The 144,179-nt window shown below is 38.7% G+C and overlaps 1 protein-coding gene across 3 annotated transcripts; it reads left to right on the forward strand.

The window, feature by feature from the left end:
* The first annotated feature begins 7,655 nt into the window (after nt 1-7,655).
* Shroom4 (shroom family member 4) lies at nt 7,656-103,949 on the forward strand. Of its 3 annotated transcripts, XM_071606129.1 has the most exons (11): nt 52,451-52,850; nt 54,472-54,533; nt 57,037-57,171; nt 59,515-61,987; nt 67,278-67,339; nt 68,928-68,975; nt 87,732-88,529; nt 93,190-93,339; nt 94,192-94,372; nt 98,015-98,284; nt 99,198-103,949. In XM_071606129.1, exons 1-11 carry the CDS (start codon nt 52,848-52,850, stop codon nt 99,465-99,467), a joined length of 4,452 nt encoding a protein of 1,483 aa, XP_071462230.1. In that variant the 5' UTR covers nt 52,451-52,847; the 3' UTR covers nt 99,468-103,949. The 3 variants fall into 3 exon arrangements, with proteins under 3 accessions (XP_071462232.1, XP_071462230.1, XP_071462231.1); XM_071606130.1 differs by lacking the exon at nt 54,472-54,533 and having other exon boundaries at nt 99,198-103,948; XM_071606131.1 differs by lacking the exons at nt 52,451-52,850; nt 54,472-54,533; nt 68,928-68,975 and adding an exon at nt 7,656-7,801 and having other exon boundaries at nt 99,198-103,948.
* The last annotated feature ends 40,230 nt before the right edge of the window (nt 103,950-144,179 follow it).

A 144,179-nucleotide genomic window follows, 5' to 3' on the forward strand; every position in this document is an offset into this window, starting at 1 on the left:
GGTGGATAGGTAATGATATTTTACTATGATTTAAAATTGCATTTCCTTGATGAAAAATTATATTGGGCACCTTTTCATATGCTTATTGAGCATTTGGCTACCTTCTTTATGGAGTGCTTATTCAAGTCTTCTGCCAACTGCTAATTGGCTATTGGTCTTTCTCTTATTGATTTGTAGTTCTTTTCATATTCTGAGTATAAGTCCTTTGTCAGATATATTTATTACAAATATTTTCCCATTCATTGGCTTGACTTTTCACTTTTTTAAAAAAAATATTTTATTAGTTGATGAGGAGCCATTTTATTTATTTATTTATTTATTTATTTATTTATTTTTATGTGGTGCTGAGAATAGAACGCAGTGTCTCACACATGCTAGACAAGCACTCTACCACTGAGTCCCAGCCCCAACCCTTTATAAATTTTTTAAAATTTTCATGGAGGCTGGGCATGGTGGCACATGTCTATAATCCCAGTGGCTTGGAAGACTGAGGCAGGAGTATCTCAAGTTCAAAGCCAGCCTCAGCAACTCAGCGAGACTCCATCTCAAAATTAAAACAAAAACAATAAAAAGGGTTGCGGATATGTTTCAGTGGTTAATGACCCCTAATTTCAATCTCTGATACAAAAAAAAAAATGACAGGGTCTCACTAAGATACCTAGGCTGGCATGAACCTACAATCATCCTGCCTCAGCCTCCCAAGTAGCTGGGATTACAGACATGTACCACTGTGTGTACCATTCCTCCAGGATGCAGCAATTCCACACTTAGGGATACCCAAGAGAAAGAAGCGCCTGAGTCTAAAAAAGATTTGCTTGTCCATAGCAACTTTATTTATAATAGACAAAAACTATCTTTTCATTCTTTTGTTTAGTGACAACCTTAATGAAGTATTTTTTGGTTAGATGAGCCAATATATCTTTTATGGTTACTATCTTTTGCATCTGGCCCAAGAAATCTCTGTCCAACAGCAAGGTCACAAAGATATGCTGCTATATTTTCCTCTAATAGTATTATTGGGGCCAAGTGTGGTAGCTTGCACCTATATCCCACAGCAATTCAGGAGGCTGAGGCAGGAGGACTGAAAGTTCCAGGCCAGCCTCAGCAACTTAGTGAGGCCCTCAGCAACTTAGCAAGACCCTGTGTCAAACATAAAATAAACAAATAAAAAGGGCTAGGGGGTGTAGCTCAGTGGTAAAGCACCCTTGAATCCAATCCCCAGTGCCAAAAATGAATGAATTAATTAAAATGAAAGCATTTTGATTTTAGCCCTCTCATTTTGGTCTATGATCTGGCCAATTTTTTAGTAAAAGTTTATGTCAGTAAAAATGTTTTGAACATGAACATGTATTCCATATATATGTATATATGTCTATATATTATTTATGTAGAATATAATTCTAATGATAGCAAATATTAATAAAGTTTAATTTAAAAAAAATTTAGATAAATAGAAGTTCCAATGGATCATGGTGCCAATAGATATGTGCACAGCCTGGAATATATATACCCTACTCTGGATACTATTGTCCTAAACCACCAAAGACTGATATTTGTGACAAACACTGACAACATTAATATCAGCAGAAGGCTTTAGGGTAAACAAATGGCTAGAGTTGACAAAATATAAACAGGACCCCAATGAACACTACTGTGAACCATAGAAGAAGCCCTGCATATACTTTTGTGTCCCCTTGCCTGGCTTATGGAGACCACAGGACTATGTGATTTGGTAGGAGCAAAGACAAACTTACCTTTGGTTGCTGACTTAGGGACAGTGCTTTTGACTCCTTTTCCCTCATCACCAAATTCCTAGAGTTGAGCTTGGCTCTGGGCTGACTGAGTTTTTGGCAAAGATGCTTAGAATTTGACTTGGGTTAATCCCCAGGGAAATTTAATGATTCAGAGCTTTGAGGGCCTTTGTTGTGAGGATTAGTAAACTAGATGGTGATTAAGCAGCTGGAGAGGAAGGTGCTGTCTGTGGGTAGGTCATGCTGTGGGCCAATGAAAGTTCCAGTGGCTCAAGGGCAAAGGAGTTCTTGGGCCTGATCCCCAGAGTTTTACACTCTGGGGCATCTCCTTGTAGGATGTGGGCATCTTCTTCTTAGCTGGTAGAGGAAAGAATGGCTTCTCCTTCTGTATCCATCTACATACTCTCTCCTCACTCTATCTACATGCAGGATTACTGCTTTAATCTAGGCCTACTCACATCTTTTTCATTAGCTATTGTTTTTGAATTCTTGTTTATTTAAGAGGTCATTTTTGTTTTCTGTTTTGCCTTTTGGGAAGCTAGAGTAAAGTAGGGAAGATTAGGAGCAACAGAGCTTCTTGTCTTTTTTTTTTTTTTTTTTTTTAAACCTAGAGTGCTTTAAAGGGAAATTTGAGAGGGATATTTTAAAGGGAGGGAGTTGCTTAGAGAGACAAGTTAGGGCAGCCAGTGTCTACAACCTGGAATCAAAGTGTTGAAAACCATGGCAAGGAGATTGCAGGGGTTTAAAAGCCCGCATCTCCCCTTTTCAGGGCACCCCGATTAATCTCTGCTAGCATGAAGAGATTCTAAGATATACCAACAGACGAGATGGGACAGATCAGAAACAGATGACCCCCACTCCCCACACCCCTGTCTGTGGTTCACTCAAGATTTTCCATTAAATTTCTGAAAGAGAAAGGTCTTTATCCATTCTTTCATGATCCTACTTCCTAACAGTTAAACTTCCCCAAACCATCTTATCCCTATCTCTACATTTTCTCTTTATTGATTTGCAAGAAAAGGCTAAATTGTTGAACATGTTTTTAGAGTAGTATTAAAAACTTGAAAGTTTTCAAAAATGCTAAAAAGGCACTCAGAGGACACACATGCACACACCCACTCACACACACTTTTTAAGCAATAGATCTGTAATACTCTGGGTGAACTTTTTCTACATCAATTAACAATTATGCTATTTGCCTTTTTACATGAAAAACAAGCTTGTAGAGGTAGGTGTATGGGCTGGTAATTTGGCCAGAGCCTCTGAAAACTGACAAAGAAAGTTTCAGTTGATTCCTACTTTTTCTAACAAATTTCTAGAAGGAAGCAGAAGTATCACAATCATGTCATTGATTTTTAATGCTACCCTTACACTGGTGTAATAACTATTAAATACCTGTTGGTTATTATTGCAACTGGTGTTCCTTGTACTAAAAGCATTTTTAAAATTTAAACCTGATCTCATATTTCTTTCCTTTCCTTTTGCATATCTTCCAAGGTTGTTCTAAAGACCAGGCAAGTATCTGCTTGTATTTGATAAAATAAAAGCTACTAAGAAGCCAGTAAATGCTGCTAAGCCCATTTTTCTTTGCCTTTACTCTCAAAGGGCCAACTTGTCACTTTGTTGACAGCCGTCAGAGTACTTCATGCTTCGTTGAAGACCCATCAAAAATTTCCAAATCACCAGCTCATTAGCACAAAATGGAGCTTCAGGAATCTTTTTCTCTCATTGTCCCAAACATGCCTTATTAAGTGTTCCAACCTTGGTGGACCACTCTGAAACAATGGATAAAGACCTAGGGGAGTTGAGAGATGGATGTTAATTAGTCAGTTTCGAAGGAGTGAAACACGGTAAAAGCAAAGTACAATGGGGAGAAAATCCCGGATTATCTGTGTCAGCAGCAGGATAATGCATGACTTTGCTAACTGTTCACAGGTCACTGAATGTCAGAACTGTAAAGGCATAGAGCTGTCAGTGCCCCCAAGAGATCATCTAGTCAGGCCCCTGTGTTTTACCAGTAAGGGTAAGAGAGGCTTTGAGAGTGGAAAGGGACTTGTCCAAGGTCAGTCATCTCTTTCCAGCTTTCCAGACACCATCTGGCTTTTGGTTCTGTGCCCTCAATGCAATAAATTTTCATTTACTTGGGTCACTCACTGCTAGCCCAGTGATCACTTGGATAATCCAAAATGACGCAAAAGTTAACCATCGTTTACATTGAGCTTTGTGCTATGTGTTTATACTGACAATCTAGTGCATCTGGGTCTAATCTGAGAAGTCACAGCACTTCAAATGAAACAGGATAGCCACCCTGAAGGTTTGATTCAGGAAGGGCTGGAAAATTGACCAGCCTCACTGAACTGACAGCATCATATGATATTACACAGCCCTACAAGCAGGGTATGTTAATTTCAACAAGTGAGTTGATTCACACCTTTCCTGGGCCCCAGCCAGAGTTAGAGAGTGGTGCGAAGGGGAAAATAAAACCTTTTATAGAAATATCTATATCAGTTTCTGTATCCATATCTATATTTATATATCTTCTTTCCCTCCCTCTTCCCCTGCTATTTGTTCTTTCTTCCTTTTCTTTTTTCCTTGCTAGAAACATGAACATCTGCTTTGTTTTCCATATAAACAAGTGTGTGGTTGAGCCACTGACCTGGAGAACTAGTTGTCAGAAAGCCAAACAGTAACAGGAAGGGGCGCGGGGTGGAGAGACTAGTGAGCAATAAAAGTGGACTCAAAAGCCTGGAGGAGTACGGAGTCATTTGTACAGCTCAATAAATACCCTAATGTGGAAAAGGGCTAGCTTGGGGTATAGTCCTAGGGATCTCCCACCAAACGGAGTCTCATTCCTGATCTGGATCCTCTGGACTCTGGGATTGTGCTGGGCACCCCAAATTTGCTGGCTCATGCTTGTACTAGAGAAGCATGAGTACACTCAACATATCCATCCTGAGGAAGATGCTGCTGGTGACTGAGAAGGGCCATGGAACAGAAAAAGAGGCACCGTCCACCTGTGGCTATAATTCAAGAATGAATCTCTGCAAGATCTCAGGTAGTGGCAGCTAAAGTGGCAGTAGGGAAAGCAACTGTCTGAGCTTTCACTGCAGCAATAATTAAGCATTTTAGTTTAAAAGGTTTCCCTCTTTCATTTTCTGGCCGAGAATAAACAGAGATCTTGCTGATGTAACCTAGTGCTTAATTAACCAAAGGCAGTACTTAATATCAATACATATTGAAGGAAAGACTTGTTATGAGTAACAGTAATATGGATAATTGAGTTGTATGAATAAAAAAAATGGGTAAGAGTGAATTAAGGCTAATGTACATCAACAGGGAAAATCTATTAGCATTCATTAGTTAGACTTCTGTTTATGGTTCTTTGTTAGCCTCAGGAAGCCCTTTCAAATGGCTGATCCATGTTGAAAGTTCTGCCTGATGCTGAGGGCCTTCTGTGGATGCCAAAGTAATGAGTCATTCAAATAGAACTTATGAAATTCAAGTACCGCACTTTGCTTTCCTTTACCCTTTATTTTTTTTCTCCCAGCAGGCAGCAGTGTCTGTGAAGTAACACTGATAATGGCAATGGAAGTAAGAGTATAATCCTAATTAATTTGCTAAGAGTTGTTTCCCATTTACCAATATTGGCTTGCTTTGTTTTGAGTGGTGGCCCAGGTGCCAGAACAACGATATGTGTAGTATACATACAAACATATACACATATATACATATATGCATGTTTGTGTGTGTATATATATATATATATATATATATATATATATATATATATATCTCCCAGATGTGTGAGATATATAATGTATGTGTATATATAGATATATTTATGTATATATACACACAAAGATATATATATATATATATATATATATATATAGCCCAGGCCCAGGTGTGTGGTGTGTGTGTGTATCTCCATACATGTATGTACACATTATCTTATATCTTTATATAAGATAATGTACACATTATCTTTATATATCTTTATATAAGATAATGTACACATTATCTTATATAAAGATATATCTATATATCTTTATCTATCTTTGTACTGGAAACTGGGCCATACATATATGTCTTCAAATAGGTCTTTAATGTCACATAGTCAACCTATGATTTTTCAGAAAGGTTATTTTTTAAAAAATGTTGGGTTAGCAGTAATACATTGAACAAGTCTGTGATTTAACCCAGAAGTTCAATTTATTTGATGGGGGTTTAAAAATCCTGAATTAGCATTTTTCTCTACACTCAGATCTTATCTGCCAAATTACACATGAGCTGGCTAACCTAAAACTCAGCAATATTCTAACTTCCAGGGTATGAGGATAGACTGGGGACATGCTACAGAAGACTGACAGGAAAGTTAGAACAAGAGTAGAAGTAAGTGTAATACCACCTTCAGTGAAGATGAGCCCTAGTTGCCCCCTTTAAAATAAACTTTCCCCTAAGGGCTGTATGACTTAATCATCTTTAGCTCCTTTTTGGATTTTATTTTACCTGACCATCTCCATAAACTTTAGACAGTAATTCTGAGGCTAAGAGTTCATTTCTGTATCTCTAGCACTTTGTATGTTGTTCTATGCGTAATAAAAATTCACTAAATACTTGAGGGATGAGTTAATAGATATATGTCTGCTTTCACCATGAATGGAATTGATACTGTAATAGGCAGAAGTCACCTTTGTGTTAAAAGGAATGTTACATATAAAATTAGCCATAGCAAGAAAACTTGGGGGACATCCTGCTTTGCTTTTGCCTACCCAAATAACTATTACTTCTGGCTTTGCTTTCAGTGGCCCTGGCTTGACAACCTTTTCATTGAGATTGGTCCATGGAAATCTGTGGGCTATGGTAGAACAATAAATACCCATATTCCCAGTTTTTACTGAATGCCTACATGTGGATTGGAAGCACTATGCTAGACATTTGAATAGATGTAGATAAATGAGCAGCTACATTGTTCATACCTACGTCATATCTTTTGAATTTGCAAGTGCATTTGCAGAATGTTGAGCTGGGAGCCACCTTCAAGGGCTTTAGTCAACCGACTATTATAATAATCTGAGATCATATTTTGTAAGGACTTAATGCTCTCAGACACTTCCAATACTAACCACCCTGTGAGGTAGGTATTCTTATTATCTACACGTCACACATGAGGCAATTGAAACACAGAGGTGTTAGGTAACTTGCTTAGGATCACACAGCTACAAAGTAGTAGGGTCAGAATTCAAAGTCAAGTTTATCAGATTTCAAGGCCTTCCCAAAGATAGGAAAGGATTTGCCAAATTTCATTGAAGCCTATCTCATCTGGTTCTAATTTTGTGTGCATTTTTCAGTGCCATGTTTCTACTTTAGCCATACTCTGGGGTTCCTTCCAAATGTCATTTTCTGTTTTAGAAGCAGGGTTTATTTTTGTTTTGTTTTGTACCGGGGATTGAACCCAGGGGTGCTTAACCACTGAGCCATATCCCCAGCTGTTTTTATATTTTATTTAGAGACAGGGTCTCTCTAAGTTGCTTAGGGCCTTGCTAAATTGCTAAGGCTGGCTTTGAACTCACAATCCTCCTGCCTCGGCCTCCTGAGCTGCTAGGATTACACATGTGCACTCCACACCCGGCTTAGAAGTGTTTGTTTTTCCAGATGGACTGTTCATTCCTCCAGGCAGGGATTGCATTATTTCTGAGTTGACTCCTTCTTTAAAGGTTTACCCAAGCGTTTCCTTCAGGAAATAATTGCCTATGATCAACTCAGCTGCTCCCAGAAGCTTCCTGGAGCCATTCCCTATCCTACCTGTAGTTCCAAGATTGGGAGGAACCAAGGAGTAGAATTATGGGGAGGAAGTCCCCTCACCACCTGCTTTCTATTTTGTTCTCTGCAACACAGATTGAAGATGGAGGCAAGGCAGCCTTGTCCCAGAAGATGAGGACTGGTGATGAGCTGGTGAATATCAATGGCACTCCATTGTATGGCTCCCGCCAAGAAGCTCTCATCCTCATCAAAGGCTCCTTCCGGATCCTCAAGCTGATTGTCAGGAGGTAAGGTACAGGTGCAGAGGCCACTGAAATACTTGGTTGGTATGAAAATCTCAATAGAGTCACATCTTTGTCGTTATCATCAAAGAGAGAGGTGCATCACATGGACAGACTTTTGTGGACAACTAAAGCAGACTGGCATAAGAAAAAGAACCTTTGGTGCAAATCCTGGCAGTGCCACATACCAGCCATATCATGTCAGATACATTTATTGTGCCTCTGCAAGACTCAGTTTCCCTATTTACTATAGAGGACTAAATTGCTCAGTATGCACTTAGGGCCTACCTCAGACAGCATTTTTCCATGTCCTTCATAACAGGCTGCCACTGTTCAACTACATTATCAATAGAGTTTTTATTAAGTGCATTATACTGTACATAATCATGGGGTTCATTTTCACATACACAGAATGTTAAAGAGACCATATTGCCACTCAAGGTAGGCACTCTGGGGGCTGTGGCAAATTCTAAGATAGAAACATTGCCCTTGAGGACTGTACAGTCTAAAACTGGAGAAAAGACACATATATGAGCAACTGATTAGCAATACTTTTTTTTTAAAGAAAGCAGTAAAGGAGGTTTTACAGGGTGGCGTGTGATCATTAAATGGATTGTTCAGATAGAAATTGCTGTTAAGAAGAAAATGAGATCACTTCAGACTAGATTGATAGGGTAAGAGTCTAGAAAGGACGTGAACTTTGAGCTAAAGGGCAGGCAGAATCTGAATAAGAAACCATCAGAAAGGGAGACACTCCAGGTAAGTGCAGAGACATAAGCAGAAGGAAGGGAAGCACGTTGTTGGATTCAGTCATTATGCTTAGTCTATGTGACTGCTTTTTGTTTTTTTTTTCAGTACTAAGCATTAAACCTGGGGCCTTGCACATGCTAAAGCACTTGACCACCAAGCCACATCCCTAGTCCCATGGCTTTTCATTTTGCTGCTGCATCTCTACGTTGTATTACTGGCACTCCGACTTCTCCTATTGTTTTGTTTTAATATTTTTTTAGTTGTAGATGGACATAATACCTTTATTTAATTTATTTATTTTTATGTAGTGCTGAGGATCGAACCCAGGGCCTCACTCATGCCAGGCAAGTGCTCTACCACTGAGCCACAACCCCAGCCCAGGCTTTTCCCTTTGTAGTGGATGGTTTCCTTTATTCGAGATATATGCCTAAGTCCTTTATCTTAATTATTTTTATTGGAGAAAAAATTTAAAAGCATCTTCCTATGATCCTACTTCTCGTTCTGGCTGCTACTACCCCATCTTTCTCCTTTGGTTCAAACTTAGCCTCAAACTCAGTCTATATTCACTGTCTCCACCTCTTCACCTGCCATCTAGCTTCCCATCCTCAGAACTTCACTGAAACAACTCTGTCAAAATACACACAAATCATCTCCTAGTTGTCAAAGACAATGGATTATTTTCAATCTTCATCAACTATGATTTCTGCATGCCATTTGATATCATCAATTCCAAGATTGTGTCCTCCTTTAGGAAATTCTTACTTTCCAGATACCCTGATGTTTTGTTCTTTTCCTACCTCTTTGTCCATTTCTTAACCAGGCTCTTACTACATGCTATTCCCCTGACTGTCCCTTAAATGCTGCTGTTTTCCCCAGTTCCACCCTTTCTAACTTCATTAATTTACTGTGGAAAGTCTCACCCCATCCTCTAGCTTTAATTTGTATCTATTTGTGGATGACTATCTCTCTTGTGTCTCAAATGACGTAAGCTACTTCCAACTGGACATTTATAATTAGGTGTCTCCAAAGCCTTTCAAACACAGCATGCTCAAAATTAACACATTATCTTATCTATCCAAGCTTATCTCAATGACCAGGGCCATAAATCCCTGAGCCAACTAAACTAGAAAAACAGAACTTTCTTCAATTATTCCATTGTTCTCATGTTCCTATATCCAAATTATTTATCCTAAAGAGAGACTACTTAGGGGGAAATGGTTTGAGGTTAAGAAGGAGAGGTTATATAGCATCCTATTGATTGTATTGCCTTCTAGTATGTAAAATTAAGCTATGCCTATACATGTGTGTACCTGAATAACATTTTATACTGTGCAATAACATTATCATGGATTTAGTCTTGGATTAGTCATGGTTTAAGTTATAAATGAGATTTATTGTAGAGGTAGTATATATATGTATATATATTTGTACACGGACACAATACTTTTATTTTTATGTGGTGCTGAGGATCAAACCCAGTACCTCATGCATGCTAGGTGAGTGCTCTACCACAGAGCCACAATCCCACCCTGAAGAGGTAGATCTTGAAAAAAAATTATTGATGCATAATTGTCTATAATTGATGGAATTAATTGTGACATATTCATACATACTCATAACTTGATCAACTTCAGACTCTTACCCTCCCCTCTTCCCTCCCTCTGATCTCCATCCTCTGCTCTATTGTTCTCCTATTTTCATGAGATCCATTTTTTCCTTTTTCCTTTCCTTCCACATAACAAAGAAAACATATAACCTTTGACTTTCTGAGTCTGATTTATTTTACTTAACATGATTTTCTCCAGTTTCATCCATTTTCTTGCAAATGGCATAATATCATTTACATGGCTCAATAAAAGTCCATTGCCCCCCACACACACAGCCATGTGTTTATATCTATCTATCTATCTATCTATAGAGAGAAAGAATGAGAGAGAGTGAGAAGTATTTTCTTTATCCATTGTCTCTGGACAATACCTATGCTGGTTCTATAATTTACTTATTATGAATTATGCTGCTATAAATATGGGTATGAATATATTGCTATAGTATTCTGACTAATGTTTTGGATAAATATCAAAGAGTGGTATAAATGGGTCATTTGGTGGTTCTGTGTTGAGCTTTTTGAGGAACTTGGAGGGGAAGCTTAATAAGAGTTTTTGTTTTGGAGTCCAATAGACTCATGTATGCAACTTCCTGTTTCAGTCACATGGGAAATAGTAATTGGTAGTTTAATGGTATTATTATGATGATTAAATGAGACAATTTTTACAAAATGCCTTTTACATAATGGTTTCTCTGGGAATTTCAGTTCCATTCCTTTCCCTAGGGTATAAAGGAGCATAACTGGAGTAACCAAACATTGTTAAATGGATCAAATAGCAGAACCATAGTATGCTTTGCAACCTAACCTACTGAGAGTGTAATTTGCTAGGAAACCATTAGGGGCGGTAAAGATCTAAACAAGACATACAGGCCCCTGTGAGATGCTGGCTGTAGAGATACACTTGGAGGGAGTATGGGCACCATCCAGAATAGCTTCTGAGCCAGTCACAGGAGTGTGAGGATTTCCTTGTTTCACCCACCCATCCTCCTTTGGCAAGCTCCATGTCTTCTTTCCCCCTGAGGTAGCAACATCTGCCACTGCCAGTCGCCTAGGAGTGGTGATAATTATGGCCTTGCAGATAACAGGGCCTTTGATTATTCATAGTGTGGCAGGCCCTATGGCTCCCTGAACCTACATTGTCTACCCTTTCTGCTCCCCACCTCAGCCCTTATTGGTGGAGGCGTTCAATGCATAATTTATGAGGTGATGCTGCCCTCTTGTGGAAAACTTAACCTTCACATATGGACTACCCTGGGCATGGCATAGGAAATTAATTCCTTCTCGTTTAGTCTGGTTTTTTTTCCCCTCAAATTTATGAAAGAGCTGTTAGCATATTAAACAAATGCGATTTCCCTGTAATTTATGAATTTCATCCTAGTGTTTTGTACAAAGGTAGAGGGACTTTGCTTTGAGTAAGCAATCAACTGACAAGACCCAAAACTGAGCCTTAGGTCTGGGCTTGAGTCCTTTGAGAATGAACATAAAGAGAACGAAATTCAGAAAATTGTCCATTCTGAAAAGCCAACCCAGCTCTTCCTCCTATATTGCCTTTTCGATAATGGTCAAGTTAGAAGTCTAGGTGTAACCTCAACTCTTCTCTCTCCTCACCTCCTGCAGTCCAAGTAACTTCAAATCTTGATGTTTTTAATCTGCTGAAAATCCTCTCTGTTGCCTTCGTCTTAATTCAATCACTCACGATTTCTCACCTGAACTATTTTCAGAGCCTTCCCACTGGCTTCTCAGCATTCAGTCTCACCTCCTTCCAATCAATCCATTCTCCAAATAGGCATCTGAGCATGTCACTTCTCTATGTGAAAAGAAATATATCAGGAATAATAATCATATGATCATGTTATTCTCAGGAGATTCATTTTATATTGATAGAAGATACAAGCCATTTTTGAAGATATTGTATTCATGAACTATTTTTTTTGCAAAATATGGCATCTATATATGTAAAGAATATTTAGAAGCATTGCAGTGCAAAAAGAAAAAATATGGAAATGTCTAGGAGACTTTAACATGATTTAACTATGACAACGTGGACTGAAAATAAATATGTAGAACATTTGAAAGACATAATTCATTCAATCTAATAAGTTTCAAAAAACGTATTTAACAGGTAGTGCATACAGAACTCTTTTAAAATGTTAAGAAAACAGTTTCTTAAAAAATGACCACATATGCCACAAAGACTTTTGTAAACTCTTCAAAATAGAAAGCACATTGGCCTTGATAATAATATACAATGTTTACAAATTTAAACAAAAATCATCGGTTCCTTGAATATTTCAGAACACATTTAAATGCTAGTAATAGCTCAAATAAACATTAGCAGACTAATACAAATAATGAAAATGAGATCATGACATATCAAAACTTTGAGATCAGTATTCAGAAGTAAATTCATATCCTTAAATATTTTATTAAAAATGAAGAATAAAATTACATGAATAAGAATTCAATATAGTATGAAGCCAAGGGCTAAATTCTTTTTGGAGAGAATGAATTAAATAGATAAGCTTCTAGCAAATTTAATCAAGAAAACAAAGATGAATTATAAGTAAAATTAAATGATAAATGCAATAAAACAACAAAGAACATTTTTGAATTTAAAGAGACACTATAACTGTACCTTAGTAAATTTGAAAATCTCAGGAAATTTAAAAGTACCTAATAAAAACTATTGATATTGAAAACTAGAAACATTGATAATAATAATTGAAGAGAATTTTTGAAAAATACATTAGGCCCAGATATTTTTTTATTCATGCCTTCCTTAAAATTTTCTATGAATACCTAAATGCAATTCTGTAAAAATGCTATAGATTTGAAAATGTGGCAGAGTTATTTACATATTTTGGTAGTTGTCTTTGTTTTCTTTTTTCTTTCTTTTTTTTAGTTATACATAACATTGGGATTCATTTTGACATAATTATAGAGGCATGGAATATAATTTGTTCTAATTCAGTCACCAGTACTTCCCCTTCCCATCCTCCCTCCCTCCCCCATTTCCTTCCATCTACTCTTACTGATCTTTCTGCTATTTACTTTTAGTGTTTTGTTGTTGTTGTTGTTGTTTAGTTAGTGTCTTGTAGATATGCATGATGGTGAGATTCACTGTGATATATTCATATATGTACATAGGAAAGTTAGATCTGATTCATTCCTCTGTTCTTCCCTTATTCTATCCCTCCTCTCTCCCCCTCAATCCCCTATTACTAGTCCAGAAAACTTATATTTGTGAAGCAAGCATTATTTTGACACCAAAACCCAACAGACTGCTCCAAAAGAGAATATTATATTTAATTTGTTGAATTTACATGCAAAGTCTATAAATGATATCCAATCAAATCTATTTCAATAATATAGCACAATAACAATCCAGGGCAAGTATTAAAATATTTTTAAAATGGATAAAACTTTGACTCATACAGATATAAAAATGAACATATATTAAAGATCTTGTTAAACTCTAATGAGGAAACTGCAAGATGTTATAAGCAGTTCAAAGGAGAAGTCAAAAAAGCACAAATTTAAAGTCAACAATAGAACACAATAACCAGTTTGGAAGCTGTATGAAGAAATACCCTCCCCATTCACAGTAGCAACCAAACACATAACGTATGGGGGAATGTCCTTAAGAAGAAATATGTGCAGGACATGGTGGTGCATACCTGTAATCTCAGCAGCTGTAAAAGCTGATGCAGGAGGATCATGAGTTCAAAGCCAGCCTCAGTAATTTAGTGAGGCCTGAGCAACTTAGTGAGACCCTGTCTCTAAATGAAATATAAAATGGGACTGGGGATGTGCTTCAGTGGTTAAGTGCCCCTGGTTTCAATCCCTTGAATAAAAAAAGAAAAAAAGAATAAGAAATATGCATGACAAAAAAGAGGATGTCTATGGAGGAAATTACAAAACCACACAGAAAAACATGTATACGAGTAATTTTTGATGTGTAGACAGTCTTATGGCACTGTGTTATATTATTTTTTACAAAAGCAAGACATATTTAATAAAAAATATAGTCACATTCCCTGGTTTAGTCATGCTCTTCATAGACAACTTCCAAATAATCATTGCTCTACCTTCATGTAAGATCCATTCACTATTATTTATTTATTTATTGCAGTGCTAGGGAAGGAACCCAAGCCTTCACACATGCTAGGCAAGTATTCTACCACCAAGACACCCGCAGCTCTCCTTTCACTTTTGAAATTCAAAGGAGCAGGCTTTATCTTTGTCATGTCACCTATCAGCCTCTGGGTCATTTTCCCATTTTATACTTTGGCACCTGCTTCAATGTCATCTTCTCTAATGCAATTTCAGCTGTCATACTGAAAGATTTCAGTGTCCTGTAGAGAGTTCCAAACTTTATAGTCTTATGGAGCCCTGATCTTAACTTCAGTAAGCAAACCTATGTCAGCAGCTCACTCCCCTGTGTCATGGTCCCTGCCAATATTTGAGTCAAGAAATATTTATTGAATGTCAGACCTATGTTGGAGTCTGGTAATTCAATCATGAACAATGTAGTTATGGTTCCTGCTTTCATGGAGCCCTGACACCTCCCGTCTTTCTCAATCAGTGTTCTTTATCTGCATCAGAGCACAGAAAATAATTTGTGAGTATCATTTCACTTTTCTGAAGGATGATATGTAACTGGAGCATTTTAGCTACATAAGAGAGAAGTTAATATATATCATACAATTGGCATTTTAGAGCCCTGGTAAGTTTCCCTAGCAAGTTGCTAAGTGAAACACACTGTTGAGTATCACTTAGGAACTTGCTAGAAATGCAAATTATTGGGCAACAGCACAGACTCACAGACACACTGAGTTAAAACTCTGGGGGTGATTTCTGACATTGTAGGTTTTAGATTTTTTTGTTTCATTTTTGTGGTACTGGGGATTGAACCCAGGGGTACTCTGCCAATACATCCCTTGTATTTTTCAGTTTTTATTATGAGACAAGGGCCTTGCTAAATTGCGGAGGCTGGCCTCAAACTTAGAATCCTCCTGCCTCAGCCTCCCAAGTAGCTGGGATTAGAGGCATGTGCCATGGGGCCAGCTTTCACACTGTCTTTAATAAGCTTTCTAGCAAAACATTGACCATTTGAGAAGTACTGCCTTGAGGTAATAGGTCTTAATTTCCAGGAATCAATTGAGAAAAATTAACTTCGATTCTCTGATAATAACCTTTCCCCATCTAGCTTCCTCATACCTCATTCTCTTTATACTTACTCTTCTATATCATCAAGGTCTCAAATATTTTTCCTCCTATAATCTTCCTTTTGACCATTATGGCCCATGACTCTCCTGACTCTACTCATTTAATGTAAGGTACCCCATGCACTTTATAATTTTAACTATCACTTCTGTGCTAATGGCCTTATCTCTCATTCCAATCTCCTCCTGTCCAAATTCAGATTCATATATTCAGCAGGTAGATAGGAAAACCCACAGAAAATAGAAATGCAATGTATATAAATCTGAATTTGTTGTATATCCTGTTAAACTCTCTCCCTCACCCATAGTAGTTACTGCTATCCTCCTCCTCCCAGCCATCCAAATGAGAAACCTATGAGTCATTCTGACTCCTTGCTCTCCCTCACTGAACCATGATGATTTTATCTTTCAGACATTTCTAGAATCCATCCTTTTCTCTCCATTCCCACTGTTACTGCCCTGGTTCAGGCCCTCATCATCTCTCCCCTGAACTATTTCAGTCACCTCTCAGCTGCTTCAGATCTGTCTGCCAAGGTTTTGCCACAGAGATGAATCCAAAACACAGATTCAATTATATCAATCCCCTGCTGAAAACTTGTCAGTGGCCTTCACTGCCCAGAAACACAATATATGTCATTTTATGTCCTCCTTCCTACCCACGCCTGCAACTTCATCTGGCACATCTTGTTTTTATGCTGGAGTAATAACCATTCTCTAAGAATATCACACTGTTTATCATCTCTGTTATTTTTCATTCTCTCCTTTCTACCTGGAGCATCCATTTTCTTTTTCTCTTCTTTTGGTACAGGGGATTGAACTCAGGGGCACTCGAGCCCCATCCCCAGCCCTATTCTGTATTTTATTTAGAGACAGGGTCTCACTGAGTTGCTTAGGGCCTCACTTTTGCTGAGGCTGGCTTTGAACTCACGATCCTCCTGCCTCAGTCTCCTGAGCTGCTGGGATTCTGCACACGGTGGCGTGTGCCACCGTGCCTGATTTAACATTAACATGTTTACAGACTCAGCCTTGGGTGGTCATTTCTAGGATATCTTCTTTGACACCTTTGGTTGATGTAGGTGACCTTTGTCTACCTCTAGCCTTTATCACATAGCACCAAAGTTTTTTTTTTTTTCTAAATTTATTTTCCCCACTAGATTAGACCAAATTTTGGCAAACTATAGTCATGGGCTAAGCCAGCCCACATCCTGATTTTATATGGCCTGCTATAAAATTGTTGTTTAAGTTTAAATATATTTTTAAATGATTGGGAAAAATAAATGAATGGTTAGTATTTTGTCATATGTGAAATCATGTAAAATTAAATTTTCAGTGCCCATAAATAAGGTTTTACTGAAAAAGAATCACATCTGTTCATGTATTTACTACCTATGCTGCTTTTGCTTTAAAATGGCAAGGTTGAGTAGTTGTGACAGAGATTGCATGGCTTGAAAAGCTGAAAAATATTAATTATTTGGCTTTTTACAGAAAAATATTTGTGACACTTGGATTAGAAGAACCGTGAAGGGAAGGACTGCTCCTTATTCCCTGTCATGTCCCCAGGATGCAGTGCATTGTATGGTCCACAGGAAGGACTCAGAAATTATTATTTTATACATCCTGATAGGGAAGTAGGAAAGATTCAGGACTTTTCTGCCTGTATCCTCATATAGGGATGTAGGAACTATGAGTAACTGGTTCACTTGATGACTCTATTTTTCAGTCATCTAATTTGGCATTTAGCATTGCATTCATTCTCTTATGAGTATTGTTATTTGTAAGATTTTTTTCTTTTCTTTTTTTTTTTTGTGCTGAGGATTGAACCCAGAGCCTTTTTCATGCGAGACAAGCACTCTACCAACTGAGCTATATCCCCAACCCCTTGTGAGATTGTTTTTAAGTGTCTGATCAATTCTGGGTGCACTGAACAAAAAGCAAAAATACAGCTTTCATCGTGTGTACCTGATGGGCAGGTTTTGACCAGCATGAAGATTATGAAAAGGAATTGCCATATCTTAGAGCCTTGTCCAGGCCAACTGCCAACCTCCCATGCTATCTTCTGTCAGTTGTTGTCATAATAGTCCTGCTATCTACAATTAAACAGAAAGGCTGAAATGATTAAAACTTATTACAAGTGAAGTTGTTCTGTTATGGGATAGGGGGAGCTTTAGGGTTGATACAATGTTAGACAAGGACTGGAAAGAAAAGGGGTAGAAAAATCAAAGTAATTTTAAAAAGCAGGATAGGTAAACTATGGCCTGTGGCTAGTTCTGGCCTGCCATCTGTTTTTGCAAATAAAATTTTATTAGAACATAGGAATACTCATCCATCTATGAGTTGTCTGTGACTGTTTTTACCCTACAGTGGCAGTTGAGTACTTGCAACAGATACCATATGGCCTTTGAAGCCTAAAATATTTATTACCTTGCCCTTTACTGCATAAGTTTTCTGGCCCCTTGGTGTAAAACATTCTCCAAAAAGACCTTGTGACTCTATCTAAAAGTTTAAAAGCCTGAAAGAGCTATCTTGGTCTACAAGTAAGAAAGAATTAAAAAATCACAGAGTATTTCAGCCAAAAAGCATGGTAAGCAAATTGATGAGTTCTCGTGTTTCAATTACTCTTTTAAATTTGGACCATGATGTGGTTGGTGTAGAAGAAAAATGGATATTATTTGGGTTCACACAAGCATGCATTTGCTTGCTTGCTTTCTTGTTTGTTTCTATTCACAAGGTATTTTTTGAATCTTACTGGAATCTCAATACTGAGTTAGCTGTTGAGATACCCAGGAGAAAAAGACAGATGCTTTCCTGTCACGTGTAGATCACTATCTGTTGTATTGTTCCCAGCAAGACCCCTACTAATTGTGTGATTTCAACCAAATTTACATAAGCACTTGTAGTCATCTTTTCCCATTTATATTATGAGAATACTATTGCCTCTTTTGCCAGTTTATTATAAAGAGTAAATGAGATTATATTCATATATTTTTTCAAGTAATTTGAAAAACTTTTATTGAGTGCCAACTAGGTACTGAGTGCTATTTCAGGTATTAGTGATACAGCAATTAATACAACAGATTTAAAAGCAAATCTTGCCCTCTTTGGAAATTACTTTTGGGAAATATATGAAATTACCTGAAACAGAGTAGCCATTTCATACCTTTTGTTTTCTTTTGTCCTGAGTAAATAAAAGGAAGGTAGTGCTTATCCTTCAGGACTGATTTTAGGGGGAGTATGATACTTCACCTGTATGCATTGATTTTTAATGGCCAGCACTTTTGACAACATAGACCAGTTCTTTTTGTCAATCCCATAGTACTTTAATAATTGTCAGTAAGACTAATAATTAGGTTAGATAGCTCCAGTTGTGGAAAAAAATAGTTCCAAAATAATTTATTTCTCTTTTATAACATTTTAAAATTTATTTGTTCTTTTTAGTTAAACATGACAGTAATGTCTATTTTTATTATTTTTTTAGTTGTTGATGAACCTTTATTTTATTAATTCATTTTTATGTGGTGCTGAGGATCAAACCCAGTGCCTCACACATGCTAGGCAAGCGCTCTACTGCTGAGCTACAACCCCAGCCCAAGCAGAGTCTATTTTGACATATTTATACAAACATGGAACATATTTTATACTAATTAGGATCCAAGTCTTGTTGATCTCATGGTGGCGAGATTCACTGTGGTGTAGTCATATATGTACATAAGAAAGCTAGGTCCAATTAATTCCACTGCCTTTTCTATTCCAATTCCCATCCCTTCCTTTTATTTCCCTTTGTCTAATCCGATGAACTTCTATTCTTCCCTTCCTCCCTTTTTGTGTGTTAGCTTCCACATATCAAAGAGAACATTCAACCTTTGTTTTTTTTAAGAAAGGCCAACCCTTCTTTTATTGATTGATTTACTTCTAAATATTTCACCTCTCCCCTGGATATAGGAGACTACCAGATCTCTCCCCGTTTTCCTTCTTCCTAAGCTCCATACTTCTCAAGTGTGCAATACTTCTTACCCACCAATGTCCTGATATTTGTATTTTTTTGTATGTGGCATCATTCCCATCCCTATAAGTCAAGCTTACAATTGTAGGGTTCTCTTCAGTTCCCTCTTTTTATCTCCAACAATCCCTGAGTCCTTTCTGAGCTCCCTCTGCAGCGTTTCTAATATCCATCCCATCAATTTCCTTTGCCTTCTTCCTGCTACTGCCAGGGACTCATTACCTCTTGTCTGGATGCCCTCCAACCCATTCTTTGCACTTCTGCCAAATTAATCTTCCTAAAGTACATCTCAGTATTTATTTCAATCAGCAATAATTGTGCTTCGGGTAAACCTCATGAGTTGTGAGATCTCTATTGTGCTTAGCTTGGGTCATGTCATTCCTTTTCTCAAAAAAAGCCCCAATTACCTCCAGAAATAAGTCCAAATACTTCATCCAAGCATTTATTACCCCATATAGATTGTTCTAAGTGACTTCTTTTCTATCCTTATATTCCTGGAACCCAAAGGGCTATGTCTTAAAAGAGTTAATTGTCTCATTTGGATATACACTATTCTTCTATGTCCTGGAACTCATTCCCCCTCACTTCCTTAAGAAATATTTCTCCTTTAATATCAATAAAGTATAGTAGTGAATCATGGGGGGGGAAGGGAATGGAAAGGGAAGGTACTGGGAAATGAGATTGATTGAATTATGTTATATGCATGTACAAAAATGGCATAATGAATCCTACTATTATGTGTAATTATAATGCACCAAGAAAATATAGCTTAAAAAAGAAAGTATTCTCCTTTAATTAGTATACTCCTTTATTCAGATATTATCAGCCTGTTATCCCATTTGCCCTATGTTTTTTCCTTAAGTCTACAAACTTGCTCCAATTTTGAAAACTTTCCCTGAACCTATGTTCATTTTTAGTTATTGCCCTTTCTTCTCTTCTTTCACAGCTAAACTATTCTGACAGACCTTTATTTTATTTATTTATATGTGGTGCTGAAAATTGAATCCAGTGCTTCTCACATGCCAGGAAAGTGTGATACTGCTGAGCCCCAGCCCCAGCCCCAGCTAAACTACTTTGAGAAGCTGTCTTCATTCACTGGTTCTACTTTGTAATCTCCCATTCACACAACCTGTGACAATCCAACATGGTCCCCCATCATTTTCCTCAAGGAATTGTTCAACATTACCAGTGACCTGTTAATTGTTTAAACCAGAGGAATCCATTCAGTTCTTATTCTATGTCACCTCTGTATTAGTTTCCTAGGGCTGCCATACCAAAGTTCCATAAACAGGATGCCTTAAAACAATGCAAGTTCTTTCAAAATTCCAGAAGCGAGAAGTCTGAAATCAAGATGTCACTTGGGGCCATGATCCTTCTGAAGCCCTTTGGACTTCAATTTTAGTAATAGTGATGGTGAATAGTAGTTGGATTTTGAATTTGATTTGGAGGATTTGTTCATGGATAAGGTGTGAGTTAGACAGGGTTGTGATAGAGCAGGAGTAGACAAGGAATTAAAAGATTCCTTGATTTTGGATCGAATAACTGGATGGTATCAGTTACTAAGGTGGGAAAGAAAAGAGGAAGAACAAGTTTGACTGATGTTGGGAACAAATTGTTTGGTTTTGTACATGTTAAATTGAAGATGTCTATCTATGCCAATATTAAGTAATAAATTAAAGGAATCCAGATTTCATGAAATAGGTTAAGGTTAAATACACACACACACACACTTTTGGAGTGAACTTCTGATCCTCAAAGCTTTGAGACTAGGTGAGATCACTAATAGGTTAAGCATAAACAGTAAAGAGTAGAGTTACTTGGACTCGGCCATGGGGCATACTAATATTTAGAGAGGGCAGATAAAGAGCAACCAGAAGAACAAGCTATGAAATGACCAGTTCAGTGCTAGGAAAAACAAAAGAGAGCAGTGTGTCCCACAATTCAAGTGAAGAAACTGATTCAAGAAAGAGGGAGTCGTCATCAGTGTGAAGTTAGTGAGACACTGATTCTGAGAACTGACTATTGGTTTTGACAGCACAGAGGTCATTGGTAATCTTGACATTGGAATGTTGGAGACAAAAGCCTGAAAAGATAGTTTCTTGAAAGAATGGTGGCAGGAGTGAAGAAGTAAAGACAGTATGAGTTTCCTATGAGTTTCATTGTGAAGCAGTACAGAAAAATAGAGTATTAGATGGAGAGTCAACTGGAGGGAATATCTACACTTTTATTTGTTAAGTATTAAATTTGTTTCATTTTTTTAAAAGGGAAATTTTCTTTTTTTAATATTTATGTTTTAGTTGTAGTTCGACACAATACCTTTGTTTTACTTATTTAATTATTTTTATGTGGTGCTGAGGATTGAACCCAGGGCCTCACGCGTGCAAGATGAGTGGTCTACCACTGAGCTGCAACCCCAGCCCCAGGACATTTTCTTTTAAATCACAAATATTAAATATCTGATTGCTGATGGAAATAATTCAGGAGTGAGGGAGAAATTGATGGGATAAAAAGGAAGGAATAATTGCACAGCAAGGTCCTTGGGAAGATTAGAGTGGAAGTGGCCAATTGAACTTTGCTAAGAATAAGGACAATTCATCCACATTGTGAAGATGGAAGGCTGAGTAAGTTGGTGAAACGGTGATGGAAAGAGGAGGAAATTCTCCTCTCTATGCTTCTCTTTTATGTTCAAATATAAGGGGAGGCCATCAGCTGAGAGTGAGGAAAGAAAGGAGATGCAAAAGGAAAAAGAAAGGGCAATCACAGATGAGAAAAGAGACATAGGAGAGTAGTGTTGTGGAAAGCAAGGGCAGAGAGAGGATTTGAAGAAAGAGCACTCCATCAATCAATAATGTTAAATATTACTACAGTCATGCCAGGTAATATTGAAAAGAGACTATTGAGTGTGCTAATTCAGGGGTTATCTGTTGACTTTGGCAGGTGAGCCTTCCTTAAAACATTAGGAGCGGAGGTTTATTTTTAATGAAGAATGAATAAAAGTGAGTAATTGTAAATGTAAACTTTATTTTGTGGGGTAGGTGCTGAGGAATGAACCCAGGGATTTGCACATGTGAGGCAATTGCTCTACCACTGAGCTACCACAACAACACTTTGTTTGACATATTGGGGATACAGGGGGGCTATATCACTGAGCTACATCCCCAGTTCTTTTTAAAATTTTGTTTTTAGACAGGTCCTCACTAAGGTGCTGAGGCTGGTCTTGAACTTGCATTCTTCCTGCTTTGGCCTCCCAAATCATTAGGATTATAGGCATGCACCCCTGCACCTGACCCAACACTTTTTTTAAGAAAGAAAAGTGGCAGGGGATAAGTTGAGGAGAGAAACATACATATCTTCTTTATTACACTGTAAATTCCTTGAGGAAGAAGAACATGCCAGATGCACATAGTATAACCATAATGACTTTTACAGGGAATGACAATGCTTGTTTCTAGCAAAAGCTGAATATTAGTGAATGAATGACTTGTGTACCCAGAAAGAATCTCCTAAGATGTTCTTTTGATAAAATTGGATCTTTTCTGCTACTCTCACAACATGTGGTAGGAAAAAAATATGGAAGAAGTGTTCCTATACCCTAGAGGAGCAGAAATATGGAGGTGACAAGAGGTAGTTCAACACAATCTGTGGCCTCAAGACATCAGCTTCTCTGCCTAATATTATAGTTAGGTATCTGAAAGGTCTAACCCCAGAAGTATAAGAAATTAGTTGGTGTTTTTCTGCCTAGGTGAGAAATACTTAGGTGACTAGAAGTTGTGTGGGGTTGAGGCTTTCTTTCTTGAGGGTAGCTTAACAGTGAGCCATGGTGGAGAGGGGAGGAATTGGTGTATTAGGCATGTAGCTATATTTCAAGAGTATAAATACAGCAACAAAAGAAGAATTGTAAAGAATGGGGAACAGGGTAGATCAGAGCATAATTAGATGAAATCAAGACAAGCACTGTTTAAGCTGACTATCAGAGAAACCATCTTGACACTGAAAATTACTGGATTGTGGGCTAATCTTTGAGAGGAAATAGTGGAAACCCTGCTGCTGAGTCATTTATAATTATTTAGAATTAGACAGGACAATGTCGTTGAGAAATAATGTAGCATAATACAAGGAGTGGTTTTGCTCTGTCCCTAGAGGGATGGACTGGATGTGACCTAATAGCTTTTTCCTACACTAATTTGGTTGATTGTGTCAGGGAAAAGACTGGTTGATCATTTTGTTTGTTTTCCCCCTGTTCAATGACTCATTCTTGGTTTGACCACAGGCATGCATCAAAAAGGATGGCCATTGGTTAGGCATATAATAGAATGTAGAGCAGGAAGCCAATAGATTGAAAGAGAGGATTCCCCAAATGTTGATGAATTCAACAGGGACAGGTACACTCCAAAAAGTTAGGATCTTAATATCTAGGAAAAGTCTACAGTGCCTGGAATATAGTATTTGATGAATAAATAAATAGCTGATGAATTAATGACACCTTGAGGAGAGCACCTAGGAACACCAATATAAGATGAGATAGGTTAGACATGTTCCTTAATATCTCTGAGTCAGTTTTCTCATTTCCTTTCCAGTGATTTCTTCTGAGAATGAAATGAAAGCATGTAGATAAGATACTGGGAATTTAGCATCTTAAGAAGTATTAGCTCTCTTTCCCCTCTGCCAGACTGGATCTCTTCAGACAAGTCAAACTCTCTGTTTGTGTTTTATCGCATCACAAAGAGAGAAAATTATGCCTTTCCTTTAAAAAAAATCATAGATATTGATGTTAAAACAGCTTGGCTTGACGTTAACCAACAGCTGCAGGCAATTTTAGAGGAATTTTTGAAATAATAAACAACTAAGGCACTACCTGGTATGATACTCCTTCACTTTGCTTTTATCAACTCACCCCAGGTCTCAATTCAATAAAATCAAAATGCTCCTCTGAAAGCATGTTTTTATCCTTGGAACTTGCTCAGTATCCAAATTACCTGAGTCTGCCTCTGTCAGTGATTAACTATCATTCACACTGTATTGGCCACAAATAAGCTGCTCCCTTAGCCTTGGCCATTGGAGCTAACCAGGTGGAAACCCTGCATTCACCTGTTCAGTCTCTTGATGCTGTCAGATTTCCTTCCACTGTTATTTTTGTCCTTCCCCACCAGACAGAATTTATAGAGAAAAGAATAGCTTCATTAAGGAAGTGATACCACTAAGTGGATGAAAATCCCTTTTCTCTCTTTCCTTAAGAAGGAGATATTTTCAGCTTTCTCTTATGCATTTCTTCTCTTCCTTCCACTTTGCTGCTTTGTTGTTGTTGTTGTTGTTGCAGTTAGGAGACACCAGTTTAATTTGGATATAATAACTGGACTTAATTAATATCCCAGAGCAGCTCACTTCCTTTCACAACAGTACCTGACACTTTTTTTTAAAACTCTGAGATGTTTTTTCAAGAGCTCACATCCCTTTCACGGAACAGAATGTTTTGAAAAATACTTAGACACAGTTTCTCATCACAGAGTTAAGGTGATCCTATCATAACAACTAAAGATGAGTGTAGAGAATTTGGTGAGCTATCAAGGAAGTACTCTAAAATGACAAATGGATAGAAAAGGCATTCTGATGAAGCCTTTGGAAAAGAATCAAGGTTATTTGACCTGAAGAGATAAAGTTTTCAGACCCTTAGAAATAGCCACTTGCCACGGACAGTTGAACAAAACAGAAACAGAGCAAAACAAAAATGCCAACTTCATTCATTTCATAATGTTGGACATTAAATCGATTGGCTTATTTATTGAAGAATAATTATTGAAGATTAAATAAGCTGTGTGATGGATTCTTTATACATCTTTATAAATTTGCTTGGTAAGACAAATTTTGTAAATTTGTTTTTTGTGTGTGGTAATGGGGATAGACCCCAGGGGCTTGTGCATGTTAGGCAAGTGCTCTATTCACTGACCTGTATCCCCAGGCCTGTATGTATGCATGTATTTAGAGATGTGATCTAGGTAATTTGCCTAGGCTATCCTTAAACTTTTAATTCTCCTGCCTCAGCCTCCCAAGTCTCTGGGATTACAGGCATGTGCCACCAAGCCTGGCAAGAAGTGATTTAATAACTGCATTTAAGCACTGAAAAAAAAAATATCCTCTAGAAAAAAAAAAAAAAAAAAACTCAGTTTTTCTTGAATGCCAGGAATTGAGTCTCACAGTTTCCTCTAACCACCCATTTTTCCCTGTCAACCCTAAGACCTCCAATCAGCCACTTTATTTTTCTTGAAAAATCTACTTTCCCGTACTGTCCATACCAGAAACACACAGTTCTGTAATACACGCAAAAGGGTATCTGATTTTTTTTTCCTTCATTAAAGACAAGAAGAAATAGCATCATTTGGAACAGAAGGGATTTTAGCTAGGTCTTCTAAAGGACTTCCAAGTCACTTTCTGTAGTCAGTGATAATTCACCAATGAAAGCTATGGAATTTTCTTTACTGACTTCAGCAGATTGTTACCTCCCCAGAGATGCCTTACTGAGACAGAAGAGAAAAAATTTGGCAGCAATGGCTGAGAAATGGATGAACTATAGCCTTTTCATCTCTTTGTCTTATTCAAGCCAGAGTTCTCTAAATGTTAATGCATAGAGGGGAATCTAAACTACCTCTGCGGAGACTGGATGGCAAGCAGTCAAAAAAGAATATTGGACTTTGCTCTATCAATTTCTTTTTGTCTCTCTCTCTCTCTCTCACACACACCCCCCCCCACACACACACCCAGCTTCTGTCTGTCCTTTGAGTATGTAATATAATTTACTCCCATAGCTTCAGCTAAGTGAATACTGATGTCTCTTGCACTTCCATCTCTAGCCCAGAACTATTTTATAAATACCAGTCACATTTTACCAGTTCTCTGTAGGATATTTTTATTTGTAAAAACAGTTACCTCAAACTCAACATGTCTTACTACTGTCCCCACTCAGAAAAACAACCCCCCTTCCTTTCCTGTTCCTCTTCACAAAAATATGTCTTCTTTCAAATCTCACACTTTTAGCCTCTATGAACATCTTAGCTGTTCCCTGAATACAGTGTTCTTTCATGACTCTTCCTTTACAGATACTGTTCTTTCTTGCTTGGAATAGTCTCCCACCCCCCTTTACCTCATGAGCCCCTACTCATTGGTACAGGTCCTCTCCAAGTGTTATAAAGTGTTCCTCATTCCTACAGCAGAGATACAGTTCTCTATGTACTTACCACATCTCATTCTTATTCTGAGTTTAGGCATCTCATTCACTGCAAAACTAATAGTTCCTTGAAGGCTATATATTCCTTGAAATGCATTTTAATTATATTTAAAATCCCAGCACCTAGCACAAAATAGTCTATAGTAACAATTACTGAAATAATAAATGATGTAATGCAAAATTCAATTTATCAATTTTTCCTTTGATGGATCGTGCTTTTGAGATCACAGCTAAAGGCTATTTACAAAGTCTCAGATACCAAATATTCTCCTCTATATTTTCCAAAACATTTATAGTTTTACATTTCCAATAAGTCCATGATCTGTTTTCGATGTGTGTGTGTGTGTTTGTGTTTGTGTGTGTGTGTGTGTGTGTGTGTGTGTATGAGGCTTGGGTCAAGTTTCATTTTCAGGCCTGTGGTTGTCTAATTGTTACACTACCATTTGATGAAAATACTATCTTTTTCCATTGAATTACTTTTCTACTTTGTCAGAAATAAATTGGGCATATCTATGTGGGTTTGTTTCTGGGTTTTCTATTCTCTATGTATATATCCATTGTCCTATGTATATAACCCCCTATCAATATCACCCAGTCTTGATTACTATACGTATATAATTCTTAAAATTGAATAGACTGACTCCTTTCTAGAACAATTGTGCTTATATCTACAAAAATATTGGTGAAATTTCATTGTAATTGCATTAAATATATATGGGAATTTGAGAACTGATACCTTTACTACATCAGTCTTCTAATCCAAGAACACAGTGTGTCTATTTATTTAGATCTTTGATTTCCTTCATCAGCATTGTGTAGTTTTCAGAATATGTCTCTTATACATATTCTGTTAGATTTACACCTATTTTATTTTCTTTGCAGCAATTACAAATGGTATTATTTTTAATTTGTTACTACATGCCCATTGTTCGTGTATAGAAATATAAATGCCTTTTATGTTTGATCTTGTATAATCCAATCTTGCTGAACTTATTAGTTCTAGGAATTTCTTTTTTATTTGTTTTTGTTCATTTTGGATTCCTTGGGTTTTTGGACACAAGTCATCTGCAAATAGGGACAGCTTTACTTCTTCCTTTCCTATTTGAATACCTTTCATTGGTTCTACTTATCGTCCTGTGCTGGCTGTAAATTTGAGTACTATGTTGAATAAGAATAGGAAAGGTGGCTATCACGTGGCAGTCAGTGTTTCATTAAATGTGATGCTGGCAGTAGGATTTTTGCAGATGTTCTTTACCAAGTGATGAAGTTCCTCTTTATTCTTTGTTTATTGAGAGTTGTTATGAATGCATGCTGGATTTTGTCAAATGCTTTTTATGTATGAATATGATAAATCCTGTAAGTTTCCTTCAGCCTGCTGATTAGGTATATCACAATTGACTGTTTTTCAAATGTTGAGTCTGTTTTGCATCACAGAAATAACCTCCACTTTGCCAAATTATTTAATTCTTTTCATGGATTGAGAAATCCTATTCCCTAATATTTTCTTTTTAAAAATATTTTAATTGTAGATGGATACAATACCTTTATTTTATTTATTTTTATGTGATGCTGAGGATTGAACCCAGTGCCTTACATGTGCTAGGCAAGTGCTCTATTACTGAGCCACAACCCAAGCCCCCTAATATATTCTTTTTTAAAAAATATTTTTTTAGTTGTAGATGAACACAATACATTTATTTATTTATCTTTATGTGGTGCTGAGGATTGAATCCAGTGCCTCACACATGCTAGGCAAGTGCTCTTCCACTGAGCCACAACCCCGGCTCCCCAATGTATTCTTAAGAAGTCTTCATGTCATTATTTATGAGATGTGTAGGGTTTTTTTTTTTGGTACAGTTTTGTCTGGTTTTCACATCAGGGTAATACTTCACAAAATATTTTGGGAAGAGTTCTCCCCTCTTTGATTTTCTGGAAGATATGTAGAATTGGTGCTAATATTTTTTTTAGCAATTTTCTTTTTTTCAGAGTAAGGAAAATTACTAGAGAAAATAATTTTTGTTTTGTTTTTAATTGGTGCATAATAATTGCACATATTTGGGGGGATACAGTGTGATGTTTTGATAGAATTTTCCATGGATACAATCTGGGCCTGAGGATTCCTTGTATGAGTTTTTAACTTCTGAGTTAATTTCCTTTTTTAAAATTCTTTTTTAAAAATTTATTTTATTTGTTCTTTTTAGACATATAAGACAGCAGAGTGTACTTTGACATATTATATATACATAGAATATAACTTTTTCTAATCAAGATCTTATTCTTGCAGTTGTACAAGATGTGGCGTTTCACTGGTCATGTATTCAGATATGAACCTAGGAAAGTTCTTTCTGATTCATTCTATCTTTCTGAGTTAATTTTCTTAATGGTTACAGGCCTATTCAAATGATCTATTTCATATTAAGCAAGGTGTATTAGGTTTTAATTATTCAAGGGCATAATTGTCTATTTCATCTAAATTGTCATATTTGTGTCTGTAAAATTGTGCATAGTACTCCTTTATGGTCTTTTTTGATATCTTTACAGTCTTCTGTCATAGACTTTTTTCATTGCTAATATTGATAATTTATATATCTCTCATTTTTCCTTTGTCAGTCTTGCTAGAATTTTGTCAATTTTATTGACCTTTTCAAAGAGCCAGATTTTTTTTCATTGATTTTCTGTAATTTTGGTGTTAGTTTCATTCATTGATTTTTGCTCTCATATTTATTGTTTCTTTCCTTGTGCTTGCTTTGGGTTTCTTTTGCTCTTCTTTCTCTAATTTCTTGAGGTGGGAGCTTAGATTACTTATTTGTGTCTTTTGTTCTTTTCTAATTCAGTAACAGTGCTACAAATTTTCCTTTTTGCACGACTTTGGCTACGTCTTGAAAATTGTAATATGTTGTATTTTCCTTTTCATTTATATATATGTATATATATGTATGTGTATATATATAATATGATTTGTGATTTCTCTAGAGAATTCCTCTTTGACCCACAGATTACTTAGAAATGTTGCTTAGTACCAGGCATGGTGGCACACACATGTAGCCCCAGAACCTCTGGAGGCTAAGGCAAGAGAATAGCAAGTTTGAAGCCAGCCTCAGCAACTTTACCAAGGCCTAAGTGACTTAGTGAGACCCTATCTCAAAATAAAAAAATGAAAAAGGGCTAGGGATGTGGCTCAGTGGTAGAGTGCCTTGGGTTCAATCCTTAGTACCAAAAGAGAAATGTTGCTTTAGTTTCCAAATGTTCATTTCTATTTTGATTTCATTGTAGTAGGAAAAAGTACTGTATATGTTTTAAATACTTTTAAAACTGTTTAAGATTTGTTTGTAGACCAGGATGTAGTCTATTTTGGCATATTTTTCATGAGCATTTGAAAATGATGTGCATTCTACTAATTTGTGGGATGTTTCATAAATGTTATTTAAGTTTTGTTGGTAAATGGTAGTGTTGAATTCTTCTACCTCCTATGTATTTTCTATCTAGTAATTCTATTCATTGTTGAGAGAAGGGCATTGAAATTTCCAAGTACTTGTGTTCCTATAGGTCAGTGATGAATCAACTGAAAGAGAAATTAGGAAAACTACCCCATTCACAATAGTCTCAAAAAATAAAATATTTCAGAATCAATTGAATAAAAGAAGTAAAAGACATCTACAATGAAAACTAAAAGAAACACTAAAGAAAGAAATTGAAGAAGATCTTAGAAGATGGAAAGATCTCCCATATTCTTGGCTAGGCAGAATTAATATTATCAAAATGGCCATATTACCAAAAGCACTATACAGATTTTATGCAATTCCTATGAAAATCCCAGTGACAATCTTCATAGAAATAGAAAAAGTAGTCATGAAATCCATTTGGAAAAATAAGAGGCCCAGAACACCTAAAGCAATCCTTAGCAAGAAGAGGTGAATCAGGTGGCATCACTATATCCAGACCTTGAACTATATACTACAGAGCTATAGTTACAAAACAGCATGGTATTGGCACAAAAATAGACATGAAGACCAATGGTACAGAATAGATGACACAGAAAAACCTACATAAATACAGTTATCTTATATTAGACAAAGGTGCCAAAAACATATTGGCGAAAAGTAGTCTCTTCAACAAATGGTGCTGGGAAAACTGTAAATCCATAAGTAGCAAAACAAAATTAAGCCCCTATCTCTCATCGTGCACAAAACTCAAATCAAAGTGCATTAAGGACCTAGTCAGAGACCCTGCACCTAATAGAAGAAAAAGTAGGTCCAAGTACTGTGTAATTGTGGATTTGTGTATTTCTACTTTCAGTTTTTTCTGGATTTCCTCACATATTTTTCAGTTGTTTAATGGATAGGTATTTAGAATTTTTGTGCTTTCTGGGTGGATTGATCCTTTTTATCATTGTGCAACATACCTCTTTCTCTAGTAATTTTCCTTACTCCAAAACTTACTTTATCTGCCATTAATATAGCCATTCTTTTTTCCTTTTTATTAGAATTTAGATCGTATATTTTATATTGTTTTATTTTAAACCCTCACATTTTATTTTATTTGAAGTGAATGTCTATTTACAGTATATAGTTTGGACAGTATATAGTTGTGTTTTAAGGTACTCTTCCAATCTGTCTTTTAACTGGTATATTTAGACCATTTATATTTAATGTAATTATTGGTATATTAGAGCTTAATTCTAACATTTTATTTTGTTTTCCCTTTGTCCTATTTTTTTCTTTATTTTCTTTTCCCACCTTGCTGTGGGTTTTTTAAACAATAATTATAATTCTAGTGATTTTTTATATCTAGTGTTTTTAGGTATATCTCTTCATGTAGATTTTATTGACTATTATAGATATTATAATATACATATTTTTTATCATTCTATTGATGTCATTTTACCAGTTTGAATGAAGTGTAGAAACTTTATCTCCCTTTACACCCCTATATGCTCCCCCTTATAATAAAATCTTATTAAATATTTCCTTTACATATATTTAAAGGTACATCAAATGTGCTATAAAATCTTGTTTCCATCATCAAACATAATTTTTTAGAAAACTCAAGAGAAGTATTGTTTTACACAAAAAATGGAGTTTTATTCAGTCATAAATAAAAATTTTCCAGAAAAATGAATGGACCTGGAGACCATTATATTAAGCAAAATAAATCAGACTCAGAAAAGTAGTATATGTTTCTTTGATGTGTGGAAACTAGGTGGAGAAAAGGAAACCAAAGGGACTCCATGAAATTAGAGAGGGAGACCAATAGGGCAGATGAAAAGAAAGGATCAAGGAGAGGGTAGGGAAAGTACTGGGGAGTAACGCTGATCAAATTATGTTTTTTTTGTATACACAAATATGCTACAATGAAACTCACTATATGATATGATTAATATATTATATGGAGAGGTTGGCCATGTTGTTTCTTCCTGATATTCCAACATTCCCTTGTCATTTCCTTTCTGTTTAAAGAACTTCCTTTAGCTGTTCTTTTAGAATAGGTCTGCCAGTAATGAATTCTGTTAGTTTTCCTCATCTGAGAATGTCTTTTGCCAAATTTGGGGAGTTCTCAGGCATCATTTGTTCAAGTACATTTTTAGCCCTGCTCTCTTTCCTCTCTTCAAGTACTCTTGTATTTATGAACATTTGGTCTTTCATTGCAGTCCCAAAGATACCGAGAATGTGTTCATTTTTCCAATCTATTTCCCTTCCATTGTTTATATTAGGTAATTTCTATTATTCTGTCTTTAAGTTTATTGATTCCTTTTTTCTTTGTTCCCTCCATTCTTCTATTGAGACTATTTATTAAGTATATTTTGAATATTTTATTAAGTTCTAAAATTTTGATTGGGTGGCACTTTATTTCTTTTATTTCTTTGCTAAGACATGCAAGTTCTTTGCTGAGACATTCTCTTTTCTCATTTGTTTCATGCAGAGCTGTAACTTCTCATTGAAGCATTTTTTATGATGGCTGCTCTATCGAATACTTATAGCATTTCTATCATTTTGGTGTTAGCATCTATTGATTATCTTTCTAAATTGTTGTTCAGTGTAAGATCTTCCTGGTTTGGAGAATGATGAATGATATTCTACTGAAATGTGGACTTTGGGTTATTATGTTATGAGACTATGAAACATATCTAAACTTTCCATTTTAGCTGGCTTCCTCTGACACTACCCTGGTAGTGGATGTGGCCACTGCCTCATTACTTCCAGGTTGAGGTAGAAGTTCAAGTTTTGCACTTGAACTCTATTGACACCCAAGGAGGGAGGCTCTTTGTTCCTTCTAGTCTCCTACTGATTCCTCCCTTGCTAGGAGTGCCACTTTTCTTTTCCCTGTATGGCCTCCTCTAGCACCACCTCATCAATGAGAGGGAGGAGGCTCCTTGTTCCTACCAGGTGAGGGTGAATGTCCAGGTTCCCCATGTGCTCTCCATTTACACTCAGAATAGGGGAAGGCTTGTTACAACCTGTCATGGATAAATGTCCTTTCTCTATATTCAGCCTTTTCTGTAAATACCTAGGGGTGGTGGTGGGTTTGGGGGCACATCATTACAGCCAAGCTGGAGTGGAAATATACACTCCCAGCTCAACCTTTGTTGTCATGAGTGGCATTAAGCCACAGTTTTTCTCTGGCATTTGGCTAGAGTACAGCTATTGTCTAACAGTGTTCTGTTTTGTGAGGCTATCCTTCTCCTGGTTCTCTGGAGGGTCAGAGCAGGCTTTTATCATATATATATATATATATATATATATATATATATATATATATACATACATATATATGTGTATATATATACATATATAATTTTTTATTAGATCATTATAATTATATGTAGAAATTGGGTTCATTGTAAAAAATCATCCATGCATGGAATTCAGCTTATTCCATTTCCATATCTATTCCCCACAGCCATTCCCTGCTCTTCTCCCTCCCTCTGTTCTCCTTTTTCTACTGATCTTCCTTTTACTTATTTATTTATTTATTTATTTATTTTTGATTGATGCTTTCTACATAGACATAAAGGTGAAATTCCCTTTTGGAGATTTATAAACACATCTAATGTGATTGTGCTTTGTTAAATTGATTACACATTTCCTCCCCTTTTCGTCCCTCTTTCCTCTTTCTCATCTCTCTTTTCTAATCCAATGATCTTCCCTATATCTTTATGATATTCTATCCATACCCCCAACCTTCTTTCCCTTATTTTGAAGAGCAGGCTTTTGTTAGAGCCTTTGTGCTCTGTGCCCACTGAGATTTCCAGCTTGAAATCTGTTTCTCAGCTCCAAATATGGACTGTATAGGGCAAAAGGAAAACCTATAGAACTTAGCACTTTGCCATGCTCTGAAACCCAAGGTCCTTAGCTGGTCTGTCTTCTTAAAGTAATAGAAGTCTTATGTGTGTTAAGACCCTTCTAATTAGATTGTTTGTTTCCACCTTTGAGTTCTGAAATTTCTTTGCATATTCTAAATGCTAGTCCTTTGTCCAATATGTGGTTTGCAACAACTTTCTCCTAAAGAAAGCCAGATGTTTATTTATAAGGTACAAAGGTTTTAGTTGTATTAGTGGAAGGAATAAGGAAAAGTTCACCTCCATTTTCCCAGAAGCAGAAGTCTCATTAATGCCCTATCCTAAAAAATATGCATATCACCTTCCCCTATCTATTATAATTCAAAATTAAATAAATGCCTTTATCAAAAATCGAGTATCTTTATTAAAATAGCAAAATGAAGCAAACCTTAAATGCCTAAGTTGTTTCTTTTAGCTAATGAAAGAAACATGTGAATCCTAAGGATATTGAGTATCTTTATTATTCAGCAACTTCTTTATAAGCTTCAGCCTTAAACTTGGGTCCTGATGAGCATGCCAACTCTGGATCTTAGTGCAGTGTCAAGATCCCTTCTGGGGATTTGTCTCTGGACTGCCAGATTTCTGGACTTCAGGCCAGTTTCTATTTTGAGTGAAAGCTCCAATCTAGCAGGAGTGCACTGATTGCTTTCCAGCTAATCAAAGGGAAAGCATTGGTTGGCCATTCTGGCATCCTCGTTCAGCTAAAAATGATTATGTCTCTGGCTCCTAATGCAAAGATATATTACTCCCCTTTTTTCCTATGATGAGGGTGCAGAATATCCTTCAATTTTGTTAAGTATAAAGTTAATGTATGCCTTTGAATGGTCTTTCAGAAGTTCTATAGGGTAGTTTTTTTTTCTAGAGAAAAGAGCAGAAAATCACTTGCCCTTCTCTTTCTCTCCATTATAAAAATGGTTTCATTTTAATTTGCACACACTGAAGATCACCTCACTTTAAGTTGTACCTCCTTGCACTTCAGAGATTTCTTAAGATAACCATGAACCTTCCAAGAGAATGGAACATTTTGAACAAAAATTTAAAACTGATTTTGGTGCATGCATATTTATGAGATTAAGAAGTTTTTCTCTTGGGCTGGGGTTGTAGCTCAATGGTAGACTGCTTGTCTAACATGTGTGTAGCACTGGGTTTGATCCTCAGCACCATATAAAAATGAATGAATAAAATGAACTTATTGTGTTTATCTACAACTAAAAATATAAGAGAAGAAGTTTTTCTCTTGTACACTCCTTCCTTTTCTCTCTTTTTTCCCATACACCCTTTCATTGTGGGTGTGGGTGCGTGTGTGTGTGTGTGTGTGTGTGTGTGTGTGAGAGAGAGAGAGAGAGAGAGAGAGAGAGAGAGAGAGAGCAATATGTGAGATTCTTTGCTACTTAGTACTTTCTGGGAAATACCAGATTTTTAATAAAGGGAAGTTAAAGGTGAGTGAGAGAAGGGTGCTCATGAAGTTATGGGGGATATGGCAGATCTATTATATGTAATTCAGAATCACTATTAGGATGAATCCTCAAGAACATGAAGAATTGCTAGAAGGCCCTTATATGCCATAGTAATTCTCCACTATGAAAAGAACCCTTTCTTATCAGTTCTACAATTCACTGAAATACTGCTGTATCATGCCTTTATCCAACTATTGGTTTAAAAATGTTAAAACCAGTAAAGGGTGGACTAATTTCTCCTTAGTGATCTGAATTCAGAATAAAGGAGTCTTTCAAGATGCCTTCCCATACAACACTGAAGGGGCTCAGCCAGAACCCTGAATACTTTCAGATTTAATAGACACTCTATGAATATTTTTTCCATCCCTCGATCACAGCACTTACTATGGCTCTGATTCAGTGCTAGTAGTTCTCAAATGCATCATCCCATTTAATCATCACAGATCTCTTGTGAGAGATGGGAATGAACATATCCCCATTTTACAGATTAGGACATGGAGGTGCAAAGAAATATAGAAACTGACATTTTGTCTGCTATCTCACAGCCAACTCTGTCTGATTTCATATCTAGTGTGCTCTTTATAATGCCTCAGTTGGTTTCTGCCTACCTACCTACTTCTGTTCTCAGTAATATTTTCAGAGGTTTTTAATTGAATGTTTAGCTGAGTTTTTTAGCAATCCTTTTATGAGTAAAAAGAAAATCCGTAGGCTATGCATGTTTTCTCCCTTGCCTTACCCTGTGAGTGTTATCCTCAGCAGAAACCTTGGCCACCAGTACAGCCTAGAGCAAAAGAAATTGTAAATTGGTCTGTGAGGATAATTGAGTCTTTCTCAATTATCTGTAGCTTTGCCTTGACCTGGGATGTTTGCCAGTCTCCACAGAAGAATGAACCAAGTTAATTGGCTTTTGGATGAGGTGAGGGTTAAGGTGTGGGTTTGCTTAACAACTGAACTGATTGTCACTGGATGCTTACATGAACCACATTTAGTAGCCATCTGTTGGATGAAGGCATCTTTTTTTTTTTTTTTTTTTCTGACCTAAAGCTGGGTCAGTCTCAGTAAGTGGGAAAATATTGTTGTTTGTATTCTGAATCCCTCCTGTTTCTTTGGAGTGTACTATGTTTAATAATGTATGTGTTAGGAGATACTGAAAGAATTGTGTTGTGTGTGTGTGTGTGTGTGTGTGTGTGTGTGTATGTGTGTATATATAATACTGTGGACTGAACTCAGGGGTGCTCTACCACAGAGTTACATCCCCATCTCTTTTGTTAAATTATTTTGAGACAAAGTCTCGGAAATTGCCCAGGTTGGCCTCAAATTTCTGATCCTCCTGCCTCAGGCTCCTGAGTAGCTGGGATTACAGGTGTGCACCACCACGCCTAGCTAAATAATAGTTTTTTTTTTTTTTTTTTTTTTGGTACCAGGGGTTAAACTCAGGGGCACTCAACCACTGAGCCACATTCCCAGCCCTATTTTGTATTTTATTTTGGAACATAAGATGCGTAATTATGAATGTTAATACAGCACCCTGCTGCATCTCATCTCCCTTTGCATTATGGCACAAGTTTACTTCAGGGACACAAAGAAACAGGGTCTCCCTGAGATGCTTAGCGCCTCGCTTTTGCTGAGGATGGTTTTGAACTCATGATCCTCCTACCTCAACCTCCTGAGCTGCTGGGATTACAGGTGTGTGCCACTGCACCCAGCCTAAATAATAGTATTTAATCTAGTATTTTTCTCCCAATAGGTTTCAATTGCCCCCAAAGCATGTGTGTTGTGTGTGTGTGTGTGTGTGTGTGTGTGTGTCTTTCAGAACAAATATCACTGGAAAAGGTGTCACTGTTGCTATGTGTAGGTTATTGTGTTTGTGGAACAAAATTTCCCTTAAGTGATATAGCTATTATGTGTCACAAAAGTTAATTCATTTTATGTTTTTGTGTTTATTTCATGAATCTTTAATAGGAAAATATATTTTAGTAGATTAGTTTACAGTGTTTCTAAATGATCAAAACATCAATGAAAGAAAACATCTAATATGTGCATAATTGAGAGTCAATTATATGTTGATTAACCTTATGTGCTTTTGTCATAATTCTTACTATTGTCATTTTCCCTTGATGGCAAACAACAATTCATTTTGGAACATAAGATGCGTAATTATGAATGTTAATACAGCACCCTGCTGCATCTCATCTCCCTTTGCATTATGGCACAAGTTTACTTCAGGGACACAAAGATACTTTCTCTAATTATTCATAATAACTGTAATTAGACACAATATTCGAGATATGAATATATTAATTATTACTTATTTTGTTAACCATAATTTTTACATCAAAACTATAAAAAATAATCTTTATAATCCAACTAAGAACCAGGGGACCCTGTTTAAAAAATAGAAATAAAAGAAGGGAATCTGTTATAGAGGATGGAATGAGGGACTTGGAGGTTTTAAATGTAAGCTGTGGGTAGTCAGTGGAAATAGTAAACATATTGAACAAGCCATTAAATTTCTCATAGACTCTCTATGGCAATTCAGAACAATAATTCCCACCTGACAGGGATCTGGGAAGTAATAAGTACTTCATAAGAAAATACCTAGAACAGTTCCTAATACTGGGTATATATCAAGTGAATGTGCGCCATTGTTCTATTTTTAAAATAGCTTTAGTGTAGATGGACACAATACCTTTATTTTATTTATTTTTATGTGGTGCTGAGGATGGAACCCAGGGCCTCACACATGCTACAGAAGTGCTCTACCACTGAGCTACAACCCCAGTCCTCATTATTCTTAATATGGTATTTGAAAATTAAAAAGAAAGTAGATATTTTCCAAAAATTAATTCACCAAAGATCTTTTTAAATGCATAAAACAATTTCACTGCTTTAATAATTTAATTTTGAGTGAATAGCAGGTTTGTTAAGCAATGTACTGGGGTTCACAGCAGGATTATACTCTGATCTAGTGCTCTAGTTGAGACAGATAAGACATATATAGGCAAAATACTTTGGCAAAGAAGTAGAGGATTATTGAAATGAGTGGTACCAGCAGCAAGTGATTTTGAAAATTGAAGGAAGAAAACATATCAATGTGCTTGAGAACAAGACAAGATACTTGGCCTGATTCTTCAACGGTGTGTGGGAAGGCATATAGAGAGGGTGGGGAGAAATCTAGTCTTGATAAATAGTAAGGATGCTCATTCAACTTAAGGTTTATGGAGAGGGATCAATAAGAAATAAATTTGTTCAATCTCTAGATGGCTTATAAAAGCAAACTTCACCCAGCAGTTAATGGGAAGCCATTGGAGGAGTGTAAGTTGGTGAATAAAAATGAAATTTGCACATGTGGAAAATTGGAGTGGGTTGGATTGAATGGAGGAAGAGATGTGATATAGTTGGTTATATAGAGTAGGCAGTAGTAAAAGTGAGGCTATTCCAATGAGTTGGTTATTAGGGGGAGCTATTTCAATGCCAGCACTTTGTGACTAATTCAATATAAAGGCTAAAGAAGAAGAGGAATAAACAATAACTACAGGGTTTGAGCCAGTCAGATCTTTAAGGATTTGGAACAAATACATAATAAAACAAAATGATAAATTAGGAAGAAGTAGGCTAAGTCTTCATTATTGTTTGGTTTCAGTGTTTTGTTTTTAGTTTGGGGCACTTGGTGGGATAGAGATGTGACTGGCAGTTGCAGGGGTTTAGGTGAGAGATCAGGTCTAGAGGTTGCCCTAGACCCATAGAATGCTATTCATAATCTTAACTAGTTGAAAATCCACTTAAATATCTTTGGGAGATCACTGCATCCCCCCCAAATGTCATCTGCCTTTACCCTTCATCTTTTTCCAACAACCAATCATTTTCTCCAAATCATTTCAACCAATCATTTCTTCTTCCAAACCTCTTAGACTCTTTAAAAGTATTCTTACACACTTGTCTCTACTTTCTTACCTACTATTTTTTCACTGTAGCTTGGCTCCTAATCCTTCCACTTCCATGATGCTTTTTTAAAAATATCTTTATTTTATTTGTTTATTTTTATGTGGTGCTGAGGATCGAACCCAGTACCTCACACATGCAAGGCAAGCGCTCTACCACTGAGCTACAGCTACAGCCCCAGCCCCCGCCCCCAATGCTTTTTTTATGGTTCCAAGATGAATGAGCATCCTCCAGATTGAAAATAGTTAAGGAGCGTCTTTACTTCTTCTTCTCCAATGAGCAAAATTTCCGTGATGAAGTAGAGTAGAAGTAAGTGTGCTATCTATCATTCTATTACATGTAGCCACTGGTATATAATAGATCTGGTATCAAATCACCTATCTACTGAATGACTTTCAGCAAGTTACTAATACTGATATTGGGTATATACTGAGTATATATCATAGATTTATTTATTTGTTTGTTTGTTTATTTAATTTAGTGTCACTGGTAATTGAACCTAGGGTCTCTTGCATGCTCAGCAAGCCCTCTATCACTGAGCTACATCCCCATCCCAGTTTCCTTATCTTGTGCTGTATATGTGTAATAAGAATTGTAATGCATTCTGCTGTCATTTATTTATTTTAAAAAATAAATAAAATAAAATGGGAATAATGATATCTGCTTTATCAAATTATGTGAGCAAATGAGAACTTGTAAGAAATGCAGCTCCTCCCCAGACTACTAAACCAGAATCTGCATCTTAATGAGATGCAGCTGATTTGCATGCCCATGAAAGTTTGAAAAGCACTGCTCTCATGCATTGTTTGTGGGAATTCAAATTAGCATAACCTCTCTGGGTTTTAGTAGATTTTATCCTACATTTATACACTTTTTAAGCCAGAGTTCCATTTGTAGAACTTTATCTAAATGATACAATCATAGATGTTTGTAAAGACATGTACAGAGGTGTTCTTTGAAGCATTTTTTTTTTGTATTTCAAAACAATAGAAACAATCTCAGTATTCATTACTTGGATAGTAAACATTAAATAAACTCTTAAAAAATTTACACACTGAAATACTATGCAGTTATTAGAATTTTTGAAAAAGTATCTGCAGATATGAAGTTATCTCTAAAATATATTGTTAAGCACAAACAGCGAGATTCTAAACAGTATTATGATATTCTTTTGTGTGTGTGCTATTATTATAATTCCCATTTTAAAGATAATGTAACTGAGACAAAGATGCCAAACAGCTAGAAACTGTGAGTTCAAGTTTAGAGAGTCTGCTTATGTTCTTCATACTATGTCATACTTCTGCTCAAGGGTTAAAAAATGTTCCTTTGGAGTGTGGGGAACTGCTTTTTCATTTCATGTATTTTTACTGCTTGAATAGCTTGATATGACTTTTAAAACTAAGAAATGCTTAAAAATCAGTTGGTCCAAAACTGAACTAAGTTTCCTCCCCACTTTTCTTCTGATAGTGAGGGTGATGGGTTGAGTCATTTACTAAGGAGAGAAATCTGATAGAATCTCTGGACTCTCTCCTTTACCCCTTCAGCAGTCAGATGAGGCACCGTCTTAATCTATTTTCCATTGCTATGACTAAATGACACAGACTGGGGCATTCACACAGAAAAGGAATTTGCTTCTGATGGTTTCAGAGGCTGGAAAGTCCAATGTCAAGGGGCTGTATTGGTGAGGGCCTTCCTGATGGTGAAAACTTTCTGCAAAATCCTGAGTTGGCACAGGGTGTCACAGGGCAAGAAAGAGCTTAGGTCTTTCTTCTTCTTCTTCTTCTTTTTTTTTTTGCATTTTTCTTGTTTTTATTCACTAAGCAATATAGTATAGCAATCATATACATAGTGTTCACATTATATTAGGTATTATATGCCATGTAGAGATGATTTAAACCATATGGGAGGTTGTGTATGTGTTGTATGCAAATTAAAAACCACTTTTCATAAGGGACTTGAGAGTCTATGGATTGTGTGTCTCTGGGTATCCTTCTTATAAAGCCACTAATGCAATCAGAGGGTCCTACCTTTATCCTTGCATCTAAGTCTGATTGCCTCCCAGTGGCCCCACCTCCAAATATCATTACCATAAGACATTTTGGGGGATTAAGTTTCAATGTAAGTTTTGGATGATGTAAATATTCAGACTGTAGAAGGTATCAAGATTTATTGATTCTACCTCTTAGACTAGACAATTATCAAATCTGCCCCTTTATTCTTGAATCATGGTATCTTAAATGCTTTCCTTCATTTCCTAATTCCTATAATCCCAACAATGGAGGGAGAGCTGAGGCAGGAGGATCACAAGTTCAAGGCCACCCTGGGCAACCTAATGAGATCCCCGTGTCAAAAAAAATGTCAGGGGCTATAGCTCAGTGCTAAAGTACACCTGGGTTCAATCCCCAGTATCAGTATTGCTACTGCAATGAACGTAAGCAAACGGGTAGGTAGATCAATGAATCAGAATAGAGACCCCAGAAATAAATACACACATTTACAATCAACTGGTTTTCAAAAACACTATGAAGAACTTAGAACGGGAAAAGGAAAGTCTTTTCAGTAAATGGAGCTTGGAATATTGGGAAGCCACAGGCAGAAGTATAAAATTGTATGCATATTTCATACCTTATACAAAAATCGACTTAGCATGGATTAAAAAGTAATACCTAAGATCAGAAACTAAAACTACTGGAAGAAAGCCTAGGGAAAAACTTGACGTTGGTCTTGGTGAAGATTTATTTATATGACCCCCAAAGTACAGGCAACAAAAGCAAAGTAGACAAAATAGACACATGAGATAATCACCAACTAAAAATATCACAAAGGAAGCATCAACAAAGAGACAGCATATGAAATGGGAGAAAATATTTGCAAACTATACAAGACTTTAGTATCCAAAATATATTTTAAAAAAACTCAAACAATTCAATGGCAAGCATATAAATAACCTGATTTTTAAAAATGAACTTAAGAACTGAATAGACATTTCTTTTTTATTTTTTTAAATTTACTTATTCTAATTTGTTATACATGACAACAGAATGCATGTCAATTCATAGTACACATATAGAGCTCAATTTTTCATGTCTCTGGCTGTACATAGAGTCACACCATTTGTGTCTTCATACATGTACTTAGGGTAATGATGTCCATCTCATTCCACTGACTTTATTACCCCCATGCCCCTTCCCATCCCCTTCCTCTCCTTTGCCCTATCTAAAGTTCCTCAATTCGTCTTGTGCTCCCTGCCACTCCCATTATGGATCAGCATCCACATATCAGAGAAAACATTTGGCATTTGATTTTTGGGGATTAGCTTATTTTGCTTAGCATAATATTCTCCAACTCCATCCATTTACCTGAAAATGCCATGATTTTATTATTTTTCATGCTGAGTAATATTCCTTTGTGTATGTACACCACAGTTTCTTTATCCATTCATTTACTAAAGGGTATTTAGGTTGGTTCCACAGTTTAGCTATTGTGAATTGTGCTGCTTTAAACACTGATGTGGCTGTGTCCCTTTAGTATGCTGTTTTTAAGTCCTTTAGGTATAAACCAAGAAGTGGCTGAGTCAATGGTGGTTCCATTCCAAGTTTTCCAAGGAATCTTGATACTGCTTTCCATATTGGTTGCATGAGTTTGCAGTCCCACCAGCAATGTATGAGTGTGCCTTTTTCTATACATCCTCACCAACACTTATTGTTGTTTGTATTCTTAATAGCTGCCATTCTGACTGGAGTGAGATGAAATCTTAGAGTAGTTTTGATTTGCATTTCTCTGATTGCTAGAGATGTTGAACATGTTTTCATATATTTGTTGATTGATTGTATATCATCTTCTGAGAACTGTCTGTTCAGTTCCTTGGCCCATTTATTGATCGGGTTATTTGGGGGGGGGGGGTTGGTATTAAGATTTTTTTGAGTTCTTTACTAGAGATTAGTGCTCTATCTGATGTGTATGTGGTAAGAATTTGCTCCCATTCTGTAGGCTCTCTATTCACTTCACTGATTATTTCTTTTGTTGAGTAGAAGCTTTTTAGTTTGAATCCATTCCATTTATTGATTCTTGATTTTATTTCTTAAGCTATAGGAGTCTTATTAAGGAAGTTGGGGCCTAATCCAACATGATGGAGATTTGGACCTACTTTTTCTTCTATTAGGTGCAGGGACTCTGGTTTAATTCCTAGGTCCTTGATCCACTTCGAGTTGAGTTTTGTGCATGGTGAGAGACAGGGGCTTACTTTCATTTTGCTGCATATGGATTTCCAGTTTTCCCAGCACCATTTGTTGAAGAAGCTATCTTTTCTCCAATATAGGTTTTTGGCACCTCTGTCTAATATAAGATACAGTAATTATGTGGTTTAATCTCTGTGTCCTCTATTCTGTTCCATTGATCTACAAGTCTATTTTGGAGCCAATATCATGTTGTTTTTGTTCTATTGCTCTGTAGTATAGATTAAGGTCTGATATAGTGATGCCACCTGCTTCACTCTTCTTGCTAAGGATTGCTTTAGCTGTTATGAGTCTCTTATTTTTCCAAATGAATTTCATGGCTGCTTTTTTCTATTTATACAAGGAATGTCATTGGGATTTAGATTGGAATTGCATTAAATCTGTATAGTGCTTTTGGTAATATGGTCATTTTGACAATATTAATTGTGTCAATCCAAGAACAAAGGAGATCTTTCCATTTTCTAAGGTGAATACACATTTCTTAAAAGAATATGGAGAGAAAAGCTCAATGTCACTAATAATTAGAGAAATGCAAATAAAAACCACAATTAGACATCCCCTCACACTTGTTAGAATGGCTACTATCAAAAAGATACTATAAAAATGATCACAAGTGCTCCTGAGAATATGGAGAAAAGGAAACCTTTGTGGCCATGTCCATTAGTATAGCCACAGTGGAAAGCAGTATGGAGGTTCCTCAAAAAGTTAGAATTTAGGACTGAGGATGTAGCTTAGTGACAGGGTGCTTCCCTACCATGTGCCAAGCTGTGGATTCAATTCCCAGTACTGAAAAAAAAAATAATTGAATTTAAACTCAGCAATCTCCACTTTTGGGAATGTATCCAAAACAAATGAAGTAAGTATCATGAAGAGATATCTGCACTCTTACGTTTATTGCAGCATTATGCACAATAACTAGATATGGAATTGACCTAAGTTGTCCATTGACTGAGGAACAAATAAAGACAATGTGATATATATGCACAATGAAATACTGTTAAACCTCTAAAAAGAAGGAAATTATTTCATTTGTGACTACATGGATGGAATTAAGGAACATTATGCTAAGTGAAATAAGTCAAGCACAGAAAGGTATATACTACATGGTCTTTCTTATACCTGGAATCTAAAAAAATTGAACTCATAGGAATAAAATTGTGGTACCAGAAGGTGGGGTGGGCCAGGAAATGGGGATGTAGTTGTCAAAGGATATAAAGCTTTGGTTATGCAGAATGATTAATCTCTAGAGATTTAATATCCAGCTTGGTGCCTACAGTTAATAATAATGTATTGTATTCTTGCACATAGCTAATAAGAGTAATCTTAAATAATCTCACCACATAAAAAGAGTAGCTATGTGGTGTTGTTTTAGTCAGTAGCTATGTGGGGTTGTTTTTTGTCTCTATGACCGAAAGACCTGACAAGGACCATTTTAGAAGAGGAAAAGTTTATTTGTCATCCATGATTTCAGAGGTCACAGTCCAGAGATGGCTGACTCTGTTGTTCTGGGCCTGAGGTGAAGCAGAACATCTCAGTGGAAAGGTGTGGAGGAGGAAAGCAGCTTAGAACATGGTCACCAGGAAGCAGAGAGAGAACTCTCACTCACCAGGGACAAAATATAAAGGCCAAAGTTATGGCCCCAGGAAACCATCTCCTCCAACCACACCCTATCTCCCTATAATCATCACCCAGTTCATCTGTTCAAGTCGGTTGATGTACTGATTAGGTTATGACTCTCATAACCCAATCATTTCACTTCTAAGCTTTGTTGCATTGTCTCACCCATGAGCTTTTGGGGGACATCTCATATCTAAACTACAATAGAGGTAATGGATATGCTAATTAGCCTGATAAGCATTTTTTGATGTACACATGTATTAAACCTTCATGTACAGCATAAATAAATGCAATTTTTATTTATTAGCTAAACTTTAATAAAACTGTAAAAAGAAAGAAACAAAACTAAGGACATAAAAGCTTGAAGAACTAGAGGTTTATGAACGTGGAATGCCTCAGGCTGGGACATTTTGCAGGGGTTCATGCAAAATACTGTGGAACCAGGTGAGAATCTTTATGAGGGTATACCTCATAGGGGAAGCACATATATGGTAGCTTCTCTACCATGTGACAAGCTATGGATTCAATTCCCAGTACTGAAAAAAATAATTGAATTTAAACTCAGCAATCTCCATTTTTGGGAATGTATCCAAAGCAACCTTACCTGTTTACCTGCTCAATACTTCTCCCTGACAAATGTATCTGTGACCCAGGAATTGCCTTCTTGGTTGTAGAATCTTCTTTACCATACAGAGATCCATGCCCTCCCCTGAGGGATCCCATGTACCTTTCAAGATATTGTCCTGTATTATATATGTGGTATTGGCAGTTGAAGGGAGGCTTCTAGCCTACTTTAGTAGGCCAGAACCCACCAACGTCAAAGCCTCTGCCAGTATTTTGAAGAAGCCATTTGAATATCTGTTCTAAAATGTACAATAGAGTAATGGTTATCAAACTTGAGAGTGCATCAGAATCATATAAAAACTTGTTAAAACACATCTCTAGCTGGGCATGATGGTGCACTCCTGTCAGTTCAGCAACTTGGGAGGCTCAGGTACGAGGTCGCAAGTTTGAGGCCAGCCTCAGGAACTTAGTGAGGCCTTAAGCAACTTAGCAAGACCTTATCTCAAAATTAAAAGAAAAAAAAAAAAGGACTAGGGATGTAGCTCAGTGGTTAAGTGCCCCTGGCTTCAATCCCCAGTATAAAAAAAAAAAAAAAAAAAAAAACACCTGCATGGAATTCTGCTTTTCATTCTGTTTCTCTCCTATTCTGGAACCTGCAATGCCTGTCTCTTGCCTATGGGATAATAAAAAGCCAGTGCTTCAACCTGATACTCAAGGTCCCCATGTTCTTGAGTCATTCTATTTTTACTTCCTATGTGTCCTATAGAAAGAGTATGTTCTTCCTTCAGCACATTCCTGCCTTTCCTACTTTTATTCATGTAAACCTGGCAGGATCTCTCTCCTAGTCTTCTCTAGTTGAAATTGTATTAAGTCTTCTAAAATTAGCTTGGAGATTCTGTGAAGCCTTCCTTGATTCAGCTAGCTATGTATTCTCCTTTGAACTCTCCTTTGGTTAGCATTTCCTTTCTGGAACTTCTGACTTTGTTTCTTGTTTAGTGGTTATCTAGGTCTTTTTCTTCTCCCCTTTTATGCTATAAATTCCTTGAGCACAGAGATGATAACTTCTTCATTTTGATGTGTTCTTGAATACCTTTCCAAGCACCTTACATGTAGATAGAAGCTCCATAAATGCTTAGAAAAAAGAACAGCAATGACTGCCAACTTTCTTTTTCTTTTTTCTTTTTTTTAAGAGCTACTAATTACTCAGTTTCGGGAATGAATACTGTGCTAAGAAGGTACAGGTGCCAGATGACCCTAGTGTCATAGTTATTCTTTTTTCTTCACTCTCCACATTCAACCCATTAATAAATGCTGTTGGCACTACCTCTTCAAAATATCCCTAATATTAATAAACCTCTGTTCCTTATGCCTCCTTCTACCTTTTTTGAACAAACCACCATTCTCTCTTATCTACATGAACATTTTAAATTGGTTGCCTGGTTTCTATTCTTATCCCTCCCCACCTTTACCAAATCCATCAGCCAAATGAGATCTTTACAAAACGTAGATCATGTTAGCCCCATTTAACAACCTCCCACAGCTTCCTAGTTCCTTGAGAATACCATTCAAACCGATGGCCTTTGTTGGTCTTGGAAAACTCCATGATATGCCTAGGTATCTCACCAATCTCATCTCTCCTGATGTCCATCTTGCTCATGGTTATCCAGTTCTGCTGAGGGTTGGCCTGTCCTCATTATCATATTTGCTCAAAGCAGAGTAAGTAGATTCTTTTATTTCAATTGGGGTCCTAGCCATTGTTGGCTATTACTCTAGCGCTCCATGTCTTTAGTAACAGAGATGATTCAGGAGTGGCCAGAAGTAGTGCTAAGGACTTTGAGACATGACTCTGGGGAAACCTTTTTGGATTCCATCAGATGCTTGAAACATTGTGTCTAACACTGGGTGTGAGCTGAAGAAAACAATGGGCCTAAAGGAGGAAGAAAGGAAAGTTTGTATTATCCCTTGCTGCCTCCTTCCCAAGGGAGGGTATAAACATAACTGGTAGCAACCAAGCTGGAGGACAAACAGCCTCCACCTTATTTATCACTTTGGGAGTTGGTTTAGGAAATTGGGCATCATGGCAAAAGCTTTAAGGTCATCTGTTAAATCAGATGGTTCTCTGTGTACTTGATGCTTTTATTCCATTATGCTCTTCTGAAGTCTCTTTCAGCTTTCTCATGTTTTATCCTTAGCTTTTCTTTTTAAAGTATTGATTTTTTTAGTTGTAGATGTACACAATATCTTTATTTTATTTATTTGTTTTTATGTGGTGCTGAGGATTGAACCCAGTGCTAGGTGAGCACTCTACCACTGAGCTCCAATCCCACCCTCCCTAGTTTTTGGAGAGGTGGGGGAGAGGAAGCCCTTTTTCATTATTCAGAGATTTTATTTGATCCCCTTCCTTCTAGAAGCTGCAAAAGTTTTGCAACATTTATATTTTCGCTTTTAGGGCCATTGACAAGAAATAGTCAATGGTGGGTATATTTCATCAGACCATATCTAGAAAAACTTGTGTTGATCCATGACTCCTGCTTGCACATGCCCACCCTCCTCTGTCTACATGTCAAATTTGTGCCAGGCACAGTGGAACATGCCTTATAATCCCAGCAACTTGGGAGGCTGAGACAGTAAGATTGCCCAGGACCCTGAATCAACATTTTAATGAAAGGACTGGAGATGTAGCTCATTGATAAAGCATCACTGGGTTCAATAACGAGTACCAAAAAAAAGTGACAACAACAACAAACAGCCTACAAATTACTCACTAGCCTACAGGAAAAATGAATTACAAGAACTGTGTTTCTAAACTATTATGCATTTTCTAGTTCTCAGAATTTGCAAAGCTCTCCCAAGTCATCTGTATGGTTACTTCCTTCCAACCTTCTTTGGAAAAAGTGGTCTCCTTAGGCTGAGACAGGAGGATTGCAAGTTCAAGGCCAGCCTCAGCAACTTTGCCTCAAAACACAACAAAATAAACAAATAAAAACAAAAAGGACTAGAGATGTGGCTCAGTGTTAAAGTACCTATGGGTTCCATTCTCAGTACTGAAAGAAAGAAAGAATGAAAAAGAAATAAGGAAAGGAAGGAAGGAATAAAGATTTATTCCCATTTATAAATGGAGTAATAGAAACAGAATGTCAAATTTAATGACCCCAGTCAGATGAAGTGATCACTCCCTTCTTGGAAAGTCAGAAAACACCCTCCTGCTATGCATGCTCTAACAATCAGAGGGTCTTTATTTTCATCACAAGATTCCCTACTTATTCTTATTTCTTATCTGGGTTTCTTTAGAGCCAGAGATGAATCCTGAGGTGGAAGGTGTAGATGAGGATCCAGCAGATTTTCATGGAAGAACTTGACCTGTCTATTCACAGGGAAAGGGGATGGGAAGGTAGAACTGAGTACCGAAATCATCCCCTTCTCCCAAATGTATTCATCTCTTGATGTCCCAGATTATAGTTTTCCCAGAATGACACCAGCCGTTGTCCTGAAAGTTCTCTTTAAAATCTCTCTCTCTCTCTCTCTCTCTCTCTCTCTCTCTCTCTCTCTCTCTCACACACACACACACACACACACACACACACACACACAATTTCCCCCTTGGTTTTTGTCTATAGTAAGGAAGGGTCCCTGGATCACCAGGCTTCAAAGTCTTCCAGCCAACAGTGAAGTGGGGGTGGGCCTTCAGAGCTCTGTGTCCCTCCATGGTGACCAAGCAGCTTTTCCCCTCCTCTGTCAGATAAACAAGCTGTGCATTGTTCTGTCCCCTCCGCCGGTTTGCAGGCTTCCCTTCCTGCCAGGCGGGCCAGAATGAGCTTAGGCTCCTTCATGTGGGGCAGGTGGAATGTGCTCTTTGGGGGGAGGCTGGAAGAGTCACAGAAAGTAAACAGAGCTAATCAAGGACACTCTTTTGTGCTTCTCCTTATCCAAACACTTTCAAAAGCAGAAAGAGCCCACACTCTATTATGGCCTAGACTTCTTGCTAAGCACAGCCCCAAGTAACAGGGGTTACATTTTCTTCTTGCCCTGGGTTGTGCAGAGCTCTGGTTCTCTTTATGATTGTTCTCTCCCAATAAGTGTCTCTTGAGAGGTCCACTGACAGCCAGGTTCAGAGACAAGTGGTACCATCAGAGGATATCAGGGAAACAGCCAAGAGGAGCTGCTGAAGATTGACTCTTCCAGAGTTGCTCTACCTTCCTCTCCTAACCTCTCAAGGTAACTTTACAAAGACTCTTCTGGGAGTTGATTATGGTGGATCCATCACTTTTGCTGGCATATATCCACCCTCCTCTGTCCACATGCCAAGTTCTTATCCTTGGAGAGCTTAGGAAAGAGGCAGCTATCCTTACCTTGTCCCCATCATAGGAAGTTATACCTAGTCACGTTGTCTGGAACTCAGTTCTGCTAAGTGGCAGAGTGTTCCTTTTCTCCCCATGCCATCTTCCAGCCTCTTCCCCCAATCCTAAACTCGCCTAACTGCTGCCCAAGATCTCTTTTCTTACACAAAGATTTCTTGAGTATATCCTGTCTGTGCCCAACCTGCCTATCACCTCATCTGAAGATTGCCCAGATCTCCCATATTCCCACCCTGCCTTCCCAGAAACTTCCAGTTAAATCTGCTGGATTCTTATTGACACCTTTCACCTCAGGAACTTTTCAGCCAGTTCCATCAACAGGCATATGTTTCCAGGTATTATTTCCTCAGCCTCACCTTGCTACTGACAGGGTCAGACTGCTGTCAAACTCATTGCACTTTATTTTGTTAGGAAATGGGGCTCAGCAAGCCTCATCAGGCATGCACTTGCATGGGTCAGGTGACTGAAAGGATAGAGGAAGGCACTTGGCAATGAGAAGATTAGGGAAGGCTGGGCACCCAGGCCTGGCGATTCTTGAGGGCAAGGCTTATTACTTAGTATGTTGCCACTCTAAATGTGGTTATGGCTGCGGTAGCAGCAGTACCACCACCACCCTGGAGCTCATTAGAAAGTCAGAACCTGAAGTCCAGCCCAGTGGTGCACACCTGTAATCCCAGCAACTTGGGAAAGCTGAGGCAGGGGGATTCCAATTTGAGGCCAGCCTCAGCAACTTAGTGAGATCCTATCTCAAAAATAAATAAATAAATAAATAAATAAATAAAAAGTGCTGGGAATGTAGGTTAGTGGTAGAGTGCCCTGGGTTTAATCCCCAGCACACACACACACACACACACACACACACACACACAGAGGGCAGAAAAGAGGGGTTGAGGTTAAAAAAAATCAGACCTTGAGCTTCAGTGCTGAATCAGAATCTGCATTTTAACAAGACACCCAAGTAATCCACATGCCCATGAAAGTTTGACAAGTTCCTTCTCCTAAGTGGCCCTTTCTTTTCTATCTCTGGATTGAAGATATCCATTTTCTTACTAAATACAATATCTTGCCCATTGTTATTTTTGGTACAAGGTAGTATTAATAACAGATACCACTTATTGCGTGCCTGACACATGCCAGGTGTATTTTACACAGGAGGAAATTGAGGTTCTGGGTCATGTCCAAGACCAAACAACTAGTGAATGATGGAGATGAGGCACCAAGCCAGATCCCCATGCCCCCACAAAACCTCAAAATTTCCTTCATACAGTACTCCTATACAGTTGGTAAAAGTCAACCTAGACTTCCCTATGAGGTCCACAGGGAAGAGAGGAGAAGGGGCCTCCGGACGTGATTTCCCCAGAGAGGAAAGGGCCTAGCATACTTTTTGTCCTGAGGGAGTTTGCGTAAGCCCTCTCAGGGGCCAGAAATTACTGGAATTGGGGCTAGAGGCCAAGGGAAATGGGAGTAGGATCAGAAACATTATGAAGGGAAAACCCTAACTCTAAATTCTCAAAAGAAATTAAATTCTGATGCCTTAGCCTGGATTAAAGGGTGCAATAAACCCATGTGAAGCACTCTGAGTTGTGTCTAGTGTATTGGTCAATGAGAACATAATTTGGAGCCCCAGGCTGGGGCTCAGGACTACTGCATCATAGTATGCTGTAGCTGAAAGGGTCATTTGTGATGATTAAGTTCAATGTTTTATTTTTCAGAGAGGAAACAGAAGCCCAGAGAAGGGGGAGTAAGTTGCCAGAGGTCAGAGTCAATTTATGGCAGGCCACAAATACTGACCCCAAATGCCACTATTTCAGCATTGCTAATGGGCACCTTTTCTGGACTTGGAGTCTCTGGTGTGAAATTGAGGTTTTGTTTTGTTTTGTTTTGGGTTTGTTCATACAGAAATGCAGACCCTGTAAATAAGACCCAGAATGATCATAAGGCTTTATATCTCAGCAAGACCTTCACCTTGGAAAGGTTTTAATTCGCTTGCTCCCAGTTTTAGACAATCAGCTGTGGTGCCATTTCTTTGGACCTGGAGACTGCTCAGCTTGGCTGATCTGAGCTTTCCTTTTCTGGGACCCTGAGGACCTACAGAGATGGCTGGGTGGGGTCAACTCAGTCCAGGAAGCTCAGGAATTCTTTTAAGTGTATGTGTCTGGGGTATTTTTCTCTCTCACTTACGTGTATTTTTAAAAATTCTTTTTAGACACCCGCTTTATCTTTCCCAAACATCATTTCCTTGCTCCTTTCCTGAGTTCTAGCAGTGGCTGGGGGCCCAGCTTCCTTATTGGCCTCTGAGCTGTGGAGGGGGTGGGCCAGGGCTCAGAAGAGGTGGGAGTCGGGAACAGGGGGCCTGTTTATGCTGTTGGAACTGCCTTTCATCCTTCCCTTTGCCACCAGGGTTCCTGGCTAGTTCCTGGAGCACTGTCTTCACTCCTATCTAGCTCTTCATACTGCCTTTCGTTCCCTAAGGCTGTGGTCACTTTGAAGCCCAACTAGGCCGATGACCACACATTGCCTTCAGTGCTACTCCTTCCTGTTCTTGCAACTGGGACCTGACTGTGTCTGAGCCCCTTGGACCACACTCAGGAACTTGGGCTGATGGCTCCCCATCCCAGGAGGTCTTAACTGGAAGGCAGATGGGTCCCAGTTAAGGAAGGGACGCCGGCTGCGGGGTTTGTCGTTGAGAGTCTGAGCTAGCTGGATACCTCATTCTCTCCTAAGCCATCTCTCCGCTCTGGGCAACTTCATGGTAGGTACAGCCTATAGCCATGGCTGCCAAGGCCGCCACCCCTCTTCTCTTCTGCTTTCTTTCTTTAATGCCCTTTTCTTTTTGCCTCCTTAAGAAAGGTGTTTTGGTGTAATGAATGATAGAGTGTGTGTTCAATGCTAGTGCCTGAGCCAGCCTTAGGGGAAAGTGTAAGTGCTAGGTCATTGCCCCCATGTGTAGGTCTGGGCTGCATGGTGGGTGGTTGGAATTGTCTTACCTCTCTGCTCATTTCTCATGATCCCCCCTTCCCCACTGCCCAGGAGGGGTGGTTTCCAGTCTAGGACTACTGAGACGTCCCTTTTCTGACTGCTTCTTGAGGGAATGGTTTGGGGCATCCAAGCTTTCTTAGTCAGACCCCTTTGCGGAGGAGGGGTTGTGTGGTATCTTAGTAGGAACTAGGGGATCTGAGTCTTGATCCCAATTCATCTGGTTACAAGCTCTGTGCTCTTGGCAAATCACTTCAGTTTTATGCATCTCTGTTTCTTCATCTGTTAAATGGGGTAATCATAGTTCTTACCATATAAGGCTAGCATGAGGAATAATCCAGCTAATGTCTTTGTTGTTCCTAGTGCCTGGTACATCATAACTGTTCAGTAAATGACCTCTGCGAGTTTTTTTAAGTTTATAAAATATCTATGTCAGGTACTGATTTCACACCCAGAACTGCAATTAATTCAGACCATAACTCATAAGAAGGAGATGGTCACTTTCCCCATTTTAGGGATAAAGAATCTGTCACTCAGGGACTGGGGTTGTGACTCAATGGTAGAGCACTTGCCTGGCATGTGTGAGGCACTGGGTTTGATTCTCAGCACCACATATAAATAAATAAAATAAAGGTCCATTGACAACTGAAAATATATATAAAAAGAATATCACTCAAGTGGTTAAGGATATGACTTGGGGGTAAAGTGTTTGCGTAGCATGCATGAGGTCCTGGCTGCACTCCTAGCATCCCCTCCCTCAAAAAGAAGAATCTGCACCTCAGAGAAATGACTTGTCCAAGGTCACATAGCTAGGATTTGAATATAAGCATGGACTAATTCTAAGCCTAGTCAAATCGGGAATAATAAGCCAAAACCTGACAAAGTTTTCTCTCCTCTCCTAAACTAGGGTTAGAAGGCTCCAATTCCCTCTGTTAGAATTTTCCTTCTCTGAGCTGTTCATTTTCTCCTAGTATCTCCAAAGCCCCTACTATTCCTACTTCTGAAGAAATCCCAAGGTTCCTTTTGTAAGCTACCTTTCAAAGTGTGGCAAGGGAGTGTCATAGCAAAAACTTAGTAGATGATTAAATCGAGGTGCCCTTTGTGGGTGTTCTCTTGAGCTACCAAACAGGACAAGTTTGAGCTAATAACCATTATTATAGTACCTAGTAGTTACTGACCATTTGCTATGGACCAGGCTGTTTCCCATTTGCTTGGAGAATACTCTCTCTAATCTCTCCAGTCACCTATCCAGGTAAGAACTATTTTTCCCTTTCTTAGATCAGAGAACTAAAGCTCAGATGATTCAAGTGATTCACATAGAATCACACATCTCAAATTCTAGAGGTAGGATTTGAATCTAGATCCTTCTCACTTGTTTTTGTCTCCTTGCCTACTAGCTAGATTACTCAGGACAAGCTCCCAGGAAGACATGGCACTTGAGCAGTACCTTGAAGAACAGGTAGGATTTAGGTTAACAAAAAGGAGGGGACACTCTAGGCAGGGGAACGGTCATAGTGATAACTATTATTGTTTGAAGGGCTGGCCAGACCCAGTTCTAAGCACTTGACATACATTTTCTTACTTGATCTTTCAACAACCCCAGCAGGTAGATACTTGTATTTCTACTTTACTGCCAAGTAAACAAGGATTCTGAGAAGTGAAGAAACTTGCCTAATGCCTCAGAAGCTAATCAGTTGGGATTCAAATCAAGGTGGTCCAACTCCTGAATCTGTACTAGATTTTACTAGAAATTTAACATTAAAGGCACAGAGTCAGAAAGGGTGAAGCTGGATACATGGTGTGATTGGAGCAGACATTAAAGGTTGAGCTGGGTGAGTAAAATAGCCTTTGAAAAACTAGTCCAGTTTAAATGTGAGGCAGGACAGTGTAGGAAATAGGGAGCCAGGGAAGATTCTTGAGTAGGAGACTGCCCTTGATTCAGTTGGTGTTCAGTGTAGTATGATCATAAAGCAGCGACCAGAGGTGGAACACGAAGAGACTGGCTGGCAAGCGGATGCAGTAGTTTGAACACAAAATCCTAAGGGCCTGAACTGGAACAGGATGTGGTGGTGGTGGATTCTGGAAGGAGTGGTGCAATTCTGTGTAAGGGTCATAGTGAGAATGGAGAGGGAGAAGGAGGGGGGAGGGGAGGGGCATTAGAGATACATCATAAAAGAAGACACAGTAGAACTCAGTACGAGGGGTGGACAGTTAGGGAAAAGGAGGTAGGCACATATCCTGGACCCAGAGAAATTTCAGGAATCTAGGATGTGGAAAAAGGGCCCCAAATGGGACAGGTACCCTGGCCAGTACAGCCTTAGTATCTACAAGCATAGCCCAGAGACCTAGTAGTACACAGGAACATTACTGGGAGATGCTTGATGAATTTTTATTGACCATCTGACTACAGGATAGTCAAGGTCACTGCTGCTGACCGGTGGCTCTCATCTTTGTTAACCAACTTTCTCTGCCCTTCCTCCTGTACCACCTTCTCTGTGTCTGGCCTGTTAGCACTCAAACCATGTACCCCCAGTAAGCCCATGCTCCCAGGACTCCCTCTCCAGGCCTTAGCCTTACACTACTTGGATCTTCTGTTTTTCTGCTGTGGGGAGGGACATTTCTAGCTAGGTTGCAATCTTCCACTGCCCTATAAAGTAGAGAGCTGATTTATCCCACTCTATAACAAAGTTGATGAAAACAGGAACGTATATCTTATTTAAATCTGTACCATGAGTGCCTTATATGGAGCCCAGCACAGTGAATGTGAATAAATTAGTAAATAATGAGTGAATAACTTATCAAATAATCTATCATCCTCCCCCTCTCTCTGGTACCTCCTTATTTAACACCTGGTTCTCTTTGTAGTATTCTCTCTACTATGTATTTCTCTATATTCTTTCTCAGAGTTTTCTCCTTTTCTGACATTTGGTTTTCCCCTCTCTCCCCCTTATCTGAAGTATCTTCCTGACCCTTGCTCTATCATTTACTCTTGTGGACTGTCTGTCTGTCTGTCTCAGCATTCACACCCCACATATTTTCTTCCCCACTTTCAAGAATGGCATCTATTCATGTGAAGTATGCCAGGAGACAGGGACAGGTCCTGAATAAGCCAGTCAGTGCGAGATTTGTGGCTGTAGCCTCAGGTACCTGGCAAACCCCAGGCTGCACCTGGGGCCTTCGCCTCAGACCTGTTTTCCTTTATTCACTCCTGACAGCTGGGTAGCCAGTCTCCTCTGCCAGCCTAGTGCTGTGCTGTTCACCACTTTGTCCTCCATCCCCTGGCAGGAGTTGGGATTCCCTGCCACCACTTTCCCTACAAATTCAAGTGTCTCAGCTCCATGCACATCTCATCTTTCACTCTCTCAGTGTCTTTACCATGCTTTATTTGACTGAGGTCTGTGTCTCTCACAAATCTATAAGTTCTCAAGGATAAAGAGAACTTTTGTTCATATCTGTACCCTTAGAGCAACATACATGCCACACAGTAAGTAAACATGCAACAGGGCTTATTAAATGAATGAGTAAAAATTAAAAATTAAAAATCAGATCTCAGTCACCTGACTCTTCCTTTCTCAGAGAAAAAGGGAAAGATTGGCCAGATTGATGTTTCCCCTCAAAAAGAAGTGGAGTTTGGCTCACTGTTCATTGGTCACTGGCTCTCATTTAGTCCACAAGTATTTATTGAGCATCTACTATATGCCCAGCACTATGAGACACACTTAGGATATTCCTATGAAGAAAACAGCCCTGTGAAGCTGCCATGCTGTTTCTCCAGGGATCACTCACTGGATAAAGGAGATTTCAGTACTGGGGGCTGAGACGGGCCACTCAGATTCCCACACCAGCTCCTTGCAAGATGTTCTACCTCGCTGAAGGGAAAGAGGGGGTGGGGCGAAAGCTGCCTGGGAAGTGATTTCAGCCCTGGTTCCCTTAGCCAACTTCCTGTCCCTTTCTCACTGCAGGAGAAACGCCCCTGTCAGTAGGCCGCACTCATGGCATGTGGCCAAGCTGCTGGAGGGATGCCCTGAAGCGGCCACCACCATGCATTTCCCTTCTGAAGCCTTCAGCTTGTCCTGGCATTCTGGTTGCAGTACAAGGTGAGTCTAGAGCCCTCCCCTCAAGGTGAACTGGAGTGTGGACAGCCTGGCCACTCCCCCTCCTTTGACCTGGTCCCTCTTGGATGTTTTAGAACTAAGAGCGGTAAAATGGGAAATGGCATGGGAGTCCAGAATACCTGGCTTCTTTTCCCAGTGTTCTGCTAAGTCTCTGTGGCTTTGGGCTCTCCCTTTCCTTCTGGACAGTGTTTCCTTGAAATGCCTCATTTGGCTTGGGAGACACCACATTGTCCTGCTTCTCACCCTATTCACTAGCTGCACTTTCTCAGTCCGTCTCTCTGATTCCTTCCATCCCCCTGCTCTCTTAATGTAGAAGGACCCCACAGTTCTGTTCTGGTGGTCTTCTCTATCTATGATGATGCACTGGGGCTTCCACCCAGTCCATCAGCTGATCATGGGGCCAAAGTCTCCAAAACAGGGACCTCCCTGATAACAGGGCCTACCTGCCTGGAATATCACTCAATACAGGCACCTCAATGTTATCTATTGTTATTGAAACAGCTGCTCAGGACACAGCCAACTTTTTGACCAGCTCAGAGCCAAAGTGTTGCTTTCAACTACTTCTTCCTTTCTGCAACTAAATCTTCCCTCCAAAAAAGAATTTCTGTTGAGGAGGCTCAGAGAAACTAACAGTTTTCCCTGATTCAGTGACTTTATTTGGCATTGGAAGTCAGGGGCTCAGGGCAGAGGCAGGTTTGTTCTAGAATATACCGAAACATATTCTGAGCTTGGCTCCTGTTGAAGTAGGGGTGTGGTTTTGTTCAGCAGGAAGGGTGGTGCAGTGGGCAGCAAGTTCTCTTGCCAACAAGGAATTGATGGATTCCTAGCCCAGAGTACAAGTGAGCAGAGTGACTAAGGGGCAAGGCAGAAAGCAAGAATTAAGAGACACTGACGGAGGCTCTCATGTGCTGCTGCTCAGCTGTGGCTTTCTGGGCAACAGCATTTCTGATATCAGCCTGCAATCCCTGGGTTCTAGTCAAAGGAGTTACTGGCATGACTTGGCTCTGTTTGGCTAAGTGTTTGGGAAATGGCACTTAAAATTCAAGATCGTGTCTGCTCCTTGATCCCCCTGGTTTGGCTCTGCTGTAAGGGATGAGGGAGTAATGTTTGGGCAGAGGCCACCATGGTATCAATACTGGTAGTAAAGAGGATGCTGATAATAATAACAACAATTGAGACAGTCACTGCCTTGTAGCAAACCCTTGCTAGGCACCTGAGCTGTATTTTTTATCTGATTTCTTCTATACAGCAACCCACTGATATAGATATTACTCTTATTCCTGTCTAAAAGAGATTATCAGAGAAGATCTCAGACATTGAATTCATAGAGGCCTGCATTCAAATTGCAGCTCTGATTCTTTAAGAGCTTAGTGAACCTCTCTAAGCTTCTGCATTCTCAGTTGTAAAGCAGAGGATAGCAATCTCTTCCATTGGGATTAAATGGACTATTGTAAAGTACCTGGCATATTGTAAGTCCTCAGAAAAGAATGGAGTAGGGCTGTCATTATAGCTTGGTGATAGAGTACTTGCCTAGCATGTGCTAGGCCCTGGGTTTCATCCTTAGCACCTAATAAATAATAATAATAATAATAATAATAATAATAATAATAATAATAATTGTAGAATAGGGGAATGCCTAATTCCTCCCTGTCTATACCACTAGTTAGAGCTAGGTGATCCTGGCAAAATCACCTCCTCAATAGTACTTTCTTTTGCAGGGCTTGCTTTATAGACATCAGTGGTTCTCAAAAGCATAGGTCTTATACAGCAGCACCTGAGAAATTCTTAGCTCAGAATCCCGCCAGACCTAAAACTCAAGGATGAAGCCCAGTGGCTGGTGTGGTAATAATACCCACCAGGTGATGCTGGTACACATTCAAGTTTGAGAACTGCTGATTTATGAAATGGTCTGACTGAAATTGAATCAGCCCTTTAGGGCCCTTTTTTAATGCTAATATTCCATGAGTGTGTCTCCTGGCAGAGAGCCATATACTGATTCCACAGGGACAGGGACAGCCCAGAAGCAACTCCAAACTTACTCATGGCAAAGAAATAGTGCATAGCCCCCATGTTTTTCTCCCGCTTTTAATCTTAAGGATGTTTGCTCATCTTTCTTCTATATGTCATTTTGTCCCCCCAGTTTACCATGTCCCTATGGCACTCCACTATCCATGTTCTTCTGCATTTCACTTTTTGCCTTATCGCCCTTTCATTTGTGACATGGGTAGCTCTGGGATGCCTGCCTTCTTCAATGTCAGGGCTGGCCAAGGTGGGAAAGGGATCTGGTGGCTCAGCTAACTAACCAGTGTACCCTGTGTCTTACAGTGACGTGTGTGTGCAGTGGTGTCCCCTCTCCCGGCACTGTAGCACCGAGAAAAGCAGCTCTATTGGCAGCATGGAGAGCCTGGAGCAACCAGGCCAAGCCACCTATGAGGGCCACCTCTTGCCCATTGACCAGAACATGTACCCCAATCAACGGGACTCAGCCTATAGCTCCTTCTCGGCCAGCTCAAATGCATCTGACTGTGCTCTTTCCCTCAGGCCAGAGGAGCCAACCTCCACAGACTGCATCACACAAGGCCCAGGGCCAAGTAAAGTCCCTAATGTCCGGCCTAATGTGGCTGAAACCTCAGGAGGTAGCCAGCGCACCAACGGGGGCCATTTGACGTCATCTCGCTCACAGGAAGGCCACCACCCAGGGTCTGCCAAGGGGGTCAGGGGCCCACCACAACCTCCAGTGAGGCGGGACAGTCTTCAGGCCTCCAGAGCCCAACTCCTCAATGGAGAGCAGAGCAGGGCTTCTGAGCCTGTGGACTCCTTGCAACAGAAGGAGAAAGTGAATTTAGAGACAATGATGATTCCCAGGAACCCTAACAGGTTCTGCTGCCTCAGTGGACAAGAGCAAATGACAAAGGAGGGCCATCAGAACTGTGAACTCAGCCAGTCTCCCGAAGCCAGCCAGCAGGGCTCTGAACATCTACTGACAGAGGCTGCAGCCAATGTTCTTGGTTCCCCTAAAGCCTGTGAGAAAGCTTCCACCAGAGTTTCTAGCCCACTCAGTGAGGCTTCAGCAGAGCTACCTAAGACTTCCTCCTTTGGCCGCTTTCCACACCTCACAGGACCTACAGGGCATCGCCACAGTGCCCCTGAACAGCTGCTGGCATCCCACCTGCAGCATGTGCACCTCGATTCCAGGGACAGCAAAGGGACAGAGCTTCCCACTGGGCAGGATGGACACCAGTGGACTTTGTCCCCTTTGCACAACAGCCGCAAAGGGAAGAAAATTCCATGTTCCCCTCCAGGAGGAACCCAGGACCAGCCCAGCAAAGAAAGAAAGACCAAGCCAATGGAAGATAGGCCTTTGGGTTCAGGACACCAGAGCCAAAGCAGTTCTACACATGGAGAGACTGATGGACACCCTCCAGAACAAGGTTTCCTAGACCCAAGCAGAGCAAGCAAAGCAGGCAGTGAATTGGCCAGCCAGCAGCCCTCTGCCTCTGGCTCTCTCGTTCAAACCAGAGATTGTTCTTCAAGTGCTAAAGTAGCTAGCAGCAAAGAGACAACTGAAGAAGGGGATAGTGAGCCCAAAGAATGTGGCCGGGTGGGCGGTAGGCGAAGTGGAGGTTCCCGGGGTCGTTCAATCCAAAATCGGCGGAAAAGTGAGCGCTTCGCTACCAATCTGCGCAATGAAATTCAGAGGAGGAAGGCCCAGCTCCAGAAGAGCAAAGGCCCCTTGTCACAGCTGTGTGACACTAAGGAGCAAGTGGAAGAGACCCAGGAGCCTCCCGAAAGTCCTCCACTCCCTGCCTCTAACTCAGCTCTTCTATCTTCATATAAAAAACCCCCTAGCCCCAGAGATAAGCTCTTCAACAAAAGCATGATACTCAGGGCTCGGTCTTCAGAGTGCCTCAGCCAAGCTCCTGAGAGCCACGAATCTAGGCTAGGCCCAGAGGGACAAAAAAGCCCTGGCCAGAGGTCTGGCCAGTCCTCTTTGGGCCTAAACTCCTGGTGGAAAGCCTCTGACACATCCTCAGACTCTGAGAAAGCAAATGCTCATCATGGAGTCCGTGGAGGTCATTGGAGATGGTCTCCAGAGCATAACCTGCAGCCACATGTGGCACTAGCCATGGAAGGCCCTTCCAGCCCAGGTGACAACAAGGAATTGAAGACTTCTCCTGTCCAAGCTGGGGAGGAAGCCATCCTTTTGCCCTTTGCAGACAGAAGAAGGTTCTTTGAAGAGAGCAGCAAATCCTTATCCACATCTCATTTGCCAGGTTTAACCACTCAGAGCAACAAGTCTTTTAGCCAGAGACCAAAACCTATAGACCCCAACTTTCAGTCAATGAGCTCCAGCTATCGGGAATTGAGGCGCCATCCCATGGACCAGTCATATCACTCCACAGACCAACCGTATCATGCCACAGACCAACCATTTCATTCCATATCACCCCTTCAGTCAGAAACTCCTACTTACTCAGAATGCTTTTCAAGCAAAGGTCTAGAAAATTCCATGTGTTGTAAGCCACTGCACTGTGGTGATTTTGATTACCACAGGACCTGCTCTTACTCCTGCAGTGTTCAGGGAGCTGTGGTCCATGACCCTTGCATTTATTGTTCTGGGGAAATCTGTCCTGCCTTGCTAAAGAGAAATATGATGTCCAACTGCTACAACTGCAGGTGCCACCACCACCAGTGTATCCGGTGTTCAGCTTGCTATCATAATCCTCAGCACAGTACTCTTGAGGACAGCAGCTTGGCACCTGGCAACGCTTGGAATTCCAGGAAGCCACCAGTGCAGGTGAGGACCTGGTTTTAGAGTGGGTGAACTTCATTATTGTCTGTGTGAAGAGGAAACTAGAACCTTTTGAAAATATGATAGTTGTAATTCCTGGTAATGAGATAGCCGTTGTTTCCACCAGATGGTTGTTTAGTAACCTTGAGCAAGACCCTTAGCCACCAACATCTTAACACACCTGCTCATCTTGAGAGTTAGATACAGTAACTTTTGGTTCACAGATGAATAGGACTGGGATTCTATCCTGTGAAATTGGAATCTGGATGACCTTAAGTGAGTCATTCAGCTACCACAATTTGAAGTTTCATATTATTATTATTATTATTATTATTATTATTATTATTATGTACCATGGGTCACACCTAGGGGTGCTTAACCACTGAGTCACATCCCCAGCCTTTTTAAATTTTTTTATTTTGAGACAGGGTCTTGCCAACTGCTCAAGCCTCACTAATTTGCTGAGGCTGGTCTTAAACCTGTTATCCCCTTGCCTCAGCCTTCTGAGCCACTGGGATTACAGGTGTGCACCACAGAACCTGGCTAAGTTTCATGATTTGTTTTAAAGGGGAAAATAATGTTTATTTCCAGTAGTAAGAAAAGTCTTATCACCTCATCTCCAATGTAGAAGAAAATCATGGCTGCCTCATGGATCCATTTTGAGGAGAACCCAAGAGCAGTTTATAGAGTGCTAGGCCCACAGCATGATACAGAGCAGCACTAACTGCTTTTAATTTCCTATTTTAAAATTATTTGATGCTGCAAAATTGGAGACCCAGGTCCAAACTGTGTCCATTGGAGACCCATGTCTAAACTGGCTGCTGTTCTGCCTTGGTCATGACCTGTCACCCTAACACAAGACCTTACCATCCCCCAGGGTTCTTCTGGGAGGACCTCCTAAGTCCTTACCCACCCACTCTCTGCCAGATTCCTTCCCCCATGACATCCTTAGTGACACATTTTGGCTGTTAAACCAGAAGTCCATTCCTGTGTCAAATTGTTGTTCATAGCAGATCTTTGAATTTACTTTTAATGTTTGAAAATGCTTAATATGTATTATTTGAAAAAAGGAACTTCAGGAAAGAAAGAAGCCTTATAAAAAAGAGTACAGACCCTACAATTTCTTTTATATGAAGTTCTCTGATAGCTGTTCCTAAGGGGAAAATTTCATAGCAGGGCTTAGAAATGGGATATGGCTCAGCAATGGGCTGGAAAAGGGTATGGGAACATGTTCCTAGATAAAGTTTAGAGTTACACAGGTGTATTCACCAAAACTCAAAAAATGTACACTTAATATCTGTGCCTGTCATGGGAAGTAAGTTTTACCTAAAAATATTATAAGTGACTATCAAACTTTAATAAGTATGCTGAAGTGCTTTTGAAGTATAGTGATATATACAAGTCTTTTTTATAGCTTTGAAATCTTAGATATTTTGTTATACCTGTCCCTAAGATGTCATGGTTTCGATGCTACTGTAAACAGTATTGCTTTATTCATGTTGATTGAAAATTCTTTGTCACTACCCTATAGAAATACAATTATTGGTCTTGTGTCCTGCAACCTTGCCAAAGTCACTGATTAATTGTAGTTGCTTTTTGGTAGGTTATAAAATATTTTGTACATAAGCAATCATGTTATCTGTGAATGGAAAGAATGTTATATCGTCCTTTCCAGCGTATGCCCTTTCATGGGGGGGAAGGGAGCCTTATTGCACTGTCAAGACCTCCAATGCAGTATTTAGAGGAAGTGGCTAGGGCAGACATTGTTGCTTTGTTTTTAATCTTTCATTGTTAAGTTTAATGTTAGTTATATGCTTTTGTTGTAGATACCTTTATCAGGTTGAGGAAATACCCTCTGATTCTTGGTTTCAGAGGGTCTTTATTAGGAGCAGATGTTGGATATTTTTCAAATGCTTTTTCTGTATCTATTGAGATGACCATATATTTTTTCCTGTTTTGTATACTGGTATGGGTGAATTATGTTGATTGGTTTTTAAAATAGGAACTAATGTAGCATTGCCAGGATAAAATCCACTTGGTCATGATGTAGTATCCTTTTTATATGTCACTAGATTTGATTTGTAGGTATTTTGTTAAAGATTTTTCTGTGTTTATCAGGGATTTTAGACTGATAAACCTTTGTCTGGTCTCTGTATCAAAGTAATGCTGGCCTTAAAGAATGAGCTGGGTAGTATTATCTTCCCTTATATTTTCAGAAAGAGTTCATATAAAATTGGTATTATTTCTTCCAGAAATGTCTGGTAGAATTCATCATCAAAGCCATCAGGGCCTGGTGTTGTCTTTGTGGGAAGGTTTTAAGTGACAAATTTAATTTCCTTCACGGATAGAATAGGATCAATTAGGTTGTTTATTTCTTCTTCAGTGTGCTTTGGTAGTTTGTGGCTTTTAAGGAGTGTGTCCATTTCATTTAAGTTTTCAAATTTGGGCGGAATGAAATCGTTGTAACTTACTTTGAAATGTATCAAGAATTTAAGATGGACTGGTGGATGGATAGAAGAATAAACAGATACAATAAGGCAATTGTAGCAAAATGCTAATTGGAAAATCGAAATGATGAGCATATGGGTGCTTGCTATACACTATAAACTCCTTTCAACTTTTCAAAATATTCACAATGTTGAAAAAAAGGAGAAGAGGAACTAGAAGGGTCCTGAAGCTAGAACCAGATTTCCTGGATTCAAATTCCCTCCCCAGAATTCACAGTGCCTAAATATTCCCATCTCAAAATGGAGTCCATAGCAGCATCTACTTCAGAAGTTGGTGGTGAGGATTAAATGATGTCATGTGTGTAAGGCATTTAGAACAGTGACTGCCAGACAGTGATTAACTTATAAGGCAGCTATTAAGGTAAAGAGAGAGTTTGGATTAGCTTGAGAGATTTTGGCTAAAAGAAGGACTCACAAGTTGATGATAGAGAAAAGGGGCCAAAGACAAGCAGGAAGTGAGGAGATGGTGGCTGTAGAGATGTCAGCTCAAGGCCAGCAACTGTTTAAGGAAAGGAGGTGTAATTGGCAGGTGCAGAATTGGCAGCAGCAATGTAGGTGAGCCTGTGCCTATACCATGCTTTTCCTTTTGTCCTTGGAGGGAGGGACACATTGGGTTTCTAGTGCCTGTTAGACTGGTCAAGCAGGTCTGCTTAGACATTAGCCTTTCAAACACATGGTTGGCTATCTAGGAGTTACTCTGTGCCTATTTCTATCCCTGCCACCTAAACCTTCTACCCCAACCATGCAGGACCTGGGGAGAATTTGCAGCATGAGTTAAGATACTCCAGCTCTGGTGACAAAGGTAATTGTGGTGGCTCTCTCAAGTTAGATCTGACATCCTGCTCCTTCTGCCCCTGGAGAAGATCAGGGTGCTAATCAGCTCTTATTCAGTGTTATTAGGAGAACTGCAAACAGCACACATTCACATCCCACATCTCATGCCAGTTAGTTTTGCATGCATTGAAGATGATTTCACTTAATACTAGTATGAAATAATTTATAATAGGATCTTAATTTTATGGGAAAGGAAACTGAGGCTCAGAGAGGTCACACATCTCAGAAGTGGCAGAGATGGGATTTGAATGACATGGTAGTAAGTGACATTTGAGAGTCCACTGGGCACCAGATATATCATTCCAGGTGCCCTGGATGTATCAACTCATTGAGTCCTCAAGCAATTAAGAAATAGGTTCTCTTTTGCTACTAGATAGCTGGGGAAATGCAGAGAGAAGTTGAAGTTACCTGGCTAGTGAAGGGCAGGTGTGGGATCTGAAGCCATGCTATCTAGTTTCAGAGGCCAAGTTCCTAAGTATGCCACACTGCCCCTCCATAATCTGATCACATATTACAGGGTATGGACAAGAAGCCCTGCCTCCCACTGTGGCTGAACAAATTGTGGTATCTATTGGCATCTATATGGTATGTATATGGGCATCTCACAAGGTTGTTGAGGCACAGTCTAAGGTATAAGTGATTAGAGGTTCTCTGATATCCCAGATATGGGTAAGGACTGCTTTGGTCTTTTAAAAAGCCAGAACCAGGAAACAAACCTCACCTTTATCTGTGGCTACTAACATCCAAAACCTTCTACATGCCAACCACTGGGCTAGGTATTCTCTGTGCTTTTCATTTAATTCTCACTTCTGGCAACCCAGCAAGACTAGATAGCAGAATCCCTATTTGCCAGATAGGAAACTGAGTTCCAAAGAGGTGCCAGAATTTCCCTTAAATAACACTGCTAATAAGTGTCTTAGCCAATATGTCTGACACCAAAGAACTATGTTTGCTCTACTTCACCAGGCATCTGAACCCCAAAAGGGAAGCCTACTTGGGCAAAAGTAATAAAATTTTCAATGGGACTAATAATGATAATGTTGGGAAAAAGGAATTTGGAAGATCAGTGATGTTTAGGGAAAACTGTGCATTCCCATTGAGCAAGCTCTGAGTCTAGGCCCTGGGTTTTGGATACAAAATTTGGACAGGCCTGAAAAGCAATTTTGCATTCTATTTAGAGTTAGAATAAGACAACAGGGACATTTTTTTTTTTTTTTTTTTTTTTTTTTTTTTTTTTTTTACGAATGGCACCTTATGACTTGGCCTGGGAGGAAAAGAGCTGCTTGGTCATAACCCTTAAGAAAAAAAAGTCCAGTGTAGAAACTACTCCTGTAGAGTTGGGACTATGGCATCTGACATTTATGTTCCCCACAGATGAGCCAACCTCAGTTCCTGCCATTGGGTGAGCAGAGGAAGAAGAGCCCCTGCAGGACAGGGGTGTACTGGCATGCCTGCCTCCCTCTGCCCACCCTGGGGGAGGGTTGGTGCAGCAGGAGCTCCCACCCTCAAAGCCCACTCAAGGCCAGAGCTTCCAAGAAGATGCTTTCTGTATTGGAAGAGGCAGGAGGAGCAAGCAGGTTCATCTAGGAGAATAAACAAAAAGACCTCCATCCCTCAATGCTGGCAAGAGCCAGAGCAAACAGCAAACATGCTAAACTGGTTTTTAAGGTGGTTTGGGAGGGAGTGCAGAAAGAGGGAAATGCAGTATTTCTAGACTACAGCGTCCAGGTCCCTGAGTGCTCTCTGAGTCTCTGCATGCCTGCAGCAGCTCAGCAGGCCTCCTGATAGAAAGGCAGCCTTCCAGGTACATATTTCAGTAGCCTGCCTAGGACTGTAGATGGTACCAACTGTGGTGACCTGGCCAGGGACAGGGTCCTGACCACCTCACTGTTTTGAAACCATCTAGCTACCTGGCTGTTCAGAGTTCCTTAACTTATCAGAATTTTGCTTTGCAGGAATTTCCTGGGGACAAATGGAAATCAATAACAGGAAACAGAAAGACCAGCCAGTCAGGGAGGTAAGTGACCTCTTAGGGATTTGGGATGAGTTAGTGCCTCTGAGGCTTCAATGGAAATTGCTAAGATCTTCATTCATTGTGCTTAGTTTCCTTTGAGGAAACTGGTCTGGTATCCACACCAAGAAATTGGTGCCAGAGATGTAATCCAGCCTGCCCCCCGACCCCCTGATAGCTGGATATAGAACCGATTGTGTGCTAGAACATTTTGGAATACAGAGGAGTCAGGTAGTATATTGTGAGGCATTATGCCCATTAGCTTAAAGGCCTGAGGCAGCCCTCACCATGTCCAAGGATATTTGGGACAAAACTGCTGAAAGAAATGTGAAGGCATAAATTGTGCCTGCCTTGCCATTGGCCGTGGGGCAGTTGAAACAGGCAGGGAGGAGGGAGGACTGTCTAGGTACTGTGGTGCCTTTGCCCCAGAGTTGTTTGGGGCACCTGTTTCTTGGGTTCTGCCACCTTTCTTTTAATGGGACTCATTGAAAACTTAAGGTCTGCTCATTAAAAGTCTGGGGCCTGATCATGTGGACTATAGGTTATAATTCCTGGAGGAAGACAGGGATATTTTTTATGAATGGTGCATGTGGTTTGGGATAAGGAGAAAAGAGCTGCTTTCCCTTAAGGAAAAAAATACCCAGTGTGGAAAGTCTACCACTGTAACATGGGGCTCATGGCACTGGGCACTCATGTTCCTTAGAGATGAGGTACCCTAAGTGACTGCCCTAAGTCACTATGAGATACAGAAAGTTGCCATCTCCTGGCTAAAGCTCTTTTAGGTAAAAATCTCACATATTCTTTCAGCCAGTTTTTTCTCAACTAAAATGATACAACGGGCACTTAAATTGTATTGATTCTTAACTTGAACTCCAAAATAAACAAGAGTACAAGCTGTGCTCTGTTCTCCAAGGTGAAGGTACCAAGAGAGAGGACTAGAATCTAAGGCTTCTGATCCCTGAAGAGTCTAGAGTTCATTCTAGGTGTCTGTATTATTCCCTGTGATTTGATGGCATGGTCAGGAATTATTTTGCTTTTTCTTTGACTGGGAAACCTGTTCATTTTCTGGTTGGCAATGGGAAATTGGGGAATCCAATATATGTGGATCATCTACTAAGCACAAAGCATTGGACTGAATCTTTTGACAACCATAGTTTCTTTTGTTGCCCATTTTGTAAGTGAGATCCAGAGAAAAGTCATATAACTTAGCTGAGGTTACAGAGCTAGCAAGTGATGGAACTAGATTTCAAACAAATGTTTGTATGGCCCCAAACTCATGCTTTTTTCCATTCTGCCTGCTTCATTTAGGACCCCTAAGAAAACCTTTCAAACATATCCCTGGTATCATGTCTCAGGGGTCTAGGTCTTGGGTGGGGATTCTATGGGATTTGGGGGGATACCCTTGATTCCCCAGCTCTAGGCTGACTTGTACCATGTCCTTGTGGAAATCACTTCAATCTAGCAAGCCTGCCAAGATTCCTATATTAGACTGAGACCCTTGAGAGGGAAGACCATGTCTTAGATATGGACATAACCACATTCTCCGTGTCTGACAATAATGCTAACATTTCTTAAATTCCGTTCTTTGTTCTAGGCGCCATTCAAAGCATTTTACCAGTATTTATCACTCTGACCTTATGGGGTAGGTACTTAGTAGTTTCTCCTTTTGACATAACAAAGTAAGTCCCACAGCTCATAAGTTGACTAGATCCAGTCAGTCTAGCTTCAGAGACACTATAGTGCATGACAGTAATTCTCTGAAATGGTTTTCTTGCTGCCTAGTGAAATGAAGTAAGAGGACTTTATTTAAAACCTGCCGTATGTACTGAATTTTGGTAGGCAAGGTGGGAAATACTAGTGAAAGAGCAGCAAGACACACAGGACCTGCTCACAGCTTCAGCAAGGAAGACCAATCCACTGAAAGTTCAACAGCAATGATAATAATATATTACCACTTGCAAAACGACCTATGTGCCATGAACTGAGTTACACATGTTATGTAATGTTTTATGTTCCCTACAATTCTTCCAGGTAGGTATTATTACAGTATGACAGCGAGCCCCAGACTTCAGACTATGAGACAGAAAACACCTGGGGAGTTTGATGAATGATGATGGGGAGTTGGGCTGGGGTTGTGACTTAGTGGTAGAGTGCTTGCTTAGCACATGTGAGACACTGGGTTTGATCCTCAGCACCACATGAAATAAATAAGTAAAGGTATTATGTCCATCTACAACTAAAAATATTTTTTTTAAAAAAGAAAAACAGGGAGCTAGTTGGAAATCACCCTCAGGGAGTTTGATTCAGCAGGTGGGGAGTGAGGCTCAATATTTCCTTTTCTAACAAGCTCTCTGGGTGATGCTGATGCAGCTGGTCCTGGGATCACACTTTGAGAAATACTAACTCAGATGAAGAAGCTGAAGTTCAGGGAGGCTAAGTAATCTACTCAATGTCTCACAGGCAGGAAAGAGGCAAGCCCATACTTAAGCCCAGATTTTACTTACACAATTGACAGAAGATAAAGCCTTATAAAATACAGGGTTTCAACAAGATGCTCCTGGCACATGTTAAAGGGTCAGTACATGATAAGTATTATTGTGCCTTGTGTAAATTCACTGTAAGGCCAAGAAACTGAAGGTTGGGAACTACAGGATGAAAGGCCCATAGAGAATACTAAAGCAGAGTATGTTGGAAGAATCAACATCACTGGTTGAGTTTTGGCCTTCAGTTAGTCCTACCTGAGTTCAAATCCAAGTTCTTCTTGTGGCCTTGACAAGTGCCTCCCCTCCCCTCCCAGTCTCTTTTCTCCCTCCTTTCCTCCCTCCTTCTTCTTCTCTCTCTCTATATCTCTTTCTCCCCTCATTTGCAAAATGGGGTAAGAGTATCTATAATCAAATGATTGTTGAGTCTTAAATGAGTTTATATATGTAAACTCTTGAGAACAAAACCTGGCACTTGAGACCCTCAGCAAGTTTTAGTTGTGATACTAAGGAGAAGGAAGAGGAACTTCAGCAGCAATAAGATAAGAAAGGTGACTAGTAAAGCCTTGGACCAGAAGGGGTAGGCCTTCAGAACTAGATAGGATCACAAACATGGGCGCAATTAAAGATCACCTATCAACAAATAGTGCTAAGATAGAGTTAGATAGGAGTAAGAAACTCTGGGGTACTATTGCACCATATGGTGATTACAGATAAACATAATGAATTGTGCATTTCAAGAAGCTACAAGAAAGGATTTGGAAGGTTTTCATTATAAAGAACTGATAAATGTTTAAGGAAATAGCTACGTTTAACATGATTTCAACAGTATGCAATGCGTATGTGCATCAAACATTGCATGGAGCACATTAATATGTACTTTTATGTTTTTATGTATCAGATTAAAAAATAAATTGAGAGACTGAGGCTGTAGCTCAGTGGTAGAGCACTTGCCTATCACACAAGAGGCCCTGGGTTTGATCCCCAGCACTAGAAAAAATTTAATGAATTAAAATTAATTAGAAGATCAACAATCAGGTAAGTGAGTTCATAAATGTGGTACCTTAGGGAACTTGGCAGTATTTGCAGCCTAGATGACTTGAAGTGAGACCAGTTGTGGCAGTGATACAGGCATGGAGGAGTGTGGCATGGCCTAGACTGGGGAAGTACAGATACAATAGAAACGGAGCAGAAGACATAGATAAATATGTGAGATATTTGGGGAGAAAAAGTTTGTTTTGATGAAAACAATATTACAGGAAATTAAAAACAGAAGAATAAGGAGACTTGTTCCTACCACCTTAGCACTCTGATTATTTTCATTTCCCTGCCTGCATCATCTATAGGTATGGAGATTATTTTTGGCATGGTTATAATAACTATGTAGATGTGCTTTCCTGTGTCCTGATTTCCCCGACCAAACTGCATTATGCAGTATGGCAAACAATTTTTCATGCTGCTATACAGACTCCCTCAATATTAGTGGCTATATAATATTTCACCAGCTTAATGTGTTCTAATTTGCTTAATCATTCCTAAATTGTTGGGTAATTAGGTTGTTTCCAATATCTTGCTATTATAATGTAATGCTGCAGAAACATTTTGAATAGCAATAGCCTTTTTCTCATTTTGAATTATCTCATTAAAAACAATTATCTGGAGTTGGGATTACTAGTTCAAAGAATATGAACATTCTTATAGTTCTTTGTAGATTTCACCAAATTGCTTTCCCCCGGAAGGGTTTTTACACTGCCATTAGCAATATATGAGGAAAAGTTTACCCTAAATTTTGCCATCATTGAAAATTTTCTTTTTATAATGCAATAGGTGTAAATGGTACCTATTACTATTTTAATTTACTTACTTTGATCATTCTACTTTGAACATTTTTCATGTGTTTAATATTAGTATTGCTTTTCCTGTGAATTGTCTGTTCAGATTACTTACTCACAAATGTGTAACATCTTTTGAGAGATAAATAGAGAAAAACTTGGTGACTAGAGCTTGGGAGGAAAGAGGAGATAAGTCCAAAATAACTCTGATCTTTGGTGACTTAGAGAAAGTTGCTAACATATATGGGGCAATCAAGAAATGGGAGCTAGTTTGGTGGGGAAAATAAGTTAGAAATGGCATATGTTGTAGTTGAAGTTAGTAAGATATACAAGTGAGTTCTTTTTTTTTGGGGGGGGGGGGTAGTCAGCAGGTAGGATGAGGGAGACAAGCCAGACAAGGAAACTGAAGGGTCAAGCAGTAGAAGTAGTAGAAAGAGAAATCTGTGAATGTACTATCATCATAGAACATAGAGATGACCATTAATAGTTTTGACAGTATGAAATCACAACTGATTTTCTTTAATTTTTTTTAAATTTTAATTTGTTATATATGACAACAGGATGCATTAAAATTCATATTACACATATAGAGCACAATTTTTCATATCTCTGGTTGTACACAAAGTAGAGTCACATCTTTCATGTCTTCATACATGTACTAAGGGTAATGATGACCATTGCATTTCACCCTCTTTCCTACCCCTCTGACCCCTTCCTTCCCCTCCCTCCCCTTTTCCCCTTTGCCCTATCTAGAGTTCATTTAATCCCCTCCCCCATGCAGCATATTATGGATCAGCATCCTGAAATCAGAGAAATCATTCAGCATTTGATTTTTGGGGATTGGCTAATGCTGATGGCACAGTTGTCTATAAGGGGAAAGCATAAAGAAGAACTGCAAACAGCTCTACATATCATAATTTCACCTGCTTTCAGTGTACAATTATATCATTTGCTGGTGAATGGATGGAACTGGAGACCATCATGCTAAGTGAAATAAGCCAGACTCAGAAAGTCAAGGGTCATGAATTCCCATTTTTACCCCGTATACAGATTGCAGAATCACATCTGTTACACATCCACGTTCATAATCCACTTGAATCAAATGTATGAAATATGATATGTCAAGAGCTTTGTAATGTTTTGAACAACTAATAATAAAAAATAATAACAAACAACTAAAAAAAAGAAAGTCAAGGGTCAAATGTTTTCTCTCATATGCAGAAGCTAGAGAGAAAAAAATGATTTAAAAAGGGGGAGGGGCCTTATGAAAACACAAGGGAGAACAGTGGCATTGAGGAAAGGGACTAAAGGGGAAGGAAGAGGGATAGGAAAGGGGAGAAACAGCAGAATGAAATTAACTAAACTATACCATGTGAGTATATGAACATCTCACAGTAAATTCCACTTTTACATATAAATATAATGCACCAATTAAAAAATAAATCAATTAAAAATAAAAAGACTTCTGGTAAATTTACAGTGACATGCAGTCATCACCACAATCCAATTTTAGACCATTTCTATCAGTGTAAAACAGATCCCTCATACCGATTTGAAGCCACTCACCATTTAAACCCTTAACCTCAAGCAATCACTAATTTGCTTTCTGTCTTTATAGATTTGCCATTTCAGTACAGTTCCCATAAATGGAATCATACAAAATGTGGGCTTTGGTTTCTGATGTCTTTCATTTGGCATGAAGCTGTAGCAGGTCATCCATGTTATAGAATGTTTCAGTACTTTATTCCTTTTTATTGCCAACTAATATTTCATTGCATGGTTAGATAGCCTTTTGTTCATTCATTCATCCCTTAAGAGACATCTGGGCTGTTTCCACCTTTTGGCTATTGTGAATATTACTGTTACTGGCATTCATATACAGGATTCTGTGTAGACATGTTTTCAACTCTTTGGTATACACTCAGGAGTTGAATTTCTGGGCTGTATGGTAATTTTGCATTTAACTTTTTGAGGAACTAACTGTTTTCAAAAGCAGCTGTACCATTTATATTCCCACCCACAATGTAGGAGGGACCTCATTTCTTTTCTCTGATTTTAATAATATATTATACCATGTAGTTTTTTTAAATGTTTAAAATGAAGAATGTTTAAAGAGACACTTATGGGCTGGGGTTGTGGCTTAGTGGTAGAGCACTTGCCTAGCATGTGTGAGGCACTGGATTTGAGCTTTGGCAAATAATAATAATAATAATAATAATAAATTTAAACATTAAAAAATGTTTCAAAAGAAATTGACTAGAGAGCTTGGGCTGTAGCTCAGTGATAGAGCACTTGCCTAGCATGGGTGATGCACTGGGTTCAATCCTCAGCATCACATAAAAGTAAATAAACAAAATAAAGGCGTTGTGTCCATCTACAACTAAAAAAAAATTAAAAATAAAGAAGTTGACTAGAGAAAGAAAGGGAAAACTGGGGACATCTGAGTTTAATTTAGTGGTTTTTAAAATGTGGTTTCAGGCTCAGTGACCTCAATATTACCCAAGAACTTGTTAAAAAATTAAGAATCGTAATGCAAAAATAACTAACTAACTAAATACATAAATATTACCCCCCAAAAAGAGTTCTAACTCAGTCTTTAATAAAGAGCTGTTTTGAGGGGAAAAATAAAATGAAAACTCTTAGGCCCCGCTCAGACCTACTGAATCAGAAAGTGGGGATATGAGCAGCAATCTGTGTTTTCTTAAGCCCTCTAGACAATTCTGATACAAGCTGAGTTTGAGAAGCACTAGTTTAAGAGAAGGTTTGGTCAGAATCTCAAAAACTGCATTAAGTTTAAAAATAGAAAGGAAAGATCAAAAGAAAGGGGGAAAGTATTGCTATCTAACATAGAAGAGGCAGATGACAGTTCAAGATCTCAGGCAAGACAAGATGGACTTGGAATGGTCCAGGCAAGAGATGACATTTGTGAGAAAAAATTCTAAGGAATTTTCCCTCACTCTCTCTCCCCACCACACACATGCATTTTAACAATTATTATGTCATTTCCGTCACAACTGGAATGATGGGTGTAGGTGGGAAAATCAAATGTATAATCTTGAGCCACTCTCTCTGCCTAGAAGCCTGCAATGAATTGATAATTCCAGGTAGTTACACTCTTGGTTGTCTCTCTCCACTGTTATTTGGTTTGTGTGCAGAGAATGTAAAATCATTTTGATATTAGCAGGAGGGGAAAAAGTGGTGAGTAGATTTACTGGGAGAAAAAGTTATATAAGTATATGTGTTTAAAAGCCAAAAGACATTATTCTTTGGATTACCTCTCTTGGTTTTCTCTACCTATGATTGCCTGCTGTGATTCTTTCCATTTCCTTTTTTTTTTTTCACACTTTGCAAAGAACATTAAAACGTGTAGGGTGTTTTTTATATTCGTAGGACACAGTTAATCCTTACAGCATTGTGAAGTTAAGCCTTATTTTTCCCATTGTACTTATGAGGAAACTCAGTCTTGGGAAAGATATTATTATATTATTAACAACAAGAACAAATATAATAGCTAACATTTATGGAGTGTTTGTTATGTGTCAGACACTGTCATATACATTTTATATGAATTATTTATTATTTATCCCCATGAGATAGTTACTGTTTATTGATCCAGTATTTCAGATGAGAATACTGACTCACAAATAGATAATTATCACTTTCCCAAGGTAAATCAAGCATCTGACTCCACAGTCCATTACTTTTGGGTTTATACAGCAAGTACGTGACAAAACTAGAACTCTGCCTAGTTTTCTTTTCAATTCTCAGTCGAGGGTTCTCTTTGTCCCTTTTGTCATACTAAATCATGAGCAAGTGTGGAATATAGAGTTCATATTTCTTATTTACTGATTGATTAAAAGAAAATGGATAATTCAGATTTGAATCCGATTTCATTAGGAAGAGTACACTTCCCAGGATTCCTTTATCACCTGAGAAGAAGGTAACCAACCTATAGAAGCACAAAAATGTCACAAATATGACAAAGTGAATTTAAATACTTGGGTATTAATATAACATTGGGCACACAAAACTTATTCAAGGAAAATTATGAGAATCTAATGTTCAGGCTGGGGCTGTAGCTCAGTGGCAAAGTGCTTGCCTAGCATGTGTGAGGCACTGGGTTCCATCCTCAGCACCACATAAAAATAAACAAATAAAAGCATTCTGTCCATTTACAACTACAAAAGAATTTTTTTTAAAAAAAATCTAATTGGATAAATAACAATATAAGTAAACACATAACTATACTTTGCTTCATTTTGGGAAGACTAAATATAGTAATGATACAATCCTCCCTATATTAATATATAGATGTAATGCACTAACATTAGAATCACCATGTGATACTTTATAGATTTGTCAAACTCATAGTGCCATTTATCTGGATGGAGTGGGCCAGAATACCAAAGGTAATGATGGTAGACTTACCATCTCAAGTTTTAAATCCTATCATAAAGTGACAGTGGTCAAAAAAACATATTGTAATGGGTTTGGTTAAAAAGTCAAATAGTAAAATAAAAAGATAATTCTAGTAATAGATTTGAGCTATTTTAAGAATATAAAACACAGTGGATGCAATGCTAAATGTGAGAAAGCACTCACAGTTTCATAAATTTTGGAAATTTTATAGATCAATATGGAGAATAAATAATTTACATAGCACTTGCCTTAGTTAGATCCATAGCACATACTGTCCAGAAGGTCTACCAGTGGAATAGCTATTTATTCCAGCTGTGGATGGAAGTTAACTTTGTGTCTGTTAAATGAAGGATATCATCAGAGACAAGATGGATGGGTTCAAATATATAAAAGCTAAAAAAAAAAAAAACCTTTGAACAACAAAATATAATAAAAAGCTAACCAGCAGAATGAGGAAAATGTCTGAGATCAATGTCACTGATAACAATTGCCTGTCCCCAAAGCATAAAGAATGGCTATAGATATAGAAGGTTGGGTTGAAGATTTGGATTCATTAGTGGGCAAGGAAAATAAACAGGCAATTGACATGTGAGGAAATAAAGGCAGTAAAATCATTGCATGGAAAAGTACAACCCCTGTAGCAATTAAAGTAATGCAAATACAAAGCAATTTCAAGGTATCATGACCTTCTCATTAAGTGATCAACAATTAATAGAAATGATAAATAGAAATTATAAAACCCTTCCTTGGCAAGGCTGTGAGGAAACAGGTTGTGCTTTCCTATAGGGTGATCTGGAAACATGTGACAAGTGTTATAACATTTCCCCCCTACTTTTACCCTTAAAGAAATCAATTAAAAGGGAAAAATAATCTCTTTAAAGATGTTCTTAGCAGTGCCATTTTTTTTGATCATAGAAAAGGCTTGCCAATCTAATATGCTATCATGATGCCACTAATAGCATCATGATAGAAGAGCCATTAATAGTAGTGGTTATACAAATATTGGGTCTTACACAGAAATAGATATTTGTAATCATATTTACCCCCACCAAAAAAAAGCTAAATCCTAAAGCACATGTTGAATCTGATAGTAGCTTCAGGAAAGAATCTGATAAAATATAAATAGCTGGCCTGGAATGCACATGATGTTCTTTGGGCACATGTCAAGATGCTGAGAATCCTAATAAAAAAGAAAATCTGAAGAAGAGCAGTCTTCCTTGGTTCAATTTAGGCCTGGGAAGTTAGAGATTAAGGGCTTTGTAAAAAAAAAAAAATCCCCATACCAATGATAGACAGTGTTACTTATCAGACATGCTTGATCTCACTGCTAGCAAGAGTGCACTTTGCTAGAATTCTCCCATCAATCAGCACCTCTACTTATCTAAATCCACGTGAACTTTGACATTTCTGAGGTGGTACCTCACCAGACCTTTGTGAAACTCCTAATTTGTCACCACCGTTTTGATATGGTACCCTCCACCCCCACACGCCAATAACCATTTTATTCTCTGGCTCAGAACCATCACTTTCTTCAACTTTTCCATTTTTCTTTACTTCCATCATCAGCAGTAGTTTGCAGATATTTTGCCTTTTGGTACCATTATTCCCAAAGAAGCATGTTTACTCTCTATCCTAGTAACTTTATCTGTATGGATACTTTGATGACAAATAGTGATGAGGGTCACTGGGGAATGGGGAGCTAATCTTCACCTGGAAAACGTCCAATAAAGCAAAGACCTCTGTGGTCTCTTAAAGAGCACTTTGTACCAATCTCTTGAGGACAGGGAAATGCTCAGGGAGAATCCTGCCACTTGTATTTATTGTTGCCAGACTCATCATTCCTTACTGGAAGTTCTGTGAACCCAGGGGCGAAGAGAGATGACAGCAATAAGCTCTCTGGGTCCTCCTCCCCTCTTTGTGTAGCCTCCTTGTGTCTCACTTCCTGAATCTTACAAATATTTCCTTCAGCATTAACCTGGGAGTGGCTGTTTCTCTTGGAGCAGTCTTATCTTTGGACTGCTGAGAGAAGGGAAAGGCAAGAGGGACTGGCCCTGTATGCTCTTGCTACTGAAATCCAGGAATGCCAAGCTATTGTGGTGAGTTTAAAAATAAAATTTCCAAACAAGAAAACTTCAAAGGGGGCAAGGAAGAGACAGGAGGAGATTTTTTTTTTTTTTAGTCTCTGCAAATATTGGTTTTCGTTTTCAATTACTATTAGGCCAAAAAAATATTTTAACAGAAGGGGAAAATCTATTCATCAGAAGAAAATGAAGCCTGTGCCAAGAGGAAGAGAACAGCCCAAGCCTTGGCAGGCAATCTGCTTTTGTTTTTGAGATGTAGACTCTTTGCTGGTGTCAACAAAGCCCTTTCTCCTATTTATCTTTCATGCTTCTTCCCCTTTGTTCAGGGAGGAGCTGAAGTCTTCATGGACACCTGGGGATTAATGGAGCAAGTACCTTTTTGCTCCACCCCAGGAGTCCTTGCTTCAGTGGGATTTTCCCTCAGAGCCAGACAAGGCAAGTTCCAGTCTGGAAACTACTGCTTCTTACCTACTGAGAAAATGATTTACCCTTTCTGAGCCTAACAATTCTCATCTGCAAACTGGCAATAATGGCACCTACTGGAGTACCCCGATCATGGAACCTACTTCAATGGGTTGTTGTAAAGATTAATTGAAATACATTCATGGAAGTGTCTAACACAGTTTTCAACACATCGTAAGAAGGAAGAAACCACAGTGCCTGCCTTTCAATGAAACTCTCTGCCTTCCATTCCAGGGAGAATATCCTTATTCGGTTCCAAAGTGTTGTCAATTTGTCAATTTTTGTGTATTTAGGAGTCCTTAGCATTTCAAAGTGGAACCTCCATAGGCTAATGCCCTTGGCTTGAACCTAATGCATGCCAATGGAAGCCTGTGGGTCAAAGTCCTGCAGAAAGGACACAGTGTCAGAATAACTGGAGTTTGAATTCCAGTAGAATTTTAAAATCTGGTTCCATAACTCAAAAGCTGCATGACCTTGAGCAAGGTACTTATTTCTGTTTCAGTAAAATACAGAACTGCCTTGAGGATTAACTCTATAAAAAGACCTGGAAATGATGCTGGGTACATAGCAAGGTGCCTGATAAATGACAGTACAATCTTTATTATTAGAGGGAAGTCCATGGCCTATGGTTGTGCAAATTGTAATCTTAACAGCTCTATGCTTCAAGCCCACTCCTTGCTTCTGTTAAGGATGTTGTAATGCACTGCTCCCTGGTTAATGTTCAACCCTGCTCAACATTTAAGAAACCGGGAGATCTCAGCTCCCAGCTCTGCCTAGTCAGGAGGCCCACATTAGCAAGGATTTTATCCATAGACTCATTTGTTCACTCTTCTTATCTACTAAAAAGAGAGAGATAATAAAAATCAAGTTTCAGCTTAAGAATGGTGTGAAGATCCATTGGGCTAGAGATTCAAAGGTGTCTTGTTTAGGTAGTTACCACTATGTCAGTGGTATATAAAACTGACCCATTTCAAAATCAGTTGAAAGAAAACAATGTGCCCTTCTAGGGACATCTGATACCCTGATTTATGGCAGTGTGATGTTTTTGGAGACACTGGGCTCTAATAAGGCAACCTGGAAATTACTATAATCAGTGTTATCCCTAAAGTTAAAAGCAACGCTCTCCCTTTCACTTGTCTGAGTAGGACCAGCCTCCACATTGCAGAGACATGCAGAACAGGATGGCAGAAGAAAGTAGGATTCCAGGAAGGGGAAGGACCACCCTAATGAGATCATCTGGGCCAGATCAACATGTATTTCCAGAATATGGTCCCTGAACCACTTATGTTAGAATCCTATGTGTTAATTCTCTAAAATGAAGAATTCCAGGGCCCACCACAGAGGTTTAAAAATCCCAATTTCAAGGGATGGGGCCCATTTATTTTCATTTTAAACAATCTCTCTAGGCAAATGATCAGGAGCCACTTAGATTAGGAACTGCTGACCCAGACCAATAGTTTCCAACTTTTGGAACATGCTCTGATCCCAGAAAGAATTTTCTGAACATGAACCTCAACATATGATGGTAGTTTATTTATAAATTTCTTATAGGTAAAAGTATCCTAATGTATTTAAATGCAAGAAATATGAGAAGAATAATTATTAAAATTCTGTAAAAACTTGCTATAGACTAGAAAATCAAGAACCTGGCCAAACAAACAGACAACAACAACAACAACAAAAACAGTGGTTGGGGCCTAGTTTGAAAAATAAGGCTGGAGGTGATTTAGAGCTGGAGTAGGGTGGAAAGATGTCTTCATTTTTATGTAAATCCAGAAGAAATCTTTGGCCTCTTAGGTCCTAGTTTTCACATTAATTAGCCTTTCCCATGGATAGATAGATGGCTCCATCAAATGTCCCCACATCAACCATCTTCCCAAAGCTCTTTATTTTCCTGATAGAAGGGCCATTGGAAGAATGCTAAGGAAAAGATTAAACCCTTGGTAACCCAGGGGTGCACCATCAGAAAAGTCAGATGACCACACGTCAGGGTGGGGGAATGCCCAGTATGCCTATTAGCACCAGATTCTCTTTTCCAAGAGCAACATCTGGGGGCAGCACTCCTAAAATTAGCTGCACATTCATACCACACATTGTTTTCTCTGCTACATGTTTTTTGTTTGTTTTTTGGGTTTTTTTTTTTTTTAAATTAAATTTGTTTTAATTAGTTACACCAGAAAGTACAATGATCTTGACATATCTCTGCTACATGTTGCTTTTTCATTTTGGTGATAGTTCTGTAGATTGTTCCATAAGTCACATATAGATCCACTTGCCTTATTTTAACAGCTATGTAGCATTTCATATTCAGGTATTCCCTATATTATTTAACTAGTTCTTTTTTCTTTTTATTTGTTCTTTTGAGATACACATGACAGTAGTGTTTATTTTGTCATATTACATATACAAGAAGTATAAATTATGCTAACTAGGATCCCATTCTTGTGGTTGTACCTGATGCAATTATCCTGGTTATGTATTCAAATACAAGGCTAGGAAAATTCTGTCTGTTTCACTTTACTGTCCTTCCTATTCCCCTGCCCCTCCCTTCCCTTCATTCCCCTTTGTCTAACCCAGTGGACACCTATAATATAATGCATACGGGGCATTCCCCCACCCTGACGTGTGGTCACCTGAGCTTTCTGATGGTGCACCCCTGGATTATCAAGGGTTTAATCTTTTCCTTGGCTTTCTTCCAGTGCCCCTTCTATCAGGGAGGTCAGATGGAGCCCTCCCTTTTAGAAAGGCATTTTGAATGTTTCTAGTCTCTTGTGATCACACAGAAAGCTACAGTGAATATCCTTATGAATATCTCTCTGTGTTCATGTTAAAATACATCTGTAGGATAAATCCTTAGTGGTTGAATTGCTGGTTGAAAGGTTACGCACATTTTGCCTACCAAAGTGTGCTTCATAGAGACTACACCAGTTTAGACTCCCAAGGGTGATGTAGGAGATCACCTGTTTCCTTATCAATTCTTTATTTTTTATAGCTTTATTTTGTTTATTTATTTTTATGTGGTGCTAAGGATCGAACCCAGAGCCTCACACATGCAAGGCAAGTGCTCTACAGCTGAGCCATAACCCCAGCCCTCAATTCTTTATTTTTTATTAAAAATGTTTCATCATTGTTTGTATTTGTATTTCTTGAAGTGAAATTGAATACCTTTGATATGTTGATAAGTCGTCCTCATTTTTCCATGAACTATTTTCCTACTGAGTTGTTGGTTCCTTTTATGGATTTTTAAGTATGTTTCACACTGTAAGGGCACTTCCTCTTGTATATGTTATAAATATTTTTCCCAGTGTATCATCACCTTTTCAGTTTGTTCATGATACTTTTCTGAACATCAATTTTTAATTTTTAAGAGGTCTAATTTATCAACTTTCCCTTATTGCCTCTTTATTTGGTGTCTCACAGCTTATCCTGCCAAGATAATTTTAAAGTTTTCCCATGGTTTCTCTTTTCTTCTAGAAACTTCATGGTGACTTTTTTTTTTTTTTTAACATTTGAGACTCAATGATCTGAACTCTATTTTGTTGTAAAGAGTAATAAGAGGATTCCACCTTATTTTGGGTCCCAATGGCTACCCAGTTGTTTCAAAATAATATTGCCTAATCCATCTTTCCCCCACTATTTGAAGTGCTTTCTTTATCACAAGTTTTATTAGGAAGTTTCTCTAACTTCCCCAATATATCTGGGTTTACTTCCAAGTTCTGGGGTCTATGTGTTGTTCCATGGCTATATCTTTCTATTTATGAGACTGCCTTATTCACTGTAACTTTAGAATGTATTTTAGGTAGGGCTATTTTTTCAACTGTTTCTGGCTGTTCTCACAACTTTATTTTCCCATATGAAATTTAGAATGATGTTCCAAAATGTAATCTGTTGACAATTTTATTGGGTTTCTCTTAAGTTTATAGATTATTAGGTAGAGGTAACATCTTTACAATATCAAATCATATTGCTAGGAAATGGTATGTTATTTCATTTATGTACATCTTATTTTACGTCCCTCCACAGAAATGTAGAGTTTTCTGCATATAGTTCCTGCATATTTCTTGTTTAGGTTTATTACTAGGCATTTTATCTTTTCAATTGCTGTAGTAAATGGGATCTTTCCCTCTAGTATATTTTCTGATTGCTGCACATATAGGAAAGTTGTTGATTTCTATAGATTAATTTTATACACTGACACCTTACTGAATTTTCTTATTATTGGTATTGGTTTTGAAATTGTTTCTCATGAAACTTCCAGGTAAATACTCTTATCATTTATACATAATAATAACATAGCCCTTCTTCCAATGTTTACTTATTTATTATTTTATATTGCATATCTAGTATTTTCAGAACAATATAAATACTTGTGGGAAAAGTGGGAACTTTGGCCTTGTTCCCCATTTTAATGGGAATGCATCTAGTAGTTTGCCATTAAGCACAATGTTGAATTTTGTCTTTAAAAAATGTATAAAGACGGGCTGGGGTTGTAGCTCAGTGATAGAGTGCTTGCCTCGCCCATGTGAGGCACTGGGTTCGATCCTCAGTACTATATAAAAATAAATAAATAAAATCAAGGTAATGTGTCCAATTGCAACTAAAAAATATTTACAAAAAATGTGTAATGATAATGATGGTGTCAAGGAAATAGCCTTATTTCCCTATTAGGTTTTTTTCCTCAATCTGGAAGGGTATTGAATTGTCCTGAAATATATTTTTAGATTAGGGAGATTGTCTTATGTCTTTTATCCTTTGATTTATCAATGTTGTCATTTATATGAATAGGTTTTCTAATACAGAAGCAGTCTTTTATTTCTAGGATGAGCCTTACATTTTATGATACATTATATTCTTAACATCCTACTGCAATCTCTGCTGTATTTTAAGAATTTTACATCAATGTTCTCAGATGAGATTGGTCTCTAGTTTTCCTTTATATATTTTGTAGTTGTTGGGTTTGGCTATGTTAAACCAGGAATATTATGCAGGAACCTGTCTCCTCTGTTCTCAAGATTCCAGGGTCTAGAAAGTGTATAATATAATTTTGATATTGTGTATGTTTCTGGGAGATTGGTAGAGTTAATGCAAGACTATGTGATTGTGCTATTTTGGGGGGGGGTCAAATTTATCAATATTTTCTACAATAACTGATGGGTTTAGATATTCTTTTCTTCTATCAGTATTGGTAATTTTTGTTTGTCTAGAAACTCAGTCAAAGTTTTTATAAAGTATTCACTTACTCTTTTCATTTACTCTATAATTGTGGTAATTTCTCCATTTCACATTTTGGGTGTTTGGGTTTCTTAAAATTAGATTAACAATTTTTTTCCTGTTTTATATTTTCTTTTGAAGAACTGGCTTTGGGCTTTCATTATTAGTTCATGTGTTTTGCTGTGTATTATTTCTGCCATTAGTTTTATTTATTATCTTTCTGCTTGATTTAGCTTTATTTTTGAGATTTCCCTAACTACTTTTGTTGAATGCTTAATTCATTTATTTTAATTTGTTATTATGTATTAATGTAAGTATTGAAGGCTACAGATTTTCCTTGGACTACCGTTTAGTTCACCATATCCTTCAGCTTTAGATATTTTTGTTAATGTTACTTTATAAGCATTGTGCAATTTCATATAACATTTCCTCTTTGATTGAAGTAGAAGGGGGTTTTTCCTTGTTTAATTTCTGGAGATTTTTTTTTTTTACTTTCATATGTGTCTTTGTTTTTAGCATATGAAGAAATTTAGATTTTTCCATTATCTTGATTTTTGACTGTTGTGGTCTGTTTTAAATTGAACCATCTTACATTTTGCTTCTGCTTTTTAATATTTTAGCATTTTCTATGGATTTTACTTTATGATTTTTTTGTCTGTGAGGTGCTGGGGATGGAACCCAGAACCTTGCACATGTTAGGCAAGTGCTTTACCACTGAGCTACACCCCAGCCCTGCTTTATGAATTTCTTCTCTCTTTAAAAAGAAAAATAATCTTTTTTTTTAAAGATTCAGAATATTGCCATGCACAGAGGTGCACACCTATAATCCCAGCAACTTGGGAGGCAGGAGGATCGCAAGTTCAAGGTCATCCTTGGCAACTTAATGAGACCCTGTATCAAAATTAAAAACGAAAAAAGGGCTGGGATGTAACTCAGTGGTAGAGCACCCCTGCATCACTCAATTCTCAGTACTGCAATAATGGAAAAGAAGAGAAAAGAAAGAAGGAAAAGAAAAAAAAAAAGAAAATGAAAAGAAGATTCAGGGTACTTAGATCTTCATCATATATTACATGTGTTATAGTCATTAACATTATAGTGTCCTTCTTTGTCTTATTCATTTCTTTTTGCCTTTAATTCAACTTTTTATGATATGAATATCATGACTTGCATTTTAAAGTTTTGGAATTAATTAATTTATTAAACAAATGTTTATTGAACACCTACTATGTGCCAGGCACTAGAGACCAGATGAATGAGACAGACAAGATCTCTGACCTCATGGGGCTTATATTTCAATTTGAGAGTGAAATACCAAAATAAACAAGTAAAAATAAGTATGTAATATAATATCAGTAGGCTGTGATAAATGCTCTGAGAAAGAACAAAGTAGAATAAGGATGATTAAGGATTAGTCATCTCTATTTTAGATCAGCTAATCAAGAAAGGCCTCTCTGCTTGATATTCATTTGTCATCATTTACTTTCTACTCACTACTTTTGGTTTTTATTTTTCTGGGAGATATGCCCAAATGAGAACAGTAGGGATGTCTGGATATGAATTTCTGATGCAAGTGAACAAACACCTAGCCAGGATGGGGGCTGGAGATAAGGGGAATGAAGGCCATTTTACTTTCTATTCTGTCTGAGCTTGGCTACCATTATGTATATTATCTTTTAATTTTGTATTATTATTATTCTTATTTTTTTGATACCAGGGATTGAGCTCAGGGGCACTTAACCTCTGAGCCACATCCCCAGCCCTTATTTATTTTTTTTATTTTGGGACAGGATCTTGCTAAGTTGCTTAGGGCCTCGCTAAGTTGCTGAGGCTGGCCTCAAACTTGCAATTCTCCTGCCTCAGCCTCCCAAGCCACTGGGATTACAGATGTGTGCCACTGCATGTGGCTGTATTATTATTTTTAAAAAGAAATATTCCTAGTCTTCATTATGATCACTGAATGGATATTCTGTCTGATGACAGAATTTCCTGTCACTGGGCAGGACTTAGAATGATGGCTGTTTTCTCATAGGCTGAAGCAGGAAACCAGATCTGTATTTTAGAGGGCTTAACTTTTTATACCCTGAAGTCAAAAAGATGTCTTTTTAACTTTGGTCACTCTTTATTTTAAAGAAGTTTGGCATTTGACACTGACTCAAATAAACCTGGACTTTTTTCCTTAGAGATTTTCTTCTATCACTTATGAGAATTTTATTTCACCTCACAAGGGATAGTCTTTAATTTTCTGATAATTTTTCCTTATAAGTATATTATACATATATGCATATAATATTTATACATGTATATACATACATCAGATATGTAGTACATTAAATTTTTATAAACCCATACATCCTTAACTCTTGAGCTTGAATTTATTTTGGTGTCTAATAAGTGGTCTAGCTCCAAATAGCACCATTCTGCAGTTTTCTCAAAGACATTTATTAAATAGTCTTTCTTTATCTCCTTGTTTTGGAAGATTACACATATATGATGATTTGATAGATGGTCTTGTTGTTTCTGGTCTTTCTATACTGTTCTGTTTGTCAAGAACACACTTTCAATCATTGTTGTCTTGTAAAATGCTTGATAACTTACTTATCCCCTTTCCCATTTCTTCTATAGCAGAACATTCTTTAACATCCTTTCCTTTTTTGCAAGTTTATATTTAAAAAAAAAAATAGACGGGCATGATGGTGTGCACCTGAAATGCCAGCAACTTGGGTGCCTGAGGCAGGAAGATCACAAGTTCAAATCTAGCCTCAGCAACTTAGCGAGGCCCTAAGCAACTTATGGAGACCCTGTCTCTAAATAAAACATAACAAAAGGGCTGGGGATGTAGCTCAGTGGTAAAATGCCCCTGGGTTCAATCCCCAATGGTTAAAAAAAATAAAAAAAAAAAAAACTGAAGTAAAAAAAAATAGAAGTTTAGAATTTTCTATATTTGAAAATTCTGATTGAGACTTCAGTAGGATATATTATAAAACTCATTGAGTTCAGAGATGATTAACCACTGAGCCACAAACGTATGAATGAACAGAAATGTATGAATGGCCTGCTTGTGTTTTTTGTTACATATATAAGAACATGGAAAGTATGCACATCCCATTCATGATATAGGTTGCATCTGGAGGGGCAGGGGACTGGACACAAAGCATGTTATTTCTATTTGTCGAGAAAAATGTACAATGCATGCATAAAAATGCTAATTCTGGGTGGTACTTGGAAATGTGGTTATTTATTATAGCAATCTCTGTACATTTCTAAATATTTGAAATCTTCATAATGTAAAATCAACAAAAACAACAGATAAAACAGGATAAATAGACTTGTAAGTCCCAGAACACAGCCTATCCAATCTAAGTGGTATAAACAAACTGAGGTAGTATGTGTGTATCTCGACTTTGGAGCTAGACAGTTTAAGTTCAGATTCTAGCTCTGCCACTTATTAACTTTATGACCCTAGGAAAGTGACTTGACCTGTCCATGTCTCAGTTTCCCCATCTGTAAAATCATGATAATAATAACTACCACCTAGGCTGATCATGAGGGTTAATTAAATTAAGATAAGGAACACACTTAAAATATTACCTGATACTTAGTATATGCACAATGAATGTTAGAAGTTGTTATTAGTAGTATGATTATTATATTTCTTACACATATTGCAGTGTTTTGTGGCCATTTAAAATTTAATGTAAATAGGGGCTGGGGTTGTGGCTCAGTGGTAGAGCACTTGCCTTGCATGTGTGAGGCCCTGGGTTGGATCCTCAGCCCCACATATAAATAAATAAAATAAAGGTCCATTGACAACTAAAAGAATATTTTTTTTAAATTTACATAAGTAATGGCGTCCAAACTGTGGACCTGTCCACCACATGCTTATGTTACTTAACCTTCATCTGCTGTTTTGCAGGGAAATGGCTCATTCCAAGACTAGCTTCCCATGGGCAACCCCCTTCCATCCTTGCCTCGAGAACCCATCACTGGATTTATCAAGTCATCGAGCAGTTTCTTCTCTTGATCTCCTCGGAGACTTCAAACAGGCCTTGAAAAAAACGGAGGAAACTTCCCTTTATGAGGAGGGGAGCTCCCTTGCCGCCATGCCCCGCCCACTGCGCAGCCGGGCCTTCTCAGAGAGTCACATCAGCTTGGAGCCCCAGAGTACCCGGGCCTGGGGACAGCCTCGCAGGGAGCTCTTTAGCAAAGGGGATGAGACTCAGCCAGATCCTCTGGGAGCCAGGAAGAAGGCCTTTCCTCCTCCTCGCCCTCCTCCTCCAAACTGGGAGAAGTACAGGCTCTTCCGGGCAGCCCAGCAGCAGAAGCAGCAGCTGCAGCAGCAACAACAACAACAGCAGCAGCAGCAGCAGCAGGAGGAGGAAGAGGAGGAGGAAGAGGAAGAAGAAGAGGAAGAGGGAGAAGAAGAGGAGGAAGAGTTGCCACCCCAGTATTTCAGCTCAGAAACCACTGGTTCCTGTGCTCCCAATCCTGAGGAGGTCCTAGAACAACCACAACCCCTTGGTCACCGGGAGGCTTCAAGGCAGGGTTCACAAAGCCTCCCAGATCAAGAGTCCTTTGCTCTCCATTCCAGTAATTTCCTGCCTCCAATAAGAGGCCACCCGGGTTCTCAACCTGAGCAGGCTCAGCCCCCTTGCTATTATGGTGTTGGTGGACTTTGGAGGACATCAGAGCAGGAGGCCACTGATTCCCCCAAGTAAGTGTTTGTGAAAGGTATTGAGTCCCTGAAGAAGTAGGCAGCATTAGTTTGAATTCTATCTCTGCCATTTTCCAACTGGGCAGGTCAATGAAACTACTACTAGCCTCAGTTTTCTTACCTGGAAAATGGGTGTGATGATGCCTGCTCCTTATGGTTGTTGTGAATGTTAAGATAATTTATGTGAAGGACACAGATACATGCTTAGCACTGAGTAGATGCTCAGTAAAAGAGAGTTGTTGATATTCTTATCCCTAACATCATTATCAAAATACTGTTTTATTTCTCAGTTTTTCTTCAAAATATACATCAGTATCTGGCCCCTGATCCTGAAGCCATGAAACCCTTCTTGCCTTTACTAGGCCTTTCTCAGACATCTGGTTCAAGGTTTTTTTTTTTTTTTTTTTTTTTGTTGTTGTTGTTGTTTCACTTGCTCTCCAGAACAAGAGGCTAGCTTCTGGCAACCTGACCTGCCTCTACTTTAGGATAAATAGCCTGCACCTATAAATTCTACCCCCAACCCTATCATCAAAGGTATTCCTGGGGCTGGGTACTTGTCCCCAGCCCCTTATGTCAGCTAAGTACATTGTCCTTATGACAGCTAAGTGCATTCTTTGTCCTACTTTCTCCCCTTTCTGTTTCCCTGCCTCCTCATATTTGCTTTGGTGGACAACAAGTGGTAATTAGGTTGACTAGGCAGGGAGGTCAAGTAGGAATGTGGTCTGAGAGCAGGACTTCCAGTGTCTGCTAACTCCACTGTGACATTGCTTGTTTGCATACCTCACAGTGCCTGGTTATCTTTTAAGCAGCAAAGCAAAACCCCAGGACCACCATTGCTCAGTGCTTTGGCTCTCATGTCTTCCTGCCCTCCTGAGGGGAGACATGTGCACTCTTGTGAGAGGTGGGTGCCAGGAGGTAGATACATTATGAGTGCTTTCCTTAAATCCTTTATAGCAGGAACTTGCCAGGGACATGTTGTTATTGGAAGTACCTTGTTATTGTGTCTTTGATTGACAGACAAATCTTGTTACTTGGTGTTTTAGTCAGCTTTTTCACTGCTGTGACCAAAGGACCTGACAAGAACAATTTTTTTGTTAAATAATTTTTAGTTGTCAGTGGACCTTTATTTTATTTATTTTTATGAGGTGCTGAGAATTGAACCCAGTGCCTCACACATGCCAGGCAAGCACTCTACTACTGAGCTACAACTGCAGACCCTGACAAGAACAATTTTAAGGAGGAAAAGTTTATTTTGGGGTTCATGGTTTCAGAGATCTTAGCCCATAGATAACTGATTCCATTCTTCAGGGCCCAAAGTGAGGTAGAACATTATGGCGGGAGGGTATGTAGAGTAAAGCAGGTCTGGACATGGGCACCAAGAAGCAGAAAGAAAATAAGCTCAGCTCACCAGATACACGCCCTCAATGACACACGCCCTCCAGCCACACCCTCCCTGCTTTCAGTTACCCTCAGTTAATCCCTATCAAGTGATGAATTCACTGATTGGGTTAAGGTTCTCATAATCCAATCATTTCACCTCTAGGCCTTCTTTCATTGACTCACACATAAGCCTTTGGGGGACACCTCATATCTAAAGCATAACACTTGGTTATCTGGAGGTTTTGGAGCAATTTTCCAGTCCAAGGTGCCACACACAGAGCATGTACAGGGCCTGGCTCCCAGGCACTGAGAATCCCTTATCAGGTCCCAATATGGCTGTTTCTCAAACTGTCTAGTTGGGCAGCATACTTATTGCAGCTAGAAAACACTTTGCAGAAAGTTACTGTAATGGTTACTCATCAGAGCTGGGAGAAGGGAAAGTAGCTCAGCACATAATAGGTGCTGGTTAAGCATTTCAGAAGAAATGACTAAATGAATGATTGAACATTTATTAAGCATTTGCTATGTGCTAGACACTGCTAGGCATTTTCTGTCCATTATTTCATTTAATCCACCTTATAGCCCTATTGGCCATTATTATCCCAATTTGACAAATAGGAAAACAAAAGCTTAGCAAATGAGGGACTAACTAATTTGGTGTTATACAGCAAAGATTCAAAGTTATATCTATGTGATTCTAAAACCCATGAGTATTTTATCTTCTTCAACAACCTCTCTAGGGAGGACTTATTGTTCCAGTCATCTAGGTCTTCAGGAGACCCCCTTCCCTCCTGTAGAGCAGTACTTGTGGGACCTCCATCATCCTCTTTATGTATTTTCATTCACCTTGGCACTTTGGACCCAGAGATGTTACTACAGATCTTATAAACTGGTCCAGAGATTCTGGGGGTGGGGTGTTCTAGGGATTGAACTCAGGGGCATTCAACCACTAAGCCCCATCCCCAGCCCCATTTATATTTTATTTAGAGACAGGGTCTCACTGAGTTGCTTAGGGCCTCGCTATTGCTGAGGCTGGCTTTGAACTCGTGATCATCCTGCCTCAGCCTCCCGAGCCGCTGGGATTGCAGGCATGTAAGGTGTGTGCCACTTCACCTGGCTGGAGACTTTTCTTTACTGACTGTGGGATACAAGGGGGAAAAAAAAAATATATATATATATATATATATATATATATATATATATATATACACACACACACACACACACACACACACACATATTTGCTTATAGTCCTAGCTTTGGCTGCAAAAAATAAATTCTTGATGATTCTCTGAGTAATGGAAATTTAAGGAAAAGCGTCATTCCCAACATAGCTAACATTTTTTGCCTGTTTACTATGTGCCCAGCAGTATCCTAAGCACTTTCATGGACAGATAGTCCCTGACTTAGGATGATTTGACTTAGGATAATTTGGCTTTATGATGGTGCAAATAAAAATATGCATTCAACATTCCTATTTTGCATTTTGATTTTCTTTTCCTGGACTAGCAAGATGCAGTATAATACTGTTCCAATGCTGGGCAGCAGCAGCGTCTGCAGTTCCCAGTCAGCCACGTGATTACATGGGGAACAAACAAGACTATGCTGTACTGCATGGATAGGCTCTGATGTTCCGTAGATTAGGTGTATTCAAGACACTTTCAACTTATGATATTTTCAATGTACCATGACTTTATCAAGATGTAACCTCACTATATTGATTGATTTGATCTCCAGAATGATCCTAGGGAATAGTGACAGTGAGTCTCCTCCATTTATTAGACAAGAAAAGTGAGGCCCAGGGAAATGATAGAACTTCATGACAAGATCACAGGTAACCAGACTCCCTGGGTTCTTCATCCCAGGATCTCTGGGCTCTTGAAGGACATTCTGTTCCAGACTCTAGGATGGCAGAGAGTGCTAACCAGAAGGAATCAGCTTTACAATTTTGTAAGGAAGCATAGTATTAGAGGCAAGTTGATGTAGACTATTTTATTCTGAAATGCAAACAAACACATGTACATTTCAGCCAAGCTAAGCCACTATGTCTCTGTAACCCATGTACCATTCAACTAAAAATATCAGTGACACACGTAGAAACAAATTAGCAGAATTATCAAATGTTGGTAACGTCTAATGGCTCTGAGTCAAGGGTAGGTATATCTTGCTTTAGGGACTCTCTGCACTTCCTTCCAGGGCTCTGTGGAAGGACTCTGATTTTTGCTTTGATGTTCACTTTCCAATTCTGAATATGTTCTCACACATCTCCTGTAACTCCTTCCCTATTCGTGGAGATGCTGAGGAGCGCTGCCCTAGAGCACAGTGTGAAACACGATCTACTCTAATATGATGCAGGGCTGTGTCTGCTGAGGGACTGTGTCCCCAATTAGCACATCCTTTCTTTTCTTTTATAATTTCTGACTCAGAATTTTCACACATGCCCTAATATTTTTTTCACAGATAGGACTTCCCTAAGTTCATATTTTCATTATTCCTCCCAGAATGTTCTCTTTTCTCTGTTAACAAAGGTAAACTCCAATTAGAAAATTCCTTACATATACAGTTTTATAAGTTGTCCCTTTGCCTGTATAGTATAATGGCTAAAAGCACAGATTTTAGATTCAAGTTGCCTGGGCAAACCCAGTTCTGGTGTTTACTGGCTGGTGACCTTGAGAAAAATTATTTTACCTCTTGGTGCCTCATGTTTCTCATCTCTGAAATGGTTATGATGAGCATTCAGTTATATATCTATATGTGCAAATGTGTGTGTGCAAGTGTGTACGCATACACACATGTGTACATATGTGTGGTATCTATCTTAGGACCATTTCTGGCACATGGTAAACACTGTGTGACTATTAGCTAGCATTGTTCTTATATCAGTGTTATAAGCTTGAAGCCCTACATGTAAAATGAATTTCCTAGGATGAGGAATATTGGCATGCCAAAGTTTCTTTTGTGCAATAAATTAGGAGACAGCATAGCATGAATCAGTAAATAGCTGTGGAGCCTTTTAGCCATTATTTTTGACCTTTATCTAAGAGCTGCAAATAGCTGCAAAAATGACTAATGAGTTTCTCCTATTTTTCCCTTTCAAACAGCTAGAGGTTAGCAGAGGGGTAGTGACATAGACAGGTGGTGGGAGAGAGTGGCTGGTAGGCAAAGAGAATATATATGATGGGGGTGGGCCTCCCCCTTGTAGAAACCCTAGGCAGAATTATTTACTGCTTCATCAGTGAAACCCGACATTGTAGCATTTCTCTTTTGTTCTTCCCACCAGACCAGAAGTCTCGATGGCAGAAGAGTCCAAACCCAATCCAGCATGGAACCAGCGCTACTTCTTTCCTGAGGAGAAATTTGCTTTCATGGCCTGGGGCTCTGAGAAGCAGCACCCCAGCCCTGCAGGCTTTGGTGAACCCAAAACAACAGGGTCTGCTCCTCCACTTAAGTTCCTGGGTGTTACTGGTTCCATTTTCTCCCCATTGCACTCTACAGCCATGCAGGAGGCTGGGGCCATTGAGGATATGGTAGAAGTGGAGAGATACTGTTTCTTTTTAGGCCAAGGGCTGCTCTATAGCAGGCAGTCTTAGAAGAGCTCATGAGAGATATGGTTGGCCATGATAAGTCACTTGCAGGGGTGTTAACCCCAGCCTTGAAGATAGTGACCACTGCCAAGGTCATAGGTGACCTCTTTGCTGTGGGAGATTTGCAATGGAGGGGCTATTTAAAACAGGAGTGGCATCAGGAAAGGAGAAATGATGAGAGTATCCACAAAAGTCATAGGACACTCTTGTAAGAAAGTCAATTAGACAGAGCCCCAGAGTGGGTGGGAATCCATGAATAGGTAGTACAGAGGCCAACAGACTTGGAGGACCCATAGCTAAGGTCTCAGGTACTTCTCCACCATCTCTCCTCTCCACTGGGGCCATGAACCAATAGGAATCATGATCAGAAGCCCAGAGCTTCTGGGGCCTGCCATTTTTTTTCTAGATTTCAGTAGGGTGTTAATGACCAAACCAAATTATCTCTAAAGTCCTCCTAATTGCTAAAATGATGGTTATAGAAATAGTCTTCTAAGAATATTCTTAAAGTATGCCTTTACTTGGCTTCCAGAGAGCCCTTGTGTGGCCTATTTACATGTGAACAGTGCATTTTATTCCATTTTTTTACAACTCTTTGCTGAAGCAGGGTCTCATTTTACAGATGGGTAAATTAAGGAAGTAGAAAGATAAGCAGTCTTTTTCAACAGAGATGCTTAAATGGTCTCTCTTTGTTTCCACAGACAAGAGTTTCAGCACTTCTCACCTCCTCCAGGCGCCTCAGGAATCCCTACCTCTTACTCAGCTTATTATAATATTTCTGTGGCCAAAGCAGAGCTGCTGAACAAGTTGAAAGACCAGCCAGAGATGGCAGAAATTGGCCTGGGAGAGGAGGAAGTGGATCATGAACTGGCTCAAAAAAAGGTAAAGTTTCTTAGTATGCCCTAGAGATTGTTAACATTTGTATCTGGAGGGTAACCAGCTTCTCTATGCCCTCTAAAACTCTTTCGTTCCTATATTTTCAGTATGGAACTCAAATAGTCTCTCTGGGTTTCTCATGGATCCAACTCCAGCTTCTTTTTGATTCAAGAAATAGTAGCAGTCGTAGTAATCAAATCAGTCTCCCCGATCCTTAAGACCATCATATAAAATAGGAATTGCTATCTTTTTTTTTAACCAGCTAGGGGATTGATTTTCCCAAGGGTTATATTCTAAATGATAGATACAGGACTTCAAGTCAAGACTCTGGATTTGTGCTCTACCAAGCTACCCCTCTGAGTTAAGTCAGCCTTGTAGATAACTCAACACCCAGGGCACATAAGGGCTTCTGCCAGTGAGTTCTAGCCAATGGCAGTGTCATTGATTTTTATTCTCTGTGTAACTTTCTGGGAGAGAGAACAGACTTGACTAAGGAAAATAAGGAGAAATTATAGGCTGGCAGACTTTGGTATTTATTTGCAATGATGGTCAATTATCTCTTAGAAATACAAAATAGATAAATGGAGATGATGTTGTTGTTGTTCCAAAACCTCCTTTTCTTCCTCTAAATACCACTAGCCTAGTTTTTAAATCAAGTTCCTGGAATCACTTTGCCCTCCCTGCACTTACCCATTTTATTTCATAAGCAAATAGGGTTGCCATGGCAACCTCAAAAGCCCAATTTACCGTTTTGTGGACATGTGAACTCAATGTAAATTGCTCTTCTGCCCATATTTCCCTTTCAGGACATGACCTGTAGGAAGGTACAGGGCCATTTGCAAAAGTCCTCCTTCCAATTTCCCATCTGAAGCAAAATGTCAGAGAAAGAATTGGAAGCATGGTGGTATCGAAGTTTGATTGCTCCTTTGATTCCATGTTCCCTGAGCATGACAGGGCTGCTCCACGCTTACTCAGGGCCTGACCTGTCAAGGGGCAAACCTAATAAAAGTCTAGCCAGGAGAAGATAGCAATGATCAGAAATGGCAAAGCACAGAACAACAGACAGTGATTTGAAGTGACTGTGGGTGGGCTAGGACAGTTTTTTGTTTCTGAGGAAGAAAGGTGAGGAAGGTCACCAATTTGCAATATCACAGAGAAAAACAGCCATCTATGGCTTGGGTCTGTATAACTCCCATAGCTGTACATACTGTATTTTCCCTAGGGCTGAGGTTCAGGCTGCAGAGTCCTAGTGCTGAGAAACAAAAGGCTCTTCTACTTCATTCTTCCACCCATCAGAGCCTGTCAGCAGGGGTGGGTAGGTGATTTTCTAAGTGTCCCTGGCATTGTGTTTTGTGTGGAGGCGCAGACAATGGTACAATACCTGGGAATCTTTTGATATCTACATATGTTGCCTCATTCACATCACCAATCCCCAGTTCCTGGTGGGTTTTAGAATTTCCCCCCAATGCACACTTATAACACTTCTGACGAAATCATGATCTCCTGCCTTTTGAACACTTCTAAAATATAACAACAGGCTCTAGAACCCAGAGGCAACTCTCTTAGTCTTGGTCACCTTGGACCTCTCTAAATAAATGACCAGTGAGGAACACATTCTAGAAAACTGTAAGCCAATGGTCCCAGAATACCTGAGCTGGAATAATACTAAAAAGAAGCACTGAAGCATGCTTCCTACATGCAAGATACTATTCCAAGCAGGTAACATGTTAAATCATTTAATCCTCATAACCACTCTATGAGATGAATATTATGGTTAGTCTATTTTTTTAGATGGGGAAATCAAGGCACAGAAAGATTGAGTAACTCATTCCAGATTCAAACCATTACTTTGTGTCAAAGCTGAGGTTCAAACACAGGTAGTATGGCACTCAAGGTAGTATGGCACTCAAGTGCATACTCCTAACCACTTGTAATACTGACTAAAAAAGCTACAGGTGACCTGAGTTGCCTACATGCCTGTCAGAAGCTTGCAGCTAGGTGAGTCTCCTTTAGTTTAGGGGATCTTATAGTAGTAGTGATGCTACTGCTGCTGATGGTGGTGGTGGTGGTGGCAGTGACAGCAGCATCAATTAGCATGCATTGAGCACTTCATGTTCCAGACACAATAGTAAATATTTTACCTCTGTTATCTCAACAGCTATCACAGCAACCAGGTGCAGGGAGTACTTATTCAGTTTATAGATGTGGAAATAGAAGTCTTAGTGGGATTAGGTATCTTGCTCAAGGTCAGAGAGTTGGAGGAGGTAGAATTGGAATCCAAGTGTCTCTAACTCTAAAATTTCATATTGCCTTCCTGTGGTCCCAGAACTGGTTATCCCTTGAATGCACACAAATTGGAAGACACAGGCAGTACTTTCCTTGAGAGAACGACATTTGGTGGTAGGCAGGGGATCACACTCACACACATGACATACCACAGGAACAACTTCAAATTATTCTGAAGGGTTGTAATTCTAGAAAACTTGAGAGTTCTGGATAAAAAATAAGAAAGAGAGGAAGATCATTGAAAGAATCCTTCCAGAGCTTCCAGAGAAGGGTTTTCCATAATGAAGGTGGGAGAAAAGCTGGGCCCTAAAAAAAAAAAAAATCATAATACCCAAAGGGAAGAATGAATGGGTAGAACTGTAGAAGCAACAAAGGAACACAGGGGTAAATCTGGGGAACATAGAGGACAGTGAGTAGCTAATCCTGAAAGATTTTGAGGAGTGAAATTAGAATGATAGGGGGGGACAAGATGGAATAATTATAATATTAATAACAGCAGCCTAGATTTTATTGAGCACTTACTCTGTGCTAATCCCTTTGCATGTATTATCTCACTGAATCATTACCACCCAGTGAAATGGGTGCTGAAAATACCCTCACAACTTCTACAGATAAAGAGAAGTTCACAAACGTCAACTCATCCAAAGTTCCAATTAGGAAGTGGCAGAACTAGAAGTCAAACCAAGTCATTGTGACTCCAGAATGTACACTCCTATCCAAAGGCCTCGAAAGCCAAGCTAAAGGGCTGGGAGTGTAGCTCAGTGGCAGAGCACTTACCTAGCATGCTCAAGGTCCTGGATTTTGTCCCTAGCACATAATAAATAACCAACCAACCTAAGAAAAATCTTAGACTGAGGATGTAGCTCAGTGGTAGAGCAATTGCCTAGTATACACAAGACCCTTGTTCCATTCCCAGCACATCACAAAAGCCAAGCTGTGGGGGCAAGGACCTAGCACAGTGCTATAAACAGAGAGATACTTCAGTGGAATGAAGGAGAATGATCAAAAATGATGACACATGCTTTTCCAACCTAGGATCTCACAGACATCTCACTCCTATTTATCAAACAGTCTCAACAAGTATTCAATTGCATTGAGCAAATAAGGCTTAGCCCTTGGGTAGCACTTGTCTAATGCCAAGAAATCTGTTGATGACATGGAGATGCCTACCAGACAGGGACAGGAGATGCCTGTCCAGAGCACCAGAATTGCTCACCATTTGCTCCGATTTTCTTGGTTTCCAATGACTGGGGTAGAGCCTACCATCCGTTACGTGGATCCCAATACAAGAGTGATGGGCACTGATCCGTTTCTGTTGGTACCCATGCTCATCATTGGTCTTCTCCTGTTTAACTCCCCTAGATACAGCTTATTGAAAGCATTGGTCGAAAACTTTCTGTCCTGCGAGAGGCTCAGCGAGGGCTGCTGGAGGATGTGAATGCCAATTCTGCCCTTGGGGAGGAAGTGGAGGCTAACTTAAAAGCCGTCTGCAAATCCAATGAGTTTGAAAAATACCGCTTGTTTATTGGGGACCTGGACAAAGTGGTCAACCTGTTGCTGTCACTTTCTGGACGATTGGCCCGGGTGGAGAATGCTCTCAACAGCATTGATTCAGAGGCCAATCAAGAGAAGGTAGAATTGGGGTCCTTGGGGATGTGGATGGATAGAAATGCCAGGTGTTTCTCCTTAGGACTCTCTCTTTCATGTTTGGCTATTATGAGAGGCAAAAGAGTAGAATGTTAGCAGTGTGAGCACTGGCTTTCAAGTGTACCCCAATTCTAACTCTACCACTTACTAGCTGTGTAACTGTGGACAGTGTACTTAACGTCACTCTCTCTCAATCTCTTCATTTGTACAATGAGGTGAACACACTACCTGCCATGTCGGGTTGTTGTGAAGATGAAGTTAGATAATCCATGTTAAATACTGAGGCAATCCAGGGTAAATACCGAGTTGGTGCTAGCTGCCAGTAGTAGTGATGGTGGTAATGGCAGGAGCAGCAGCAGCAATTTTGCCTCACTGTCTCTAGAGTTGGAAAGGGAGTTTTCATCAAGCAGTTGAGATGGAGAGACTGTCAGTTTCACAGGTTGGCACACACTGTGTCCATACCTGAATCAAACTGCAGCACCCTTCTCTATATAAATGGCTTTGAAATCACCACAATAAGGGATGCATATATATGTGCACATCCACTCAAATGGAGGCACACGCCATAGAGAAAGCATTACCACAATGATGGTTCATGAGGCTGCTCTGTTAGAGCCTTCCCCGATCGCCAAACCCAGTGACAGTTCACAGATTAAAGATAGCCTTAGAGAAGGAAAGAGGTTCTAGCACACCCCCCTCTCCAGAGTGGCTGTGACGTCTGTGCTCCTCCAGCTACAGGAGAGAAAGGCATTTCTATGGCGGTGGCCTTTACATTGGGAAATCTAGGAGTGATCAATTAGCAGAACGGGTAGTTGCTTGGTGGTGCCTCCCTGGTGAGCACTGCTAGGCAGATGCCTGATAATTAGGAGAGCACTTAATTGGTCCTCTGCTTCCCCAGTTGGTGCTGATAGAGAAGAAGCAGCAGCTGACGGGCCAGTTAGCAGATGCCAAGGAGCTGAAGGAGCACGTGGACCGCCGGGAGAAGTTGGTGTTTGGAATGGTCTCCCGCTACCTGCCTCAGGATCAGCTCCAAGATTACCAGCACTTTGTCAAGATGAAATCTGCTCTTATCATTGAACAGCGAGAGCTGGAAGAGAAGATCAAGCTTGGGGAAGAGCAGCTGAAATGTCTCAGGGAGAGCCTACTCCTGGGGCCCAGCAATTTCTAATTCTCTCAGCAGACTGCCCACAGCATCCCTGCTTGGTCACAGTGGGAAGTGCTTTCGATCTTCAGTAGTGGTTTGTTAACAAGTAAACAGCAACAAGTTAGTGATTCATCCCAGCCCTCTACCCTGGCTCTGTCTCATGGCTTCTTCCCTAGCAGTGGTCCCAACCAGTGAGGGGACCCTAGGGGGGCACCAAGCTTCTGCAGGGAGCTGCGGCAAGGTGTGATCACACAACCACATTCTCCTTCCCACAGTGTATGTGGGTAAGCATTCACTGCCCACAGAATCACCAAAGTGCCTTTATTCTCTCTGTATCCGGACACCAAAGACCAAGAACTCCCCACCCATCTGTGCAGCTCCATTGTGCTCCAGGGCTTAGGGCCCAGACATCTCCCACAGAGAACTGCCTGACTTGAGGGCATTCATCTACCACCATTTTCAGAGCCTCACCCAAGCTTTGTAGTGGGAGGCATAGAAGAAGGGATTGTATGTGACAGAAGATGGGCAAAGGTAGGGCATCCTTAGGTGCCCCTCAGGAAAAAGCCAGGCTTAAACCAGTTGGCTCCACTTCTATCTTTCCTAGAAGCTAGTTGAGGGGAAGAGGCCTACTCTCATCCTTGACTAGTGAGGCCTTCTTCCTGTCCTCAGACCTTAGGCCTATCACCTCATATTTGATCTTGCCCTTGTATCACTGGGAGTTCCAGGTGCCTATTCCAGGACTTCACACTATGGGCTTTTAGTAGCTACTCCAGTTGACTTCTAGATATAGGTTTCATTATTGGGGGAGAGGGTTCTTGTTATATTTTCAATGACCTTTTGATTGTATTTATTTTCATGTTTTGATTGGGTTTTTTTTTCATTTTTGAACTAATAAGGTGAGGAGAGGGAAGTTAGAGAGGGGAAAGAAAAAGAGAGGGGAAGAAGAGCATTTTCTGCAGATCAGACTGAGTCTAGGTAAGCAAGTACTGAGGCATTGAATTCTTCCCCACATAGCTACAAGTGTCTAAGAATGGAGTTCTTCCTTTGAACTCATAGCCACCCTACCATGGCCTGCCCATGTTCTTCCTTTGAAATCTAGATGACCATGAACTTAGCATACCCCAGCACAGTTCAACTTTTTTTTGTGTGCTAATATTTGCAACCAAAGAAATTTCCCCAAATTAACAATAATTGCCCATTTCTCTAGCATCTCTAAGTCATGGGATGGGTGGAGGCACTCCTCTAACAACTTTTTTCTCAGCCTGTGACCTGGCTCAGGGAACCCAGACTATGATAGCTGGGAACAAATTATGATCCAGCCAGGATCTTAGGCAAAGATGATCCATCCTTATCTTTGCAGGCTGTGTGCCAAGAACCCCAGCGGGTGCCTGAAGCTATGGGTAGTAACCAAAACTTATATGTACTGTTTTTTCCTATACTTCCTACAGCATTGCCATATAGTACCAGAGTTAATCTATCTTCCTTGTTTTATGCCCTGGTGTCTCCTTTGCTTCACTACTCTTGCACTTTGGAACCATTATTAAATTTAAAAAAGGGGTTACTTGAACAGAAACACTGCAGTACTGCAACAGTCAATTTGATAACTGAAATGGCTCCTAAGTAATTAAAGGGAGGGTAGCCCATACAGTGTGGATATGTTGGACAAAGGTATGTCCCAGGTAGGATGTAGCAGGATTGCATCATTCTGCTCAGAATGATACACAAATGAAAGCTTATGAATTGCTTATTTCTGGAATTTCCCACTTAATATTTTTAGACCATGGTTGACCACAGAAAGTAAAACTGCAGATAAGGGGGAACTACTATACAAAGAACTGAAGTTGCTGCTATTGACAAGGCCCTGAGACTTGTAGCCAGCTTCTACCCTGGAAAAGTTAGCCATTGGGCAATGGCAGAAATGGAATTATAACCAAACTGTGTCCTATTACCCAGCTCATTGTCCCCATTGCTTGCTAACTAGGGTCAATCCTTGGCATTACACAGCCCATCTAATCCCATCCCAGCCGAGCCCTGGCACCTTGTTACTGCTGAGTTCCTCAGAGCCCTTGCAACTTAACTGCAGCAGCAGGGGTACCTCACTCAACCAAAGAATTTGCCAAGGAACTTTGCTGCTGCTACAGATACTGGTTACTAATTTCCGTTTCCTCTACATTGTGTCTGAAAACAATAGGAAAATCTTGGCCAGGAGGGTATCCTGGGGGTGGTGGTAACCCTTTATGTGGGGACCTGGGTATGCTCTTAGTACTGCTGCCAATGCCAAGACCACTGTTAGAATGTCAACCTTGTCATTTTCCCCTCTGGTGGAAGATTCTACTCTATTCAGGAGGGTTGATGGCTTTTAAAGGGCTGGGTTTACCCAAGTGAAACTTGAGAAATTTGGGAGAGTGCTTTGAATACAGGCCATTATTGCCACCTTTCAAAATGAAACAGAAGCCCTAGGTAAATAGTAAGCCCAGTTGAAATGTCTTTTATTAGGAGATGATGCCAATATGTTCCATCATTACAAGATTTTTTGGCTGGAATAGATTTTGTTGGGGTGGGGGTACTGGGGATTGAACTCAGGGGCACTCGACCACTGAGCCACATCCCCAGTCCTATTTTGTATTTTATTTAGAGACAGGGTCTCACTGAGTTGCTTAGCACCTTGCTTTTGCTGAGGCTGGCTTTGAACTTGCGATCCTCCTGTCTCAGCCTCCGGAGTCACAGGGATTACAGGTGTGCGCCACCACGCCCATCTGGAATAGATATTTGAAGTATGTACCCAGGGAAAAAAGTGGTCAACTTAACTGGTCACCATGGCATAGCTAGTGTGTTTGTGTGTGTGTGTGTGTGTGTGTGTGTGTGTGTGTGTGAGAGAGAGAGTGTGTGTGTGTGTTTTATTTTTTTTTAGCCATCATTACATTGGTTTTACCTTAATTTTTGTGATACCAAAAATATTAAGTCTGTTTTTTTTGTTGTTGTTTGTTTGTTTTGTTTTTGTGGTGCTGGGAATTAAACCCAGGGCCTCGCACATGCTAGGTAAGCACTCTACCACTGAGCTACAACCCCAACCTTAACACTGTTATTTTTGTACCACATCCCACCTCAAATTAGTTTCTAGAGTTGGAATGAGAACACAAGGATGCTCATTTTCACATAGAACCATAGGTCCCAAAGTACTTAAAAAGTAACCCCCAAACTCTACTGAGCAGTAGAAGTTTAGTAGATAAAGGTGAACTACTAAACAGACACTGGCATATAGCACCTGCCTGCCATGGCAGTCCCCTTGTGAGAGATAGTGCTACAAAGCTGCCAGTATTATCTAAGATGCAATAGTTCTCCCCTATTCTCAGTGTAAGGGGCTCAGCCTTCTTCCAAGGCCTTTGAGGGGGTAGCAGTTTGGAAGACAGGCCAGATGGTATCCCCAAAGACAGTTATTGGTCTTGACTTCTGCTCTTTCCCTTCAAATATTTACATTGCCCCCCATGGGGAAAAAGGAAAGCTGATGGTGGATTGATAGAAAGGAGTCCAGTATAAGAGTTACTATCAGTTATCCCCTCTACTTCCCTCATCCCCAGGGCTCTGGATAGTTGAATCTCCCACAGTGATCCCACTGTTGTCTCACAGTTGGACACTCATCCAGGATCTAGAAGTAAATGCCAAAGTGGAGTCCAAGAGAATGAGACAGAGATACTTAAAATAAAGCACTAGCATGGGAGAGAATAGGAGAGGGAAGGAAGGACAGAGGGTGAAAAGATGAAATGGCTCTTTCAAGGCTGGGTTCAGATTCTGTTTTCCATTTAACTTCATGTGCCAAAAAGCTTCCCCGGGTCATCAGAGCCACATCCTGAACCCCAGCCTCCCTGAGGGTGCTGCTTTGCCAGTAGCAGGCCCCAGACAGAGGAAGCTGGGCACATTTCTGGCTACTTCCACCCATCTGGAGCTTGGCAACTCCTGCTGTCTTGGCCAGAGGAGTTGCCTATGCCAATAATATTTCTGTAACAGCATATTGTACTATTTGAAGATTAGTAGATCTTTAGGGGGTGGGTGGGTCATGGGCCATTTGTATAGATAAAGAATCAGTGTTTGTTGTACAACTGTGGGGGGGATCAATCCCAGGTGAAGCTTATTTTTTTGAATCTTACTGTCTCTATATTTGTGTCCTCCACCACTCCCTTCTTGGCTGACATAGATATGCCTGCCAGATTGTCATCAAGGGTCATACTTTAATAAAAGGTGCTAAGGACAGAAAATTGTCTCGTGTGTTTTGACTCAGGTTATGAAAATTCCTTAATATTCTGCTGAGAAGTATCTCAAAGGAATTTGATCACCTATCTATTGTCTGTCATAGATAGCTTTGACAAGCAGAGCCCTCCCACATTCCTAAACCTCTACTTTGAGCTCTTAGGGATGATATTGATACTATATCATTTATTATCCCTAGTAAAATTGCAGGGTCTGACATAGCCTTTTAAAGGGAACAGCTTTTAGACATCTATTCTAAGAACAACTTGACTATGAGACACAGAGTTTATGTGCCATTGGTCAATTTCTCTTGTTACAACAAGATTGAAGCAAGGCATTTTTCAACTTAGAAGAAATTCAGGACCACAAGCTCTGTCCTTTGGTTCACGGATATATTTCTTGCTCTGTGGGTAGTTATATTGGTCCATTTTTCCATTATTATAACAACATACATGAGCATAGGTAACTTTACAAATTAAAGAGGTTTATTCAGGTCACAGTTCAGAAGGTTCAAAGGCATGATATTTGCATCAGTTTAACTCTGGTGAAGACCTCATGGTGTTCATGTAACAGAGAGATCACATCACATCAGGATGCCAAAAGTGAATCAGGGGTCAGCCTCCTGTTTTTGTTTTTTTGTACTAGGGATTGAACTCAGGGGTGCTTACCCACTGAGCCACATCCCAAGCCCTTTTTGATATTTTATTTAGAGACAGGGTCTCGCTGAATTTCTTCGGGCCTCACTAAGTTGCTGAGGCTATCTTTGACTTGTGGTCCTCCTGTCTCAGCCTCTCTAGCCACTAGGATTACAAGCATGCACCACTATGCCTGGCTAAGGCTCATGTTTTTATAATGTGCTCTCATGATCAGGTGTCCCATAAAAGCTAATGTAATTCCTTATGAGGGCATGATCCCAAAGACCAAAGGATCTCCAACTAGGCCCCACCTCTGTTGCCACACACTAAGAACCAAGCTCCAAACACATGAACCCTTAGGGGACAAACTGAAACTATATTCAAACTATAGCATTAGTCAATGACACCATTATAATTAATATAACCTAACACTCAGTATTCAATATTGAAGATTCAATAATAAGAGTAATCTCAGGTACAGACCTCAGCAGTATACACATTCCAGTTCTAGAGTCTAGTCTGATCAGAAGTAAACCACCTTCAAGACCTCTTCCAATCTTGAGTTCTGTCTGCTAGTATCATCTTACTTCTAGCTGATTGTCTAGTCTAACAACTTCACCTGAACTCCCTGGAAAGCAAAGGATCTGATCAGCTCTCCAGAATACCTGAAAGTACATTTAGACCTAAAATGTATTCTAGGCAGCGGTTCTGATGTTAAAAACTTATTTTTTTCCTAACCCACACTCTGTTCATTTCTCAACTGTCCTTCTCATACTCCAGCTATCCAGTGTAATAGAGGAAAGAACCCAGCATTAGCATCAGAAGAAACCATATTCAAATCATTATTCTGCCTATTCTATGAACCTGGGTTACTTGCTCAGCTTCCAATATAATTTTCTTATCAGTAAAAAGGAAACATTAATATCTGCATAGCAAGGTTGTTTAAACTTGAAAATAATAAAAGCTACTATCTACTGAGGAGTTGTTACAAAGGCAGAATCCCTGGCCCTACCCCAAACTCAGTGATAACAGTCTCAATTTTAACTAAATTCCCAGGAGATTCATTTGCATATTGATGGTAGAGAAACACTGACCTATCACAAGCATATTCAGTACATGGTAACTATTACCACAGTCTTCTTTGCTTAATCCAGACACATTCTTGATTTTCTCTTATTGCTCGAAACTACCTACCTAAATAAATTCAGGACAAAGTTGCAGGACACAAGGTTAATATATGTCTTAGTCCATTTTGTGATGTTGTAGCAGAATACCTAAGACTGGATAATTTATAATGAAGAAAATACATGACCTCATGGTTCTGGAGGCTGAGAAGTTCAAGTTTGAGGGGCCATCATCTGCTGAGTGGCTTCTTGCTATGTGATGCCATGACAGAAGAGCAAAGAGTGAGCTAGAGAAAGCAAGAAATTGAACTTACCACCTCAAGCCCTTTTATAATAACTATTAATTCATTCATGATGGTAGGGCCCTCATGATCTAAACACCTACCACTAGTCCCAACCTTCCATTACTGTTGCATTGAGGATTAAGCTTCCAACTCATACTTTCTGGTGGACACGATCAAACCATAGCAATATACAAAATCAAAACAAAATCCTTGGATGTTCCCACCACAAAAGAAATGATAAATATTTGAAGGGATAGATATACAATTACCTTCATCTGCATTATACATTGTATACATGTTGCTTTTTTTCTACTATAATCAAAATAGAGGAGGAAAAGTTTATTTCAGGGCTTATGGTTTCAGAAGTCTCAGTCCATTAGATGGCTGACTACATTCCCCAGGGCCTAAAGTAAGGCAGGCCCTCATGGTGGAAGAGTGTGGTGGAGGAAAGCAGCTAGGAACATGGCACCAGGAAGCAAAGAGAGAACCTCCCTCACCGTGGACAAAATACATACCCCAAAGGCATGCCACCAATGACCTACCACGTTTAGCCACATGCTACCTGCCTACAGTTACCACCCAGTTAATGCCTATCAGGGTATTAATTATCAGGTTAGGCTAAGGCTTTCAAATCTCAATCATTTCCCCTCTAAACTTTCTTGCATTTTCTCACATATGAGTGTTTAGAAGATACCTCATACCTAAACCATAACGTATGTCATTGATGCATTACATTGTACACATTATATATGTCACACTTTATGTATATGTACCATAAATATGTACAACTCTTATGTGTCAATTAAAAATAAAAGTAAAATGCAAAAGCTTAAAAAGAAAGCAATTCAATTTACCATAGCATGAAAAATACTTAGAAATGAATTTAAAAGAATGTAAAACTTTTACACTGCTAACCACAAAGTATTGCTAAATTAGTTCTAAATAATGAAAAGACATCCCATGTTCATGGATCAGAAGACTTAATATTGTTAAGATAATAATATATCCCAAAGTGATCTACAGATTCAATCCAATCTTTATTAGAATACCAGCAGACTTCTTTGCATAAATTGACAAGCTCATCCTAAAACTCATATGAAATTGCAAGAGACGCAGAATAGCCAAAACAATGTTTGAAAAGAACAAAATTGGAGGGCTTACAATTCTCAATTTCAAAACTTACTGCAAAACTACAGTAATCAAGACAATGTTGTATAGGCACAAGAATAAGACATGGAAATTAATAGAGAGTCCAGAAATAAACCCTCACATTTATGGTCTGTTAATTTTCAACAAGGGTGCTGAAACAATAAAACAGGGAAGGAATACTTTTTGAACAAATGGTGCTGAGACAACTGGGTATATACTTGCAAAAAATGAAGTTGGATCCTTTCCATATACCACACACAAAAATAAACTCAAAATGAATCCATAAACCTAAATGTAGAAGTTAATATTAAAGAATTTTACAAAAGAATACAGGAGTAAATCTTCCTGACATTCAGTCAAGCAATGTTTCATAAGTAACAAAAGGCTATAAATAAATTGGAGTGGATGGGATTGTATCTCAGTGATAGAGCACTTGCCTAGCATGTGTGAGGACTGGGTTCGATTCTCAGCATCACATATAAATAAATAAAGGTCCATCAACAACAAAAATATTTGTAAACAAATAAATAATAAATTGGAGTACATACAGATTAAAAATATTCATGTTCAAATGACACTATTAAGAAAATGAGAAGATCACATAGTAAAAATATATCCATATCATATGTCTAATAATGGAGTTGTTTTCAGAAGCTATTGTAAGCTCTTACATTTCAAAAATAAAAAAGAAAATAACCAAATAAAAAAGGCAATGGGTTGCAATAGACATCTCTGCAAATAATGTATATGTTTTAGTCTGCTTGTGTTGTCATAACATACCATAGATTGGGTGGCTTAAACCACAAACATTTGTTTTTCAAAGTTCTGGAGGCTGGGAAGTCCAAGATCAAGGTGCTACCAGATTCATGTCTGGTAAGGACCTGAATCCTGCTTCCAGATGGCCACCTTCTTGCTATGTCCTCATATAGCAGAAAGAATGGAAGGCTCTAATCGTTTCCTCTTCTTATAAGGGCACTAATCCCATTATAAGGACCTCACCCTTATAACTCATCTTAACCTAATTACCTCACCTCCCAAAGGCCATATCTCTAAATATCCCATTTGGGGTTAGGGCTTTAACATATGAATTTGAGGAGGCCACAGACATTCTTTTTAAAGTAATAGGCATGGAAAAGTGTTCATAGTGAAATTCAAATGAGATGCCACTTCACATAAACTCAGGTGGCTAAAAACATAGACAATAACAAGTGTCAGTGAGGACAAAGAGAAATTGGAGCACTCACACATCGCTGATAGGGATGTAAATTATTACAGCCACATTGGAAAATAGTTTGGCAGTTTCTCAAAATGTTAAGTTTCCATATGACTCAGCAATTCCACTTCTAGATATATTCCCAAAAGAATTGAAAACCAATGTTTAAAAAATATTCATGAATGTTCAAATCAGCATTATTCATAATAGCCAAAAAGTGGGAACAAACCCAAAGTCCATCAACTGAGGAATGGATGAACACACTTTGATATGTCCATACAGTAGAATATTATTCAGCCATAATATGGATCTTTATCCATACTGATGCATGGTATAATATGGGTAAGCCTTGAAAAATATTATTCTAAGTAAAAGGAGTCAATTACAAAACACTGCATACTATATGATTCAATTTATATGAAATATCCTGAATAGGAAAATCTATAATGAGAAAATAGATTAGTGGTTGTCAAGGGCTAGGGGTATAGGACAATGAGGTGTAACTGCTAATGGGCATGGGGTCTCTTTTGAAGGTGATGAAAACATTCAAAAATTAGTTTTTCATCATAGTTGCCCAATTCTGTGAATGTATTAAAAACCACTGGATTACACACTTTAATTATTTATTTTAAATATTTTTAGTTGCTAATTGACTTTTATTTTATTTATTTTTATGTGGTGCTGAGAATCAAACCCAGTGCCTCACACATGCTAGGCAAGTGCTCTACCACTGAGCCACCACCCCAGCCTGGATTACACACTTTAAATGGGCATGCTAAATGTTGTGTGAATTGTTTCTCAATTTTTTTTTTCCGAGACAGTGTCTTATGGTATTATTCAGGCTGGCCTCAAACTCCAGCCTCAGCCCTCTGAGTAGCTAGGATGATAGGCATGCACCACTGCTTCTGGCTTTTAATGTTTTTTTTAAAGCATTGCTTGTTTCTATGAATCTCATTCTTATTTTTAAAAATCTGAATTGATGGTGAACATGTAGTTCATTCCTGAGCCCAAAAGCTACAATTTTCATAGCATTTTAATTTGGGGGATGAGCTTGTCACTATCTCCCTCCCCTTGCAGACCTAGCAAGCTCAACAAAACAAGAAGGAAGAAGAGTTTCAGCACTTTGTCATGATTATGGCAGGAATAGGAGGTATGGAACCTATTGGAGAGGAGGGACGATTTTTCTAGTCAGGTATTGTGATAGAGTGGTTAAGAACTTCAGCTTATTAGGCAAATAAGCTAGAGTTTGAATCCTGATCCCACCAACTTGCCTTACTAAGTATGTCACCTTAGTAAGTTACTTGGTTCCTCTCTAATTTCTTCATCCATAAAAGGAGGTCAATAAAAACATTACCTCAAAGTGTTACTATGAAGTTTAAATGACATTATCCATATGAACCACTTAATGCCTTCCATATAGTATCTGATAAATGTTAGCTGCCAGATATATTGTTTTTATTGAGGTGAGATTGAAGCAAAACAATATAAGGAAAAGTAAAGCATCCTCACCTTTGAAGTCAGACAATTCTGTTAATGTGACCTTGGGAAGTTATTTATAGAGCCTTAGATCCTCTGTAACAATGAGGATACTAATCCTTCTCTTATAGAGTCAGTTCCAAGTCTGGACACTGCAACCTGCACCACCTAGGTTTGCATACATGATCCAACACTGATGAGTTGTATTACATGGAGCATATTATGTCAATTCCCTGTACCCAGGTGACCTTTTTTGTCAGTTGATGATGAAAAAAATACTTACTTCCTTGATTTCTTTGGGAATTATTGAGTTAATCCATGACAAAGCCTGTGCAAGGACAGTGCCTAGCACAAAGTACTCAATGAATGCTAACTGTTGTCATAAAAGTGAAGTAGTGGGACTAGGGTTCTGGCTCAGTGGTAGTGCATGTGTGAGGCACTGGGTTCGATTCTCAGCACCACATACAAATAAATAAAATAAAGATCCATCAATAACTAATTTTTTAAAGTGAAGTAGGAATCAAATGAGGTCCTTGGTAGGGCTGGACATGTCCCAGGTCCTCAGCAGATGATAGTTCCCTTCCTTTCCCACCCTTTATCTGTACACCAAACCAAGATTTCCTTGAGCTTGCAAATAAAATGTTTCAAACTACGTAGTTCCCCATAGTAAGAATTTTCTGGCAATTTAATACTGCCATCATCAATATGCCCATCTAAGAACAATGCAAACTGTTAGCTGCCTGCAAGATGACTGACTACACTCCAAAGAAAACACGCCATTCAGAGCAATGGGGAAAAAAACAAAAAACAAAAAACTACCTACTTTATATGTGGGTCCCAATTTGAGGATAGTTCAAGAAAGCTCTCTCTTCCTCCTCAATCTCATCCTCACATTTCTAGTCAACTTAAGTCCTATTGAGTTTCCTACCCTGGGTTATGTGTTTTCACATATCTTTTCTTCTACTATTTTTCTATCTAAATATACATTTTTTTAAACCAAAATCTTCATTTGATCTTTAAAACAGCAATTGTTCTCTATTGAAAAAGGTATTTTTAAACAAAAACCCCCATTTAATCTTTACAACAGTGACTTAAATGCTTTAATTTATTAAATAGAAATTTAAAATTATGGCATCATGTTTGCTGTTTGTAAGTGAAACAAAAAGAATGTAAATGTGTAATGCCATTCATTCATTCATTCATCTGCCAAGCATTGTTTTATGGTTCAGATATTCAGAAGTGGACAAGATAGAAAAAGACTCACTCTCATGGAATTTCCATCCTAATGAAAGTGATAGAGAAGCATAAATATGCAATTATATAATACTTTATATAAAAAATACATTCACTATATTTTTACTCCAGTACAGCAGTTAAATATTTAAAATTTGACTTCCACAGCTATTAGGAACAGACTAAATTCATGAATATCCTACCTACCTCACTTTTTGATGCTGGGAAAGTGCTTTGCCACTAGCTACACATTCAATCCCTTCATAAATCTCTTTGTTACTATAATAATGAAATATTTTACATTAATATTTACCAGAGAATAATACTGCAATGAACATGGGTGTGTGATATCTCCTCAAAATACTGATTTCCTTTCTTTGAGTTATCTAGCCAGAAGTGGGATTTCTAGTTCATATGGTAGATTTTTTAGAAATATTTTTTTAATTGTCATGGACCTTTATTTTATTTATTTGTATGTGGTGCTGAGAATTGAACCTAGTGTCTCACGCATGCTAAGCAAGTGCTCTACCATTGAGCTACAACCCTAGCCCCAGTAGTTCCACTTTTAATTTGTTGAAGAACCTCCATATTGTTTTCTGAAGTGTCTGTACTGAATTACATTATCTCCAACAGTGTATAAGGGTTCTCTTTTCTTTATACCATTGCCAACTGTTGAGAGCCACAGCCGAAGGGGCCCCAGCAAACTTCCAGCTGCCAGCAATCCAGCTGCCGGCTGATGATTGGCTCACAGCGGCCCCAGCAACATCTAGCTGATTGGCTCCTCGGCCCCAGCAACATCTAGCTGATTGGCTCCTCTGCGGTGATGCTCATTGGACTGTTTCCCTGCCCTTTCAGACCACGGAGCTGCTCATTGGGGGATTTTTGGCTCTGCCCACGTGACCCAGCCAATCGGCCTCAAGAGCAGGAGGATTGTGGGAGGTGGAGAGAAGCTTGTGGGGGGAGAGAGAGGCGTGTGGAAAGCCGGTGGTGGCAGTTGAGGCTCTGAGGGGTTTTTCCTGAGATGCTGTTTGTTTGGCGTGTTTGGTTCTAAAAATAAAGTTAGTTTCTTTTGACAAGTGGCTCCTGATTGTGCCCAGCCAGACTGCGGCATCTGGTGGCTCGCACGGGGAGCGACTGAGGGTAAGTGAACTGCTCGCCCCTGAGGGCAGGGCGAGAGGATGGGTAGCCATTTTAAGATTCTTCTTTTGTTATTTTGTTTCACTTTTGTTTTAAGTTGCCTGTCCCTGGAGATGAGTGAGAAGGAAGAAAAACCGCTCACATCTGAGGAAAAACTATTTACGTCTGAGGAACAGATAGGGAGAAAGGACGGATGCACATGTCAGGAGGATAGAAAGGCTATAATGACTTTTTGTTGTTCCCTTTTTATTTCATTCTGTCTCGGTTTTGTTTGGCGTCATCTTGTTGGGTTGTATTATAGTAGAAACACGGGATCAGAAATTAGTAAAAAACAAACTGAAAGAGTGTTAAGTAAATTGTTAGAGGAAGGAGGCATCCCAGTAAAATCAGTAGCAGTCAGGGCATACGTTGATACAATACAAAAATGTAGCCCATGGCTTTTTAAGGAGGAGTTGTTAAATATATCACAATGGAACCATCATGGTGAAGATTTAAAAAGAATAGAAAAGAAAAGCCCAGGGACTCTGCCAGTTGGCACATTGCCATTGTGGACGTTCGTATCTTGTTTGCTTAGTCCAAAGCCTTCAGTTCAGACAATGGTAGAGGAAGGAGAAGACATAATGATTCAAGTAAAAGAGAAGGTCTCTCAAGTTAGTCAGACAGAGGAAAAGATTCAAGTAAAAAAGAAGGTCTCTCAAGTTAGTCAGACAGAGGAAAAGATTCAAGTAAAAGAGAAGGCCTCTCAAGTTAGTCAGACAGAGAAAGAAAGTGTAAAACAGAAAAAGCCATCAGGGGGAAAGTTACAACAGGAGATTGCTACTAACACCTTTCTATCACCAGAGGGTGTAAGTGTCCAACCAACAGCACCACCTCTACAGGAGACTGCTACTAACACCTTTCTATCACCAGAGGACGTAAGTGTCCAACTAACAAGGCCACCTCCATATGCTGGGAGGTCCCCAACCCCCGCAGTTGATAGTTGGGATCCTGAGACAAGATCTCAAATATTAACATGCCCTGTATTTGAGGCAGGAGGGCAGCGATTTTACCAAGTTTTAAATTTCAAAACAGTGAAGCAGCTAAAAGAGGCTGTAACAACCTATGGTCCTCAAGCACCCTTCACTGTAAGCTTGGTCGAATCCATTAACAACTTGAACATGACGCCAGCAGATTGTGCTAATATGTGTAAAGCTGTGCTAAATGGAGGACAATACCTGTTATGGAAGGTTGCCAATGAGGAATTTTGCAAGGAGACGGCTAGGCGAAATGCAGCAGCTGGTTATCCTCAGAGAAATCTAGATATGTTGTTAGGAAAGGGACCTTATGAGGATCAGCAGCAACAAATTGCATATGATCCTGGCGTATACGCACAAATTGCTGCAGATGCAATTAAGGCATGGAAGACTTTACAAGGACATGGAGGTTTACAAGGTCAATTATCTAAGGTAATACAAGGAGCTAATGAACCTTATGCTGAATTTGTAGATAGGCTTATTCAAACAGCTACCAGAGTTTTTGGGAATACAGAACAAGCAATGCCATTACTAAAACACCTGGCTTATGAGCAAGCGAATCGTTGGTGCAGAGATATCATTAGACCATGGAAACATGAAGATTTAAACACATATATTAAATTATGTAGAGACATTAATGAACAAGAGCAAGTCGTGGCAGCTGCAGTAAAACAGGCTTTAGATGCCAGAGACATTAATGAACAAGGGCAAATTGTGGCAGCTGCAGTAAAACAGGCTTTAGATGCCAGGCCAAGAACATGCTACAATTGTGAACAAACAGGACATTTTAAAAGGAATTGCCCCATTGGAGGAGGGTTTAACAAAACTAGGTATCCAAGGAGTAGAATACCAGGTATTTGCCCACAATGCCGTAGAGGGAGACATTGGGCTAATGAATGCCGTTCTCAAACCACCATAGAGGGTACTCCATTATCAAAAAACGAACAAGGACCAGGTGTTTATCCACGATATCGTGGAGAAAGGCATCAGGCTCCATTGCCAAAAAATGGACAAGGGGGCCCAATGCTCCGGGGCCCAAAACCACAAATATACGGAGCACTGGAGGAACCCAGCAACCCCATCAGGGTAGTGCCCAGGACACATTGTCCATCAGATCCCTCATCAGACAAACCAGAGGGAGCGCAGGGTTGGACATCTGCGCTTCCGCCAGAGCAGTACTAACTCCAGAGATGGGAGTTCAAATCATTCCCACAGGGGTGAAAGGACCTCTTCCCAAAGGAACAGTAGGCTTATTATTGGGACGCAGCTCTTCTACTCTAAAAGGACTTATGATAAGTCCTGGGGTAATTGATCCCGATTATGAAGGTGAAATAAAAATTATAGCCAGTTCTCCAAAGGGTATATCAGTAATTTCACCAGGAGATAGAATAGCACAGTTACTAATAATACCCAGCCTACATGATAAATTTTCCAGTCGTACTGTAGAAAGAGGTTCCAAGGGATTAGGTTCCACAGGTGTAGATTGGGCTATGCTTTCTTTAAATTTAGATTCTCGCCCCATGCTAAAACTAAATATTCAAGGACATGAATTTAATGGGCTACTGGATACAGGTGCAGACCTTAGCATCATCTCTCGTCAAGAATGGCCAAAACATTGACCATTACAACAAGCCACTCAAACTCTTCGAGGCCTAGGAGTGGCGACTAATCCCCATAGAAGTGCAATGGTATTAGATTGGAAGGATCCTGAAGGATGTGAAGGAACTATACAGCCATATGTATTGGATCATCTTCCCGTAAATTTATGGGGACGAGATGTCCTAGATCAATTAGGTTTGACATTAACAAATAACATCAACCAAAATGCACCCACTATTATGACTAGACAAGGTTTTAGGAAAGGAAAAAGATTAGAAAAACAAGAACAAGGTATAGCAGCACCAATACAAATAGATCAAGGAACAGACAGACATGGGTTGGATTTTCAGAAAGGGCCACTGAGACAATAAAAATTACTTGGAAATCAGAAAGACCAGTGTGGGTTCCTCAGTGGCCCCTGACTAAAGAAAAGATACAAGCAGCCCATGACCTGGTCAAACAACAATTAGCAGAAGGACATATACAACCTTCTGTATCTCCCCATAATACTCCCATTTTTGTCATCAAAAAGAAATCTGGTAAATGGAGATTATTGCAAGATTTAAGAGCCATTAATAATGAGATGGTTATTATGGGACCTGCTCAATCAGGGATTCCTCAATTGTCTGCTTTGCCAAAAACCTGGTATGTTTTAGTTATAGATATTAAAGATTGTTTTTTTTCAATTCCAATTCATCCTGAGGATAGTCCACGTTTTGCATTTACTATCCCTGCACTGAATCATGAAGGTCCTGATCAGAGATATGAATGGAAAGTACTCCCTCAAGGGATGGCTAACAGCCCAACTATGTGTCAAATTTATGTTAACAAAGCAATCCAGCCACTTAGAAATCAAAATTCTGAACTACAAATATTTCACTATATGGATGATGTATTATTAGCACACAAAGATAAAAACACATTGCTAGAATGTTATGCCACACTTACAAACTTATTAAAAAATTATAATCTAGAGATAGCAATAGATAAAGTACAATTAAATTTTCCAATTAATTATTTAGGAGTTCTATTATCCTCAACCATGGTCCGTCCACCAAAAATTCAAATACGAGTAGATCAACTCAAATCACTTAATGACTTTCAAAAGTTATTAGGAGACATAAATTGGATAAGGCCTTATTTAGGTATACCAACAGGAGAGTTGGGACCTTTATTTGATATCCTAAAAGGTCCATCAGATCCAAATTCACCCCGAATGTTAACGCCTGAAGCAAGAAAGGCATTAAAAATCATTGAAACATATATGGAAAATATGCATTTGGATAGAATTGATATAAGTTTGCCTTTATTATTTATTGTACTACCAACAAAAAATATTCCTACAGGAGTATTTTGGCAAGAAGGTCCATTATTATGGATACATTTATCTTATTCTCCTAACACTATTCTTACTAGGTATCCTGAGGCTGTAGGACAATTAATACTCAAAGGAATAAAAGCAGCAAAGGGAGTGTTTGGAATTTCTCCCAATAAAATTATTACTCCATATACTATGAATCAAATTGATGAGTTAGCTAATGAGTTAAATACTTGGGCAATAATCATGTGCAAATCTAATGTTTCATTTGATAACCACTTACCATCTAATCCTTTATTGTCTTTTTGGTCATTGCATCCTGTAATTTTTCCAAAAATGACAAGAAAAACACCTATCATGAATGCTCCAAATATATTCACTGATGGGTCAAATAATGGTACAGCAGCAGTAGTTACCCCTGATCAAACTTTTACATTTTTAGTACCCAAACAATCAGCTCAAAAGGTAGAGCTTAATGCAGTTTTACAAGCTTTTGTGATGTTTAAAGATTCTGTATTTAATTTATTTTCTGATAGTCAGTATGTAGTTAATGCTATAGTATCTCTTGAAGATGCTGGTAGGATTTCCCCTTCTTCTACTGTTTTCTCTTTGCTTTCCACTATACAAAGTCTAATCTGGGACAGAAAAGATCCATTCTTTATAGGACATATCAGGGCACATACAGGATTGCCTGGAGCCCTTAGTTTGGGCAATGATTTAGCAGATAAAACTACACATGACATACATATTTTCTCTACACTAGAAGAAGCTATAAATTTTCATAAAAAGTTCCATGTCAATGCTAATACTTTACAAAAGCGTTTTAAAATAACTAAGGAACAAGCTAGACAAATAATAAAACAATGTCAAAATTGTGTGACCTTTTTACCACAAGTTAATCTTGGAGTCAATCCTAGAGGATTGATACCTAACCATATTTGGCAGATGGACGTCACGCACTTGCCAGAATTTGGAAAATTAAAATATTTGCATGTTACAGTTGATACTTCTTCTGGATTTTTGATGGGCTCCCTTCATGCCGGAGAAAAAACTAAAGATGTTATAGCTCATTGCTTACAAAATTTTGCCACTGTGGGTGTTCCAAAACAGTTAAAAACAGATAATGCCCCTGGTTATACTTCTACCTCTTTTAAACAATTTTGCTCAACATTTGGCATTACTCATATAACAGGAATCCCATACAATCCACAGGGACAAGGCATAGTTGAAAGAGCTCATCAAACTATTAAAATGTACTTATTAAAGCAAAAAGAAGGAATTGGGAAGGGGTATATATTCCCCAAAGATAAACTTAAAATAACCCTTTTTACTCTAAACTTTTTAAATTTGGATTCATCAGGACTTAGTGCTGCGGAAAGGCATATGTGTCCAAAAAATGTACATAAGCCCAAGGTACTTTGGAAGGATATTCTAACAGGACAATGGAAAGGTCCTGACCCAGTAATTGTCTGGAGTCGGGGGTCTGTTTGTGTGTTTCCACAGGGAGAACAGCAGCCGATTTGGATTCCAGAGAGATTAACCAAAGTCCTGACCCAGTGATTGTCTGGAGTCGGGGGTCTGTTTATGTGTTTCCACAGGGAGAACAGCAGCCGATTTGGATTCCAGAAAGATTAACTAAAGCGATTTCTACAGACCAAAAAGAAGATGATTTGGCTCAAATCCATAACAACTGATATCCAAAACTCCAGTTTGGCTATTCTTACATCTGCAACAGAACCAGGATGCTTTTTTCAATATCTATTTTATTATTGCCCTTTGCCATATCATGAAGTTCTATTTTGTTTTTTGAGCTCATACAGACCTAGGTTAATGTTTTGCTGATCAGTTCTATTTTTTGACTATAGAGTTTTTAAACATTGCAATGGAGATTTCACCTGTAAAAAGTTATAAGGCCTTTACTATAATGTTATGTGTTGTATGTATTATGTTATGTGTGCACACTTGTGTTTTGTGTTATATGTTTGAATGTCCATATATCATATATGATGAGCGCTCATGATAAAATGGATCCAAATATTTTTTTTTTCACGTGATTTATATGGTTTAATTTAAATTGGGTAAACAACTGTTGAGGATTGTTTTAATATGTAAACAAAAAAGAAGGTTAACAGATCTGTTTGTTTACTTTCACCTTTCCTTTTCATTATATTTAATAATTCTCTTAAAGACAATGTAAATTGTTAAGAAAATTGTTTTCTTTTAGTGCCTTCTGTAATGTTACATAATTTTTTCTTTAGCCATTATTGCCAGAATTCCTATCTTCATCCCAGTGCCGGTGAAGACAATGTAAATTGTTAAGAAAATTGTTTTCTTTTAGTGCCTTCTGTAATGTTACATAATTTTTTCTTTAGCCATTATTGCCAGAATTCCTATCTTCATCCCAGTGCTGGTGACGTCAAAGATAAAACCAATCTACACCTTCTACAATAGCCATCACTGAACTGCTTGCAGAACTTGCCTGGACACATTGTGAGCTCACCTGTATGCATTTTGAACTATCTGTTGGTGCAGAGACTTGTGGTAGTGTTGGGGTATTTTTGCTGATGATGTCACCGGTGGTACAATTTTTCAAAGGAGCCCTCAATTGGCTTAATGTCATGGCATTTTGCATCCTCCTCTACTAGTGATGGTCTAAAATTTGGGGGCCAACAGAGGTGAGGCAAAGAACCTCACCCCCCCACTGGTGCAAAGGCCTATCCACAAGTATAGCTGTATGCTGGACCGGTAGTCAGTGACGGGTATGATCCAATTGCAGTGGTACCAACCTAAGACAGGAGGCTGACGCCTAGAGGTCAGTTCATCCGATGACGGGTAAGGACCATATGTTGAATTGGACTGCCTAACAGGCACGGTCCCTAAGCCACATGCTTGTTGTTTAAACAGAGAGGGGGAGATGTTGAGAGCCACAGCCGAAGGGGCCCCAGCAAACTTCCAGCTGCCAGCAATCCAGCTGCCGGCTGATGATTGGCTCACAGCGGCCCCAGCAACATCTAGCTGATTGGCTCCTCGGCCCCAGCAACATCTAGCTGATTGGCTCCTCTGCGGTGATGCTCATTGGACTGTTTCCCTGCCCTTTCAGACCACGGAGCTGCTCATTGGGGGACTTTTTGGCTCTGCCCACGTGACCCAGCCAATCGGCCTCAAGAGCAGGAGGATTGTGGGAGGTGGAGAGAAGCTTGTGGGGGGAGAGAGAGGCGTGTGGAAAGCCGGTGGTGGCAGTTGAGGCTCTGAGGGGTTTTTCCTGAGATGCTGTTTGTTTGGCGTGTTTGGTTCTAAAAATAAAGTTAGTTTCTTTTGACAAGTGGCTCCTGATTGTGCCCAGCCAGACTGCGGCAGCCAACATCATTTGTTCTTTCTTTCTTTCTTCTTCCTTCCTTCCTTCCTTCTTTTCTTTCTTTCTTTGTACGAGAGATTGAACCCAGGGGTGCTTAACCACTGAGCCACATCCCCAGCCCTTTTTTGTATTTCATTTAGAGACAGGGTCTCACTGAGTGGCTTAGCGTCTCACGAAATTGTTAAGGCTGGCTTTGAACTTGGGATCCTTCTGCCTCAGCTTCCTGAGCCACCGGAGTTACAGGCATGAGCCACCATGCCTGGCTTTTCCTTGTCTCTTTGAAAATAGTCTGCCATTTGTGACAATATGGATGCAATTGGAGGCCATTTTGCTGAGTAAAATAAGTCTGACATGGAAAGAAAAATTCTGCATGATCTCACTTATATCTGAAATCTTAAAAAGTTGAATATATCAAAACAAAGTAGAATGGTAGGTACCAGGATGAGGAGGTGGGTAAAACAGGGGGATCTTATTCAAAGGATGTTTCATTTATATAAGATGAATAAGTCCAGAGATCTAATGTAAATAAGGAGAACTATAGTTAATAATGCTGTATTGTATACTGGAACTGTGCTAAGAAGGTAGATTTCAGATGCTCTTGCAACAAAATAAAAAAGATAAGCAAGGTGCACTGGCCCACGCCTGTAATCCCAAAGGTTCAAGAGGCTTAGGTAGGAGGATCACAAGTTCAAAGTCAGCTTCAGTAAAAGCGAGACCCTAAGCAACTCAGTGAGAACCTTTCTCCAAATAAAATACAAAATAGGGCTGGGGATGTGGCTCAGTGGTCAAGTGTCCCTAAGTGCAATCTCCAGTACCAAAAAAAAAAAAAAGGTGACTATGTGAGGGAATGGATGTTTAATTTGCATGACTGTAGTAATCATTTCACTATAGATATGTGTAACAAAATATCATGTTGTGGAGATGGAGTTGTGTCAGTGGTAGAGTGCTCACCTAGCACACATGAGGCACTGGGTTTGAACCTCAGCACCACATAAAAATGAAATAAAGATACTGTGTCCACCTACAACTAAAAAATAAATATTTTTTAAAAACATCATGTTGTACACCTCAAATCTATACAATAAAAATTTCACCACAGTTATTCTTATTTTCTCACTCAGTGGAATTCATACTGAGATTTTTAAGAAATGTCTAACTATGGGATGACAAACTATCACTAAAGAAGTCCAACTTGAAGACAGTTTAGACAGCTTGAATTCCACTCTTTATACAGGAAACCAATTTCCATCACATGGAAATCCTGCCATCCTGCATATGGATGAAACATGGCCAATGGCTAAAAGATCTGAAAAAGCTCCTCCCCTACTGGGCAATGTAAACCTCAGGACATAACATCATAAATGTAAGACCTCTAATAATAGGATTTGTGTCATGTATTTTGAAATTTGTTTATAAACTGCTAATTTAAGTCTCTTAAATAAGGCCTTCATCCTGGAGTTGCACACTGCTGTTAACTGAGTGAAATAGCATGGCTTCGAATTCCCATTTTCTTCCCAGCTACTGGTTTTCTATCTAAAGGGGATAATTAATGGAAATTGCCTCTTCGGGTACTGAGTTGATTATAATTTTTGCAGAGGAAATAATTTGGGAAAAGGCCATGAATGAAAAATTTTTCCAACTTGGAAATGCATTAGGTTAAATGTGAATAAATCAAAGTGCTAAAACAATATATAACAATTTGTACGTTGGTTTCTCATTTTTCAGTTTGATAAAGGCGAAGCAGCAGACAACTCATTAGCGGAGACAACAAATGATAACTTCTAATTGGGAGAAATCTCTTATGTGGGCTAAGCTTAAAGAGCTACTGCTTAAAAGTCACATAAATGACTATATATTTAAGCACCTTTTACAGATATGGAACCCTTATCTTTTAGAAAAATGGTCAGTAGTAAAAGGGAAGAGAGGCAAACAGAGAAGACTAATGAGATTGTGAATAAATTGAACAACACTGCATTTGGAACATAATTTTGGTCACTTTCCCACATGCTGGTAGCTATTTTATTTTATCAAGTAAGCCTGTCATAAGAGTTAGAGAGTTAATAAAAGCTTTTATGAACAAATACTGATTTGACAAAATCTAACCTAAATCCTTCCTGGTATGGAAAGAATTTCAGAATGAGGAAGACCCTGTGTCTTCTGGACCTTGCTGGAAAGGCACTCAAAACCCCTTAAACCAACTCTGCTCTCACTCTGTGACCTGGTGTTCTTTTATCAGTTCTGTTTTGAGGATATTTGGGTGGTAATTAAAGTGAAATAACACCCTGCTTGGTTTCAAGCCGTGGATACAAGAGACACAAGATGCTATGCTCCAACTGGCTCCCCAAATGGCACACCAGTGTGGCTCCTTCTAATTAGCATTTCTGTTGACTGAATGAAGTCTCTACTCTTTTCATCAGGCCCTTAGTGATTTGCCTCCTGTACTTCTCCAGCTACTACTCCTGACACTTTCTCACACTTACCCTTAGCTCTAGCTGGTTCTACAAACATGTCATGCAGCCTTATCCCTGTGTACTTTCTCAAAGGCTTATCTCTGCCTGAGAATCATCCCACCTTCACTGATTTCCCAATTGAGCTATTTCCAGCTTATACTATGGTGTCAACTCAGAACCTACCCCCTTCAGAAATATCCCTTTATTATACTATAGCAGTATATAATATTCAGGTATGATCATTGCTTATACTTTCTGTCTTGCTTTTTAGACTGAAAACTTCCTCAAGGGAGAAACTAATTTATACCATTAGCACTTAAACAGTGCCTCTAGCATGTAGGTCACTTCAGAAATACAGGCAGAAATATTTTATGAAGATTCTGCTATGGGTTGAAAGTTCTGGAGATAATTTTACACTGACTTATCCTCCTTAACACAATTATCAAGTGTTATAATGTCTTAAATCTTGGTCCTAGACCCTCTTCTCATTATTCTCTTCTCTGTCTCTCTCTCTCAAAATTTATCCATACCCCCATCCCCATGGGTACATTTTATAAAGCTAATTTTCAAATTTATATCTTGTATAAAGCTAATTTTCAAATTTATATCTCCAGTTCAGATTTCTTTTAGCTCCAAAACTTTTTATCTGTTTGGATGGTTCAATGATACCTCAAACGTCATGTTATAGTTTGAATCTGAAATGTCCTCCAAAGACCCATATGCTAGATTTGGTTACCAGCCTGTGGCACTACTGGAAGTTGGTGAAACCTTTAAGAGATAGGGTCTAGTGGAAGGAACTTAGATCATTGAGGACTTGCTTTTTAAAGGCTATTTGGATCCTGGTCCCTTCTCCTTTCCCTCTTCCTTTGCTTCTCAGCCACTAAAGTGGCTTTGTTCAATTACATGCTCTCCACCATGATGTTCTGCCTTGACACAGGCCCAAAAACCACAGAGCAAAGTAACCATGACCTGAAATCTCTGAAACCATGAGCCAAATAAGCTTTTCATCCTTACAAGACGCTTTTCTCAGGTATTTTGTCACAGGATGGAAAGCTGACTATTATACCCCATGTGTCCAAAATTGGACAGTTTATCTTCACTTCTTAAACCTGATTCCTTCTAGTGTGCCTCATATTCCCATGAATGATACATCTGTTCAATTAACTACAATCCAGAAGTCTTAGAGTGATCCTGGACATTCTCCTCTCTCATTCTTCCCATATAGAATCTATCACAAAGCCCTGCTAATTCTGTCTCCTAAATATGTCTCAAATCAGTTTACTTTTATTTCCACAACTATTATCTTCTGATCTACAGTATTAGCCTGCTATCTATTCTCTCTATGTCATTTCTTGCTTTCTACACTCTATTCTTCTTTCTATAACCATGGTGATATTACCAAAAGCCAACTATTGTTATGTCACTCCTTCTCCTACTTAAGTCACTCTAATAGATTCCAGTGTCCTTTCCATTTCTATAAGGCTCTGCATGCTCATTTAGGTATAATGAACCACAACTTCAGCTTTAGCCTCATTATCTGGCCAAATATTCTTGTCAGGTTCAGCTATGTCATCGGCTTTGATGTTTAAGAGCCAAATGACCAATATCTTCTTGAATACCAAATTCCTTAGCTTTTGCTACAGAAACAAACAACCCTGAAATTTCAGTGGATTACAACCATAAACACTACCTTTACATTTACATGGAAGCTAGTGGCTAGCTACAGCTTTTTCTGGACTTGTCTGGGCTCAGGTGGCTCTACAGATCTTCTCCTTCAGTGACTGAAATGGAAAGAACTACTACTTTTCCAAAATGACACACTATTCTCTTGTTGGGAGTCAAAGCCAAACCACAAGAGGATATTTAAAACTTCTGCTCTGATAGGGGAAATATCATGATTGCTTTATCAGTTCTCTATTGCTACATTGAAAATTACTTTAAAATTAGTGGCTTACAACACATATTTCTTTCTTTCTTTTTTATTTGTTCTTTTTAGATATACATGACAGCAGAGTGTGTATTGACAGATTATGCATACATGGAGTATAACTGATTCTAATTAGGATCCCATTCTTATGGAAAAACACCTATTTCTTATCACACAGGTTTGGTGGGTCAAGTTTGGACATGGCTTCACTGGGTCCTCTACTTAAAGCTTTCACAAGGCTGCAATCAAGGTGTCATCCAGGCTGCAGTTTCATATAGAGGATCTACTGGGGAAAAATCCACTTCCAAGGTCACTCAGGTTGTTGGCAGAGATCTTTCTTTGTGGTTGTAGAAATGAGGGTACTGACTACTTGCCAAATGTCAGATCAAGACTCCATTCATGTCACAAAGTCCACCCTCAACGCCTAGCAGTGGCCCAAAATTCCTAGATGCTGTTCATAATTCCTAGAGGCCTCCCCATGATTCTTTGCAATGTAACAACACAACTGATTATTTCATCTAGCTGCCAAGGAAAGTCTCTAAAGAAAATATGCTATTAAGGTTAGATCTTATAGAACGTAATCATGGAAATCACAATGTATCAACTCCATAATGTTCTATCTGTAAGAAGAATGTCACAGGTCCCACCTACACTCAAGGGGAGGGAACTGTAGAAGGGCATGAACACCAGGAGATGAGAATCTTGGAAGTCATCCTAGATTCTATATATCATATCTATTTACATTTTATTGATTAGAGCCACTCAATCCAAAGAACAATGGGGCAGTAAATTATGTTCTGCCTATAGAATAGGGTAATAATGAATAACTTTTAACAAAATAACATTTTATTCTACAAAACACATTACTTCTGGCATTTTAAAATGTGTGTGATGGATGATCATGTGCTCACCTAGATCAGTGCCATATTCGTGAGCATAATAATGAAAGTAAGACTTCTAGTGGAAGTCATTTGGACTACTGATAATATTTTAATATTCACTTTCAAACTCAGATAAGTACTCCTAAAATAATTTACAGAGAGAAACCTTCATGTTCTATATGTTTTAATTCTACCAATCAGTTGAAAAATAAAGATCTATCCTTTCAAGAGTAAAAGACAAAAATAATGTCCATTTTAAGAACTGTTCATTTTTATCTCCCCAAAACTTAACAATGTCCAAATAGTTGGGAGGTATTATAAATTTTGAGAAGGTGTACCCACTATATTACCAGAAAGTATATTATATCAATTTTGAACCAGTAAGTCTTTTAAAAATTTAAATAATAGAAATCCAAGTATAGATGCTCCTCATATTTTGATGGGAAATAAAGAAAATTATGTCTGCATGAATTCATCATAAATTGAAAGTGTTGTAATTCTAAAATACATCCAATACACCTAATCTATTCAGCATCCTAGCTCAACAACACAGCACACTGTAGATGTTGGTCGTTTCCCCTCATGATCACATGGCTGATGGCAGCCCAGCATCATGAGAGAGGATCATAGAGCATATTGCTAACCCAAGGAAAGAGGTAAAATTCAAAGTATAATTTGTTTATTTATTTAATTATTTAGGTACTAGGGATTGAACCTAGGGGTGTTTAACCACTGAGTCCATCTCCAGCCTTTTAAAAAATATTTTATTTTGAGACAGGGTCTCTTTGAGTTTCTTAGGGCCTTGCTAAGTTGCTGAGGCTGGCTTTGAATTTAAGAGCCTCCTGCCTCAGCCTCCTGAGCTGCTGGGATTACAGGTGTGTGCCATCACGCATGGCTCAAAGTATGGTTTTTACTAAAAATACATTTATCACTTTTGCATCACTGCAAAGTTGAAAAATCTAAGTCAAACCATCATAAATAAGGAACATTTATAGTTATTTTTCTAGTGCTCTAAATGAGGTGTGTTCTTGGGAGAATAAGCAATCAACTTTAAGGCAGCTAATAGATTACATTGTGCTCATCAGATGGTAGTATCAAGTCTGCCAGAAAATTCTACTTACTTTATTTGTAAGTTGGAAGAGCTCTTGACCTGATGCATAGGGCAATGTGAGCAAGGAAGGGAATCCTTGGCTTCTGAGGACCTACCATATGCGCAGCTCTACCAAAGATCTCATTTATTACCTACTTTAGTTTGTATAATAGTGGTCAATACATTGAGTGTTTAATCTATTCCAGGCACTGTCTTAAGTACTTTACATGGACTAAATCAATAATTCCTCACATCAGCCCTAGAGGTATTTTTGTTTCTACTGAATGCACATCACTTTGGTACCATCATAAAGTCGAAAATCAGAAGTCAAATAATTATTTAGTATATTGTAATTCTAAATAGTAGACTTGTCTGAGAGGTGGTATTCCTAACACTCACCAAAATAACCTTTAAATACATATTTAATTTTGGGCTAATAATTCCATTATTATTTCAAGAAAAAATATATTGGGGAATTTTAACATTTTATGAGGATGGATTAAAACTAGTTTATCAATTTTGCCACCTCAAATTTTTCAAGGAAGAAAAATCTCCAAAATGAAGGTTAAGGAAATCTTTCTACAGGTGATAAAAATTCAACTAAAACCTGAAGGAGTCAGTTAAGCAAAATTGGAGCAAAGAAGGGGAAGGAACATTCCAGGTAGAAGGAGTGGTGTATGAAAAAAGAAGAATGCTGACTACAAGTAAGAGAGACCGAAGTGCTAAGGGAAGATGTTTGTATTTACCATGCTGCCATAACTTAATGATTTAAAGCCACACACAAGCTGGGTGTGGTGGCACAGGCCAGTAATCCCAGCAACTTGGGAGTCTGAGGCAGGAGGATCTTAAATTGAAGACCGGCGTCAACAACTTACCAAGACCTGCAGCTACTTAATGAGACCTTGTCTCAAAATAATATATAAAAGACTGGGGATATGGCTCAGTGGTAGAACACCCCTGAATTCAATCCCCAGTACCACAAATATGAATAAATGATAAAAATCAAAACCATACAAATTTGTTTTTTTAATATTTATTTTTTAGTTGTAGTTGGACACAATACCTTTATTTAATTTATTTATTTTTATGTGGTGCTGAGGATTGAACCCAAGTCCTCGCATGTGCTAGGCGAGCACTCTACTACTGAGCCACAATCCCAGCCCCCAAACCACACACATTTATTATCTCACAGTTTCTGTGAGTCAAGACTGCAGACACAGCTTGGGCTGGATTCTTGGTGAGGCTTCAATCAAGGTCTTGGCCAAGGCTAGACTCTCATCTGAATGTTCTACTGGGGAAGTATTCACTTCAAGGCTACCTTTACCAATCAGCAGAGTTCCTTCCCTTGTGCTTCAGGACTTATAGCAGGTTACTTCTCTGAAACAGTAGTGGAGAGAAAAAGAGAATTTAAAGTCTGCTGGTAAGAGACTAATATAATCACCAACACAACATCCTACCACTTTTGCTATATAATATTGGTTAGAACGAAGCCACAGATCCTGCTCACACTGAAGGGGAAGGGTATACAGAGGTGTGAATAACAAGACATGGAAGTCATAAAAGCCACTTCAAAGGTTGCCCTACACAGAGCATGATGCTACAAGCTAGGTGGTAGAGGTCCACCTAATCTATAGTTTGGCTGAATGCTTAGACAGCCTCCAAAATCAATATTTGGCCAAAGTTAAAGCCAAACTCCCAAATCCTCATTATACATTGAATTCTGGTATATGGCCACAAAATTATTAATCATAACAAATTGATTATTCAAATATCAGTAGCCAATTTTTAGAAAATTTAACATAATCTGGGAACGAAATTTCTAAGCATTGTCTCACTGACTACCATATTGTTGACCTTTCATGCATAGCGGTTTACATTTATTTGTATGACTAACCAATGAATATTCAAGTCCTGTGCTAACCTGCTATCTCTAGGAGAATAGAAGCCTGTACCTAGTTCTGCTAATAGCAGTACTTTTTGTTAAAATTGGAGTTTTGGCTCCCATTATGCCCGTTGTTCCTGCCCATCTCATACCTCATGGGAAAAGAGGCTTTTGGTATCAGAAAACATCATTAAAGTTATTCTATCAGAGGTAATCAGTAAATGGAAAAAGAGGGGCTTATGAAAAAAGGGGTTAACTTTAAAATGTTTAAAATTTGTGAAAATTTGGAAACCACCTAAATATCCAACAGTAGGGAAATTGTTAAACATACCATGGTACATCTAATCCATGAAGGGAAAATGGATGCCACTCCTTCCTCTATTAAGTGGTCATCCAGTTCAGGAACACAGAAACAAATAAGACTGTTGCCCAAGCAGTAGCACATGCATTTCCCAGTAAAAATGTAGCAAGAACCTAATTCAAACAGATCTATTAGGTTCAAATTCTAATTCTACCACTTATAGGTGGCCAAATGAAGGTCTGCGCATGCTCAAAGAGGGATGTCTAAAGCAGTGGTTCTCAACACACTTGAAGCAATAATGGAAGCATCATTTGGGAACATGTTAAAAATGCTAGTTTTTTTTTAGTTTCAGCCCATAACTAATAAATCAGAGACTAAGGAAGTATATCCCAGCACACTGTTTTAACAAGCCCTCCCGCCATTCTGATGCACATTCAAATTTGAGACCCTAAATTCAAGTCACGCATTTTTTTAACCAAGACCCATCTTGGGTTATTTTGGCCTACAACCACAAGGTGGCGACCTTTGTCTAAAGTCCTGTGAGTTGACCAGTGATTACAGTAGGTCTATCTGGTCTAGCCACCTAATTGTCCAGAGGTAGTAAGTAATGATGTGATATGGAGATGCGAGGGAGCAGTAGGATATGAGAGGAAGAAAAGAGATGGAGATGGGAGAAAAAATGGGGACTGGAGAGGCTCTATCTCTGCTTTGAACCACAGAAAGTTAACTAGTGGTGGTGTTCTGGAGGTACTGGTATCAGGTTGTTTACTGCCTAACAATTCAGCTCATTTTGGATACAAAAGAATCTGAGGCCATGTTGTGGAGTTCATGGGCAACCAATACCATCTGTGCTTTTCATCCACATCCATTCAGACAATACCCAAAGGCAAACACCTCCTACACCATCACCTACCTTCTTTATACCCTCATACTCTAATCATGAATTCCTCCAGTTCTCTTCCAACTCTTATTCCTCTCTTCTTAAACCTTTCCTTGGTTCTCCCTATACCACTGTTGCACAGTAAAACAAGCTCAAATCATTCAAATGTAGTAGTTCTTGTAGGCACTCTTATTTGAATGTGTCCTCCACATCTTTCCTTAATTAGGATCTGGTATTTCCCCCTGAAGATTCTTCTTCCCATATGGTCTTCTCTAAAGAAATAAATTAATTTGCTTATTTCCCTCAAAACAGAGGGTTTGACAATGAGGGTAGGGAAACCCAGAGACAGAAGTGTCAAAAGAGGATAAGCTTTTCTCACTTTCAGCAATGGATCCATCCAGATATGTGACCCAGTACCTTAACTTCTCAATTCCATTGAATGCCTGAATTCTACTTCACTTCAGCCAATGACGACATTGTACAGCCATATTCTAGATATTTTGGACACATTTAGAAGAAATAAATATTGGAAATCATTTTTGACTCATTTGTTTTCTATTCTTTCCCAATTTTTTCCAGATAGATGGAATTACCTTCTCCAGGTTACAAGTGATGCCTTCTATTTTTGTTCTTATTGTGATTTTCTTAGCATCCATGTTTATTTAACCATATTATTCCTTTAAATTCTTCAACTTGTCTCATAACAATGCAAGCACTTGAAAATGTTCTCGCGTCCTTTGAGTTCTACCATATCTTCCCCATCATTTTGATCATGTTTAAATACATTAAATTGCTTTTTGTTTTTGCTTTTAATGTTGGTAGTGCTGGGAATTGAATCCAGGGTCTTGCACATCCTAAGCACATATTGCTACCACTTAGCTACACCCCCAGCCTCATGTTTTAAAATATTAAAATATTCTGGATTACTATGGATGTATACTTTTTCTTTTTTTTTTTTTTTTCGGCTCAGCATTTTTAAATTTTTTAAGTCGACGATAAAACACACACACACACACACACACACACACACACAATCCAGCTTCCCATGTATTTTGCAGCATCTCTTGTATTTTTTCTCTTCTCATTTGATGACCTCCTTTAAATTTTTCTTCAGGGAGGGTCTTTGTAGGTCTATTATTCTAATACACTTGCATGCACCAGAATTTTTTATATTATTATTCTGATAGATTTAAACAAAAATAGGTGAATATAAAATTGTAGGCTCAAACTCATATTAAACATTATAGGTCCAATTCTTTAAAAATATCACCTAATTGTCATCTTGTATTTAGTGTTGTTAGTAAGAAGTCTGTTATCAATTTAACTTGTTCCCTTGTGGAGGATTTGATTCTTCAATCTGGAAGATTTGAGAAGTTTTGTGTTTGATTTTCTTAAATTCTATGATAGTGCATATGTGATTTACCTTATCTCTATTAATTAGTGTCAGCCTCAACATGTTTGAGAAGCAGAGAAAAGAAAGCCCCAGGTAGCACAGAAAATGTCAATCATTCCCATTTGCTGCCAATCTGCAAGCAACTGCTATGATCAAGGTTTCATCTTGAAACTCTTTGAAAGAAGCAGCACTGAGAGGAGTTATTGTCTCCAGGTTGTAATGACCAGCTTTGAGGATTTAAAAGGGGTGGAGGAGTGGATGCCTAATTATCAGGGAAGACTTCATCTGTTTTCAAAGATCTCCCACTCAACAAAGAATGAATTTTTTTGTGTGGTCCTGATATACTCTCGTATACATGTAGACACTGGTAATTGTGCTTTGGGATGTTTCTGCTGATTTCTGTAGTAAAGGGGTAGGTTATGTAGGTAACAGGAGGAGAGACAAGAATAAAATTTGAAAAGCTTTCGTTAAACTTATCATCTTACTACTGTCTCCAATTACCTTCTTCTAAAAAAAAAAAAAAAAACAATTAAACCAAGCCATGCAGATTGAAGCCAGCACAAAGTGATGGCTTCTTTTCTCAACACCTCTGAACAGTCTTTTTGCTTATTAGTTTTCTCTCCCATTCTATCAGTGTCTATTCAAATCTCAACTGTAATCTTCAAGCCCCTCTAATCCACTTTCAGCAGTGGGCTGAGAAATAGAACTTTTGCATAATTCTGTATTCACCCTCTCATATGTGGAAGGCAGTCCTAAAACACAGCACAGAACACAGTGAGAATTATACCTCTAGTGTTGTAGTATATGAAGCTCTGTGAAGTATTTGAGTCCTACTTCAAAGGAAAATGAAGACAAAATTTTAAAAAATAACAGGAGTATTACAGGGCAATCTCTATATCCAGTGAAAATATCCTACAGGAATGAAGTAGAAATTGAGACATTCTCAGACAAAGAAAAAAATAAGAAAATCTGTCATTGGTATACCTGTGCTATGGCTTAAGTAAGTCCCTGAAGTGTGAAAGAAATGAGAAAAAAAAAAAAAACTGGGGAGCACCAAGGGGGAAGAAAGAACAATGAAAGAGTAAAATATGGATCAATTCAATAGACTTTCCTTCTCTTGAGTTTTCTAAATTATGTTTGATGGATGAAATAAAAGTTATAATGTTGTATGATGTGGCTTTTATATATCTAGAGGAAATACTTGAGAAAAATATAAATGAGAGAAAGCACAGGAATTTAAAGGGAGATAAAGTTTCTATACCTTATCCAAACTAGTAAAATGTCTACACCTCTATAGACTTTGATAAGTTATGCATGTATAATAAAATACCTACAGCAAAACACTAAAAAATTTATTTGAAGAGATACATTCAAGAACAATATATATGAATCAAAATGGAATTCTAAAAAAAAGTGTTGAAGCAACCCAAAAGAAATTGGGAAGAAAACAAAGAAATCAAAAGCAGAGAGTCCAAACAGAATACAAAACAAACAAAAAACAAAACAGAAGACCTAAGCCTCACATATCAATAGATATTAAATTCAAATGATCTAGAGACTTTGATTCAGACAACATGGCACAGATTCATCTCTCCCTGCTTCTTCCTGCTAAGTACAGCTAACACAAGAGATAACCATAAGAGGACCCTGAATGGTGGAAAAAGAAGGGGGACTGGCTAGGGACTCCAGCATTGGAGGAATAACACAACTGTTCAGCATCTTGTAATTCTTCTGTCAGCAAGAGAAGGCAACCCAGGCCTGGCATCTCCTGACTCTAACATATTAGATGAAAGTGAATAAAGTAGGCTCATGCCTTCTCCAGATCAATTGGAAGTCCTGCTAACAGCTCTGGTTGGGCCCAGTGATAATGGAAAGAGTGATCAAGTGTGAGCTCCAATAACAATTGGCTAGAGAAAATGCTTTTTATTCTTGTAAGCCAGAGTTCTTTCCTTCTCTTAGAGATACCCATTGACTCTAGTGGCCCAAGTAGGGTGATGTCATCATAACAAATAGTTACATACTACATATTTATATAACAGTCTAGAATAGGGAAATCTGTAGAGATTAAACAGATGAGTGTTTGCCAAGGGTTTAGGGAGGAGCAAAAGTTAACTAGGTAACCACAGATGTTATAAGGCCATGACCCTATTCTATATGGTATTGCCCTGGTAAATATATGACTGTACTCATTTGACAAAATTCACAAAACTTTACAACATAAAGTTTAAACCTTAATGCATGCAAAATTTTAAAGTCAATAAGGAAGGTGGGGAATCTCAGGATAGAATGTAGATTGTAATAAAATAATTTAACTGTATTACAATGTATAACTCACTGAAATTTGTGGATAAATGAGGTGCTGACTTAAGTAATTTTGAAAAGGACTAGAAACTGCAAGACTAAAGACAAATAGAACTGTACATAAACTATTTACCATAAATGCCCCCTCCCACAGGGTACAGATTAACAATTCTGTGCTCAAAATGGAAATGTTTTAAAGAACACAAGAGGCGATCCAAAAGAGCTCCCAATACACAAAGCTGGAGCAATTTGAGGAACAAAATATTGTATTGCCACCCTGGTTATAATATATATATATAATATATATATATATATATATATATATATATATATTATGTATATAAAGTTATATATAAAAAGTATATATAACTATATTAACATAAATAAATGGTCAAATAAATAAAGAAATTGGGGAAAGCAAGTCTTCTATACAGAAGGATTCAAAATAATTTCTGTAGACAATCTGCCTCCAAGGAGATGGCTCACAGTTCACCACTTTTTAAGTCTATATAGGGACTTCCTTCCAAAGAGTATAGTATAAAATGGAATCAAAAAGATTAAATTTACAGTGGAGAAACTTGACAAACACTACTTCAGCCAGATAATCAAGGTTAACATCAACTGTGAAAAATCATGTTGACAGTATCTGCCCCTCATATGATGTTGTGAGAATCTCTGTGGTTACCTCTGTGGTCTTTGCTGAAAAAACAATAACTCCAGTGTAATCGTTAGAAAAACATCAAGCAAACCCCAGTTGAGAGTTTGTGTTAGTCATCTTTTCATTACTGTGACCAAAATACCTGATATAAACAACTTAAAGGAGTAAGGGTTTATGTTGGCTCTTGGTTTCAGAGGTTTCAGTCCATGGTTGACTGACTTCATTTCTTTGGGACTAAGATAAGGCAGTATATCCTAGCAGAATGGTGTGGTGGAAGAAAGCTGCTCAGCTCATGGCACCTGGGAAGTGGGGCAAGGGGGAACAGAAACAAGATGCAGTCCCCAAAGGCATGCCCCCAGCAACCTACCTCCTCTGACCATGCCCCATCTGCTTACAGTTTCCACCTCTTCCCAGTAGGTCCTTTCAAATTATTAATCATTCAAATGGATTCACCCACTGATGAGGTCAGAGCTCTCATGATCCAGTGACTTCCCAAAAGCCCCACTTCTGGACATTACTGTATCGAGGACCAATTTTACAACACATGAAGGGGGCATTCCAGATCCCAACCATAACAGAGACATTTTATGAAAATACCTGACTAGTGCTTCTGAAAATTATCAAGATTATCAAAAACAAGAAAAGTCTGAGAGAAGTCACAGTGAAGAGAAGCCTACAAAGAAATAATGACTAAATGCAATGTGATATCCTGGGTGGGATCCTGAATCCTCTTTTCATTAAGTAAAAACCAAGAAAATCCAAATAAATTAAGAACACTTAAATATACTAATGGGGGAAATTGGGTATGGGGAATATGGGAAATCTCTGTGCTATCTATGAAGTTTTTCTATAAATCTTACACTGTTCTAAAAGTAAAACTTATTTAAAAAGTAAGATAACTGACAAAATGTGAAATTTCTCATTAGACATTAGGGAAATACAAATTAAAACCATAACAAGATGCCACTATACTCCTAATTCTCCTGGGAAGGATTTAGAGCTACTAGAACTCTTGTACATGTTTAGTGGGAATTAAAAATGATACAGTAGGGCTGAACAGGGTGGCACATGCCTGCAATCCCAGTGACTCAGGAGGCTGAGACGGAAAGATCACGAGTTCAAAGCCAGCCTCAGCAACTTAGCATGGCCCTAAGCAACTTAGTGAGACCCTGTCTCTAAATAAAACATAAAAAGGGCTGGGGATGTGGCTCTGTGGTTAAGCACCCCTGGAATCAATCTCCAGTAAAATAAATAAATAAATAAATAAATAAATAAATAAATAACACAAAAGTGCAATAGCTTTGGAAAACAGCTTGGCAATTTCTTTTAAAGTTAAACATGATCCCACAATCCCAATTCTGGCTATTAATTAGGTGAAATAAAACTTACATTCTCACAAAAATTTATATAATAATGTTTGTTGCAGATATATTTATAATTTCTCAAAGCTGGAAACAACCTAAGTGTCCCTCAAAAAGTGAATGGGTAAACAATCATTAGTACATCTATATATTGGAATACACTCATCAATAAAAAGGGACAGGATCTAGGGTTGTGGCTCAGCGGTAGAGCACTCACCTACCATATGCAAGGCCTTGGGTTTGATTCTCAGCACCACATAAAAATAAATAAAATAAATACATAAAATATAAAAAAGGAGAAACTGTTGATATAAACAACAACTTGGATAAATCTCAGATTAAGTGAAAGGTACTAGACTCAAAAGACCACAGATCCTATGTATGGTTCTATGTATATGACATTCTGGAAAAGGAAAAACTATAGGAATGAAAAACAGATGAATCAGTGACAGAGTTTAAGGGCTGGTGGGGAAGGTTTGACCACACAAAAGAGGATAGAGGGCAGTTTGGGGGAAGGGTGATGGAATTATTCTGTATCTTGACCACAGTGATGGTTAGAAAACACTGCAATTTTCAAAATTCATAGAAATTTAAATTGAAATTAAATTAAAAATTAAATTAAATTAAATTTAAAATGAAATCTCAAAATCAGTTGTTTCTGTATTCTGTCAATGCTTAGAAGCCAAAATTCTTAGAAGACATCCTTGTGATAGCATTAAAAATTACCAAAGACCTAGAGCCAATCTAACAAAAGATGTGCGATTGCTTTTAAGGAATATTGTGAAAATTAATTGAGAGGCGTAACAAAGGTAGTTATAAGTTATACACCATATTCATGAATGTGACTACTCGATCCTATAAAGAAGTCTCCCCAAGTTGATTTATAGGCTCAATCTCAATAAGAATTACAGAGGTATTTTTGATAGATGTGTATGTAGATACTGATTGACACATTACTCGAAAACTGTGTCCCATATATTTAGACAATTATTATGTCAGTAAAAATTAATTAAAAGAATTCAAATAAATAAGATTCAAAGGGACAAGAATACCCAAGGCACTCTAAAAACAGAAGAATGGGGTGGGAAGACTGGCTTGCCCAGATACCAAGAATTATTATAGCACTATTATAATTAAGATAGTATGAAATTGATACAAGGATATACAAGTAAATCAATAATGCACAGGAGAACATGCCAAAGCAGTTGCTCACACATGTGTAGACTTATTTATGGCAAAATGACACTACAAATTGGTGGATGAAGGAAGATTTTTTTTGATAAATGGTGCCAGAATAATAGGAGCAAAATTAAACTGCAACACTATTTCACTTCTATACCAGATAAGTTATAAACCTAAAGTGAGCAACAAGCCTATAACATTCATGTTTTCACAACCTTGGAGTGCAGAGAAAATATTTGCAAAATATATAATCCTTAAAGGACTTGTGTCCAGAATACAAGTTCTATATATCAATAACAGACAGACAGCTCAATAGAAAAATGAGGAAAAGACATGAAATGTTACTTCATAAAATAGGATAGCCAAATAATCAATAAATATAAAAGTCACCCATCTCTATGTCTAAAATTTAAAAGTATGACAAATGGCAAATATAGGAGAGAATGTGGATCAACAATAACCTTTTTACACTATTGGTGGGAATGTAAATTGGTACAAGCACTTTGTAAGAGTTTGGCACTATTGATTCAATTTGAAGATAAACTCATACTATTACCCAACAAGTATATCCTGGGTAATAAACAGAACAAAAATGTGTGTACCCATATACTTAGAAATAATTCATATTTTCTTTAATGTGGACTGATAAATTTTTCTGTTTTCACAAATAAACCATGAAAGAACAGTGAAAATAAAGAATGATTATGGTACATGAAACAGCATGGATGAGCATCAAAATCTTGCACAAAAGAAGTCAGGTATAAAAGAAAATACAATATACTGTTGCAGTTCTATGAATTTCAAAACAGATAAAATAGTATTTAGAGAGGCATCCCTAGGTGATAAAGGTATAAAGAAATGCTAGGAAGCGGTTACTGCAAAAGTCACATCATAGCAAATGGGGAGGGGTGGAAAGGACATAAGTAGGGGGCCTTTCCTGGGTGCTGACATTGTTTCCTCATCTTGACTAACGGTTACATATGTGTATTCAGTTTGTAATTTTTCATTGAGCTGTACACACATGCTCTATGAGTCTTTCTGTATATTTACATTTCACAAATTTAAATATCTTCTAAATTTGAAAATGAAGGATCTCTCAGCTCGCCACCCCCTTGCTGGTATAAGAACCTTCATTGCCACCCATTCTTTCCTTCTACCCTCAAGGATAAGGCATCTCTTCTCCTGTCACCTGGAATCCTTCACCACCAATTATCCTTTCTCCAACATCTTTAACCTCTCTCATTCCACTTCTTCATCCTATAAATGTGCTAAAATAATCTAGTATACTCACCTCTTTCTTTCATTTTCCCCCTTCCTTCCTCCTTCCATAGTCAGACTTTAAAATATTAATTTACACACACACACACACACACACACACACACACCATGTCCATTTCAATCTTCAACAAACTGAAATCTGGTTTCCATATTTCCTCTCATTCCCTCCTCCTCCCTTTAAGTTAAAAAAAAAATGACCTCCTTCTTGATTGTGCTGTCCAATGGCCAAGTTTCAGGTCCCATCTTTTTAGAAGTTTCTATTACATATGATACTAGTAATTAAATATTTTTGAATTCTCTCCACCTTGAGCCTCCAGGGCATTTCCCTTTCCTGTATTTCCTTTTGCTAGTTACTGCTACCATGAACAAATTTATCTAAGAGCTAACAGATAACCCATGTCCTTAGCACCTAGCAAGACTGTCCATGCTAAATCTACCCAAATGAAAGGCAGACTCTACCCCAACCTCAGGATAGAAAATGGCTCTTGAGAAATCCTCTTAGGATTGTTCATAATGATAAAAAGTGTATTTAACCAAGTGGATACACCAGATTGTAAGGGAATGATAATTATATCCTGGGTTTATATGAAGCTGATACATGATATTTCAGCCATGCTAATAGTTAAAATTTTGAAATACTTTAATATCAACCAGTAAATAGCTATTTACTCAAACTCTTCAAGTGCTTCTGTCCTACTCTGAGCTCTTCCCTAAGACTCTGCTACTCTGCTAGACCTCTTCATACTCCAGTGCAACAGAAATTTCTAGACCCCTGCTCTAGTACTAATGGCTCTTTGAAGGGGTTAGTGCCCATGATAGGCTGGTTGTTAAATATTTTGAACATTGTCTGAATTAACCCCTGTTCAGTTATATAACGTTTTCTTCAATGACATTTTTAGCTTATCTCTCTGTTTCAAGGTCCTGGGGCCCCCAATTTCTCAGCTTAGATCAAACATAAAAATGGACAACCATTGTCCACTGGAAAAATAAACAATAGTTAAAAGGAACATTTAATATCTTCAGGATGATGATTTCCAAGCTCACTCTGGCATTAGAATCAGTACCCACCTTTTAATTTTTAAAATAATTTTTGGAGACAGAATATTTATACATCTTTATGTGGTACATCATGATAATTGTATACACATATACAATGTGTAATAATCACATCAGGGCAATAAACCTTTCCATCTCTTTAAACATTAATCATTTTTATGTGTTGGGAAGGAACTTCATACTCTTCTACTAATTTTGAGACTTATCATAAATTATTTTAACTGATAGTTATCATCCTGTGCCATTGAAAACCAAACTAATTCCTCTTCTCTGTGTTTTGGTGCCCCTCATTGAACTTCTTTCCACCCCTGACCCCCTGTCCTTCCCAACCTCTAGTGATCATTATTCACTTCATTCTTCTATGAGATCAACTATTTAGTTTTCACAAATGAGGGAGAGTATGCAGTATTTATTTTTTCTGTCTCTGGCTTATTTTGCTTAACATAATGACCTCTAGTGACATTTATGTTGCTGGAAATGGTAGAATTTCATTTTATGGATGAATAATATTCTATCATACATGTATACCACATTTTCTTTCAAATAAATTTTCATGTGCATGGCAGGGTGATATTCTACTGACTTGGCGTAAAAACACCATGCTCTTTATCTTTTCAGTAAAAATGGATTAATAAACAAAACAAGGAATAGGAGGTTTGGAGCAGGTCCCAGATTGTAGCATATTTCACCAAGGAAAAAGCTCTCAGGAAATTCTGCTACACACTTAAGTTTTATCTAAAACTCCCCATGGGGTTGGAACTGAGCTGCTGAGATAGACAATGTTGTCAGATGTGCATCTCCCTTCAGGGGAAAGAGTGAACTAAGACCAACAAATGTCTAGTTCTGCCTCTCTTCATGAAGAGCCTGGGATGGTGGTAGCTCTGGCGATTTGGGCATTAGGCACTACAGCCTAGAGAACCTTGGTGAAGGGCTATACTGCAGAACACAGCATAATAGGAGTGCACAGAATGACGGAGCTCACATTTGTGCAGAGACCACACTGGCCTGGAAGAGTAGCAATGAGATCTTAGTTGTCATATTCTGATACCCCAAGGCCCTTCTCCTTTGTCCATAGACTGCATAAACACTATAATTATGATATCATTGAATGCTGATTGAAAGGGTTACACAAAACAATTGATATTGGGCCTTTGGCTAGCTATACTGAGTGGGAACTCATATAGAACTTATTTTTTTCTAATTTAATCCACATAGATTTTATTACACCTTTTAAATGGATATACATGAAAAAACAAATATGAATAGCAGATTATTTCTATTAATTGATAAGCCAATTGGATTTACTAATAATTGGACTTAAAAGTTGACATTATTTTAGCTGTCACATGTACTGATTCAGAAGCTGCACTACATTTTGCAATGAAACTTCAGGTTCTGCACCTCAAAATTTCTTAGGGAGGTAACTTTCAAAATTATGCTTATACTAACAAAGCTTACATATTACAAGTTTATCTAAAAAACTACATTTATATAAATCAAAACAACATCATAGTTCAAAATACAATGCCATTTCCTCTATTTAGCATATCAGAGAATCAATTTTATTTTAGTTAAGCACTTAAAACCTATATTACCTTATTTATTTATTTTGATATCAGGGAGAACCCATGGCTTCACACCCAGCTCAATACAGGCCGTGTCACTGAGGGATACCTCTAACCCCTTAATTTTTAATTAAGTTTAATTTGATATCAGTATAGATTCACATAAAGTTGTAATAAATAAATAGTAAAGAGACTGGGAGTGTGGCTTAGTGGAAGAATGTTTGCATAGCAAGGACAAGGCCCTGGGTTCAATCCCCAGCACCCAAAAGAAAGAAGGAAAATACAGAGAGTTCTTGTTCACTTCATTCAGTTTCCCTAAGTGGGAAATTGTACAATATCACAATCATGATGATGTTGACACTGATAATATCCACTGATCTCATTGAGATGTCTCCAGTATTGCTTATATTCATGTCTCCTTCCACTTTGTATTTAGTTCTGTATAATTCAATATATGTATAGATTTGTGTATTCACCACTGTAGTCAGGGTATAGAATAGTTCCATCCCACAATGATCTCTCACTTTCCCCTTTTATAACCACATCCACCTCCCTCTCCTGAATCAAAACTTTAAGTCTTGACAACATACCAAACTGTTCTGTTTCAATATTTTGTTTTGTTTGTTTTTTTTTTCCATTTCAAAACTTCCACATAAATGGAGTCATACAGTACATAACCTTTTGGGATCAGCTTTTTGCACTGAGCATAATTACCTGGAGGCTTTTTTCCATTAATGTATTTTTCAATTTGCATTTGGTTCTTTTTTATAATAACTTCTATTTCTTTGCTGAGATTTTTCTATTTTACAATTTGTTTCTACCATATTCATAATGGGTCACTGAGATATTTTCATGATGACGGCTTTAAAATCTTTGTCAGATAATTCCAACATATGATTCATCTTGATAGTGGCGTCATTTAGTCGTCTTTTCTCATTCAAATCATTTTCCCAGTTCATGGCATGACAGGTGTTTTTTTTAATATATTTTACAAAAATCCATGTTTATGCTTTGTGTTAGGAAACTCCAATCCAATGTAAACCCTCTACTTTATGTAACCTACTTGTTTGGGGTTACCATGCAGGTTCTGGACTACTCTTATGTGCTGTGGTTCAAGGAAGAGCATAATTTCCAGAGCCTTTGCTGTGCTTTAATCTGCTAGGTCTACCTGGTACCTCTGAGCCTCCCACTGATCTTTGCTGATTCTGCCTGTAGAGGCGGAAGGTGCTTCCATGGTGCTAAAACTGTGTGGTGCCTCTAGGTAGGGAAAGGGCATCTCTGGGAAGAAGGAGGCTTCCTGCAGTTGGCCACATGTTGTGCATAATTCTCCCCTACACCAATCCTTTCCAAGGCAGTTTGGCCTCTTTTCATGGTAGGGGTGAGTCTCATGCCATCAACACAAAGAAGCTTCCAGACTTGTTCCAGATTTGTTTTGGAGAGATTGTTTTTGCAGGTGACATGCTAGGCACCAATTATCTCTGGGTAGGGACAGAAGTGTCAAGGCCCACAGGAACAAAGGAGTTTATTTCCAGGCTTTACAATTTTAAAATATAGTGGGGAGGAGCAAGGAGAACCAAACTAAGTCTATGTATGCCATCTTATGAGTCCAAAGGACCATTCTTTTATGCTGGTTAAGATGTCCTTCCCCTTCTAAATTGTATGGAGAATTATAAAAGATATTGTTCTTGCTTTATATCTCAGAGAGTTAATATTGCCTCTAATTTCTACAGCTTACTGGATCTTTCATCATTGAATTAACAGGAATGGTCACTGGTGTTTTATTCATGTTATTACTTAAAAGACTTTTCTTGAAGCATAACAGAAACACAGAGAAGTGAATGAATCTTAGATTTACATACCAGCATATTATCACAAAACAAACATAGTAATATAATATTACCTTTGATTTCAAATATAAAGAATGGAGCTAGTCATAGTGGTGCACACCTATAATCCCAGAGACTCAGAAGTCTAAGGCAGGAGGATCTCAATTTTGAGGTCAGCCTCAGCAACTTAGCAAGACTCTGCCTTGAAATAAAAAATGAAAAGGGCTGGGGATGTAGCTTTACTGGTGAAGAACCTGGGGGTTCAATTCCCAGAAAAAAATAAAATAGGATGGAGATATGTTTCACAATAATGCAAATATATGAACACTTTTCAATTTTATACTTAAAAATGGTTAAGATGGTAAATTTTAAATTATGTGGGGATTTTATCATCATCATAAAATATGAGAAGACAAAGCAACTAAATTCTGGAAGATACCAATGATGTCTCCAGACTCATGAGCTAGCAGAGATCACTGAAATAAATACCCAGCATATTGGCCACATGTTTTCAGTTCCTTTTTTCTCCTCCAGAGTTGGGAAAACAGCTCTTGTCATTTTTTCATCTATGAAGAAATAATCGAGAAATGTGGTACCCATTGCACCTTAAGTGTGTGGAACCAAAGTATTGCCACTCCAGTTGAAATCAGGAGAGTGTAGCAGCCATCCTGTCATCAGGGCTCTTGTGCAAATTAAGTGAAATAAAATAGGTAAAAAGGTCTGCTACATGGCAGATGTTCTTTAATAGTTTGTTGAATATGGAGATGAAATGAGAGAGTAATACAGACTGTCTCATATGATAAACACATTCTGCTGACATCTCCAGAGAGGAAAACCACAAGGGATATGTTCTTTTCCTCTGCCAGAGAGGAGCAGACAAGAAATAGGACTTACTTTGTGTGCCAAGCATTGTGAAAAGTAACTTATGAATGAGATCTCATTTAACCCATATAATTAATGCTAAGAAAAAATTACTGAAGCCCAGAGAGGTTAGATAACTTGCCCACTGATACACAGTTAAAAAAGAAAGAAAGAAAAGGTAGAACCAAGATATGAACTTGGACACTAGCCCAGATACAAAGCCAGAATGTGAAAAGAGTAAAACTCAAACCCCTCTTCTTAGAGTACGATAATCCTGTCCTAGTAGATCTTTCCAGACTTTTCTCTTCTCTCCTCCTTGCCTTAGATTTTTTGTTCTAATAATTGCATTCTCCCTCTCTCATCCCTCCTCCAAACCAATCATTAAGCATATACACTTCAAGGCTTCTCACTTCCATGCTTTACACCTACAAACCTCAGTTTGACATCTTCTCCTCCTCCCACTCCCATGTACAGGGCTAAGTCACTTCTTGGAAATATTTCCAAATCCCCGCTCACTCTGTCTCCATAACCTGCCCCCTGATACACCTGTGCTTATTTATATGGAACTGCCATTGTATATTTTCTTTTCTGTGAGATCTTTAATGGCAGGAAACATTTCTTGTTCTTTATTCATCTCTTTATTGTGTCTAACATGCTACCTGGCACATAATCGCCATCTGGTAAATGCTTGTCAAATGAATAAATGATTGAGTTAACAAATGAATGACTCTGGAGAGTGTTTCTTCTCTTCAGCCATTCATCTATTCCATCTGAATTCTGCAGCCATATTCTTGTGCAAATCACCTCTATTATGATCTATTATGATTAATTACTTAATATGTTTCTTTAACTCAAGTCACTTTTCAATATTTTAAATCAATTTAGCCTTGTTTAATAATATTTGTGAAATCAGGGGCTGTGTGTGTTAGAGATATATTTCTAATGCACATCAAGATGAATACATAACTGTTGAAGTTTAAAAAGCCCATCTGTTTGCCTCCTAAATTATCACATGTATCTCCAGAAGTGCACATATTATGGTTAAAGAAATAATGACCTATATCACTGCCACTGCTGCTGCTGCTGGTGGCTGCTGCTGTTGCTGTTGCGTAAAGTCTGAATCTGGTTGGCAGAGGAAGCTGGGGAGGGTGAATAGGAGCTTGATGTATTTTCTTTCTTTAAAAAAATATTTTTTTTAGTTGTAGTTGGACACAATATCTTTATTTTATTTATTTATTTTTATGTGGTGCTCAGGATCGAACCCAGGGCATCTCACGTGCTGGGCAAGTGCTCTACCACTGAGCCACAACAACAGCTCTTGCTGTATTTTCAATAGTTCTTGCTAGTGAATGATTTGGTTAATTCTGCGACTATCTCTACTGAGGCAGGAAGTTACTTCACAAAACAGCAGTTACCCATGATACTACTTTACAGCATCCCAGACTTGACCCCAGGATGACTACATGGTACAAGGTGTCCAATCTAAATCATAAGTGGCCCCATCACAATGTTCTCAAAAAATTGGGATTTGGTCCCACATCCCAAGTTCAAACCTTCCTTGTGTGACCTACAATGTATAGTATTGAACATGAGACAGTGTTGTCTAGTGCTGATTCTTTTTTAAAATATTTTTTAGTTGTCAATGGACCTTTATTTAATTAATTAATTTATTTATATGCAGTGCTGAGAGTTGAACCCAGTGCCTCACACGTGCCAGGCAAGCAGTCTACCACTGAACCAGAACCCCAGCCCCTCTAGTGCTGATTCTTATCTGGATAATCAGAAGAAAATTTTCTGAACTTCAATTTTCTCATCTCCAAAGTGTGGGAACACACACACACACACACACATACACACACACACACACACACACATGCACTTCATAATATAGTCCTCAATGTTAACTCTATATTATAATTATCTGGGAAGATTTTAAAAGAGCAATTTTGATTTGATCTGGGCACTGGAGCCTGGGCACTGATAATTTTCAAGTTCTCCAATGTATAGCTAAAGTGAACTGTGGAGTTTATTGGAAAATTAAATGAAAGCATGTATAAAGCATC

This window comes from Marmota flaviventris, chromosome X, assembly GCF_047511675.1.
Source record: "Marmota flaviventris isolate mMarFla1 chromosome X, mMarFla1.hap1, whole genome shotgun sequence".
NCBI lineage: Eukaryota > Metazoa > Chordata > Mammalia > Rodentia > Sciuridae > Marmota > Marmota flaviventris.

Coding starts and splice junctions, on each gene's coding strand:
- Shroom4 (XM_071606131.1), top strand. CDS start 7,686: ATGAGGACTGGTGATGAGCTGGTGAATATCAATGGCACTCCATTGTAT. Junction 88,530..93,189: donor GAGGCCACTGATTCCCCCAA/GTAAGTGTTTGT, acceptor TCTTCCCACCAG/ACCAGAAGTCTCGATGGCAG. Junction 94,373..98,014: donor ATGAACTGGCTCAAAAAAAG/GTAAAGTTTCTT, acceptor TAACTCCCCTAG/ATACAGCTTATTGAAAGCAT.